At 43.7% G+C, this 144,179-nt stretch overlaps 6 protein-coding genes and 1 non-coding gene across 12 annotated transcripts in view; 3 read left to right on the top strand and 4 right to left on the bottom strand.

Annotated features, from left to right (window-relative positions):
• Positions 1-16,365, top strand: part of LOC106575110 (ras-related protein Rap-2a) — a 16,729-nt gene extending 364 nt beyond the window's left edge. The window contains exons 1-2 of the mRNA XM_014151313.2: positions 1-599; positions 13,779-16,365. The exon at positions 1-599 is cut by the window's left edge and continues 364 nt beyond it. Coding sequence (XP_014006788.1) covers positions 286-599; positions 13,779-14,019 — 555 coding nt within the window. The 5' untranslated portion in view covers positions 1-285 and the 3' untranslated portion in view covers positions 14,020-16,365. The remainder of the gene's footprint in view (positions 600-13,778) is intronic.
• A 9,269-nt stretch (positions 16,366-25,634) lies between these two features.
• On the top strand, positions 25,635-36,369 carry mrpl39 (mitochondrial ribosomal protein L39). Its single transcript, XM_014151312.2, has 10 exons — positions 25,635-25,818; positions 26,288-26,494; positions 26,606-26,745; positions 30,140-30,239; positions 32,819-32,886; positions 34,597-34,709; positions 35,059-35,124; positions 35,272-35,425; positions 35,582-35,629; positions 36,203-36,369. Exons 1-10 carry the CDS (start codon positions 25,782-25,784, stop codon positions 36,299-36,301), a joined length of 1,032 nt encoding a protein of 343 aa, XP_014006787.1. The 5' UTR covers positions 25,635-25,781; the 3' UTR covers positions 36,302-36,369.
• A 6,676-nt stretch (positions 36,370-43,045) lies between these two features.
• Positions 43,046-58,972, top strand: jam2a (junctional adhesion molecule 2a). 2 transcript variants are annotated; one of them, XM_014151314.2, is made up of 10 exons: positions 43,053-43,544; positions 47,148-47,324; positions 47,594-47,743; positions 47,876-48,063; positions 54,027-54,129; positions 55,793-55,900; positions 56,034-56,046; positions 56,575-56,646; positions 56,979-57,012; positions 57,288-58,972. In XM_014151314.2, the coding sequence occupies exons 1-10, from the start codon at positions 43,496-43,498 to the stop codon at positions 57,324-57,326; spliced, it is 933 nt and encodes a 310-aa protein (XP_014006789.1). In that variant the 5' UTR covers positions 43,053-43,495; the 3' UTR covers positions 57,327-58,972. The 2 variants fall into 2 exon arrangements, with proteins under 2 accessions (XP_014006790.1, XP_014006789.1); XM_014151315.2 differs by lacking the exon at positions 56,575-56,646 and having other exon boundaries at positions 43,046-43,544.
• A 219-nt stretch (positions 58,973-59,191) lies between these two features.
• Positions 59,192-64,700, bottom strand: atp5pf (ATP synthase peripheral stalk subunit F6). The gene is made up of 4 exons (XM_014151316.2): positions 64,472-64,700; positions 63,886-64,056; positions 60,036-60,163; positions 59,192-59,299 (listed from the first exon to the last, which is right to left on the bottom strand). The coding sequence occupies exons 2-4, from the start codon at positions 64,053-64,055 to the stop codon at positions 59,271-59,273; spliced, it is 327 nt and encodes a 108-aa protein (XP_014006791.1). The 5' UTR covers position 64,056; positions 64,472-64,700; the 3' UTR covers positions 59,192-59,270.
• An 8,373-nt stretch (positions 64,701-73,073) lies between these two features.
• Positions 73,074-122,020, bottom strand: appa (amyloid beta (A4) precursor protein a). 5 transcript variants are annotated; one of them, XM_014151318.2, is made up of 16 exons: positions 121,747-122,020; positions 91,700-91,867; positions 88,831-88,960; positions 88,434-88,546; positions 87,816-88,000; positions 87,051-87,337; positions 86,439-86,606; positions 83,212-83,345; positions 82,885-82,959; positions 82,476-82,634; positions 82,119-82,247; positions 81,614-81,713; positions 78,200-78,424; positions 77,835-77,980; positions 75,806-75,952; positions 73,074-75,119 (listed from the first exon to the last, which is right to left on the bottom strand). In XM_014151318.2, exons 1-16 carry the CDS (start codon positions 121,804-121,806, stop codon positions 75,018-75,020), a joined length of 2,328 nt encoding a protein of 775 aa, XP_014006793.2. In that variant the 5' UTR covers positions 121,807-122,020; the 3' UTR covers positions 73,074-75,017. The 5 variants fall into 5 exon arrangements, with proteins under 5 accessions (XP_014006793.2, XP_014006794.2, XP_014006795.2 ...); XM_014151319.2 differs by having other exon boundaries at positions 78,209-78,424; XM_014151320.2 differs by having other exon boundaries at positions 82,476-82,625.
• Positions 122,021-137,170: 15,150 nt separating this feature from the next.
• trnae-uuc (transfer RNA glutamic acid (anticodon UUC)) lies at positions 137,171-137,242 on the bottom strand. The gene has a single exon. It is a non-coding gene; the product is annotated as a tRNA-Glu (tRNA).
• Positions 137,243-142,878: 5,636 nt separating this feature from the next.
• The window catches only part of cyyr1 (cysteine/tyrosine-rich 1), a 10,709-nt gene continuing 9,408 nt past the window's right edge, over positions 142,879-144,179 (bottom strand). The window contains exon 4 of the mRNA XM_014151322.2: positions 142,879-143,973. Within this exon, the coding sequence (XP_014006797.1) occupies positions 143,840-143,973 (134 nt within the window). The 3' untranslated portion in view covers positions 142,879-143,839. The remainder of the gene's footprint in view (positions 143,974-144,179) is intronic.

Raw genomic sequence — 144,179 nt, 5'->3', positions numbered from 1 at the left:
CCTATACAGTTGAACTCAAATGCATTACGTTAAGTTTTTTCCAACAAAACGATACTTTTTTAAAACATTTTCTTTCTTAGATTATTTAATGTGGTATTTTCTGTAATTAAGTTATTAGTTACTATAATGTCCCATCAACTGCCGTAGGCTATTTTGTGTTACGAAATGGACATTCTATAAAATGTTATTGCTTTAGTTTAGCCTATTTAATTGCTTTGATATCGTTAGGAGGCAGTGGCATTTTGACAAATTATTCTAATCATCCTTGACCGCATCAGTGGGGCAATGCGTGAGTATAAAGTCGTGGTCCTCGGCAGCGGAGGTGTTGGCAAGTCTGCTCTCACCGTGCAATTTGTGACCGGGAGCTTCATAGAGAAGTATGACCCGACAATTGAAGATTTTTATCGAAAGGAGATCGAGGTGGATTCCTCCCCGTCGGTGCTGGAGATTCTGGACACTGCTGGGACAGAGCAGTTTGCTTCTATGAGAGACCTTTACATCAAGAACGGCCAGGGCTTCATAATAGTCTACAGTCTGGTCAACCAACAGAGTTTCCAAGACATCAAGCCAATGAGAGATCAGATCATCAGAGTTAAAAGGTGATTTCTGAGTTTGATATTAATTCCCCGACTGTGTCACTACATTGAAAGTTAATTTGGAACACGATCAGAGTCATGGCCAATGGCCCTATTGAAATCAATGAATATAGGCTATATTCTAGAAAATTCTAATGGTCTAGTAATTACTCTAGTTTATTCCACTACTAATTGCAAATTTGTGTGTGTGTGTGTGTGTGTGTGTGTGTGTGTGTGTGTGTGCGTGCGTGCACGTGTGTGTGATTTGATTCCTTTGGATCGATAATACTTGAGCAGGGCTGGGCTCACATCTGCTTAGTTTTATCTTGGACATGTGGAACCAAACAAGCTTCCTGTTCTTTGAGGAGATATTATCTGATTCATCCAGGTCATGTGTTAGTCATGAAAGTCTAGCTGTTCTTCACCTGTACTCTATTGCCCAGAAGTCCTGTGGTTTGATGTTGGACTTCTAGCTAGATTGGAGAACCCATACGAAACCTGAACAGGTCAGAGCATAGGCCATCATTCAGATTGTCCCACATACAGTTCCTTCAGAAAGTATTCACACCATTTCACTTGTTCCACATTTTGTTGTGTTACAAAGTGTGATTCAAATTGATTTAATTGTCATTTTTGTCAATTATCTACACAAAGTACACAGCAATGTCAAAGTGGAAGAATTTGTTTTTATAAAAAAAATGTATTAATGAAAAACACAAATATATCTTGATTAGATAAGTATTCACCCCCCTGAGTCAATACATGTTAGAATCACCTTTGGTACAGCGGTGAGTCTTTTTGGGTAAGTCTCTAAGAGCTTTGCACACCTGGATTGTACAATATTTGCTCATTATTCCTTTTAACATTCTTCAAGCTCTGTGAAGTTGGTGTTTGATCATTGCTAGACAGTCATTTTCAAGTCTTGCCATAGGTTTTCATGCAGTTTTAAGACAAAACTGTAACTACATTCAATTTCCTCTTGGTAAGCAACTCCAGTGTAGATTTGGCTTTATGTTTTAGGTTATTGTCCTGCTGGAAGGTGAATTCAACTCCCAGTATCTGTTGGAAAGCAGACTGAACCAGGTTTTCCTCTAGGATTTTGCCTATGACAAGCATACCCATACCATGATGCAGCCACCACCATGCTCGAAAATATGAAGAGTGTTACTCAGTGATGTGTTTGGATTTGCCCCAAACTTAATGCTTTTATTAAGGACAAAAGGTACATTTCTTTGCCACATTTTTTACTTTAGTGCCTGGTTGCAAACAGGATGCATGTTTTTGAAAATGTTTATTCTGTACAGGCTTCCTTCTTTTCACTCTGTCCGTCGTTAGAGTGAGACCAAGGCGCAGCGTGGTTTGGGTTCATCATATTTTAATATAAACGGTGAACCAGCAAAAACAATAAACAACATGCAACACAACGGACAAACAGTTTCGCAGGCTACTAATAGCAATGCAAAATCAACTTCCCACAAAAGACAGGTGGAAAAAGGGCTACCTAAGTATGGCTCTCAATCAGCGACAACGATGTACAGCTGTCCCTGATTGAGAGCCATACCAGGCCAAAACAAAGAAATACAACACATAGATAGGGAACATAGCATGAACATAGAACTAGAAAATATAGAACATACATCAAAACCCTGAAACACACAAAACAAACACCCCCTGCCACGCCCTGACCAAACTACAATAACAAATAACCCCTTTTACTGGTCAGGACGTGACACTAGGTTAGTAATATGGAGTAACTACAAGGATGCTGTTCCATTCTCAGTTTTCTACTACCACAGCCATTAAGCTCTGTAACCATTTTAAAATCATCATTGGCCTCATGGTAAAATCCCTGTGCGGTTTCCTTCCCTGTATCTTTGTAGTGACTGGGTGTTTTAATACACCATCCAAAGCCTAATTAATAATTTCACCATGCTCAAAGGGATATTCAGTGTCTGTATTTATTGATTTTTTAACCCATCTACCAGTCGGTGTCCTTCTTTGCGATAATAATGTATTATCTTTACATCTGAACTTATTTGGGCTTGTCATAACAAAGGGGTTAAATACTTATTGACTCAAGACATTTTAGCTTTTCATTTTGTATTAATTTGTAAATAAATTCTAAAAACTAAATTTCACCTTGACATTATGGGATATTGTCTGTGTAGAACAGTGACACAAAATCAAAATTTAAAATTCAGCCTGTAACACAACAAAATGTGGAAAAAGTCAAAGGGTGTGAATACTTTCTGAAGGCGCTGTAGGTCATCTCCATACCAATGTAGACCTGGTCCAGAATAGCCGTTTCCCTCCTCCCTGGCAACTCATTTAGGAGGTACTGTATCTTTGTAACCAGAGATGTTAGACACGATGGTTTAGAGAAAAGCCCAGGAAAAACTCCAGGTCCTAGATATTGGCAATAACCTGTCCTGCTCAGATTACATGATCAAGAAAAATGAATGTCCGCTACTCAAAGTTTCACTCTGTTAGTTGAAACAAGTGAGACGATGAAGTGGCAAAGGCAAATCAGATGCCTGATTCACACTATAGGGCCAAAGCGAACCAAACTTTACTGGCCATCCCAGTACAGCTCGGGTTGGTTTTGCTTGGTTTAGCTTCTGTTTTCCAGCCTGTCATTACTAAGATGCATAGTACTCCTCCGTTGGTAAAATGTCCCCTGGATACAGATCTAGGATCAGCTTCCCTCCCACAGGCCTAATCTTAACCATTAGTGTGGAAAATGCTAAACTGAACCAAGATCAGCATCTAGGGGAAACGTCACTCTACTCCCATTAGCTAACTCCAGAAAGTGGCTTTTACAGTACTTTTACTGCCTCACAAAACCCATTATTGCTGAGCCAGCGAGCAGAAGTGGACTATATCCTCACTCACCACAACTGTGATTTGGAAGCCAAGGAAACATCAGGCCTCCATTAGTGAGAAGGCACATAACCTAACGCCACGTTTGACTCCTAGCAGCGGAATCCTCGGAACTAGGGGGGATCCAAGAGTGAGGTAATTTGGGCTCTGTGTGTGTGTGTGTGTGTATGTGTGTGTGTGTGTGTGTGTGTGTGTACCTTCAACTCTTGCTACAGCACCCAACCAAATTACCAAATAAATGACTGTATCGTGTATATTGTTTCGGAAATCCAACCTGGGTGTGCTCCAACTTGATCTTGACGATTTCCTCGCATGAATGTGAAGGATAATGAGTCGATCGACCTGTGTTTTCAAAGCACTTCAGATGGGTTTCACGCTGCACTGATGCTGTGTTTAATAGCAAGAGAGGAACAACATCACAGGCTTAAGTGTAGTCATTTGTGCAATGGGGTGTGGTCTCAAACTACACTTCTAAGGAGGGACATGTGACTGAAGTTCTGAAGTTCTGACGTTTAACCCACGTCCTGGCTCAACGTGGTGGTGGTGGGGTTAATTAGCAAAATGTTTGGTACCCACAGGGTCCTGCATGGCTCAGTTGGTAGAGCACAGAACTTGCAACACCAGGGTTGTGGGTTTGATTCCCATGGGGGACCAGTATGAAAATGTATGCACTCAATACTGTAAGTCTATCTGGATACATTTTTCTAAAAAGACAAAAATGGGTATTGGTCACCATGATTTAGAGAACATAAACATAGGCTATGAAATAGAATACAAACCAATACTTGTAGCTATGTTTTAGAAGTACTGGGACTCAATTTGAAAAGTATCACAAATAGCCTGTTTTTGACAATGTAGACCCATTTTTAATGCCTCATTCCCCGGTTTGCCATAGAGCTTTAAAGTTCCAGGAAGGAACATTATTTAGTTCAAGTTACTGTTATGGTTCATGTTGAATGCACTGATTTGCCTTATTTTTTGTGTTGTTGTCAAAAACTATATGTGGCCTTTTGTTGTGTTGTGTTGTGTTTAGTTTTTATAAGTTATAACCAGAATGACTCCCTACCCCGCATGTGAAGACACGCACACGTACACAGCCCAGCAGCAGCAACACAGTGTGGGAAGTCCGTCATCACAGCATCTCTTGGGACTCCACATCCATTTTGTTCTTATTTTCCCTAGCTCTCCCTCAGTACTCCAAAGGAACATCTATCTAAGTACTGTATGTTAGCTTAGCCACCATAAGGTTACAGGATTGGGAAAGCCACAATCTGGTATTTGTGTTTCATCCCAACTGCAGTTATTTTCTTCAAGAATCAATGGGGATATATCATTAAAGGTCCAATGCAATCATTTCTATCTCAATAATCTCTAACCATTTCTGGGTAAAAATGAAGTACCTTACTGTGATTGTTTTCAATTGAGATGATCAAAAATAAACAAAAATAGCTTCTTCGTAAAAAACAATTTAAGCAAGAATTTTGCTAGGACTGTCTGGGATAGGTCTGCGTGAGGGACCTAATTGGAGGAGCCTAATGGGAGGGATATGTAACCTTAAAACTAGCTGTTATTGGCAGAAAGGTTGAAAACTCAATCATTTGTTATTGATCTATTAACTTGACGTTGCCAGGCAAGCCAAAACTGCATCCATGCAAAACAAGCTGACATTACAGGCAGCCTTTTAAACAGCTCTCACACTAAAAAGGTATTATCATCATTGTTACAATTTCACAGAATTAATCCAACATCATAGTGTGGAACTATATATAAAACACAGAAAAAGCATGTATTTCACTGCACTGCCCCATTAATTTGAATGACCAAACATTTCTTGCAGATGTCTTGCCTGCAAAAAAATTGCATGCAAATATCCTAGATTGCACTTTTACTTAACGACAGATGAGTACAATGAAACAATGAAACAACAGCAGCTCAAGGCTTGGGGGGGCATCGTGCTGGAGAGGGCGCATGCTCTGAAGTCATTTGTGTAATTGCACTGTGCTTTAGGAAGCTGGTGTAGGTGTGGTGGATAAGGGAGCAGGTAGCCATAGGGCTGACGCTCCTTCAGGCGAAACGAAGAATGGAAATGCCTTTCAAAAACACCGCACTTTTCTTGTTGTGTCTTTGGTTAGACCAGGAAAAACAGTCTCAGACACAGCCTGCAGCCAGAAAGTGTCATGATCAGTTAGTTGAAAGTGTTCTCTTAGTGCAACATTTGCTTGCAGATCAATCAGTTCCATCTGTAGAGATCCAGCATGTGCCCACTTGAAGGTCTGTGTCACCTCCTTTGAAAACCCCCTGACATCTGTGATGAGGAATGGATTCTCAATTAGAAGAACGAGCTGTTGTCCAAGGCTGACACTGTCAAAGCGATTTCTGAAGTTTCCAATCAGCTCATCTATGAAGTCAGCATGAGGAGGAACATCTCTTTCACCCTGAATCTGTTCCTGCACTTTTGGGAAGTGTGCTCCGTCTCCTTGAAGAGCTTCCTTGAACACTTCCAGTTTCCTCTGGAAGGAGCAGACAGATGTCATCAAATCACTAACTGAATTGTTCTTGCCCTGTAGTTTCACGTTGAGCTCATTAAGGTGTGATGTCTGCCAAAAAAGCAACAACATCCATTTTGCTCTCGTCTTGCAAAAAAAGTAAAACCTTTGTTGCCTTCTGACTGTTGAGCTGTACTAGGAAAGCTGTTATTTCTTTTCAAATGGACCAAAAGCGTTCCAACACCCTGCCTTTACTGAGCCATCTTACGTTGTTGTGCAGCAGTAGGTCATTTGCATTTGCCTCAACTTCTTTCAGGAATTCTCTCAGCATGCGATGTTGATGAGATGAGGATGCCCTGAGGAAGTTGATGAGTTTCATCATTGCATTCATCACTTCAGCATACTCTTCTGACAGATTGGCGCACAGGACAGACTGAATGATGCGGTGGTAAGCTGTGAGATCAGGGTTGTCCTCTTTCAGCCGTGCCACAGCTCCTCTCTCTCTTCCTGTCATGGCAGGGGCCCCGTCTGAGGTGATGGAGACCACTTGTTTTAGATCTATCCCCCTCTTTCTCAGCATCTCCTTTATGGCCACGTATATGTCCTTTCCTCTTGTATGCGTCTCGAGTGGTGTTACACCTAGCAGGTCTTCACAGAATTCCTTCTTCTCTGTGTGGTAAAATATAATATACACCAGAAGCTGGGCGTTATCACTCACCTCAGTAGATTCATGCTAATGCTATGCGTGGTGCACTCCGAATAGCTTCATCAAGCTGTGTTAATACATCCTGTTTTAGTATTTCACTCTTTCTTGCTGTTGTTGTACATGACATTGGGATTTGCGTGATCTTTTCACACAGCTCGTCTTTTTGTTTACTGTCAAGTTTCAGCAACAGCATTCATGCACTCCATCACCACTCCCCCGTCAGTAAATGGCTTTTGGTGTTGACCCAAAATCCTCAACACACACGCACACAAGGGTGCGTGCACAGCCTTCAGCTGTGCCTCATGTTCCTCCATGACTGTGTGGCCACGCACGCCTTCAACTCAATCCTCAAGTTTGCAGATGACACAACAGTAGTAGGCCTGATTACCAACAATGACGAGACAGCCTACAGGGAGGAGGTGAGGGCCCTGGCGGCACGGTGCCGGGAAAATAACCTCTCCCTCAACGACAACAAAACGAAGGAGCAGATCGTAGACTTCAGAGATAGCAGAGGGATCACGCCCCTATCCACATCAACGGGACCGCAGTGGAGAAGGTTAAAGGCTTCAAGTTCCTTGGAGTACAGATCACTGACAATTTGAAATTGTCCACCCACACAGACAGTGTGATGAAGAAGGTGCAACAGCGTCTCTTCAACCTCAGGAGGCTGAAGAAATTGGCCCCTAAGACCCTCACAAACTTTTACAGATGCACAATTGAGAGCATCCTGTTGGGCTGTATCACCACCTGGTACGGCAGCTGCGACCAGGCTCTTCAGAGGGTGGTGTGGTCTGCCCAACGCATCACCGAGGGAACACTGCCTGCCCTCCAGGACACCTACAGCACCCGATGTCACAGGAAGGCCAAAAAGATAATCAAGGATAACAACCACCTGAGCCACGGCTATCATCCGGAAGGCGAGGTCAATATAGGCGCATCAAAGCTGGGACTGAGAGACTGAAAAACAGCTTCTATCTCAAGGCCATCAGACTGTTAAATAGTCATCACTAGCCGTCTACCACCCGGTTACTCAACCCTGCACCTTAGAGGCTGCTGCGCTATGTACATAACATGGAATCACCGGTCACTTTAATAATGGAACCCTAGTCACTTTAATAATGTTTACAACCTGCTTTACTCATTTCATATGTACAGTTGAAGTCGGAAGTTTACATACACCATAGCCAAATACATTCAAACTCAGTTTTTCACAATTCCTGACACTTAGGTCAGTTAGGATCACTACTTTACTTTAAGAATTTGAAATATCAGAATAATAGTAGAGAGAATGATTTATTTCAGCTTTTATTTCTTTCATCACATTCCCAGTGGGTCAGAAGTTTACAAACACTCAATTAGTATTTGGTAGCATTGCCTTTAAATTGTTTAACTTGGGTCAAATGTTTCGGGTAGCCTTTTACAAGCTTCCCACAATAAGTTAGGTGAATTTTGGCCCATTCCTCCTGACAGAGCTGGTGTAACTGAGTCAGGTTTATAGGCCTCCTTGCTCGTACACGCTTTTTCAGTTCTGCCCACACATTTTCTATAGGCTTGAGGTCAGGGCTTTGTGATGGCCACTCCAATACCTTGACTTTGTTGTCCTTAAGCCATTTTGCCAGAACTTTGGAAGTATGCTTGGGGTCATTGTGCATTTGGAAGACCCATTTGCAACCAAGCTTTAACTTCCTGACTGATGGCTTGAGATGTTGCTTCAATATAACCAAATAATTTTCCTCCCTCATGATGCCATCTATTTTGTGAAGTGCACCAGTCCCCCCTGCAGCAAAGTACCCACACAACATGATGCTGCCACCCCCGTGCTTCACGGTTGGGATGGTGTTCTTCGGCTTGCAAGCCTCCCCCTTTTTCCTCCTAACATAATGATGGTCATTATGGCCAAACAGTTCTATTTTTGTTTCATCAGACCACAGGATATTTCTCCAAAAAGTACGATCTTTGTCCCCATGTGCAGTTGCAAACTGTAGTCTGGCTTTTTTATGGTGGTTTTGGAGCAATGGCTTCTTGGTGAGTGGCCTTTCAGGTTATGTCGATATAGGACTTGTTTTACTGTGGATATAGATACTTTTGTACCTGTTTCCTCCAGCGTCTTCACAAGGTCATTTGCTGCTATTCTGGGATTGATTTGCACTTTTCACACCAAAGTACATTCATCTCTAGGAGACAGAACATGTCTCCTTCCTGAGCGCTATGACGGCTGCGTGGTCCCATGGTGTTTATACTTGCGTATTATTGTTTGAACAGATGAACGTGGTACCTTCAGGCATTTGGAAATTTCTCCCAAGGATGAATCAGACTTGTGGAGGTCTACAATTTTTTTTCTGAGGTCTTGGCTGATTTCTTTTGATTTTCCCATGATGTCAAGCAAAGAGTCACTGAGTTTGAAGGTAGGCCTTGAAATACATCCACAGGTACATGATGTAAATTAGCCAGACAGAAGCTTCTAAAGCCATGACATAATTTTCTGGAATTTTCCAAGCTGTTTAAAGGCACAGTCAACTTAGTGTATGTAAACTTCTGACCCACTGGAATTGTGATAAAGTGAATTATAAGTGACATAATCTGTCTGTAAACAATTGTTGGAAAAATTACTTGTATCATGCACAAAGTAGATGTCCTAACCGACTTGCCAAAACTATAGTTTGTTAACAAGAAATTTGTGGAGTGGTTGAAAAACAAGTTTCAATGACTCCAACTTAAGTGTATGTAAACTTCCGATTTCAACTCTATATACTGTATTCTACTGTATGTTGGTGTGTGCCACTCCGACATCATCCTAATATTTATATATTTCTTAATTCCATTATTTTACTTTTAGATTAGTGCGTATTGTTGTGAATTGTTAGCTACTACTGCACTGTTGGAGCTAGGAACACAAGCGTTTCGCTCCACCCGCAATGACATCTGCTCACTCTGTGTATGTGACCAATAACATCTGCTCACTCTGTGTATGTGACCAATAAAATTTGATTTGATTAAGAGTACATTTAAAGTAACTTTAGATAACATTCATTGGATAAATCCAAATGAAAGTAATTGAAATTTGAATGAAAGACCTGCATTTTTGCCGTGCTTAAATAATGTCCTTTTTCCGTACGTCCAAGCTTATTTTTCCATAACCATAAGTGAATGTGTTCTACAGTGGGGCTGTGTTATGATAGAATCCATTCATATGCATTCACTCCATATGCTGTCATCTAGCCTGGTCCCAGATCTGCTTGTGCTGTATTGCAAACTCCTATTGTCGTTGTTGTAACAGACCTTGACATATTCAGATACTCATTGATATAATTTGCTGTGTCGGAATGTGTCAAGTCATGTCAGGTCTTGATACAGAGGAATTTTGCGCTGTGATAGGATTTGACTATACAGCACAAACAGATCTGGAACCGGGCTAGTCATCTTCACATTCTCTATATAACCCTATTGTTTTCTCTCAGTAACATAGCCTGGTAGCCCTCTGGATGTGTCTATACAGCACAAACAGATCTGCAACCAGGCTAGTCATCTTCACATTCTCTATATAACCCTATTGTTTTCTCTCAGTAACATAGCCTGGTAGCCCTCTGGATGTGTCTATACAGCACAAACAGATCTGGAACCGGGCTAGTCATCTTCACATTCTCTATATAACCCTATTGTTTTCTCTCAGTAACATAGCCTGGTAGCCCTCTAGATGTGTCTATACAGCACAAACAGATCTGGAACCGGGCTAGTCATCTTCACATTCTCTATATAACCGTATTGTTTTCTCTCAGTAACATAGCCTGGTAGCCCTCTGGATGTGTCTATACAGCACAAACAGATCTGGAACCGGGCTAGTCATCTTCACATTCTCTATATAACCCTATTGTTTTCTCTCAGTAACATAGCCTGGTAGCCCTCTGGATGTGTCTATACAGCACAAACAGATCTGGAACCGGGCTAGTCATCTTCACATTCTCTATATAACCCTATTGTTTTCTCTCAGTAACATAGCCTGGTAGCCCTCTAGATGTGTCTATACAGCACAAACAGATCTGGAACCGGGCTAGTCATCTTCACATTCTCTATATAACCCTATTGTTTTCTCTCGGTAACATAGCCTGGTAGCCCTCTGGATGTGTCTATACAGCACAAACAGATCTGCAACCAGGCTAGTTGCCAGCGATCCACCGGACCTGTCGGATGTGTTTACCGTGCTAAGCACTGGTAAAGGACAATGTGCTACGGTAATTTTATTGACTGCGTATCCTGGGGTGTGTGAACGGTCAGGCTGTAAATATAGAGTGATGGACAACAATATCTGCAATTGTTTGTTGCGGTTGACTAAATGTGGCTAGCTTAATCACAATAAAGCTTTGAATATATATGAATCTCATATAAGAGTCAAATAGATTTTGTATTGTTCTTTGGTACCTAATGAACACAACCCTGATAGCAGGCTCAGACACTGCCAATCCATGACCATTAGTCATTCCTTATTTCATTCAGAGCCAACTGTGTTTATCTGTTGGTGCTTGAGAATTGGCCTTCAGTATGGATACTGCCCTTTTTACAGAGCGGTGGTCGACCGGTCTCTGTGCTCACTAGAGCAAGCACCCCACTCAGAATCGCTGAGTCATTTTTTTCTTAAATTTTAGTCATTTTAGACACTCTTATCCAAAGAAATTAGGGCTTTGCTCAAAGGAACATTGACAGATTGTTCACCTAGTCGGCTTGGGTACTCAAACCAGCAACATTTGCAGTTACTGGGCCAACACTGTTAACCCGCTAGGCTACCTGCTGCCAATGGAGTAATGGAAACGGCCTGGGACTCTGGAGAATCACTGTCATAGCAGCAGTGCCCAAGGCAATGGGAATCTGTCACTGGATCAGTATTGTTCAGAGGAGAGGCTAGAGGCCAGAGCAATGTAACATTAGTGATAATGGCAGGATCCCTTACAAGGCCAGAGGAGGCCTGGAAGAGAACTGACAAAATCAAGCCATTATGAGTGCTATAATAATAATAATCATAATAATAATAAATACATTTTGAGGTATTTTTATTGTTTATGGACTGGCACAGCTGGAAGGTAGAGAGGAACCTACAGTACCAGTCAAAAGTTTGGACAAACTAACTAATTCAAGGGTTTTTCTTTATTTTTACTATTTTCTGTATTGTACAACAATAGTGAAGACATCAAAACCATTAAATAACACATATGGAACCATGTTGTAACCAAAAAAGTGTTAAACAATGGTTATTTGAGATTCTTCAAAGTAGCCACCCTTTGCCTTAATGACAGCTTTGCGGACTCTTGGCATTCTCTCAACCAGCTTCACCTGGAATACTTTTCCAACATTCTTGAAGGAGTTCCCACATATGCTGAGCACTTGTTAGCTGCTTTTCCTTCACTCTGCAGTCCGACTCATCCCAAACCATCTCATTTGGGTTGAGGTCAGATGATTGCGGAGGCCAGGTCATCTGATGCAGGACTCCATAACTCTCCTTCTTGGTCAAATAGCCCTTACACAGCCTGGAGGTGTGTTGGGTCATTGTCCTGTTGAAATACCAAGTCATGATGTCGAAGGAATTGTCTGTAGAGCTCCGAGACAGGATTGTGTCGGCACAGATCTGGGGAAGGGTACCAAAAAATGTCTGCAGCATTGAATGTCCCCAAGAACACAGTGGCCTCCATCATTCTTAAACGGAAGAAGTTTTGAACCACCCAAACCCTTCCTAGAGCTGGCCACCTGGCCAAACTGAGCAATCGGTGGAGAAGGGCCTTGGTCGTATAGTTGACCAAGAACCCAATGGTCACTCTGACATAGCTCTAGAGTTCCTCTGTGGAGATGGGAGAACCTTCCAGAAGGACAACCATCTCTGCAGCATTCCACCAATCAGGCCTTTATGGTAGAGTGGCCAAACGGAAGCCACTCAGTAAAAGGCACATGACAGCCCGCTTGGAGTTTGCCAAAAGGCACCCAAAGACTCGCAGACCATGAGAAACAAGATTATCTGGTCTGATGAAACCAAGATTGAACTCTTTGGCCTGAATGCCAAGCGTTACATCTGGAGAGAACCTGGCACCGTCCCTACGGTGAAGCATGGTGGTGGCAGCATCATGCTGTGGGGATGTTTTTCAGCGGCAGGGACCGGGAGACTAGTCAGGATAGAGGCAAAGATGAACGGAGCAAAGTACAGAAAGATCCTTGATGAAAACCTGCTCCAGAGTGCTCAGAACCTCAGACTGGGTCGAAGGTTCACCTTCAAACAGGACAACTACCCTAAGCACACAGCCAAGACAACACAGGAGTGGCTTCGGGACAAGTCTCTGAATGTCCTTGAGTGGCCCAGCCAGAGCCCAGACTTGAACCCGATCAAACAGCTCTGGAGAGACCTGAAAATAGCTGTGCAACAATGCTCCCCATCCAACCTGACAGCGCTTGAGAGGATCTGCAGAGAGGAATGGGAGAAACCCCCCAAAATAAATGCTTGCTGAAATGTAAGTGGGTTATTGGTTTATGACAGTGTAGCTGATGTGGTGTAGAGTGAAGTTGCTGAACTTGGGTGAGTTTTGCATTTCCCCCGCTAATGGTTAAGGTTAGGTTTGGGGGAGGGGAAGCTGATCCTAGATCTGTACATAATGGCTGATATGGAATCAAAGTATTGTTGAGCAGAATGTAACTGGTTTGTGCCCAGTGAGGGACAGGGACAGAACCTACTCTGTTACAACAGCACATACCCAAAAAGACTCAAGGCTGTAATCACTGCCAGGTTCTTCAACAAAGTACTGAGTAAAGGGTCTGAATACTTCTGTAAATATATTTCAGTTTATTTGTTATAAATTTGCACAAGAATTTAAACCTGTTTTCGCTTTGTCTTTATGAGGTATTGTGTGTAGATTGATGAGGAAAACAAACAATTTAATAATTTAGAATAAGGCTGTAACGTAACAAAATGTGGAAAAAGTCAATGGGGTCTGAATACTTTCCCGAATGCACTGTATCTGCCTATCTCGCTATCTCTATTATGTATCTCTATTCTGTACATTGCTTTAATAAATACAGAGATGCATACAGATATACTGTATCTCCCCCATCTCTCTTTCTCTCACACTTTCTCTCTCTCTCTCCCTCCCTCCCTCCTAGGTACGAGAGTGTGCCGGTGATCCTTGTGGGGAACAAGGTGGACCAGGAGGGAGAGAGGGAGGTGTCTTGTGGAGAGGGCCAGGCTTTGGCCGAGGATTGGGGCTGTCCCTTCCTGGAGACCTCGGCGAAGAGCAAGACCATGGTGGATGAGCTTTTCACTGAAATCGTCCGACAGATGGACTCCTCCTCGCTGCCCGACAGAGAGGAAACCTGCTGCGGCTTAGCCTGCAGTATACAGTAGCTTGCGGGGAGGCGGATCTGTGAGAGGGTGGCGGACAGGGGGCTGGACAAATAGGAATACAGCTGCTCCGTCTGCAGCATTTACCAACTCCAGGGGGGCGGCGCTGTGAGAGGGTGACAGCGGGAGGGGCCAAGACAGGACAATACCGCCCCCAATGAATAAAACATGTTTGTGATGGTGAGCTATCGAAGTCTTTAGGTCTTTAGGTCTCAGGCAAGGTTACTCTTCATGCGACAGTGGTACACCGAACACCGAACTCCCTCAATTACACATTCGCCAGAGAAGCATTTGGAAACAGGGGTGAAAGAAAACAGATAAACATTGTAGGCCTACATAGTGTGTTGACTCAAAAGGATGGGGCAGAGCATGGGACACTGTTGAGTACGTAGAATCAAACTCACCAAGACAGAAGGACGGACAGAAGCACGGACAGACAGACAGAAAGACAGTCTAAGGGCTCTATTAAATCTGTATCGCGAAAGTTTAGCCTTACAGCGTGATAGAAATGTAAAGCCAATTTTCCGGTGTTAGCGGAGACTGCATTTACGGTAAACACTGCATACTGTATGTCGGACTCAATTGGAATTTACATTTCTATTGTGCAATCTGTAATGCTTCACATAGTTTAGGTTGACGTTGTCTGTGCATCTTGGTTAACATACACAACAAATTGTTTGCCTTGTTACCTGAGGTTCGTGGTTGACTTCAGATGTTTTATATGTGTACAGTTATATTTAATCTCCCACTTCGGTTTTGTTTTGCACCTCAATATATACATTTACAACAAATGTGGAAAAATAGTAAAATGTATTTAATGACATTTGTACAATTATTAATAGGCTACAATACAAATATCAGTATCATACAGATGTAGGATCTTAATTTGATCACTTTTGTTGATGAGAATTTTCCTGCACAGCCGGAAATGCAAACATGTAGTGTATTCAAGGTTTCAAAAGGCTTCCAAATTTTTACATTTCCACTTCAAAATTTCAGACTTGAATTTCAGACTTGTAAAAAGTATCAACCCCTACAAAAAAAATGTAATTCATTATTATCCACATAATAATTCACATTTCCTGTTGCTGCTGTAGCAAACTGGCTCAAATGAAAATCCTACATGTGTAAACGATATAAATTATATAAGTGTGTTAGTTATTAGATCATCATGTTTTTATGAAACTCCAGACTTTGAACATGACTTCCCACACCACATTTTACAGGCTTTTATAGTCATATTTTTGATTAGGTTGTGTTTCTGTATGCCTTACAAAAAACGAACTGTGTGAGTCAGACTGGTGATTTATGTATCCAGTAACAATCTACTGGATGTTGTGCTGTTGGAATAGAATGGAACCTGGTAAATACAATGCAATTATGAGGAGAGAAAGGGCTGATGGTATTTACTGCCAATATTTATCCTGTTGGGTAAAATCAGTGTGTTTGCGGTAAAGGTCTCCGTCCCAAATTGCACCCTATTCCGTAGTGCACTATTTTTGAGCAGAGTATGCCCTATGGGTATATAAAATCATATTGGAACTCTGTCAAATGATATGGCTCCCGAGTGGTGCAGCGGTCTAAGGCACTGCATCTCAGTGCAAGAGGCGTCACTACAGTCCTTGGTTCAAATCCAGGCTGTATCACATCCGGATGTGATTGGGAGTCCCATAGGGCGGTGCACAATTTGCCCGGGTTTGGTCGGGGTAGGCCGTCATTTTAAATAAGAATTTGTTCTTAACGGACTTGCCAGGTTAAATAACAACAAACTACTTTTTGTATGTAATTTGTTCCTCTGTTGAAATAGTGGAGGGCAGTTCAATGACCCTGACCTGCAGCAGTGATGCCAACCCACCAATGACCTGGTGTCAACCTCAGCAAAAGTATCAGGTGTCAGTAAATACTGGATTTCTGTGTGCACAAAGTAAACCACTCCAATTCTACCCAATAGAGAGATAAGATATTGTAAAAAAAAATAGCTGTGGGGTGGATGACGTGCGCGTGCGCACACACACACTAGGGTCGGGGTGGACAGCGGATCTGTCTCATGTACCAGCCAGATTGAAGTTTGTGTTGGAGAATGCATTCAGATACACAAATACTGTGGGGGGAGACATTGTGGTACAAGTTACATGTAGAGGACATCTAGGAAACATCCCAAATGGCACACTATTCCCTATTTAGTGCACTATTTTTGCCCAGGGTCCATAGGGAATAAGGTGCAAATTGGGACACAGGGATTAGTTGCATAGGAGGACAATTACATTGGCTTGCGAAAGTATTCACCCCCTTGGCATTTTTCCTATGTTGTTGGCTTTCAACCTGGAATTAAAATTGATTTTTGGGGGGGTTTTGTATCATTTGATTTACACAACATGCCTACCACTTTGAAGATGCAAAATATTTTTTATGGTGAAACAAACAAGAAATAAGACTAAAAAACTTGAGTGTGCATAACTATTCACCACCCTCAAAGTCAATACTTTGTAGAGCCACCTATTGCAGCAATTACAGCTGCAAGCCTCTTTGGGTATGTCTCCATAAGCTTGGCACATCTAGCCACTGGGATTTTTGCCCATTCTTCAAGGCAAAACTGCTCCAGCACGTTCAAGTTGGATGGGTTCCGCTGGTGTACAGCAATCTTTACATCATACCACAGATTCTCAGTTGGATTGAGGTCTGGGCTTTGACTAGGCCATTCCAAGATATTTAAATGTTTCCCCTTAAACCACTCAAGTGTTGCTTTAGTAGTATGCTTAGGGTCATTGTCCTGCTGGAAGGTGAACCTCCGTCCCAGTTTCAAATCTCTGGGAGACTGAAACAGGTTTCCTTCAAGAATTTCCCTGTATTTAGCGCCATCATTCAATTCTGACCAGTTTCCCAGTCCCTGCCGATGAATAACATCCCCACAGCATGATGCTGCCACCACCATGCTTCACTGTGGGGATGGTGTTCTCGGTGTGATGAGAGGTGTTGAGTTTGCGCCAGACATAGCGTTTTCCTTGATGGCCAAAAAGCAACATTTTAGTCTCATCTGACAAGAGTATGTTCTTCCATATGTTTGGGGAGTCTCCCACATGCTTTTTGGTGAACACCAAACTTGTTTGCTTATTGTTTTATTCAAACAATGGCTTTTTTCTGGCCACTCTGTCGTAAAGCCCAGCTCTATGGAGTGTACGGCTTAAAGTGGTCCTATGGACAGATACTCCAATCTCCGCTGTGGAGCTTTGCAGCTCCTTCAGGGTTATCTTTGGTCTCTTTGTTGCCTCTCTGATTAATGCCCTCCTTGCCTGGTCTGTGAGTTTTGGTGGGCGGCCCTCTTGGCAGGTTTGTTTTGGTGCCATATTCGTTCCATTTTTTAATAATGGATTTAATGGCGCTCCGTGGGATGTTCAAAGTTCCGGATATTTTATATATATATATATATATATATTTTTTTTTTATAACCCATCCCTGATCTGTACTTCTCCACAACTTTGTCCCTGACCTGTTTGGAGAGTGTTGCAGAGTCTGGGTCCTTTCAGAACAGGTGTATATTTACTGAGATCATGTGACAGATCATGTAACACTTAGATTGCACACAGGTGGACGTTATTTAACTAATTATGTGACTTCTGAAGGTAATTGGATGCACCAGATCTTATTTAGGGGCTTCATAGCAAAGGGGATGAATGCATATGCACGCACCACTTTTCCTTTTTACATTTCTTTGAATTTTTTTAAACAAGTTATTTTTTCCATTTCACTCCACCAATTTGGACTATTTTGGACACTCACCGGTGGTCAGGAAAACCGTCAGGATGAAGAGCAGGATAGCGATCCAGGGAAAGGGAAACGGCCAGATGGTCGGTTGGTGATGGCCACAGCCCGGGCAAAGAAGGTTTTGGTCATGAGTGACCTGAACCGCCTGCTAGGGGTTAATTTTTGGAGGAGGGGGTGACCAGGGTGGGAAGGGTTGGCAATCTTTCCTGAACTCTTCCTTGCCCTGGAGTCGTGCAGGACCTTGATGGAGGGCAGGTGGCAGACAATGACCCTGTCTGCAGACTGGACAATGCGTTGCAGTTTGCCCTTGCAGCGGGTAGACGCAGACCCAAACCAGATGGAGGCGGTAAGGATGGACTCAACGATTAATGCATAAAACCGGATCATGATTGACTGAGAGATTTTGAGTTTTTTTATCTGCCACAAGTAGTACATCCGCTGGTGTGCCTTCTTGGTGACCGCTGTGATGTCCTCCCACTTGAGGTTGTGGGAGATGATGGTCCCCAAGAATTTGAATGATTCAGCCATGCTAACAACTGAGTCATCAATCTCGAGGGGGAGAGATGGTGGGGGGCGTTTTCTGAAGTCAACCACCATTTTCACAGTTTTGTCTGTGATTAGTTCCAGGTTATTGCAACTGCACCAGGCCACTAGCTTGTCAACCTCTCCATGGTACATGGACTCATTGCCGTCGTGTTGTTGGAAGTGCAGTCATTGGTGTAGAGTAGAAGTGACTGGTTGTATCACTGTCTGGTATACACTGCCCTCGACCGGAAGGCACTCCCGAGGGTGGTGCGGATGACCCAGTGCATCACTGGGGGTGAGCTCCCAGCCATCCAGGACGTACATGCCAGGCGGTATCTAAGGCCTGAACAAATCCCAAAGACTCCAGTCACCCGAGACATGGACTGTTCTTTATGCTCCCTTCCTGCAGACGGTGCCGGTGCATCAAGGCTCAGACCAACAGACTCCTAAACAGCTACCTACAACTACTACTAATCCCCCTCACACCTACGCTGCTGCTAAAATGATGATCGATTAGATGTATTATTACCACTATGCTGTATTATTACTACTACCCCATCATAAAGCTTGCTTATGACACAACGGTTGTATCACTGTCTGGTAAGCCAACTGCACCACCTGTGACCGGAAGTCCCTAGAGAGGGTGGTGCAGACAGCCCAGCGCATCACTGGGGGCGAGCTCCCAGCCATCCAGGACGTACATGCCATGTGTCGTCTGAGAAAGGCTTGAACTATTGCCAAGCACTCCAGCTGTTCTCCATGCTCCCATCCGGCAGGCTAACAACTACAGCTCTCACTCTCCCACAGACTATCCACACTGACTCTATGCCCATCCACAGGTACTCTACCCACTCAGACACAAACTACACTGCTACCAAAATAATTATTGATTAGATGTATTACTCCATTACATTGCTGTCCATTGATTGATTGCCATCACCATTAGTATATATCTATCTATCCTGCCACTGGTCACTATTATTCCTGTTTACATGTACAGTTGGAGTCAGAAGTTTACATACACCTTGGCCAAATACATTTAAACTCAGTTTCTCACAATTCCTGACATTTAATCCTAGTAAAAATTCCCTGTCTTAGGTCAGGATCACCACTTTATTTGAAGAATGTGAAATGTCAGAATAATAGTAGAGAGAATGATTTATTTCAGCTTTTATTTCTTTCATCACATTCCCAGTGGGTCAGAAGTTTACATACACTCAATTAGAATTTGGTAGCATTGCCTTTGAATTGTTTAACTTGGGTCAAACGTTTCAGGTATCCTTCCATAAACTTGCCACAATAAATTGGGTGAATTTTGGCCCCTTCCTCCTGACAGAGCTGGTGTAACTGAGTCAGGCCTCCTTGCTCTCACATGCTTTTTCAGTTCTGCCCACAACTTTTCTATAGGATTGAGGTCAGGGCTTTTTGATGGCCACTCCAATACCTTGACTTTGTTGTCCTTAAGCCATTTTGCCACAACTTTGTATGCTTGGGGTCATTGTCCATTTGGAAGACCCATTTGCGACCAAGCTTTAACTTCCTGACTGATGTCTTGAGATGTTGCTTCAATATATCTACATAATTTTCCTCCCTCATGATGCCATCTATTTTGTGAAGTGCACCAGACCCCCACAACATGAAGCTGCCATCCCCGTGCTTCACGGTTGGGATGGTGCTCTTTGGCTTGCAAGCCTCCCCCTTTTTCCTCCAAACATAACGATGGTCATTATGGCCAAACAGTTCTATTTTTGTTTCATCAGACCAGAGGACATTTCTACAAAAAGTTTGCTTATTTATGGCGGTTTTGGAGCAGTTGTTTCTTCCTTGCTGAGCGGCCTTTCAGGTTATGTTGATATAGGACTTGTTATACTGTGGATATAGATACTTTTGTACCTGTTTCCTCCATTATCTTCACAAGGTCCTTTGCTGTTGTTCTGGGATTGATTTGCACTTCTCGCACCAAAGTACGTTCATCTCTAGGAGAGAGAACGTATCTCCTTCCTGAGCGGTATGACAGCTGCGTGGTCCCATGGTGTTTATACTTGCGTACTATTGTTTGTACAGATGAACGTGGTACCTTCAGGCGTTTGGAAATTGCTCCCAAGGATGAACCAGACTTGTGGAGGTCTACACATTTTTTCTGAGGTCTTGGCTGATTTCTTTTGATTTTCCCATGATGTCAAGCAAAGAGTCACTGAGTTTGAAGGTAGGCCTTGAAATACATCCACAGGTACACCTCCAATTGACTCAAATTATGTCAATTATCCTATCAGAAGCTTCTAAAGCCATGACCACATTTTCTGGAATTTTCCAAGCTGTTTAAAGGCAGGGTCAATTTAGTGTATGTAAACTTCTGACCCACTGGAATTGTGATACAGTGAATTATAAGTGAAATAATCTGTCTGTAAACAATTGTTGGAGAAATTACTTGTGTCATGCGCAAAGTAGATGTCCTAACCGACTTGCCAAAACTATAGTTTGTTGTCAAGAAATTTGTGGAGTGGTTGAAAAACAAGTTTTAATGACTCCGACCTAAGTGTATGTAAACTTCTGACTTCAACTGTATATCTTACCACTAGTATATTACCAGAAGTGTATATATGTTCCTGCTACCAGTCACTTTTCAGCCCTGTTTTCATGTATACAGTGGGGAGAACAAGTATTTGATACACTGCCGATTTTGCAGGTTTTCCTACTTACTAAGCATGTAGAGGTCTGTCATTTTTATCATAGGTACACTTCAACTGTGAGAGACGGAATCTAAAACAAAAATCCAGATAATCACATTGTATGATTTTTAAGTAATTAATTTGCATTTTATTGCATGACATAAGTATTTGATACATCAGAAAAGCAGAACTTAATATTTGGTACAGAAACCTTTGTTTGCAATTACAGAGATCATACGTTTCCTGTAGTTCTTGACCAGGTTTGCACACACTGCAGCAGGCAGCAGGGGTCTCTCACAGTTGAAGTGTACCTATGATAAAAATGACAGACCTCTACATGCTTTGTAAGTAGGAAAACCTGCAAAATCGGCAGTGTATCAAATACTTGTTCTCTCCACTGTCTATCCCTGTATATAGCTTCCTCTCTTATTTCTTAATTATCTTGTTACTTTACTATATACACTACTGGTCAAAAGTTTCAGAACACCTGATCATTCAATGTTTTTTATTTTATTTTTTACTATTTTCTACATTGTAGAATAATAGTGACGACATCAAAACTATGAAATAACACATATGGAATCATGTAGTAACCAAACAAGTGGTAAACAAATCATTTTATATTTGAGATTTTTCAAATAGCCACCCTTTGCCTTGATGACAGCTTTGCACACTCTTGGCATTCTCTCAACCAGCTTCATGAGGTAGTCACCTGGAATGCATTTCAATTAACAGGTGTGCCTTGTTAAAAGATAATTTGTGGAATTTCTTTGCTTCTTAATGCGTGTTACGTTCCCCAATGTCTGTGTTGTTGTGGGTTTGTATGTGTTGTAGAATAATAGTGAAGATATCAAAACTATGAAATAACACATATGGAATCGTCTAGTAACCAAAATTAAGTGTTAAACAAATCAAATATATTTTATTTTTGAGGTTCTTCAAAGTAGCCACCCTTTACCTTGATGACAGCTTTGTACACTATTGGCATTCTCTCAACTAGCTTAATGAGGTAGTTACCTGGAATGCATTTCAATTAACAGTTGTGCTTTGTTAAAAGTTCATTTGTGGAATTTCTTTCCTTAATGCGTTGGAGCCAGTCAGTTGTGTTGTGACAAGACAGGGGTGGTATACAGAAGATATCCCTATTTGGTAAATGACCAAGTCCATATTATGGCAAGAACAGCTCAAAAAAGCAAATAGAAATGACAGTCCATCATTACTTTAAGACATGAAGGTCAGTCAGTCTGGAACATTTCAAGAACTTTGAAAGTTTCTTTAAGTGCAGTCACAACAACCATCAAACGCTATGGTGAAACTGGCTCTCATGAGGACAGCCACAGGATGTCACGACTCCTACCGAAGGTGGCTCCCCCTCCTGCTCAGGTGGTGCTCGGCGGTCGTCGTCACCGGCCTACTAGCTGCCGCTGATTCCCTTTTGTTTCCCCCTTTTCGTTATTAGTTGCACCTGTTCTTAGTTGGGCTAATTAGCGGCCTTTATTAGCCAGCAGGCCCGCCTGCTCTTTGTGCGGGATTATTTCTATTGTATGCTGTGCGTGGTCACACGCTGTTTGTTGCACATTTTTTCAGTGGTGCGTATGTTTGCGCAAGCTGTGTTTTTGTCCCATGTGTTTGGGGTACTTTGCTTTGTAGTGCGCTCTGTGCGCTGTTTGGGTTGGCTGTCGTTTGGTCTGTAAGCCTATTAAAGCCAATACCCTGAATTGCTGTTTTCCTGCACTTGATTCCTCATCAACAAACACCCACGCCTTACACAGGAAAGGAAGACCCAGAATTACCTCTGATGCAGAGGATACGTTCATTAGAGTTAACGGCACCTTGTTTGGCGAAGAAACACGAGTAATGGACATTAGACCAGTGGAAATCTGTCCTTTGGTCTGATGAGTCCAAATTTGAGCTTTTTGGTTCCAACCACCATGTCTTTGTGAGATGCAGAGTAGGTGAACGGGGATCTCTGCATGTGTGGTTCCCACCATGAAACATGGAGGAGGATGTGTGATGGTGTGGGTGCTTTGCTGGTGACACTGTCTGTGATTTATTTAGAATTCAAGGCACACTTAACCAGCATGGCTACCACAGCATTCTGCAGCGATATGCCATCCCATCTGATTTGTGCTTAGTGGGACTATCATTTGTTTTTCAACAGGACAATGACCCAACACACCTCCAGGCTGTGTAAGGGCTATTTGACCAGGAAGGAGAGTGACGGAGTGCTGCATCAGATGACCTGGCCTCCACAATAACCCCACCTCAACTCAATTGAGATGGTTTGGAATGAGTTGGGCCGCAGAGTGAAGGAAAAGCAGCCAACAAGTGCTCCGCATATGTGGGAATTCCTTCAAGACTGTTGGAAAATAATTCTAGGTGAAGCTGGTTGAGAGAATGCCAAGAATGTGAAAAGCTGTCATCAAGGCAAAGTTTGGCTGCTTGAAGAATCTAAAATATATTTGATTTGTTTAACACCTTTTTCGTTACTACATGATTCCATGTGTTATTTCATAGTTTTGATGTCTTCACTATTATTATACAATGCAGAAAATAGTACAAATAAAGAAAAACCCTTGAATGAGTAGGTGTGTCCAAACTTTTGGCTGGTACTGTGTATGCGCCCAATTAAATGTGATTTGATTTATTGAACACACGATGGCGCCATTTAACCACGCACCTAATTGAGTGCCACGCCTTGAACACTGCCCCTTGGAGAAAAACATTCATGTTTATATGACTATGCATGCTCATTCTGTGCAATTGTTATCCCACCACTGTCTCCAAAAAATAATGAAATGAAAGAGACGTTAATGAGTTTGCATTTTATAAGGCCTGCCATATCATGGGGATATTGTATATGTAAATGCAATAGTGACCACTAGCGACTGTCCAGGCTGGATATCTACATACATTAAGCCTACGTTAGACCAAATCAAATCAAATCAAATTTATTTTTATATAGCCCTTCGTACATCAGCTGATATTCTCAAAGTGCTGTACAGAAACCCAGCCTAAAACCCCAAACAGCAAGCAAAGCATGTGAAAGAAGCACGGTGGCTAGGAAAAACTCCCTAGGAAAAACTCCCTAGAAAGGCCAAAAACCTAGGAAGAAACCTAGAGAGGAACCAGGCTATGAGGGGTGGCCAGTCCTCTTCTGGCTGTGCAGGGTGGATATTATAACAGAACATGGTCAAGATGTTAAAATGTTAAAATGTTCATAAATGACCAGCATGGTCAAATAATAATAATCATAGTAGTTGTCGAGGGTGCAACAAGCACGTCCGGTGAACAGGTCAGGGTTCCATAGCCGCAGGCAGAACAGTTGAAACTGGAGCAGCAGCACGGCCAGGTGGACTGGGGACAGCAAGGAGTCATCATACCAGGTAGTCCTGAGGCATGGTCCTAGGGCTCAGGTCCTCCGAGAGAAAGACAGAAAGAGAGAATTAGAGAGAGCATATTTAAATACACACAGGACACCGGATAAGACAAGAGAAATACTCCAGATGTAACAGACTGACCCTAGCCCCCGACACATAAACTACTGCAGCATAAATACTGGAGGCTGAGACAGGAGGGATCAGAAGACACTGTGGCCCCATCCGATGATACCCCGGACAGGGCCAAACAGGCAGGATATAACCCCACCCACTTTGCCAAAGCACAGCCCCCACACCACTAGAGGGATGTCTCCAACCACCAACTTACCGTCCTAAGACAAGGCCGAGTATAGCCCACAACGATCTCCGCCATGGCACAACCCAAGGGGGGGCGCCAACCCAGACAGGAAGACCACGTCAGTGACTCAACCCACTCAAGTGACGCACCCCTCCCATGGACGGCATGGAAGAACACCAGTAGGCCAGTGACTCAGCCCCTGTAAAAGGGTTAGAGGCAGAGAATCCCAGTGGAAAGAGGGGAACCGGCAAGGCAGAGACAGCAAGGGCGGTTCGTTGCTCCAGCCTTTCCGTTCACCTTCACACTCCTGGGCCAGACTATACTTAATCATAGGACCTACTGAAGAGATAAGTCTTCAGTAAAGACTTAAAGGTTGAGACTGAGTCTGCGTCTCTCACATTGGTAGGCAGACCATTCCATAAAAATGGAGCTCTATAGGAGAAAGCCCTACCTCCAGCCGTTTGCTTAGAAATTCTAGGGACAATTAGGAGGCCTGCGTCTTGTGACCGTAGCGTACGTGTAGGTATGTACGGCAGGACCAAATCGGAAAGATAGGTAGGAGCAAGCCCATGTAATGCTTTGTAGGTTAGCAGTAAAACCTTGAAATCAGCCCTTGCCTTAACAGGAAGCCAGTGTAGGGAGGCTAGCACTGGAGTAATATGATCAAATTTTTTGGTTCTAGTCAGGATTCTAGCAGCCGTATTTAGCACTAACTGAAGTTTATTTAGTGCTTTATCCGGGTAGCCGGAAAGTAGAGCATTGCAGTAGTCCAGCCTAGAAGTAACAAAAGCATGGATAAATGTTTCTGCGTCAATAACATTATTGTTAGTCAGTGAGTCACATCTCTGAACAGACAAAACTATCAATAATATTGTTCATGCTTTACTGAAACATAGTACAACTACATACCTGACTGTTTTTGGAACATAATGTCCTCTAAAGTTTTTATGTGGGAACTATTCCACACCCTAACAATTTATTCTACCCGGACCGAAATCAACGTTGCTCTTCAGACAGGCATGGCGTCCAAACGAACTCTATAGAAATAGCAGTGTAAAATACACATCATTTAGCCCGGCATTGGTGCCCTACTGTTAAACCATTTCCAGAGATTCATCGCCAAATGCAACAATGGCGTGTCGTACCGTATGTCAACTTCTACAGCACCGTAAGTACAACATATGTCTGACCACACAACCGCTGCCACTCATAACATGGGCTAGCTACCGAATGCTAATTAGCTAGCTTCACTCTATACAAAATGACCTTGGGTGGTTGCTAAGTACAGTATTAGATCATGACATCATCAACAAATGTTCATGATGTAAACTATGACAGTTTATATAGCTAATCTGGGTTTCTGCATCGCTAATTTGTGTATAGGATGTGGGTTTGTGAAAATCAGTTGCCATATTCTTGCTTTGTGGCTCCGGCAATGCAGTTGTAGTGCCCAGTACGTAAAGTTAACATTTGTTCAATATACGTTTTTCGGGAATCGATTTTCAAGGGATAGCTAGTTCCCAATAACACTATTCCAATGATGACCAATGAATGGCGAATTCCATTAAATCTTGAGTCTTCAAACTAGTTTAGGCATAGGAAATGTGTATTGTCTTATCATGTATTCATTGACTCAGGGTTGGCATCCAGTGCTGCGTCTGTGCGTCTCTCGGCTGCTGACGTGCGTGGTCAGCGCAGCGCTGTGTTTTCCCGGGAGCAGGCTCGCCAGCGTTCCCTGTACCCGCGCACAGAGAAGATCGAGGTGACCTTGCAAATACCCGGTCTGCAGGGCACCCTGCTCGTCATGAACAAGGGAGTGTCCACACCACACAGCTGTGCACGCCGTGAGTACAGGGACAATACCTGTGGTTTGTCTGTGTGCCGCATTGAATTTGTCAAGGCAGTCAGAAAAATTCTATAGTATGAATCATATTAAATCTCTCTCTCTCTCTTAGACTTGACAGAGTGGTATGTAACCAGCTCTGCCCTGGCCTTAGTAGACGGAAAGCCCTGGCCCCTGCACCAGCCCCTCACCCAATCCTGCTCCCTCTCCCTGCTCACCTTCAAAGACTCAGACCCACAGATGGTCAACCAGGTACAACACAGCACCACAGATATAGGTATACATACACTGAGGTGTATATAGCACCTATGTAGGGTGAAGTTGCCCTTAGACGCTGATATTAGATCAGTTTAGCATATCCCCCACTAATGGTTAAATCAAATTGTATTAGTCAAATGCGCCGAATACAATTGGTGTAGACCTTACAGTGAAATGCTTACTTACTAGCCCCTAACCAACAGTGCAGTTAAAACAAAAATACAGATGAGAATAAGAAACAAAAGTAACATGTAATTAAAGAGCAGCAGTAAAATAACAATTGCGGGATTATATACAGGGGAGTACCGGTACAGAGTCAATATGCGGGGGCACCGGTTAGTTGAGGTAATATGTACATGAAGGTAGAGTTATTAAAGTGACTATGCATAGATAATAACAACAGAGAGTAGCAGCGGTGTAAAAGAGGGGGAGAGGGGGGCAATGTAAATAGTCTGGGTAGCCATTTGATTAGCTGTTCAGGAGTCTTATGGCTTGGGGGTAGAAGCTGTTTAGAAGCCCCTTGGACCTGGACTTGGTGCTCCGGTACCGCTTGCCGTGCGGTTGCAGAGAGAACAGTTTATGACTCGGGTGGCTGGAGGCTTTGACAATTTTTAGGGCCTTTCTCTGACACCGCCTGGTATAGAGGTCCTGGATGGCAGGAAGCTTGGCCCCAGTGATGTACTGGGCCGTTCGCACTACCCTCTGTAATGCCTTGCGGTCGGAGGCCGAGCAGTTGCCATACCAGGCAGTGATGCAACCAGTCAGGATGCTCTCGATGGTGCAGCTGTAGAACCTTTTGAGAATCTGAGGACCCATGCCAAATCTTTTCAGTCTCCTGAGGGGGAATAGGTTTTGTCGTGCCCTCTTCACGACTGTCTTGGTGTGCTTGGACCATGTCAGTTTGTTGGTGATGTGGACACCAAGGAACTTGAAGCTCTCAACCTGCTCCACTGCAGCCCCGTCGATGAGAATGGGGGTGTGCTCAGTCCTCTTTTTCCTGTAGTCCACAATCATCTCCTTTGTCTTGATCACTTTGAGGGAGAGGTTGTTGTCCTAGCACCACACGGCCAGGTCTCTGACCTCCTCCCTATAGGCTGTCTCGTCTTTGTCTGTGATCAGGTCTTCCACTGTTGTGTCATTGGCATACTTAATGATGGTGTTGGAGTAGTGCCTGGCCGTGCAGTCATGAGTGAACAGGGAGTGCAGGAGGGGACTGAGCACGCACCCCTGTGTTGAGGATCAGCGTTGCGGATGTGTTGTTACCTACCCTTACCATCTGCGGGCGGCCCGTCAGGAAGTCCAGGATCCAGTTGCAGAGGGAGGTGTTTAGTTCCAGGGTCCTTAGCTTAGTGATGAGCTTTGAGGGCACTATGGTGTTGAACGCTGAGCTGTAGTCAATGAATAGCATTCTCACAAAGGTGTTCCTTTTGTCCAGGTGGGAAAAGGCAGTGTGGAGTGGCAATAGAGATTGCATCATCTGTGGATCTGTTGGGGGTGTATGCAAATTGGAGTGGGTCTAGGGTTTCTGGGATAATGGTGTTGATGTGGGCCATGACCAGCCTTTCAAAGCACTTCATGGCTACAGATGTGAGTGCTACGGGTCGGTAGTCATTTAGGATAGGTTACCTTAGTGTTCTTGGGCACAGGGACTATGGTGGTCTGCATGAAACATGTTGGTATTACAGACTCGGACAGGGAGAGGTTGAAAATGTCAGTGAAGACACTTGCCAGTTGGTCAGCGCATGCTCGCAGTACACATCCTGGTAATCTGTCAGGCCCTGCGGCCTTGTGAATGTTGACCTTTCTGGGTAAGTCTCTAAGAACTTTGCACATCTTGATTGTACAATATTTGCCCATGTATTCTTTAACTCTTCAAGCTCTGTCAAGTTGGTTGTTGATCATTGCTAGACAGCCATTTTTAAGTCTTGCCATAGATTTCAAGCCAATTGAAGTCAAAACTCTTAAATAGGCCACTCAGGAACATTCAATGTCGTCATGGTAAGGAACTCCAGTGTATATTTGGCCTTGTGTATTAGGTTATTGTCCTGCTGAAAGGGGAATTCGTCTCGCAGTGTCTGTTGGAAAGCAGACTGAACCAGGTTTTTCTCTAGGATTTTGTCTGTACTTAGCACTATTCCGTTTCTTTTTATCAAAAAAAAACCTCCCATGTCCTTGCCGATGATGAGCATACCCATAACATGATGCAGCCACCACCATACTTTAAAATATGAAGAGTGATACTCAGTCATGTGTTGGATTTACCACAAACATAACTATTTGTATTCAGGAGAAAAAGTTTTAAAAAATGCCACAAACAGGATGCATGTTTGTACAGAATAAAAAATACTGCAAATCTTTCTTCTTTACAATCTGCCATTTAGGTTGGTATAGAGGAGTAACTACAATGTTGTTGTTCCATCCTCAGTTTTCTCCCATCACAGCCATTAAACTCTGTAACTGTTTTAAAATAACCATTGGCCTCATGGTGAAATCCCTGAGCGGTTTCCTTCCTCTCCGGCAACTGAGTTAGGAAGGACGGCTATATCTTTGTAGTAACTGGGTGTATTGATACACCATCCAAAGTGTAATTAATAACTTCATCATGCACAAAGAAATATTCAGTGTCTGCTTTATATTTTATTTTTACCCATCTACCAATTAGGGGCGGCAGGTAGCCTAGTAGTGGTTAAAGCATTGAGCCAGTAACCAAAAGGTTGCTAGGTTGCTGAGCTGACAAGGTAAAAATAATATCTGTTGTTCTGCCCCTGAACAAGGCAGTTAACCCACTGTTCCTAGGCTGTCATTGTAAATAAGAATTTGTTCTTAACTGACTTGCCTAGTTAAATAAAAAATATGCAAGGCATTGAAAAACTCCCTGATCTTTGTGGTTGAATCTGTTTGAAATTCACTACTTGACTGAGGGACCTTAGGTCCAAGAGGCTTCTAAACAGCTTCTACCCCCAAGCCATAAGACTCCTGAACAGTCTCCTGAACAGTCTTAAATATATATATATATATATATATATACACACACTTGTTTTGAGTTGATCTTGCTCACCCAGAAAGTGCATCAAGATAATTGGTCTTGTTTTAAGATATTCTGACTTGTTTCAAGCCTTTTTTTAGGTTAAAGTAAGCAAAATGATTTGCCAGTGCACTGAGATAATTACCTTTTGAAGATGTCAAGTCATTGCATTCTAATGTTAAGAGATACTGTATCTAGGTAGTGTACAGGGCCATAGATACTGTATACGGCAAACTTTTGACACCAGACATATTTGCCCCCAAAGTGGTGGTTTTCTGGTGGTGTTGACTGACTGGTCTCAGACTGTGACTGTGGTGATTGGCTGCTGGTTTGTGTGTGTGTGGCCTCTCTCTCCCTCCTTAGGCATACTGGCGGTCGTGTGCAGCCCTCCTTGGCCAGGTCCTTCAGGATGCCTTTAAAGAGGACTTTTCTGTGGAGCTGCTCAGAGTCCCAGAGGTGCTAGGTATATGCCAGGAAACACTCATACCCATGTTTTCCCTACCATTTTCAGTAAAAAACATCAAGAAATGACTAGCTTGGAACTGAATCCTATATACAGTGAATCCTATATACAGTGAATCCTATATACAGTGAATCCTAGATACAGTGAATCCTAGATACAGTGAATCCTAGATACAGTGAATCCTATATACAGTGCATTCGGAAAGTATTCAGACACCTTGACTAGTTCCACATTTTGTTATGTTACAGCTTTTTTCTAAAATTGATTAGAATAATCTACACACAACACCGCATAATGACAAAGCGAAAACACTGAAATACCTTATTTACATAAATATTAAGACCCCTTGCTATGAGACTCCAAATTGGGATCAGGTGCATCCTGTTTCCATTGATCATCCTTGAGATGTTTCTACAACTTGATTGGAGTCCACTTGTGGTAAATTCTATTGATTGCACATAATTTGTACAGGCACACACCTGTCCAAGGTCCCACAGTTGACAGTGCATGTCAGAGCAAAAACCAAGCTATGACGTTGATGGAATTGTCCGTAGAGCTCCGAAGTTTGGAACCACCAAGCCTCTTCCTGGAGCTGGCTAAACGGAGCAAGATGGGGAGAGGGGCCTTGGTCAGGGAGGTGACCAAGAACCTGATGGTCACTCTGACAGAGCTTAAAAAATCAAATCACATTTTATTTTTCACATACACATGTTTAGCCGATGTTATTGCGGGTGTAGAGAAATGCTTGTAATGCTCTGTGGAGATGGGAGAACCTTCCAGAAGGACTGCAGCACTCCACCAATCAGGCCTTTATGGTAGAGTGGCCTGAAGCCACTCTTCAGTAAAAGGTACATGACAGCCCGCTTGGAGTTTGCCAAAAGGCACGTAAAGGACTCTCAGACCATGAGAAACAAGATTCTCTGGTCTGATTAAACCAAAATTGAAACCAAGACTGAATGTGTCACGTCTGGAGGAAACCTTGCACGATCTCTCCTGTGAAGCATGGTGGTGGCAGCATCATGCTGTGGGGATGTTTTTCAGCGGCAGGGACTGGTAGACTAGTCAGGATCAAGGGAAAGCTGAACGGAGCAAAGTACAGGGAGCTCCTTGATGAAAACCTGCCCCAGAGATCTCAGGAACTCAGACTGGGGTGAAGGTTCACCGTCCAACTGGACAACGACCCTAAGCACACAGCCAAGACAACACAGGAGTGGCTTTGGGACAAGTCTCTGAATGTCCTTGAGTGGCCCAACCAGAGCCTGGACTTGAACCTAATCGAACATCTCTGGAGAGACCTCAATATAACTGTGTAGGGACGCTCCCCATCCAGCCTGACAGAGCTTGGGAGGGTCTGCAGAGAAGAATGGGAGAAACTCCCCAAATACAGGTGTGCCAAGCTGGTAGCATCATACCCAAGAAGACTCAAGGCTGTAATCGCTGCCAAAGGTGCTTCAACAAAGTACTGAGTAAATGGTCTGAATACTTATGTAAATGTGATATTTCAGTTTTTTATTTTTATATACATTTGCAAAAATGTATGAAAAGCTGTTTTTGCTTTGTCATTATGGAATATTGTGTGTAGATTGATGAGGGGAAAAAACAAATCCATTTTAGAATAAGGCTGTAACTTAACAAAATGATGAACAAGTCAAGAGGTCTGAATACCTTCCAAATGCACCGTATATAACCAGCTTTTACTTCGCTCATTCTATCACTAGCTTTTTTTGCTCTCTCTCTCGCTGTCTCTTTCAGATTGTTTTGTTGGCATGAAATACAATTTGTAGATATAGTGGTACTGTACAGCATTTCAGTAAATATGCAATGCAATAAGGATAATGAAATACATTTATTTCAGTAGTAATAATAGTAAATATAATCATGTATACTACTGCAGTTGTATTGTGTGGTCTTCGGTCGATAGATGTAATTAAATAAAACGATTATAAAAAGAAAAAATGCTTCATCGATAAACAACAAAATGTACATTGATGGTTACACTACGTATTACGTGTAAGTTATATACAATGTACAAAACATTAAGAACACCTGCTCGCTCCATGACATAGACTGACCAGGTGAATCCAGGTGAAAGCTATGATCCCTTATTGATGTCACCTGTTAAATCCACTTCAATCCGTGTAGATGAAGGGGAGGAGACAGGTTAAATCAGGATTTTGAAGCTTTGAGATAATTGAGACATGGATTGTGTACGTGTGTCATTCAGAGGGTGAATGGGCAAGACAATATATTTAAAACGGGGTATGACGAACGGGATTGAGGGTTGTGACAAACTGCAACGCTGCTGGGTTTTTCAGTTTCCCATGTGTATCAAGAATGGTCCACCATCCAAGGGACATCCTACCAGCTTGACACAACTGTGGAAGGCATTGGAGCCAACACGGGCCAGCATCCGTGTGGAACACTTTTGACACCTTGTAGAGTCCATGCCCCGACGAATTGAAGCGGTTCTGAGGGCAAAAAGGGGGGGGTGCAACTCAATATTAGGAGGGTGTTCCTAATGTTTTGTACACACAGTGTATATAATTCATACAATGTATGTAATCTCTCGCTCTCTGCAGTAACTTCAGGAGCGTTCTGTTGTGATGTCGTGCTGGATCCTCAGTTAGACGCCTGGAACCCTTCAGAGGTCAGTGTGTTATATTTGGGTGTGTGTGTAACTACGTGTGTTAATCTCTGGTGTGTGCATACGCTTGTTATTCTCTGTTGTGTTCGCGTGCATACAGGAGAGTCCGAAATGATTGACAGCCTTGATAAAGATTTTATATATACAGTTGAAGTCGGAAGTTTAAATACATTTTAGCCAAATACATTTAAACTTAAGTTTTTCACAATTCCTGACATTTAATCCTAGTAGAAATTAGGTCAGTTAGGATCACCACATAATTTTCCTACATCATCCACATAATTTTCCTCCCTCGTGCCATCTATTTTGTGAAGTGCACCAGTCCCTCCTGCAGCAAAGCACCCCCACAACATCATGCAGCCACCCCTGTGCTTCACAGTTGGGATGGTGTTCTTCGGCTTGCAAGCCTCCCCCTTTTTCCACCAAACATAACGATGGTTATTATGGTCAAACAATTCTATTTTTGTTTCATCAGACCAGAGGACATTTCTTCAAAAGGTACGATCTTTGTCACCGTAGTCTGGCTTTTTTATGGCAGTTTTGGAGCAGTGGCTTTTTCCTTGCTGAGCGGCCATTCAGGTTATGTCGTTTATAGGACTCGTTTTACTGTGGATATAGATACTTTTGTACCTGTTTCCTCCAGCATCTTCACAAGGTCCTTTGCTGCTGTTCTGGGATTGATTTGCACTTTTCACACCAAAGTACCTTCATCTCTAGGAGACAGAACGCATCTCCTTCCTGAGTGGTATGATGGCTATGTGATCCCATGGCGTTTAAACTTGCGTACTATTGTTTGTACAGATGAACGTAGTACCTTCATGCGTTTGGAAATTGCTCCCAAGGATGAGCCAGACTTGTGTAGGTCTACATTTATTAATATTTATTTATATTTAACATTTATGTCACCTTTTATTTAACTAGGCAAGTCAGTTAAGAACACATTTTTATTTACAATGACGGCCAAATCAGGATGATCCTGGGACAATTTTGCGCCGCCCTATGGGACTCCCAATCACAGCTGGATGTGATACAGCCTGGATTCGTACCAGGGACTGTAGTGTCGCCTCTTGCACTGAGATGCAGTGCCTTAGTCTGCTGCGCCACTCGGGAGCCTGAATAATGACTGTATAAAATAAATCATTCAAATACTGAGCTATGTTGTATGCCAGTAACAGAGGAGGTTAGAATGTCTTGGGGGTATGATCTTTGATCCTCTGCAACTTTCTCACTCATCATTATTCACAATTCATTCAGGATTATCCGTAATCATGGTAGCCATCACATTGTTGTAGGAGTGTTTAAAAACATATTCTATTTTCAAAAAGATTGGCTACAAAATGACAAAATTAATTATTATCATTCATTTCTATTGGTCACAAAATTATCTGAAACGCAACCAAAACGAACTGCAATTGCATCCAACAAGTTTGTAGTCACAAGCTTGATGTAGTCATTGTGTGCTAGGAATATGGGACTAATTACTTAACTTTGTCTACTTTATTCATAAGAATCTTTAGGGATGTCAATAATACAATTTTTTGTATTAGTATAAAATGTATATTTTAAATGTTGCATACAATATAGCTCTGTATTTGAATTATTTGTTTTATACAGTCATTGTTGCTCATCTTTTCAAGGGTGTAAATCATTTCGGACCCCACTGTGCATGCGTGTTGAGCAAAGTGAAATGACCTGAGAGTGTGTGTGTCCCAGGAGTCCCTGCGCTCTCTGACGCGTGGTGCTCAGCAGCTGATCCATCGGGACCTGCCCTGGGAGCCTCTGGAGGTGGCGCCCCCTGTTGCCCTGGAGGCCTTCTCTCACAGCAGGTACTTTATTTCTATACTCTCTTGTTCAATTGTATCATTTTTGGGGGATAGAATATACAAGACAAACCAAAATAATGCAAAGGTATTGAATTTGGCCATCAATACCCCCTTTCAGAGGACTGAGAAGGTGTTGCAGCTTGTTAAGTGCTGTTATAACAGGTTATAACCGCCTGGCATTTTTCTGGACTGAAAGCCGATTTGGCAAAGCCAGTTTCGAAACCTCTCTTCTCTTGCAATATTTTCCCTTCTATGCCTTTTCCTCCATGTTTTCAAAGCACTTTTTCACTTATTTTACTCTGTTTCGTATTCTCTTCCAGTGTTCTAGCTGTACCTGTGTTTGTGTTTGCAGGTGTAAGCAGGAGGAAGTGGAGGAGAAGTCAGCACAAAGTCCTAAAGGCACAGTGATGCTCTACAGGTGAGCTACAGGAACTGTACCGCGGTTGATGACTCACTCACTCACATACACTATTGACATCCTTATTGAGACCCGCTCATCTTCACTGTGTTCTCAAATACGTATATGACACACACACTCTTGTCTCGCCTCGTATCTGTCTCTTAGGTGTGGGGACCATGTTCTGTTGAGTGGGGGCCCCTTGGTGGCAAGGACAGGGCTGTGCTCTCAGTATGAGGTCACTGCCATCCACCCTCTAGGAGAGGGCGAGTGGGGTCTCCACCGCCGGGCCCAGGGGCTCTCACTGCCCCTCCAGCAACAGGTACATATGCGCACAAAAATGCAGGACATGTTTCAGTCAATGTATGAAGCATCTTTGGATGTGTCCGAGTGTCAGTGAATAAGTGTCAGTGAGTGAATGAGTGATGAGTGCCACTGAGTGAGTCATTCATTAATTTCTCCTGTTCTCTTTCCGTAGGCCCACCACACTGTGTGGAGGAAACTGAGGAGCAGGGCAGAGAAGCTGGTAAGAAAATATTACTCTTCACAATTTTAAAGACCAAGTTCACTTTTTTGAAGTTGTAGCTTGTATGCGACATAGCTAGGGTATTGTCTTTCCATCTGAACTGTTAAGTTTGTTAGCTGGTTATTTAACAACATCCAGAATCTCCTGGCTGGCATTTTTGGAGCATGTAGCAATACTAGTGGAAATCGTTTGTACCAGCTAGCGGTGCAGTCAAAAGCATTACAAATGTTGTGAGGATCAGGTTACATCTCTCCACATTATTTTGAGTGGTTTGGATGAAACAACAACACCTAGGTAAGTCAAAATGAGTTAAAACCCATCCTGATCTCACTTTTAGATTTTTACTGAAATGGGTTCTGCAGTATCTCAAATCTTTACTGCTGACGTGCACAATTGTTTGGGTTCATATCAACAGTTGGAAGATGGAAGAAGATTTTTTTTTTTGAAAATATGTTTGAGTAAAGTGATCCTTTAAAAAGTGAAACATCCCTTTAATAAGAATCTCTATCAGTATCTATTCATAATGAATTATTGAACTGCTGGTTTAATCCTATTGGCTCTCCCTCTCCACAGGTTGAGGTGCCCACAGCATCAGCCAATGAAGCCATTTCAGATACATTGACTCCGCCCTCTGCCCCTGAACAGACTCCTCCCCATACCGCCCAACAATGATCATGACTATAACCTTGTCATTATATATGTCTTCGTAATATTTGTGGAATAAATGTGTACAAAATGTGTAACGCGGTGAAATCGTCCCCTCCTCTGTATACTAAATGCTTGCTGAAATTTAAGTGGGTTATTGGTTTATGACAGTGTAGCTGATGTGGTGTAGAGTGAAGTTGCTGAACTTGGGTCAGTTTTGCATTTCCCCCACTAATGGTTAAGGTTAGGTTTGGGGGAGGGGAAGCTGATCCTAGATCTGTACATAATGGCTGATATGGAATCAAAGTATTGTTGTGCAGAATGTAACTGGTTTGTGCCCAGTGAGGGACAGGGACAGAACCTACTCTGTTACAACAGCACAGTTTACTTTTCCTTAATCTGTTATGCTTGCCGAGGATTTGAACCCAAAGTCAAATGAATTGATGACCTGTGTTGTGTGATATAGCCATCTGTCTTTTGTGTGGAATGAAAGCTGCGGTCCGTGCCATCCTCGAGCATGTTAAAGCCTTACACTAACACACCCCTCTGCGGCCTTTAACTGCTCAGCTGACGGTATGTGTGCATGTATTGAGTGATCAGCAGTTTGCTAACACACAAAGACGGGTGTGTGCTGCTCGACCATCAGGGGCAGAGCAGCTGTTGTGTATGTCGCTTTGGGACAGGTGTTTAAGGAGTGTGTGTAAAAGTGGGCATGAGCTGTCACAGATTACCGGATCAGAGTAGTTGACATGGGTTATGTCCCAAATGGCTCCCTATTTAGTGCACTACTTTTGGCCAGGGTGCATAGGGCTCTGGTCAAAAGTAGTGCACTATATAGGGAATAGGGTTCCGTTTGGGACGAAGAAAAGTGTGACCATATACAGTAACTGTAGGCCTACAGTACATGTCAACAGTTACAGTATATTCCTCAAACTGAAACTGTGATATAGTATAAAAAGAAATATAACAATGTATGCATAAATGTGATGCTGCATAATTAATCTTGAGCTATGATGCTCCGTGTCTAGAGTCTCAACAATGGTGATGGGATATTTTTAATATCCACAGTGCTGTGAGACAGATCGAGAGGTTGCCTATTGCACAGCTGTCAGCCCGCTCAAACAGCCAGCCCCACCCCGACAGCCAGCGACAGTATGGGAGACACACCCAAGGACAAATTACAGTCCCCCTCTCACCAATTGAGATGTTTGAACCGGTGCCTGGAATTCCAGACTACTATATTCCATGGATATTATCCAGACAAATGCGTCAAAATGTAGCCTAAATGTTGTTGTCCACAAAAAGTAGATTCTTCCTTCTTGTTTTTTTTTTTCACCTTTATTTAACCAGGTAGGCTAGTTGAGAACAAGTTCTCATTTACAACTGCGACCTGACCAAGATAAAGCAAAGCAGTGAGACAGAAACAACAACACAGTTACACATGGAATAAACAAGCGTACAGTCAATAACACAATAGGAAAAAAAGTCTATATACAGTGTGTGCAAATGGCATGAGGAGGTAAGGCAATAAATAGGCCGTAGTAGCAAAGTAATTACAATTTAGCAGATTAACACTGGAGTGATAGATGAGCAGATGATGATGAGCAGATGGTGGTGTGTAAGCAGTGATACTGGTGTGCAAAAGAACAGCAAAGTAAATAAAAACAATATGGGGATGAGGTAGGTAGTTTGGGTGGGCTATTTACAGATGGATATTGTACAGCTGCAGCGATCGGTTAGCTGCTCAGATAGCTGATGTTTAAAGTTAGTGAGGGGAATGTAATATAAGTTCCTGATTTATGTAATCTGTTATCAATTCGATATTTGAATGAACTAACGATGGGATAGGCCTATATGCTTTTGTAAAATATAGCTTGGACTATAAGCCTGTACAAGAAGCATTCACAATGGATTATTCCACAACCGTACAATAAAGTTAAAAACTGAGATCGCTAAGGCAGTAGCGCTGCGTGGGTAAAATCACTGTGGAAGCCCCCCAAAAAGCCATATCGCAACCTATGTGTGATGATAATTGCGTATTCTGCTCTATAACCTGTTAATTCATAGTCTTGTGACCGTGATACATAGGCCTAAAGACGGAGACAATAAGAAAATGGTGGCAGAGTAAATAAACCACACCTTCGTTTTATCACAAAACCAGATGGCAAACTCTGTCCAGCATATTGCATGTAGTAACAGACAATTGCATGGTCAAGCAAGTTAATGTTTCCAACATTTTCGGACCACTAAACAACCATTGATTTAGAACCACAGAGTTACCGCAAGTCGCAAAGAAAACAGGAGCTGCCTCCACTATTCCAGCACCATTTCACCTTCAGCATCATTAAATCACCTATGCTTAGTCTAATACAGTGACAACTAAAAGATACCAAAAACTATTTAGTCCAATCAATGTAAGCCAAATATGTGGCTGTCCATGGTGCTGATTTCTGTGTGTGCCCATGTGTTCGTGCAATTAGAAAAATATATTGACTGACTCTACTAGAGAAATGCCATCTTTCATGTTGACAAAATGGTCTATCACTCTGTCATAGAGTACATGCTTTTATTTTTTGTTGTCCTAGGCTACCTGGCTAAAATGCTTGCTCGCTAGCCTAACTTCCATTCATGGGCAACGTTAGCTAGTTAACATTAGCCTTCTACATCTAGCTACAGATTGAACTTCCATCCTCTCAGGCCAGTGGCACAACAATGTATGGATTAATGGTTGGATCATAATCACCATTATGATCACTGGCAGTACGGAGAATTATGTAATACCACGAGTCTAAATCCCTATCTGCATCCATGGCTAATTAAGGAAAGGGACAATTTTAGCTAGCTAGCTGGCCGCTGGAGGACAACAACGACATGCAACAATTCAAGTTATGTAATTTAAGTATGCTCTCAATGGGTTTTGATAGGAGTGATGCCAAAATCCAAGCTGGCTTCCCTTTTACACTTTTTTTTTGGTGCGCCACACAGTTGAGCTCTCAGTTTAGCACAACGCTGATTGGCACATTTTGTATACTTTTTTTAATCAAGGGAGGCCAGATGCTTGCTGGCTTCCCTTGCCTTCAATGCTACGGGCAGCAACAATATACTCGTTTGGACCAGACAGCATCAGATAGTTGGCCTACACATAGAGACTGAGAGGCGCTGTTTCGCTCGCTCTGTTTTCTCCTGTAAGATACATTTCAGCCTCTTGCGAATAGAAGGAAAATTATGAAACACTAGAGAGACGAAAGATCGAATTATTTTGTATTTATTTTATTTGTAAAAAAAAAAAATGGAAGCCTGCAACCATGAATACACGCCACTGCCCTAAGGGACTGCGGAAAGAATGATAACGACCCTACAATTGTGAATTACTTTGAAGGACTTTATAATGAAATAATTTGCATCATTCATTAGGGGCCAGTTGAAAAAAATATATAAGGTTACCATTGTGCACCATTTCCTCACTCTATCCAAAAGCATTGTCCGATGTCGACAAATGTATGATGGCGCCGGGGGGGACGGCTGCCGTCTTATCGGCTCTTAACCAACCATGCTATTTTGTTTGTTTTTTTGCGTTGTTCGTAACTTGTTTAGTACATAATGTTGATGCTACCAACTCTTATGACCGAAAAGAGCTTCTGGACATCAGAACTGCGATTGCGCACCTCAAACTGGACGAATAGTTTTTCGTCAATGAGTCGGACGGGAGGGATATACTACAGACACCCGACCAGGCCCAGAGCCCTGTGATTCGCTGGAGAAGGAAACTGAGATTTTGTGGGAAAAGATCAGGGTGCCTTGTGAGGATCAGGCGACGATTGGCTAATCTGACTTTGCCTTCCGTCCTGCTAGCTAATCGCTGGAAAATAAATGGGATGAACTGAAAGCACATATATCCTACCAACCGGACATTACAAACTGTAATATTGTATGTTTCACCGAGTCGTGGCTGAACGACTTCATTAAAAACATACTATGTGGGTTATACACTCTATTGGCAGGATAGAACAGCAGTTTCTGGTAAGACATGGGTCTGTGGCCTGTGAGATTTGGCCCTGCATAATGGGGTGTTAAAGTTTAACCTATACTTTTAAACTAATAAATATAATGAAACTTTGTAGCGCAATATTAAAACAAATAACTGATACAATGCAAAGATGTGTAGGGAAGTAGGGTGCAGACAGGCGTGATCGAAACTATGTTAAAGGCAACAGTTTAGACAATGGAAAAACACTGAGAATGAACATAACAGGAAACTTCAGTGCACAACAACAAGGGTGCAAACCCGAGACCCAGTTTCTGCAAAGATCACCACAGAACCACAGCGCTAAGGGGCTGGACTAGCTTAAGCGCCAACACCAGCGATAGGCCAGTAAGTTTAAACCACGCTGAGCCTCTACTCTAACAGGCCTGTTCAGAAACAGGAACTATCTCTGTTAGAGTATAAGACAAGGGGATTTTGGGGTGTTGGCACTTCTCTGTTTCATCCTGCGTGATGTTACAGTGAACCCGTATACGGAATTTGCATTTGCCATTTATTAACTGCTGAATAAATATTGACATTAATATAAAATATAATTGATTCTTTGTTCCTATATCAGATTCGAACACATGCAGCCTTAACAGGCCTATGCATATATGTAAACAACAGCTGGTGCACGATATCTATGGAAGTCTCCAAGATTTTGCTTACCTAAGGTAGAGTATCTCATGATAAGCTGTAGACCACACGACCTAGAGTTTTCATCTGTATTTTTCGTAGCTGTCTACATACCACCACAGACCGATGCTGGCACTAAAACCATGCTCAATGAGCTGTATACCGCCATAAGCAAACAGGAAAACGCTCTTCCATAGGCGGCCCTCCTAGTGGCCAGGGGCTTAAATCCGTTTAACCTCATTCCTATCAGCATGTTAAATGTGCAACCTTTAGACCACCTTTACTCCACACACAGACTCAAAGTACAAAGCTCGCCCTCCATTTGGCAAATCTGACCATAATTCTATCCTCCTGATTCCTGCTTACAAGCAATAATTAAAGCAGGATCCACCAGTGACTCGGTCTATAAAAAAGTGGTCAGGTGAAGCAGATGCTAAACTACAGCACTGCTTTGCTAGCACAGACTGGAATATGTTCTGGGATTCCTCCGATGGCATTGAGAACACCACATCAGTCACTGGCTTTATCAATAAGTGCATCGAGGACGTCATCCCCACAGTGACTGTACGTACATACCCCAACCAGAAGCCATGGATTATAGGAGCGGGACTCTAACCCGCTATGCCCTCCGACGAACCATCGAACAGGCAAAGTGTCAATACAGGACTAAGATCGAATCGTTCTACACCGGCTCCGACGCTCGTTGGATGTGGCAGGGCTTGCAAACTATTACAGACTACAAAGGGAAGAACAGCCGAGAGCTGCCCAGTGACACGAGCCTACAAGACGAGCTAAATAACTTCTATGCTCACTTCGATGCAAGTAACACTGAAACATGCATGAGAGCATCAGCTGTTCCGGATGACTGTAATCACACACTCCGCAGCCGATGTGAGTAAGACATTTAAACAAGTCAACATTCACAAGGGCGCAGGGCCAGACAGATTACCAGGACGTGTACTCTGAGCATGCGCTGACCAGCTGGCAAGTGTCTTCACTGACATTTTCAACCTCTCCCTGTCTGAGTCTGTAATACCAACATGTTTCAAGCAGACCACCATAGTCCCTGTGCCCAAGAACACTAACGTAACCTGCCTAAATGACTACTGACCCGTAGCACTCACGTCTGTAGCCATGAAATGCTTTGAAAGGCTGGTCATGGCTCACATCAACACCATTATGCTAGAAACCCTAGACCCACTCCAATTTGCATACCACACCAACAGATCTACAGATGATGCAATCTTTATTGCACTCCACACTGCCCTTTCCCACCTGGACAAAAGGAACACCCATGTGAGAATGCTATTCATTCACTACAGCTCAGCGTTCAACACCATAGTGCCCTCAAAGCTCATCACTAAGCTAAGGACCCTGGGACTAAACACCTCCCTCTGCAACTGGCTCCTGGACTTCCTGACGGGCCGCCCCCAGGTGGTAAGTCTAGGTAACAACACATCTGCCACGCTGATCCTCAACACCGGTCCCCTCAGTGGTGCGTGCTCAGTCCCCTCCTGTACTCCATGTTCACTCATGACTGCACGGCCAGGCACGACTCCAACACCATTATTAAGTTATTATTAAGTTACCTAGACTTACCACCTGAGGGCGGCCCGTCAGGAAGTCCAGGAGGAAGTCCAGGAGCCAGTCCCAGGGTCCTTAGCTTAGTGATGAGCTTTGAGGGCACTATGGTGTTGAATGCTGAGCTGTAGTGAAAGTGCCGGTACCCCCTGACTCTGTACCGGTACCCCCTGTATATAGCCCCACTATTGTTATTTACTGCTGCTCTTTAATTATTTGTTATTCTTATTTCTTACTTTTTTGGGGGGGGGTATTTTCTTAACTGCATTGTTTGTTAAGGGCTTGTAAGTAAGCATTTCACTGTAAGGTCTACACCTTTTGTATTCGGCGCATGTGACAAATACATTTTGATTTGATTTGTTCCGACAATCACACATGGCAACAGGTGTCGCTTCCTATACCATTGGTGGTGGTCCTCTTTTATGGTAATTCATCAAAATGTCTCAAAGTAAATAGCATGGCGTTATGCCAGGGTAGATAGGATGTAAGTGCTGAGACTATGATGATACATACTCACAAAAAAAAAACTGTCATCAGTGCAGTTGGCCATTGTTGGCGCGTTGCGCACGATGGACAAGTGTAGTGCGCGTCTTGGACACAGCGTTGCGCTCTCCGCATTCCTTCTCCAGGAGTCCCCCACCAACTCGCTTCCTCGCCCCACCAAACCCCCCTCCCTACCATGACATTAGAATAGTAGAGAGACCGTCTACAGTGACTGAGTGGACAGCCACTCTGCAGCCGTATGCCCTGCGGCTAGTGTAATAGTTTACAGAAAGTCCGAAAGTGCGACTTCTGAACCGCCGGCGCGCTGCCTAACTGCTCAGGAAATACTACTGAGTTTTGAAACATAATTTCCCCAAAGGAGCGACGAGATTCTGGAATTACTTACTGGAGTTGTGGACAAGTGCGGGAATAGGTTGTCGCTCAAGAGCAACTCATCTTTCGAGGAAGGACAGACTTTTGAACAGCAGGAGTTCAGGATGGAGAAAGCGTCACTGTTTTTGCCCCTTGTCATTCTACTGATACAATGTAAGTAAACTTTTGCATTTAGGTTATTCCGTATGGTAATGAGTAATTCGTGTGTGTGTTTGTTTGCGTCCTTGTGGGCGTATGTAATGCATGTTGGGGTTGATCTGTATTGGTATTCTTGATAATTAAATTACCGTCATCCCTATTGCTTTTCTATGTGTAATGCCATGTCAGCTGTTTGTGTTTAGAAAAAAAGTAAGCCATTTTAGATAGGAAAATATTGATAAAGCACAATTAAAAAAAAAAAAAACATTATTATTGTGATCTTACTGTGTTGATGCTTCTAGTGCTTCACACACAAATAAAAAAGGGGCCAGCACTTCTTTCGGTTGCAATTGACTTCACTTATTACATTTAAAGTTTATTTAACTAAGCAAGTTGGTTAAGAACAAATTCTTATTTACAATGACGGTCTAGGAACAGTGAGTGGGTTAACTGACTTGTTCAGGGGCAGAACGTCAGTTTATTTTACCTTGTCAGCTCCGGGATTCGACCTCGCAACCTTTCTGTTACTGGCCCAACGCTCTAACCACTATGGCCTGTACTAAAGTTTCCAACGTTGCCGGTCTTTCGTATACAGCCTTCCTCACTGTGTGCGTCTTATTGCGATGATATTGGACTACATGCAACTACAGAAATCAGATATGGACCACTAATGTGGCCTTACATTTTTGTTGGAAACAGGCCAGTCTAATCTGGATGTGGGCAACCCAAGGGCGGGTACCACCAACTTTGATAACAGCAGGTCACCATATTGTTCCATCCCAAATGGCACTCTATATTCCCTTTATAGTGCACTACTTTTTATCAGGGCACATAGTGCTCCGTTCGAAAGTAGTGCACTACAAAGGGTGTCATTTGGGACGATTCCATGGTGTCAGTGAGATGCCAACATTTAGCAAACAAGCCCCCCACCACCACCACCACCAACCCTGACTGGCACAGCTGTTCCTGACAGGGCAGTGCAGGGTTACACAGATACAGAGGGGCTTTGTTCTCCTTGGAAGACACACACACATTCTCTCTGTCTCTCTAGATCACTCTCTGTCTGGAAATGGATGTCCTCTTAGATGCTAATAGATGCCTAACATATAAAATGCTCCTAGCACAGATTTAGTGTTCAGTTGTAGTTTATAATAATAGGTCGTGGGGGGGGGGGCATGCAGGAGATCCGGGTTCAAACCCAGTTGGGTGTGTGCGTTTGTGTCTGGTTTGGGGTCAATTCCAATTGAAGTCACTCAATTATGAAGTATTTGCATTTAGACATTTTTTTTATAGAAGTAGCATCTCATTTTCCGTTTATTGCGAACTCATTTAAAATAAATGCCCCTTTTCAAATTCTTGAATTGGAATTTTACTTTTGTTCGTGAATTGACTGACTTCAATTTGAATTGACTTATCTTCTGTCTCTCTCTCTCTCCCTCTCTCTCTTTGTCCATCCAGCCAGGGAGAGACAATGCTCATCCTCAGAGAGAAAGAGGGAGTGATGAGGCACACACACACTCCCAACACAGCTGCAGTGATAACAGTGTTACACATACTCACAAAGTAACACAGACAGCAAGCAGGGAGGGACAAAATACACAAGGCTGCACTTTTACCGCCTACTGTACTCAAACATCTGAAGGACAATGTGAATAGGCAACATGAGTCTGCAGTTTGAATTCATACCGTACTTACGCACATCAAACGAGAGATAGCACTCTGCCACTGATAATGTGTAGGCCTATGTAGACCTAATTGCCTAAATACTCATAACTAGGATTCAGAACGAGAATTCAAAATCAATGGGACACGCATTCAGTTTTTCCGTTTATTTCCTGTGAATCGACTAGATTGAAATGAAATTGAGTATGCTTCATTGTTTGCTTCATTGTTTTTCAGCGAGCAAGTTGTTTACGTTTTGTTTCCCAACTTTTGCTCTGCTGTCCTGGCCATTTAAGATGGCCACCTCCACCCTGAGAGGACCTGTATATCCATTATCCTGTATATCCATCCACTTCCTGTGCCTCTCCAATGCCTTTGTCTCACTTTGGCCTCCATTCTTTCCCTCAATTCTTCCACGTAGACCTGGTTTGCGTCTATATTCCCTATATAGTGTACTACTTTTGAACAGGGCCCATAGGGCACTATGTAGGAAGTGGGATACCATTTGGGATGCACTCCTGCCCTTCAGTGGGGGAAAGCAGGAGACCAGGAGGATTAGTTAGGACCTTTCCTCTGCCCCACCCCACCCTCTGGTCCACTAATAGAACCACAGGAAGTGCAACAAACAGAAGCTAACGAAACAGGAAGCTAGCGAACTGCTAACAGTGAATGACTCATTTGGTTGTTGACCTCAGTTAAGTACAGTGTAGACCAGTGGGTTCCCCAACCAGGGGTACTTGGCCTATCCAAGGGGGTACTTGATAAGACTCATGAGCATGGGCTTACTGGTAGAATGCACACGAGGGGGTACTTCAGGGGACTCTAGGCAAAGCAACAAAATAACTAGGGCTTTACAATGATGGTGAAATGTTGGGGTTAGGAATAGGAAAATGGTCCAATTCACACACTTATCAAGAAAACATCATTGACCATCTCTACTGCCTCTGATCTGATTAATCACTAAATATAAATGCTTGCCCCTGGCTATCCGTAAATAAATAAATTAAACAATTCAATTGTGCCATCTGGTTTGCTTAATATAAGGAATTTGAAATGATTTATACTTTTACTTTTGATACTTAAGTATATTTTAGAAATTACATTTACTTTTAAAACTTAAGTATATTTAAAACCAAATACCTTTGGACTTTTACTCAAATAGTATTTTACTGGAGGACTTTTACTTGATTCATTTTCTGTTAAGGTTGCTTTTACTCAAGTATGACAATTGGGTACTTTTTCCACCACTGAATAACCTGATTTTCTCCATGGGGTATAGTATATTTTAAAAGGCTCTTCATTTACTATAACAGGCTTTAAAAATTCAATATTGGTGCACAATTTCTACATAAGATGTCAAAAGGGACATAAAAGGCAGTCTTTTCATGGAACGACCCACATATTCAGTGTGTGTGTGTGTTGTACATAACGTTATTGTACCAAATGGTGGTCCAGTTAATCTCCCCCACACACACATACATATGCACATACACACGCAACACGTGCTCCTCCCTCAATGGATGGGCGTTACCCGGGCGACCTGTGGACAGCAACAGGATGACAAAACAATAATCCTGACCCCTGCACCAATCAACCGACAGGAAGGGATGCTCCTATTTCCTGTTCCTGTCTAGATGTACATGTTCAACTGGAGCGACACACAGACACAGCCAGCCAACCAAACAATCAGCCATGAGTCTTCATGCTCTACTGTCAATCTGGTCCTGAGGATAAACTGGTTCATAACAGATACAATTGGTTCATACAACATTTACAACTGGTCCATCATAACTGAATATAACTGGTTTATAACAGATTATAGACTAGTTCATAACTGATTCTAATTGCTTTATAGCTGATTTATAACTGCATTAACGTGTTCATAACTGGTCCTCCATCTTACAACCCTTTCCCCCAACCCCATATGTGGCACCTCTCTCTCTCTCCATCCCTCAGGCCTCCCCATTGTCCCTGTTACCGTGTCAACAACCACGCCCAAGGTGGAGGTCCATGAGAACTCTGATGCGGTTCTGAGCTGTGATTTCCGGACAGAGAAGGAACAGAATCCTCGAATCGAGTGGAAGAAGAAAGGAACAGATGTATCATTTGTTTACTATGAGGGACACTTCAGAGGTGATTGGCTGTCCTGGCACATTTTCTTCCATTGATCTCTTTCTGTCTCATTTAACCCCTGTCCAGAGCCCATCTTCAGACTCTCAGATTTAATTTACTCTCCTCACATGAGGGAAACACATTTTAAGAGCTTCATCAACATAAAGCTGAATGTGATGAACATTACAAAGACATTTGTATGAGAAGTTACCAGATGGTTGATGTTAGTTTAAGTAGAAAATTTGTTCTTAAGAAACCACATCTGTGTTGACCGGTTTCCACTCTCCCAGGAGCCTTTGCGGGGCGTGCAAGGATCAAGGGGGCAACGGTGACCCTACAGAGGGTGACCCAGAAAGACGCAGGCGAATACCGCTGTGAGATCACTGCCCCTCACGACACCATCACCCTGGGGGAGACTAACATCACCCTCGAAGTCTTGGGTGTGTACCACATCGTCTGTCTGCCTGACTGAGTGTTCTGAGTGTGTCTGTGTGTTGTCTCAGACATGCTGCCCGTGCTGTTTGAGCACCCCCTTAAACCCAGCTGACATTGTGGCTGTACCCTCCTCACAGTGCCCCCCCACACCCCATCCTGTGAGATCCCCAGCTCGGCCTTGACGGGCTCTGTGGTGCAGCTGCGCTGTAGGGACCAGCAGAGCATCCCCCCAGCCACCTACTCCTGGTACAAAGATGACAAGCCTCTAACCCCCTCCCGCATGGCCAACGCCACCTACCACCTCAACCCAATCACGGGCATACTGGTGAGATACTTTTTAAGAACAGTGTATATACAGTCGTACCATTGATGCTTTGGCACGATTTACTCAATGTACAGTGCATTCGGAAAGCATTCAGACCCCTTCCCTTTTTCCACATTTAGTTACGTTACAGCTTTATTCTAAAATTGATTTAAAAAAAAATCCTCCTCAATCTACATACAATACCCCATAATAACAAAGCGAAAACAGGTTTTTAGAAATGTTTGCAAATGTATTACAAATAAAAAACAGAAATACCTTATTTACATAAGTATTCAGACCCTTTGCTATGAGACTCAACATTGAGATCAGGTGCATCCTGTTTCCATTGATCATTCTTGAGATGTTTCTACAACTTGATTCGAGTCCACCTGTGGTAAATTCAATTGATTGGACATCATTTGGAAAGGCACACACCTGTCCATATAAGGTCCCACAGTTGGCAGTGCATGTCAGAGCAAAAACCAAGCCACGCAATTGTCTGTAGAGCTCCGAAACAGGATTGTGTCGAGGCACAGATCTGGGGAAGGGTACCAAAATAATTCTGCAACATTGAGGGTCCCCAAGAACACAGTGGTCTCCATCATTCTTAATTGAAAGAAGTTTGGAACTCCCAAGACACTTCCTAGAGCTGGCCGCCTGGCCAAACTGAGCAATCGGGGGAGAAGGGCCTTGGTCAGGGAGGTGACCAAGAACCCAATGGTCACTCTGACAGAGCTCCAGAGTTCCTCTATAGAGATGGGAGAAACTTTCAGAAAGACAACCATCTCTGCAGCCCTCCACCAATCAGGCCTTTATGGTCAAGTGGCCAGACAGAAGACAATTCTCAGTAAAAGGCATGAAAGCCCACTTGGAGTTTGCCAAAAGGCACCTAAAGACTCTCAGACCATGAGAAACAAAATTCTCTGGTTTGATGAAACCAAGATTGAACTCTTTGGCCTGAATGTCAAGCAACACATCAAGGAAACCTGGCACCATTGCTAAGGTGAGGCATGGTGGTGGCAGCATCATGCTGTGGGGATGGTTTTCAGCGGCAGGGACTTGAGATTGTTGATGAAAACCTGCTCCAAAGCGCTCAGGACCTCAGACTGGGGCGAAGGTTCACCTTCCAACAGGACAACGACCCTAAGCACACAGCCAAGACAACGCAGGAGTGGCTTCGGGACAAGTCTCTGAATGTTCTTGAGTTGCCAAGTCAGAGCCCGGACTTTAACCCGATCGAACATCTTTGGAGAGACCTGAAAAATAGCTGTGCAGTGACGCTCCCCATCCAATTCAAATCAAATTGTATTTGTCACATGCACCAAATACAACAGGTGTAGATCTTACAGTGAAATGCTTACTTATAAGCCCTTAACCAACAATGCAGTTTTAAGAAAAATAAGTGTTAAGTAAAAAATGTAAGTATCAAGTAATTAAAAAGCAGCAGTAAAATAACAATAGCGAGGCTATATACAGGCAGTACCAGTACAGAGTCAATGTGTGGGGCCACCGGTTAGTCGAGGTAATTCAGGTAAAATGTACATGTAGGTAGAGTTAAAGTGACTATGCATAGACAATAAACAGGGAGTAGCAGCAGCGATAAAGAGGGGGGGGCAATGAAAATAGTCTGGGTAGCCATTTGATTAGCTGTTCAGGAGTCTAATGGCTTGGGGGTAGAAGCTGTTTAGAAGCCTCTTGGACCTAGACTTGGTGCTCCAGTACCGCTTGCCGTGCGGTAGCAGAGAGAACAGTCTATGACTAGGATGGTTGGACTCAGTGACAATTTTTAGGGCCTTCCTCTGACATCGACTGTTATAGAGGTCCTGGATGGCAGGAAGCTTGGCCCCAGTGATGTACTGGACCGTACGCACTACCCTCTGTTGTACCTTGCGGTCGGAGGCCGAGCAGTTGCCATACCAGGCAGTGATGCAACCAGTCAGGATGCTCTCGATGGCACAGCTGTAAAACTTTTTGAGGATCTGAGGACCCATGCCAAATATTTTCAGTCTCCTGAGGAGGAATATACTTTGTCGTGCCCTCTTTACAACTGTCTTGGTGTGTTTGGATCATGATAGTTTGTTGGTCATGAGGACACCAAGGAACTTGAAGCTCTCAACCTGATCCACTACAGCCCCGTCGATGAGAATGGGGGTGTGCTTGGTTCTCCTTTTCCTGTAGTCCCCAATCATCAACCTGACAGAATTTTTCGAGGATCTGTCAGAGAAGAATGGGAGAAACTCCGCAAATACAGTTGTGCCAAGAGTGTAGTGACATCCCCAAGAAGACTAAAGGCTGTAATCACTGCCAAAGGTGCTTCAACAAAGTACTGAGTAAAGGGTCTGAATACTTTACATGTGATATTTCAGTTCTTTTTTGCAAGCAAAACATTTCTAAAAAGCTGTTTTTGCTTTGTCATTATGGGGTATTGTGTGTAGATTGATGAGGGGAGAAAAAAAACAATTTAATAAACCAATTAGGCACATTTGGGCAGTCTTGATACAACATTTTGAACAGAAATGCAATGTTTCACTGTATCAGTCTAAAACTTTGCACATACACTGCAAAATCTAAATTGCGCCTGGGCTGGAATAATACATTATGGCCTTTCTCTTGCATTTCAAAGATGACGGTACATGGCTTTTTCTTTGTATTGTCTTTTACCAGATCTAATGTGTTATTCTCCTACATTCATTTCACATTTCTACAAATTTCAAAGTGTTTCCTTTCAAATGGTATCAAGAATATGCATATCCTTGCTTCAGGTCCTGAGCCACAGGCAGTTAGATTTGGGTATGTCATGTTAGGAGAAAATTTAAAAAAGGGGCGGATCCTTAAGAGGTGTTAATCCATTTTAGAATAAGGCTGTAACGTAAACATTTTTGGAGAAAGTCAAGGGGTCGGAATACTTTCCGAATGCACTGTATGTGCCAGTAAAGCAATTTGAATTTGACAGAACGAGGGCCCAGCCACACCCACAGACTGTGTTACATAGGAGCCACACTAGGGCATCAAGATTTTTTTTTTACCTACTTCACTGGATGTGTAATTTTTGGCCAGCGAGAGCAATGTGCAAGGTTCTTTATCCTATTGTGAGCTGCGGGGGGGAAAAAATGAAAATAGAACAAAAGTATAACTTCACCTACAGCTCACTTACGCCCAAGTTTCATTGACATTAATAGGAGCGCCTCACGTTCTGTACACTGTAAGTTATGCATCCGATGTAGCAGGCCTCCATTACAGACTCCAATACATGGAAGTATAATCAACCACTGACACAGTATATAATAATACAAACCTCAGTAGGACACTGAAACCTTAGTTACAGTTCAGACCAACAGTGGCTACCTCAGAAATCAAATCAAATTTTATTGGTCACATACACATGGTTAGCAGATGTTATTGTGAGTGTAGCGAAATGCTTGTGCTTCTAGTTCCGACAGTGCAGCAATATCTAACAAGTAATCAAAAATGTCCATAACACCTACCTAATACACACAAATCTAAGTAAAGGGATGGAATAAGAATATATACATATATATATATATGGATGAGCAATGACCAAGTGGCATAGGCAAGATACAATAGATGGTATAAAATACAGTATATACATTTGGGATGAATAATGCAAGATATGTAAACATTATTAAAGTGGCATTATTAAAGTGACAAGTGATACATTTATTAAAGTGGCCAATGATTTCAAGTCTGTATGAAGGCAGCAGCCTCTCTGTGTTAGTGATGGCTGTTTAACAGTCTGATGGCCTATTTTTCAGTCTCTCGGTCCCAGATACACCTGTACTGACCTCACCTTCTGGATGGTAGCAGGGTGAACAGGCAGTGGCTCGGGTGGTTGTTGTCCTTGATGATCTTTTTGCCGTTCCTGTGACATCAGGTGCTGTAGGTGTCCTGGAGGGAAGGTAGTTTGCCCCTGGTGATGCGTTGTGCAGACGCCACCACCCTCTGGAGAGCCCTGCGGTTGTGGGCGGTGCAGTTGCCGTACCAGTTGGTGATACAGCCCGACAGGATGCTCTCAATTGTGCATCTGTAAAAAACTGTGAGGGTTTTAGGTGACAAGCCAGATTTCTTCAGCCTCCTGAGGTTGAAGAGACGCTGTTGCGCCTTCTTCACCACACTGTCTGTATGGGTGGACCATTTCAGTTTGTCCGTGATGTGTTCGACGAGGAACTTAAAAGTTTCCACCTTCTCCACTGCTGTCCCGTCGATGTGGATAGGGGGATGCACCCTCTGCTGTTTCCTGAAGTCCACGATCATCTCCTTTGTTTTGTTGATGTTGAGTGAGAGGTTGTTTTCCTGACACCACACTCTGAGTGCCCTCACCTCCTCCCTATAAGCTGTCTCGTCGTTGTTGGTGATCAAGCCTACTACTGTTGTGTCGTCTGCAAACTTGATGTTGGAGGCGTGCATAGCCATGAAGTCATGGGTGAACAGGGAGTACAGGAGGGGGCTGAGCATGCACCCTTGTGGGGCCCCAGTGTTGAGGATCAGGAAGTGGAGATGTTGTTTCCTATCTTCACCACCTAGGGGCGGCCCGTCAGGAAGTCCTGGACCCAATTGCACAGGGCGGGGTTGAGACCCAGGGCCTCAAGCTTAATGATGAGCTTGGAGGGTACTATGGTGTTGAATGCTGAGCTGTAGTCAATGAACAGCATTCTTACATAGGTATTCCTCTTGTCCAGATGGGATAGGGTAGTCTGCAGTGTGATGGCGATTGCGTCGTCTGTGGGCCTATTGGGGCGGTATGCAAATTGAAGTGGGTCTAGGGTGACAGGTAAGGTGGAGGTGATATGATCTTTGACTAGTCTCTCAAAGCACTTCATGATGACAGAGGTGAGTGCTCTGGGGCGATAGTCATTTAGTTCAGTTACCTTTGCCTTCTTGGGTACTGGAACAATGGTGGCCATCTTGAAGCATGTGGGGACAGCAGACTGGGATAGGGAGAGATTGAATATGTCCATAACCACCCCAGCCAGCTAGTCTGCGCATTCTCTGAGGACACGGCTAGGGAGGCCGTCTGGGCCGTCAGCCTTGCGAGGTTTAACACGTTTAAATGTCTTACTCACGTCGGCCACGGAGGAGAGCCTACAGTCCTTGGTAGCGGGCCGCGTCGGTGGCACTGTATTATCCTCAAAGCAGGCAAAGAAGGTGTTTAGTTTGTCTGGAAGCAAGACGTCGGTGTCCGTGGCTGGTTTTCTTTTTGTAGCCTGTGGTTGTCTGTAGACCCTGCCACATACATCTCGTGTCTGAGCCATTGAATTGCAACTCTACTTTGTCTCTATACTAACATTTCGCTTGTTTGATTGCCTTGCAGAGGGAATAACTACACTGTTTGTATTCGACCATATTCCCAGTCAACTTTCCATGGTTAAATGCGGTGGTTCGCTCTTTCAGTTTTGCGCGAATGCCGCCATCTATCCACAGTCTCTGGTTAGGGTAGGAATTAGTAGTCACAGTAGGTACAACATCTCCTATACACTTCCTTATAAATTCACTCACCGACTCAGTGTATAAATCAATATTATTCTCTGAGGCTGCCCGGAACATGTCCCAGTCCGGGTGATCAAAACAATCTTGAAGTGTGGATTCCGATTGGTCAGACCAGCGGTTAATAGACCTTGTCACGGGTACATCCTGTTTGAGTTTCTGTCTATAGGAAGGGAGGAGCAAAATGGAGTTGTGGTCAGATTTGCCGAAAGGAGGGCAGGGGAGAGCCTTGTATGCATCGCGGAAGTTAGTGGCAGTGATCCAGTGTATTGCCAGCGCGAGTGTGACAATCAATATTCTGATATAGGTCACTTCCCTTTGGTCAGACATCAACCCATATAGACCCTTAGTTCGGAAGCACACTGGTATACTCTAGACCAATTGCAACAAAAACTGTACAGGTTCTGTGTATCATATCATCTTCCTCTCTCTTTTTCTTTCCATTGAGCCCTCCATCTGTCTCTTTCCCTCTCCTCTGGCAGGAGTTTAAGACTGTGGCGAGAGGCGACACGGGACAGTACAGCTGTCTGGCATCAAACAAAGTGGGGCCGCCCAAGATGTGTGAGGCTAAACACATGAAGATAGGTGAGTGTGCGTGCATGTATGCAAGTGTGTGTGTGTAATTATGAGAATGATTGTGGTTCATATTAGTGTAGTTTTGTCTTTCCACAAACTGGCGTGACTCTCGTGCTTCAAACCACATTGATATGGTCTATAACCAACACAGTTACAATACCAGAGCTAGTGTTATGTCTTGTAAACAGTACTGCGAGGGGCACGTTTTTCTATACAGGCATTTGTCTATGGAATAGCCTCCCCCTGGAGATCAAGCAAAGAAAAAGTGGAAATTGCTTCAAAAACCAGGCAAAGGTTTTCATTTGGATAAGGTTGTCTCAGTAAGAGAAACCAGTCCACTGCCCCTTGTGCCCCCTACTGCTGGTCAGGTGTATTATCTGAAGGATCGGTATGATCTACAATGAATAGATTGTTTTAAAGTGAAATTAATATGGTTGATTTTTAAGGTTAGGGAAAGGTGCAGTGAATAGTGCCACTTTTTAGGTTGTCAATATAAATGAATGTATTTATGGTTGTTTGTAATTTTGTCTTGCCTTTTTAATCATTAAATGTGTTATTGTTTTTACCATCTGGGACCACTTTGGAAACAAGCGTTTTAATTAATACTTTCAAGTGATATCCTCTGGGTCCACATTGTACATTTTGTTGTATATGTCTGTTACACAAAATAAATTCAATTGTGAAGTGTAGGTATATAGGCATACAACTGTACAATTGGTCTTCTATGCTAAGAAAACATTAGAACAAATGGATACAACAAAAACATTAATGAAAGAAATAAAAGTCGTTTTTCAAAAAGATAAACAAAAAAGAAAAGACCTCTTGAATATCCCCCAGAAGGATAACCGAGCCGTGGCTTTTGTGGAGCGATAGGTAACGATGCATCAAGGGTGACTTGTCGATGTGTTCAGAGGGTCCCTGGTTTGAGCCCAGGTTGGGGCGAGGAGAGGGACAGAAGCAACACTGTTCCACAAATATCTTAAGGTCATACTTTTCTCTCACTTGTTCAAAGGAGGCAAAGGCCCCCACTAGGTACAGATCCCTTATGGCATGGATCCGAACTTCTCCCCAGCGATCAAAATGATTGTTTAAGTTGGAAGGGGCAAAGGAAGGATTCCTCACTATCGGGAGCAGCAATGACACTGGTCTGAGGTCAAAGAGTACCTTAACTTGCTTCCAAATACAGATTGTGCTATGTGCAATGGGTTTGTGTCTATAAAGCGATTTCCCAAGGCGTATAAGGGACATCATCACTGCACTAATGGAGTAGGGGAAGCAATCCTCATGCTCCATGTCAAGCCAAAAGTATGACACAGGTGCGTCATCGAGCCAAAACGTGGCAGGGTTTTTAGCTTTAAATAGGGAAGAGTACAGTTTTGTAATTTCAATCCCCAGGTAGGTTAATTTTTTCTGAGGAAATCTTAAATGGGAGATGTTTTAACCAAGAAGGGTCCTGCACTCAAACAGCCATTAATTCACTTATTCCAATTGATTCTGTAGCCAGAGAAGGTACAAAACAAATGAATCAGATCCAAGATATCTCCGATACTGGCTTTAGTGTTGGTTATATAGAGGAGAATGTCATCTGCGTGTAGAGAAATGTTATTAGAGGTGCCCTCAGTATTGTAACCAACTAGCGTGACTCTCTCACTCTCTCCACTCTCTCTTTCAGAGGATGTAAACATGGCAGGGGTCGTTGCTGCGGTCGTGGTCATCTGTCTGGTCATCGCCATTTGTGGCTTCGGGGGGTACTATGCACACCGTAATGGCTACTTCAGCAGTGAGTCTGTCTGCCCCTCTCTCTGTCTGTCCATGTACATACAATATGTCTGACTCTGTTAGAAAATATCATTTGCACTCACTTCCTCTTACTTTCTGTCTCCACTCTCCTCTTCATTTCTATTCATCTCCAGAACACAGAGGAAGGTAAGAGTTGTGTCCTTAAATCCATGAACAATTATTAAAATACAGTGACGACACCCTGCCACAGAATACATCTGCATTGCTGTGTAACTACCACTGACTAATAGAGGTGTGTGCGTTTGAATGTTCTGAGTGAGTTCAGTAGAGAGTGACAGGTGTGATTGAGCCCAGCGATGCAAGCCTGTCTCTTCTCACAGAGAGAGACATGAACAGGTGTTTTATGACCCAGTTAGGAAAACTCGGTTTGTTATTTTGACTGACTGACTCTAGATTAGGCCAGTTAGATGACTAGGTATATTATCATGATTATTTTGAATGAATTACAAATAATACCAATAATGAGTCATTGTTTATCTAGGGAAGTCACATTGTGATTGACATCTCCTTTTCAAGTGAACCCTGACTGCTAATAAACTCCCCTCTCGGCTGAATTGTGATTCGCTTACCCCCTCCGTGTGGTCGTGTTGTTAGTAACCCTGAGCATGGATTGTGAACCTCATCACCCTCTCACTGAACTTTGAACCCCCCCAGGTCCTTTTGGATCCCTCAGTGTCATGGTGTGGCCCACATCAGCAGCCAGGACCTCCATAGAACAAAAGACAAGTGAGTCTGACCCACAGACAGACCGAGTAATAGATTTAAAAGTAGACAATTGAACAATTGACAATGAACAGGACTTTATATAGAAGCACACTGTTTGTGTGCGCTTGCGCGTGGACGTGTGTGCCCAGGAGTCCTTTACAGAAAAAGTTGCCCTTTCCGCTCCGCTCCATAGGACCGTGTCCTGTGCTGTGTTTGATGTAATGGTGTTCTTTGATAGATGCCAATGTTTTTACTGAGACCACAGCTGCATCACATTTAGGAAACTCCCTCCCTCTCGCTCCCTCCACTGTGTCAAACAATCTATTGTCTTTATAAATGCCTCTGTCTTCCAGGACTAATGCCAACTACAACCCTCCACCCCAAGATGTGAGTGTTTTTCCTTAGATTTTCTCTGTTGATGTATTCATGGATGGGTATTATGTTCACAGGAAATGTTGACTTGAGCATTACCCCTTACATGTGAGATTTTCTAGATAACATTTTATAACCATATTAAAAGACAATATGATCATTTCTAGTAGAATTCTCTTGGCAGTAGTAGTAAGTAAAATTGTCCAAATGGTTAGTAATAATGGAGAAAATGATCTGACTTGCAGTAGTTCTGACCGAATGAAAATATGCTACTGTTTTCTCTCGCTCAGCCTGCGGACTTCAAACACACCCAGTCCTTCATGCTGTGAGGACATCGACAACACCCTGGAAGACACCACACATACCAGCATCATGACAACACTGGAGTAGTTTTATTCGACCCAAATGAATAGCTATAAGAATAGTTAATCATTTTTTGGGGACTGACCAACCCTGCTCTCCTCACCCTTGTGGGTGGATAGCAAGGAGGGACAGACAACTCTGCGTAGAGGCCATTTATTCCTCCTGTTTTGCTGTCCCTGGGCCTTCAATGCAAGCCTATTATATTAGTCACATGGTACTCTACTCCCCTCTGGTGGCCAAGTTGTTAAACTACAGCCTATTGCCATCTTGTGGTGGACCCATGGAATTACGTCCCACACATGCTCACTTCCCCCTCAACTGGCCAAAACATGAACTACCTAAATCTTATTTTATACCAAAGACTTGAACATGGCATCTGAGTGTAATATACTGTACATATTTTCTGATGGCTATTGGATAAGCATTGATGTGAACTTAAGGGAAAGTTGTGGATACAAGGTAGCCATCACATTAGGCCTCCCGAGTGGCGCAGCATCTCAGTGCAAGAGGTGTCACTACAGTCCCTGGTTCGAATCCAGGCTGTAACACATCCGGCTGTGATTGGGAGTCCCATAGGGCAGCGCTCAATTGGCTCAGCGTCGTCTGTGTTTGGCCGGGGTAGGTCGTCATTGTAAATAAGAATTTGTTCTTAATAACTGACCAATCCATTTTCTTCTGAGGGCAGTGCTCGCGTAGACCTCATTCAGTCGGTTTGGATTTTTATTTAACTAGGTAGGTCAGTTAAGAACAAATTCTTATTTACAATGACGGCCTACCCAGGCCAAACCCTAACGACGCAGGGCCAATTGTGCGCCGCCCTATGGGACTCCCAATCACAGCTGGTTGTGATACAGCCTGGAATCGAACCAGGGTCTGTAGTGATGCCTCCCCACTCGGGAGCCCAAAATTACATAGTCGATGTCCTCGCCCCCCCCGTTAGTCTAATTAGCACACAGGTAACAAAAAAAAAAAAATCCACATCAAAGTCCATCTGTTTTAAGATGGAGAAATTGTTTTTTGCATGGGCCGTACCCCAATAATAGTAAAGCAGTGTTGGTCAGAACAGGAGACATCCCGAAAAACACCAGAGCTCACCACAATAGTCTTATGGATTGCCTCCTCCATTTTGAATATTGGCCATCCACTATATTCCTTTCAGAACAGTGCAGGTGAAGGAGACACTTTGGGATTGATTCAATCCGTAATGACGAAGTTCAGTGCTATGATTGAAATTAAAAGGCGATGTTCCTATTTTCGTAGACTTCCTTCACGTTGAACATGTTGGCTCAATCATAAATTACCTTTACATTTCAATCGTGCAATAGCGCTGAATTTCGGCAATACTAATTGAATTGAGACCTTTGAGATGGACCCCTGCTCACCCGAAGATGCCTACATTTTCTGTGATGCCCAGTGCCTTTCAAAAGTAGTTGTTATATTCTATCTAGGGGCTCTTTTGTAAGTGTTTTCTTGTTTTGTTTAAGCTAAAGTATTATTGTGCTACTGCATTTTTGTCTAATAGTGTATGTTTCTTAGGCTATGGATGAAGGGGTTGCTGTAAGTTTATTCTTTGTAAGATGCTTATTCAGTATTAAAGATTTTCTATCATAAACTTTTTCAATCATTTCTCACCATGTAGCCTTCTCCCACAGCCGCTGGAACAGGGTGGGGCGCCAGGAGTCAGGCGAGCGAGACTGTAGTGTAACGTCGTCATATGTTATCATTCAAAATCAGTAAATGATCAAAAATGCAAGCATGTAAGGTTGAACATGGTTTGCAAAATCACTCTTACCCCTTGACTGATTAGCGTAAGAAAACAAATGTTCCCACGTTTAATCCAACATCATTTATTAAATAGTACATTATAGTGGTGACATGTAGGACAGAGACAACGTCATCATGGCCAGTGTTTACTTGGCCACTTCCTGCAGCTGGGGCTCTGGAGAAGAGAGAAGGGAGATTGAGTAATGCTGGGTCGTATTCATTAGTGCACACCATAGTAAAACACTTTGCAAAACAAAAACAAGCGTTTATTGTTCCGGTAGTTGCTTTCATGTTTTGTGTGTGTGTATATATATATATATTTTTTTTTGTTGGTGCCTAATGAATACAACCCTGGTTGATGGTGAATGAATCCTTTAAAACCACCCGTGTCAAACTCATTTCATGGAGGGCTGAGTGTCTGTTGGTTTTTGCTCCTCCCTTGTACTTGATGAATTAAGGTCACTAATTACTAAAGAACTCTCCTCACTGGCTGTCTAGGTCTTAATTGAAAGGAAAAACACACGGACACTAGAACCACCATGGAATGACTGACACCCCTGCTTTAAGCATAGAATGAGTAAACTACGTAGGGTGAGACGGTGGTATTACAGTTTAGTCTATGACCAAGCAACCAAGAAATGCTTCTACTGCAGTAGAGCTGGGTGACATCCATATCACAATAAATTGACAATTATCACAATAATGACAAATCAAACAACACGTTTGTTCAAATGAATTTACACCCCATTTAGTTTTTCTATTACACTTTAAATGTCGTAGCTATCTATTGTTCCATTAGCAATCGCCCATATTATTTCAAACATCACATTTCTCTACTGTAGGCAACTTGTCGTTATTAATGATATCAGTAAAATGTCTGATCCCAGCTCTATACTGCAGACTTAACGAACCTGTAAATTTGAAGTCAGGGAATTTGGTGAGGTCACCGGTCCCGTATAACCTCTGCAGTTTGGTGATCTCCTCTGAGACACCCTTTTCGTAAGCGGGGCCTGCATCAACAATCCCACCTGCCGCAGCCCTGGAGAAAAGAGAAAGATGGGGAATTAACCTTTAAAACAACACTAGCATAGAATACACTACTCTGTTGTTTAGGGCTGACCCCATTTAGTCGACCGATAATTCTTTATTCGAGCAGTAGCAAAAATATATATAATTGTGTACAAGACACTGGTCTGATTTGCCCCTGTGAGTGGACTAATCCATTGTGGAGGCCGTGGGGATGGCACAGTCCATCACTCTAATACATGTGCTACTAAAATTGTATATGGTTATATTATATAAGAACAATGGTGCAACAATAATGAAAAATATATTTTATAACAAATTTGCTTTCTCCCGCGTTGGCTAGTGGTCGCTGTCCACGGTTCTGAAACACGCCGTTGAATTGGCACCTTTTCCTAGACCATGTTGCTATGTGCATAATAGCAAAGTTAACGAGCATATTTGTGTTGAACAATGCAGCGGAGGCAGCAGCAGAATGAGGAGACGAGAAAACAGCCCTTGCCTTATTGTGTAAAGAAAGTGAGGAAACGTATTTAGGTCTAGAAATCAGTAGCCTTACTATTAAATGTGCCTGGCTTTATAAATCATGCATATACAGTGCATTTGGAGAGTATTCAGATCCCTTCACTTTGGAGCAGGTTTTCATCAAGGACCTCTGTACTTTGCTCCGTTCATCTTCCCTCAATCCTGACTAGTGTCCCAGTCCCTGCCACTGAAAAACATCCCCACAGCATGATGCTGCAACCACCATGCTTCACCTTAGGGATGGCGCCAGGTTTCCTCCAGACGTGACACTTGGCATTCAGGTGTTCAATCTTGGTTTCATCAGACCAGAGAATCTTGTTTCTCATGGTCAGAGTCCTTTATGTGCCTTTTACTGTGGACTACCACTTTTACTACCATAAAGGCCTACTTGGGGGAGTGCTGGAGAGATGGTTGTCCTTCTGGAAGGTTCTCCCAGCTCCACAGAGGAACTCTGGAACTCTGTCAGAGTGACCATTGGGTTTTTGGTCACCTCCCTGACCAAGGCCCTTCACCCACTATTGCTCAGTTTGGCCGGGCGGCCAGCTCTAGGAAGAGTCTTGGTGGTTCCAAACTTCTTCCATTTAAGAATGATGGAGGCCACTGTGTTCTTGGGGACCTTCAACGCTGCAGAAATGTTTTGGTATCCTTCGCAAGATCTGTGCCTCGACACAATCCTGTCTCGGAAATCTACGGACAATTCCTTCAACCTAACGCCTTGGTTTTTGCACTGTCAACTGTGGGACCTTACATAGACAGGTGTGTGCCTTTCCAAATGATGTCCAATCAATTGAATTTACCACACGTGGACTCCAATCGAGTTGTAGAAACATCTCAAGGATGATCAATGGAAACAGGATGCACCTTTAATATTTTCTTTACACTTTTTTTTCCTATAGAACAGCCTCTCTGATATTATTTAGAATTTATTTAGTGTTTACACTGTTCCAAATTGTCAGAAAAATAATAATTATAATAATATGTCATTATCATTAGTAGGGTGGGTTTAGCAGCATTGTATAACCACCATTGAGCTGTAGGCCTAAGAGCGCATCCTATTTAGTCCTAATATGTTAACTTACTTAGGCCTACATTTGAAATACTTACTGGATACTGTATCAATCATTCATAAGTTCATGTCATCAAAGCATATGAGTCATTCATGATTTCGTTTTAAATAAAGCGAACCTTGAATAATTAGCTTAAACAATAAATAAACCGTTCTAGTCGAGTTTATTTGTCACGTCCTCTGCATCCATTTTGCTGCCACGGTGTTCGGAATTTGTTAGAACCAATTTATTGATGTGATTATGATATATTATGATATAGGTCAGGCCCAATAGGTCACGTGCGTGCGATGCTTACGTGTCATGTAAAGAGAGCAAGTGTTGAGGGAATGTTTTTCCTAAACAGAACTTTTCAGTCAGAAATGGCTGTAATTATGTTGCAGCTTAAGCAACAGAGACAGCAGGAGAAACACTGATGTTCTGTGGTGGTCACTGCAGCAGGGAGGAGAGAGAGACAGATAGCACTATACACACTGATGTTCTGTGGTGGTCACTGCAGCAGGGAGGAGAGAGAGACAGATAGCACTATACACACTGATGTTCTGTGGTGGTCACTGCAGCAGGGAGGAGAGAGAGACAGATAGCACTATACACACTGATGTTCTGTGGTGGTCACTGCAGCAGGGAGGAGAGAGAGACAGATAGCACTATACACACTGATGTTCTGTGGTGGTCACTGCAGCAGGGAGGAGAGAGAGACAGTTAGCACTATACACACTGATGTTCTGTGGTGGTCACTGCAGCAGGGAGGAGAGAGAGACAGATAGCACTATACACACTGATGTTCTGTGGTGGTCACTGCAGCAGGGAGGAGAGAGAGACAGATAGCACTATACACACTGATGTTCTGTGGTGGTCACTGCAGCAGGGAGGAGAGAGAGACAGTTAGCACTATACACACTGATGTTCTGTGGTGGTCACTGCAGCAGGGAGGAGAGAGAGACAGTTAGCACTATACACACTGATGTTCTGTGGTGGTCACTGCAGCAGGGAGGAGAGAGAGACAGATAGCACTATACACACTGATGTTCTGTGGTGGTCACTGCAGCAGGGAGGAGAGAGAGACAGATAGCACTATACACACTGATGTTCTGTGGTGGTCACTGCAGCAGGGAGGAGAGAGACAGATAGCACTATACACACTGATGTTCTGTGGTGGTCACTGCAGCAGGGAGGAGAGAGAGACAGTTAGCACTATACACACTGATGTTCTGTGGTGGTCACTGCAGCAGGGAGGAGAGAGAGACAGTTAGCACTATACACACTGATGTTCTGTGGTGGTCACTGCAGCAGGGAGGAGAGAGAGACAGATAGCACTATACACACTGATGTTCTGTGGTGGTCACTGCAGCAGGGAGGAGAGAGAGACAGATAGCACTATACACACTGATGTTCTGTGGTGGTCACTGCAGCAGGGAGGAGAGAGACACAACGGGTGCTAGTCACTCGCCGTCTTTTTTTTTTTAACACAGCAAGTCTTAGCCCAGCCTGGCACAATCAAATCAACTGCTGGTCGGACTCCCTCTAGTGATTTGTGTGTCTTAACTATTTAACCAAACAGTGTGCTTAAACATCAGACAAGCTCGGTGAATATAGTTGATTTGGCTAATGCACAGAACAGGCAAATCTTGGTCGACGGGGACAGTCCTACCGTTGTTGCAGTGGGTGAGCTCAAGAAACCACATAATTATAATACCCTATAATGAGTCAGACATATATAACCTATAAAAACACCTTCAGCATTCTACGCGTTTCATGTACGCGTTTCATGGATCTTGCCATCTAGGCATATAGGGCCAGGTTCAGAAGGTGCACAACATTGTGGAACGTTCAGATAGAAATATATTATGTAGCATGAACACGACTCTGACATGTACTGTATAATCAAGAATCAAGTCTGCTAGCTCTGTTCCCGACATTTTTATTTGCAACGTCGCACAACGGTCGCCTCCTGAACATATGGCCCAGCCTTCTGCAAATAGCTCTGCAGTGCTAAAAGGACGTGCAGACTCCCTGCCACCATCTCTGTCATGACATCACGGGTCATTCCACTTAAACCTAGCTAATTTATAGCCTACCAACATGAACAAACAAGTAAGTTAGCAGTAGTGACAGTAAGACAAATAGTGCGGTTATTTATCGCACTCACTTGCTCTTGGTGCTGTAGTCGCGGATCTTGTCTAGGAATAGTTTCTGGATAGGGTCCAGGTCCTTGGCCCGGTTGAAGAGGACAGCAGACAGGCCGAAATTCCTGCGTAGTGTCAATGACCCCGCTGAGCGGAACAACGAGGACAGCCGGAATAGTTTATGAAGAGCCATACTGTCAGACAGAGAGAGGGACAAATGACAACTGTTAAGTTTGACAGTAACGCTACCAAACTAGCTAAACTGAACATGTATATTACTGGCGAAAGCTAAACAGTGCGTGTACAGTAGCTAGCTGAAGTTAACGTTACTAGCTTGTTAACGGTTCCTAGCTAGCTGGATAGCTGACGGCGGTAACGTGGCTGTGGTAACTAGTGGAAACCCAACCCTGTGCATCTCTTCCATACACCCATCTGAAGCAGCAACAACAACACAAACATGACACTAGCTAACTTACAGTATTAGTCGACTCTCTTACCGGCTGGCTATGACTTGTATTAGCATGAAAATAACGAACATGTACGATTTGGCGTTAATACAATGAAAACGATTATAATGCGTTTAATTCTGCTAAAGAAAACACCACTCACCTTGGATTTGACACTCGTTCACAGTGATTACTTCCAATGTGATAAGCCGCTGTGCATTGTGGCTATTTTTCAATAGGTCGTGTTCTGGAACATCAACGTGCGTCCTGGCTGCGCATCTCTACAGCGATGTTCTTTTCAGCACTACACAGTTTTTTTTTATCATAGCAATGTGCACAGCTTTCATATCACGGACATAATAATGATGCTTTATTTGCTACCTTATTTGGTATTTTATTCTGAAATGAAAATCAAACTAGTCAATGCCTTGAAGGTGCAAAATGCCTTGAAGGTGCATGTCTTTGCCCCTGTGGCAAAGCAACAACTGTCACACAAAAAATATACTTGCTGGATTTACACAAATGATTTCGTCTTTCCCTCAACTTCTTTGTACAGTCCTCTAAATCTATTTTGTTTTTCTTTAGGCTAGTGAAAATTGGATTTACAGTGTGCACCAGTAACCTACTGATTGTTTTAATCTCATTCATCTGATTTCAGTTGTATATGATCTCCTACTGAAATAAAATACTAAATGGGCTATAATAACATGACAATAAGCAATCATGTGGTGTTGATCAAAGCAAAATCAAACAGGACAAAAACATACGTATCTTTTCAATTACATACCTTCCTACTCTCTCAGAAAAAGAGCTACATAATTGTAGCCTAGTCTAGGCCTACTTAAATGGGTACAAACTAGAGGCCTACATTCCCACAGGATGCCTGCAGAACCCGATAGAGATCATTACAGCAGTCTGCATTTTTCATGCAGCGGGTGGGAGTGTGCAGTCAGAGACTACTTAGGGAGAATGTCAATGACTTAGCAGTGTAGTGCCAGGATAACAATCTCTCCTTCAACATCAGTTTGACCAATGAGCTGATAGAGGACTAAAGGAGAAAGAGGGGACAGCATGCCCTCATCCACATTGACGGGGCTGTTGTGGAATCGAGTCAAGAGCTTCAAGCTCCTTGGCGTACATATCACTAAGGACTTAACATGGTCCACACACTGCCGCACAGTCATGAACAGAGCACGGCAGCGCCTCTTCCAACTCAGGAAGCTGAATAGATTTGGCATGGGCCCTCAGATCCTCAAAAACTTCTACAGCTGCACAATCAAGAGCATCTTGACTGGCTTCATCACCACTTGATATGGCAATTGCACCACCCTTGATCGCAAAGCGCTACAGAGGGTGGTGCGGACAGCCCAGTACATCACAGGGGCCAAGCTCCCAGCCATCCAGGACCTCTGTAGCTATGAGACTTGAAATTGAGCTCAGGTCCATCCTGTTTCCATTGCCCATATAGAAAGCTTGGAGAAGGAGGGAAGGAAGTGAAAGAACCACCTGAGGGTGCTCTGCAGAATAAAAGGAGGAGCCACGCCCGGAACAGTCATCAGAATGTACCAGAGATACATCCAGCCGATCTTTGAGAATACTACATCAGCCTGGCGTGTCGTGGGGAGGTCTCATGTCAGGAAACTTCAGACCATTCAAAACCTTGACATCAAGATGGCAGACAGACTCGCCACATACACAAACACACTCTAAATACATGAACTTTCAGGATTGAGAACAGTAGAGGAGAGGATGGCTGTTCTGGGGCGCAAGCTTACCCTCAGGTCGGTGGATATTCCATCTCTGAAACCCATGATACGGGAGGAACAAGCTGTCCCGCCCAGATTTGTATCCAGCATTGAGCATATCACTTTTAAACCCCCCTTAAAACAATTTTCGAGTGGATATGATGCATTTCATTGTGATTTTATACACTCTTATGCCTGCTGGTTTTACGGCACTTTACATCCATTTAAGTTTTTTTTAATCATATCAAGTTGAGAAAAAGAAAGTATAAATAAAGGAGAACTCCTCCACCTTGTACCTCGCCAACCCTGACTTTCACCATACCGATACATGGAGCAGACGGATAGAAGAGGGCATGAAGCCCTGAGACGTCCCTACCAGTCCCAAAGTTTGTCGTCGTCTCCTAGTTGGGCGTGAGAGATCAAGTGAGTCAAGTAGAATATGTGTGGTCTCATCGAAATAGAGTAGCATTGGCGGAGAATCACGTGGCAGTTATCTTTCCAAGGAAATGAACTTAAACACGATTAGAATATAGTTCACTACAATGTCTATAAATAAATATTGATCATGGGGAAAAAATTGCAGGCGCTCAACCAATGTGAGTTAAGGTGTAGTCAAAAATATGGTTAGCATGTATTGGGGGTTTGATCAGTTGCGATTTTAGCATGTAAATCTTGGTGAGGCAAACAATCATTTTTTTATGCATGCCAGCAAAGCCACTACACAACCCTAAACAATACATGATTTGCACTATAACAGTGACAAACGGTGCCCACCAACTGTTATGGCCTACATAAAGTTGCCCCACAGCAGAGCTTTCTTTTCAGCACCATGGAGTGAATCCTTACCACCGCTACACCTGGCTATACGCAGAGCCTTGTCTGGCAGCGAACCAGTTCATTCAGCCTCATTTACTGCCTTTTTAAAAAACATGACTGATATGGCTGACTTGCTTAACGTAATAAATGTGGTTTCTACAGACAATTGAGATGTACAAACTATGAAGTAAGGGAACAATGAGCGGATAAGAGGCAATCCGTAATTTTGATTAAGACAATGAGAGAGCTAGGATGGACGTAGTCAATATAACTATTTCTTCAGCACTTTTGAAATGTACAGCGACAGAATTGAGAACATGGGCCGTTCTTACAGTATTCTCCCTGTAGACCAAGTCAGAACCGTAAGATAAATAAAAGGGGGCATATAAGCAGACAATGAAAGCTCTTACAATATTCAGTGATACACATTTCTCTAAAACAGGCTATAGGCTACATGTGCAGAACAGTAGGTTAAGTTATGAAGGGGAAAGGGACCAAATTATTAGTGTGAGGCACATGGGCTACTAACAGCTTACTACACAACATACACTTAGTATTACTTTCTTAGCTACAGTACACATAAATCCCTGGCATATTACATAATTTATGCAGCAGCATATAAGACATTTTTGGACTGGGTATAATATTTATCTGTAACTTTCTCACTCACTATTCACGATTCATTCAGGACTGTCTGTAATCATGGTACTTTGCAGTACATAGGGTGCTTATTACCTTAAAAGAGCCAATAGTGTACCATATAGTCCACAGGTATAAAATTGCACGTTTAGAAAATATACACGTTTGCCTTTTTAGGGTACCACCACAGTGATAAAGCCATTTGTTCCTTTTAAGCAGCAAAAATGGACCTCTTCTCTATATCAAGTCCCTCACGTGTACACTCCTCTTTGCTATACCAATTTTGACACCAATGGAGCAAATCCAGGGAGAAGCCCAGACCAGGACTAAAACCTGGGTACTGCAATTGTCAAGCCAATACCCTAACCATTACGCCAAGAGGTCTGTACCTCTTGACAAGGTCGCTCAGTGTTGCGTTATGGTCGCTACAATATTAAATTACAGTTCTTTATTGTCACATGCTCTTATGTAAGTCTTTATAAAGACTTCAGTACTGGTCTCAGACATGCTCAAACTTTAATATAACAATACACCTCTTAAAATGGTTCAACACATCCATTCAAGGTTGGCAAAAAACTGACTGAAAGCTAAACCCCCACTAATCCACATCTCCACCATGGGAAACAGAAATGGAACTTCAGAGGTACACATATGATGGTGTGAAGGTACATTGATCTTTTGTTCCCCAGGGAACAATACTGTACCCTAACCGTGTGTGTCTGCGTGTGTAAACAGTGCCTGCCGACATTTGGACTGCAGTGACCTGAATGAATTGAAGGTTAAGTGTGTGTGAATGTGAATGCACACACGTAGGTAATTAAGGTGTGGTCTGTGTGAATCCATTAGGGGACAACATGTATTTTCTCTCCTTTGGTACCTGTATGTACCTAACTGACCCGCTCTGCCCCCAGCTGTGCCCTAGACACCATATATGAATTAATTGCCCCCATTTATCTTCAGAGTTTGTACTGTTAGGTGACCTAAACTGGGATATGCTTAACACCCCGGGCCGTCCTACAATCTAAGCTAGATGATCTCAATCTCACACAAATGATCATGGAACCTACCAGGTACAACCCTAAATCCATAAACACGGGCACTCTCATAGATATCATCCTGACCAACCTGCCCTCTAAATACACCTCTGCTGTCTTCAACCAGGATCTCAGCGATCACTGTCTCATTGCCTGCGTCCGTAATGGGTCCGCGGTTAAACGACCCCCCCTCATCACTGTCAAATGCTCCCTAAAACACTTCAGCGAGCAGGCCTTTCTAATCGACCTGGCCCAGGTATCCTGGAAGGGTATTGACCTCATTCAGTCAGTAGAGAATGCCTGGTTATTATTTTAAAGTGCTTTCCTCACCATCTTAAATAAGCATGCCCCATTAAAAAAATGTAGAACTAAGAACAGATATAGCCCTTGGTTCACTCCAGCCCTGACTGCCCTTGACCAGTGGCGTACTGCATTAGCATCAAATAGCCCCTGCGATATGCAACTTTTCAGGGAAGTTAGGAACCAATATACACAGGCAGTTAGGAAAGCAAAGGCTAGCTTTTTCAAACAGAAATTTGCATCCTGTAGCACAAACTCCAAAAATGTCTGGGACACTGTTAAGTCCATGGAGAATAAGAGCACCTCCTCCCAGCTGCCCATTGCACTGAAGCTAGGAAACACTGTCACTACTGATAAATCTACGAAAATCGAGCATTTCAATAAGCATTTTTCTACGGTTGGCCATGCTTTCCACCTGGCTACCCCTACCCCGGTCAACAGCTCTGCACCCCCCACAGCTACTTGCCCAAGCCTCCCCCATTTCTCCTTCACCCAAATCAAGATAGCTGATGTTCTGAAAGAGCTGCAAAATCTGAACCCCTACAAATCAGCTGGGCTAGACAATCTGGACCCTCTCTTTCTAAAATTATCCACCGCAATTGTTGCAACCCCTATCTCTAGCCTGTTCAACCTCTCTTTCGTATCGTCTGAGATCCCTAAAGATTGGAAAGCTACCGTGATCATCCCCCTCTTTAAAGGGGGTGACACTCTAGACCCAAACTGTTACAGACCTACATGTTGAAGTCGGAAGTTTACATACACCTTAGCCAAATACATTTAAACTCAGTTTTTCACAATTCATGACATTTAATCCTTGTAAAAATTCCCTGTCTTAGGTCAGTTAGGATCCCCACTTTATTTTAAGAATGTGAAATGTCAGAATAATAGAGAGAATGATTTATTTCAGCATTTATTTACTTCATCACATTCCCAGTGGGTCAAAAGTTTACATACACTCAATTAGTATTTGGTAGCATTGCCTTTAAATTGTTTAACTTGGGTCAAACGTTTCGGGTAGCCTTCCACAATAAGTTGGGTGAATTTTGGCCCATTCCTCCTGACAGAGCTGGTGAAACTGAGTCATGTTTGCAGGCCTCCTTTGTTGTCCTTAAGTCATTTTACCAGAATTTTGGAAGTATGCTTAGGGTCATTGTCCATTTGGAAGACCCATTTACGACCAAGCTTTAACTTCCTGATTGATGTCTTGAGATGTTGCTTCAATATATCCACATAATTTTCCCACCTCATGATGCAATCTATTTTGTGAAGTGCACCAGTCCCTCCTGCACCAAAGCACCCCCTCAACATGATGCTGCCACCCCCATGCTTCACGGTTGGGATGGTGTTCTTCGGCTTGCAAGCATACCCCTTTTTCCTCCAAACGTAACAATGGTCATTATGGCCAAACAGTTCTGTTTTTGTTTCATCAGACAAGAGGACATTTCTCCAAAAAGTACAATCTTTGTCTGGCTTTTTTATGGCGGTTTTGGAGCAGTGGCTTCTTCCTTGCTGAGCGGCCTTTCAGGTTATGTCGATATAGGATTCGTTTTACTGTGGATATATATACTTTTGTACCCGTTTCCTCCAGCATCTTCACAAGGTCATTTGCTGTTGTTCTGGGATTGATTTGCACTTCTCGCACCAAAGTACGCTCATCTCTAAGAGACAGAACGCATCTTATTCCTGAGCGGTATGACGGCTGCGTGGTCCCATGATGTTTATACTTCCGTACCATATTGTACAGATGAACTTGGTACCTTCAGCCATTTGGAAATTGCTCCCAAGGATGAACCAGACTTGTGGTCTACAATTCTTTTCCTGAGGTCTTCGCTGATTTATTTTGATTTTCCCATGATGTCAAGCAAAGAGGCACTGAGTTTGAAGGTAGGCCTTGAAATACATCCACAGGTACACCTCCAATTGACTCAAATGATGTCAATTGGCCTATCAGAAGCTTCTAAAGCCATGACATCATTTTCTGGAATTTTCCAAGCTGTTTAAAGGCACAGTCAACTTCTGTATGTAAACTTCTGACCCACTGGAATTGTGATACAGTGAATTATAAGTGAAATAATCTGTCTGTAAACAATTGTTGGAAAAATTAATTGTGTCATGCACGAAGTAGATGTCCTAACCGACATGCCAAAACAATAGGTTGTTAACAAGAAATTTGTGGAGTGGTTGAAAAACAAGTTTAATTGACTCCAACCTAAGTGTATGTAAACATTCGACTTCAACTGTATATCTATCCTACCCTCCATTTCTAAAGTCTTCAAAAGCCAAGTTAAACAGATCACCGACCATTTAGAATCCCACCATACCTTCTCCGCTATGCAATCTGGTTTCCGAGCTGGTCATGGGTGCACCTCAACTGCGCTCATGGTCCTAAATGATATCATCGCTGCGGTCGTTTAGGACCTTGAGCGCGGATGAGGTGCACTCATGACCAGCTCGGAAACCAGATTGCATAGTGGAGAAGGTATGGTGGGATTCTAAATGGTCGGTGATCTGTTTAACTTGGCTTTCGAAGACTTTAGAAAGGGAGGGTAGGAGAGATATACAGTTGAAGTCGGAAGTTTACATCAACCTAAGTGCGAGTCATTAAAACTTGTTTTTCAACCACCCCACAAATTTCCGCCATAGATATAAGACAATACTGTGCAACCGTATTCATCGACCTGGCCAAGGCTTTCGACTGTCAATCACTGCATTCTTATCGGCAGACTCAACAGCCTTGGTTTCTCAAATGACTCCCTCGCCTGGTTCACCCACTGCTTCTCAGATAGAGTTCAGTGTGTCAAATCGGAGGGCCTGTTGTCCGGACCTCTAGCAGTCTCTATGGTGGTGCCACAGGGTTCAATTCTCGGGCCGACTCTTTTCTCTGTATACATCAATGATGTCGCTCTTGCTGCAGGTGATTCTCTGATCCACCGCTACGCAGATGACACCATTCTGTATACTTCTGGCCCTTCTTTGGACACCGTGTTAACAAACCTCCAGATGAGCTTCAATGCCATACAACACTCCTTCCGTGACCTCCAACTGCTCTTAAATGCAAGCTCTTCAACTGATCGCTGCCCGTACCCGCCTGCCCGTCTAGCATCACTACTCTGGACGGTTCTGACTTAGAATATGTGGACAACTACAAATACCAAAGTGTCTGGCTAGACTGTAAACTCTCCTTCCAGACTCACATTAAGCATCTCCAATCCAAAGTTAAATCTAGAATTGGCTTCCTATTTCGCAACAAAGCATCCTTCACTTATGCTGCCAAACATACCCTCGTAAAACTGACTATCCTACCGATCTTTGACTTCGGCGATGTCATTTACAAAATAGCCTCCAACACTCTACTCAGACTACATCCGATTTTTTGTCACCAAAGCCCAATATACTACCCACCACTGCGACCTGTATGCTCTCGTTGGCTGGCCCTCGCTTCATATTCGTCACTAAACCCACTGGCTCCAGGTCATCTATAAGTCTTTGCTAGGTAAAGCCCCGCATTATCTCAGCTCACTGGTCACCATAGCAGCACCCAACCGTAGCACTCGCTCCAGCAGGTATATTTCACTGCTCACCCCCAAAGTCAACTCCCCCTTTCCTTCCAGTTCTCTGCTGCCAATGACTGGAATGAAATGCAAAAAAAAAAAAATCACTGAAGCTGAAGACATATCTCCCTCACTAACTTTAAGTATCAGCTGTCAGAGCAGCTTACCGATCATTGCACCTGTACATAGCCCATCTGTAAATAGCCCACGCAACTACCTCATCCCCGTGTTATTTTTTTGCTCCTTTGCATCCCAGTATCTCTACTTGCACATTCATCTTCTGCACATCTATCACTCGTGTTTAATTGTTAAATTGTAATTATTTTGCCACTATGGCCTATTTATTGCCTTACCTCCCTAATCTTACTACATTTGCACACACTGTATATAGAATTTTCTATTGTGTTATTGACTGTACATTTGTTTATGTGTAACTGTTTGTGTCGCACTGCCTTGCTTTATCTTGGCCAGGTCGCAGTTGTAAATGAGAACTTGTTCTCAACTGGCCTACCTGGTTAAATAAAGGTGAAAAAAAATGTATCATTAGAAAACAAAATCTAGATCAGGGAATCATTTGGTCCTGTGCTTAAAAGGAGGTAGTGCATAAATCATAAAAACACACTACGGTAGTGAAAATATCCCCATCACCCAAGACTTAGGAGCCATGACTCAGTGAGAGCTGTATGTACGTTCAAAACTTTATTTATGGAATACAGTGTAGAAAGCGTTTTTCCAGTCAAAGCAAATGGCTTGCACAATTACACACAGTGGAAATAAAGCCACAGAGAAATAAAGAAAGAAACCCTGCTCTCTCTAACTCTATACTGCCTTATTCTGGCTATAGTGAGGTAATGCATCCTCTGAAAACCCAAGCAAAGGACTGACTCACCTGCAGCAGTGTGTGATGCACACAGCTCTACACACACAACACTGCCTTACCTCTAGTACTGTGTCGCAAAATGGCACCCTATCCCAGGTCTATATTTTGCACTACTTCTCACCGAAACTGTAGTCCATCCAATTACTGATGGCCCTGCTTACCCCCTGAAAGTTGCCTTCTAGGCCATGGTAGAGGTCATCGTATGGCTGGCTCTAGACAAGTGCTTGAGAGAGGTGAGTCACATGCCTGAAGTAGGGGGAAAGAGGGGAGGAGGGTGGTTGGAGATTCATTTTACAGACTGCCTGTCTGACTATCCATCTGGAACAGCTAGTAATTCCCTCTACCTCAATCCTTCCTTCCTTCTCTCAATCTTCCACATGCACACCCCCCAGGCACTGATCCTGCTCTGTTTCTAGTCTCAGCAGAGAGAGAGAGAAGGATGAGCCGAAGCAAGAAAGGAACAGATTGGGAAGAGTAAGTAAGCCCAAAATGGTATTTGATTGTTGTTATATATCACAAACAATGTACAGAGGAGAAGAACGTTGTTTATTTCTGCGGAAACATAGAACCGGAACAAGAATTCTAACTAGACTGGAGAACACAGAGTCATCCACCCCCGTCCCTCCATTCTCCCCTTCCCCCGGCTGGAACCGGCCTTCCCGCCACACCCCCATCTTCAAAAAAAAAAAACGCACGACAACATGGAATCAAAGAAAGAAATCAAAAATTAAATAGGGCTGATTCATAACGTCTGCAAAGCAATAAACTAAAGATAATCATAATTCAAATAATAATATAATATACAAATACGGATCAAGCCAGCCCCCCGCAGTTTTAGGAACATAGCATGGTTGAAATAAAAAAGGAAGAAACTTAAATCCAAAAAGCACAGATCTCTCTTACAGTGTATTTAACATGATATCCAAACAGAGAGACCATTCACCGAGATTCATATATATTTTTTATCCAATGTAATTTAAGTCACGTAATCACGAGAAAGATACTAAATGTACAATCCTGCTAGAATGATAATCTCTATGTGAGCATCTCTCTGGAGACGCAGAAAGATATTTTATTACTTTCAATAATAACCCCGTCGTAATTTTTGTCATCATGCACTAAATAGGAACAGCTACTTTGTTACATTACACGCAATTTAAAAAAAGACGTTTTTCTCTTTACATATGATTTTTTTTCTAATTTTAATTTCTTTTTTGAAAAACAAAACCGAAAACGATAGAATAACTAAAATAAAGAGCTCATTCAGAGTACATCATCATTATCATCATTTTAGCCTTGTGTGACCTAACACAGCACAGCTGTCATAAGAATGCACAGAGAAGGAAAGAGGGAGGAAGGATAGGAGGAGAGGAGGCTTCATTGACCCATAGACCTCACCTATTCCCCAGTGTATAGAGAATGCAGTAGTGTAGGGTTGGGGACAGTGTGGTTGGCACTACAGCCAGAGAATGCCCCCTTAAATAACACTGGTCTGGAGTCAGATCTCCCTATCCAAATCCATTCCTCAACTCATTCCAAATCAAACTAAAAACTGACTCTGGACCAGTGTTGAAGGGGACAGTCTCCATCTACACCAGGAGTGATAGTGGTGCCTGGTTCCAACCTGCACTGCTTGAGGGTAGGATAGGGTTGGTTTGGAGTGGGGATAGTGTTAAGGGCATATGGGTGTGGAGGGTTAGAGGGGTTGGGTAGTGGTCATAGGGGTGAAGGGGTTTGTCATTCCTCAGTTCTGCATCTGCTCGAAAAACTTGTAGGTGGGGTTCTCGTAGCCGTTCTGCTGCATTTTGGACAGGTGGCGCTCCTCGGGGGTGACTGCTGCATCCACCTGCAGAACAGAGAGATGTGTTACACACAAGATATAGTATGTCCTTGTACACCAGGGCTTCATAGTCATTTCACAGAGGGCCTAGTGTCTGTAGGTTTTTGTTTTTTCCTTTCAATTAAGACAACCAGGTGAGAGGAGTTCCTTACTAATTAGTGACCTTAATTCATCAATCAAGAACAAGGGTGGAGTGAAAACCCGCAGACAGTCGTCCCTCCGTGGAATGAGTTTGACACGTGTCATACACTACTGCTGGTTCTTTTTTGTTGTTTAACGCGTGGGGGCTGTTCCCACTCCTTACATGTTTACTGGTGCAGTAGGATGGATTCGTACCCATGCTGACACGGTACATGTGCACTGTTTACCTTCTACACAGACTTTAGATTCAAGTCTCAAACTCATAAACAACAGAAATAGAGACAAAGGAAATACTGAGCCAAAGTCAAGAACAGTACACACATAGCATATATTTTACTATCCTTGTGGAGACCTAAAATTGATTTCCATTCTTAATCCTACTGTCCTAACCCCTAACCACAAAGCTAACCCTACCTCCTAACCTTTATCCTTGTGGGAGAATTTCCCTTGTTTCACTATACTTGTGGGCACGTTTTGGGGATTTCCGGTACCCACTAGGATAGTAATACAAGTCCACACACACACACACACACACACACACTACCCCTCACCTCGATGACTCCGTGGTGGATGGACGTGTACTGTTTCTTCCTCAGCATCACCAGGGTGATGACGATGACGGTCGCTATGACGACGCCTCCCACCATCAGCCCGATGATGGCGCCCTTGTTAGAGCCGACATCCTCGGCGAAGAACACCTAGAGAGAGGAGAGAGAAAGAGAGGGACTGTAAATCACACTGCACAACCAATCACAAATACTGACTGGATTTATGGAGACAGATCTGGGGTCAGGAGTTCAAGGCATTAAGGTGAAATTAAGTTGGAGAGAGTAGGAATAATTTTGGGTTTGGATGGAATACAAAAGACATGATTTGTAATCTAACATTAGTATTACTGTTTAGGTGTTAAAAGAGGCCGCGGTAAAGTTGAGGGGGTTCGGGATTAAGGTTCAGAGTTACATTATCGAGGGATTTTAGAGGTAAGCTTAAAGTTATGTTATACAAGATGATTGTTACATAATTATTTTTCCCCCCTTATTTAATGAGGAAAATTACCAAATGTATAAGAGATTTAATTGGGCACGAAACGCCGCTTGTTTTTCTAAGTGTGTATGTATGTATGTATGTATGTATGTATGTATGTATGTATGTATGTATGTATGTATGTATGTATGTGTGTATGTGTGTCGAGGTTTCAGACCTACCAACCCTGTCCAACTTTTTAGAGTACCAGACGCGTGCGCGGCAAGTTGGAGATTCATGTGCTTAGACAAACATTATGGATCACACCTGGTTCAGTTCAGTCCTCTGAAAAGGTATTTACAAAACATAATAAAAGATTCCTACTGATAAGTGGTGGAATTAGCACAGATTGTCTGTATGTTTATTCCATTACATGTACAATGTAGAATGGAGATGATTATCTATAATGTTTTTCTTAGCACATGCCCCCAAGTTTAGTCTCTACAAACAGGGCCAATCAATAGGGCCAGCTCACAACTATTGGCTTTTTAGACACGGTTCCTAATCAACACTAAAAGCCAAATCATTTTGAAAACAAAAACAAATTATATAAATTGATAAAATCTCAAATCTAGTGCAAAGGCATTTTAGAAGCATTGCCTCTATAGCTAATACCAGACTCATTCATTCTTCATCGGGGAGTCTTCTAAACTCCCGAGTCCATTTAATGGCAAGATGTTTATACTTATTTTTGATTATACCTTTGTAATGCTTTTTGTGACGTGGATCATAATTACAGTTTCAGTCTATCAGGTTGCGCGATCCTCGTAATGTTACGTGGAAAATACAACTTATGGGACGCAGAATTAAATATATATCACACTGGCACAAACACAACCAGTTATTTTTCATATTCGCATTTCATTTCTTTCACTCGTAAATGCGAGAGCGAAATTATAACAATTAGTGTTTACCTTTCCACAACACAGAGTCGAAAAGGTATTTGTCCATGTGTTTACGTACAGCTGACAGTCAGCAAACTCAGCATCACAACAAACAGGAGGGGTAGACACGGGGTAGCTACGTCCAATAATGATGTACTACTCTCCATGTCTGTTGACACGTCTGTGTGTTGCAGCTCGAGAATCAGGATGTTAGATTTACTCAGTGGATTTATTTTTATTAAAATGTTAAAAAAAATAAAAAATCAGGCCCTATTCATTTCTGCGTATTTTTAACTCAGATCTCATACCTGCGTACATGGACAGAGAATTATGTAGTTGGCACGTAAAATGCGTGCATGTTGGCAGGTCTGTGTTTTCAATTTCAGACAGTGTTCATCTGAGGACAATTATAAATTAGCGCTGGTGTGAAACTAACATCCTGGCATCGCAGACGCCAGTTACTAACCCTGGTCATCTCGGCAGGCCTTGGTTACCATGCCAACGGTCAGCCAATACATATGGCTAGACATACCCATATGGGCATGGATATGTCTGGGATAACTCCATGATGCTTGTATCCGGCCATTTATGAAAAGAGTGCAAATATACAAAATGAAGTGGTGTGTGTGTGTGTGTGTGTGTACCAGCTTTGGTGGTATGTGTGTGTAGATACCAGTTTCTGGTGGTGCACTTCAAATCCGGTGCCGTGTCTCTCCTCTGCCTCCATCCTGAGCTCAGGGATCTCCTCTGGCTTCAGACCAGACACTGGTCGTGTTGGAAAATCTCTATCAGGAATAGGGCGGGCATCCACAGGCTCAACTAGGGAGAGAGAGAGAAAGTGAAAAGGAAGGATGAGTATCTTCTTAATAATATAGTTTCGCTTTGATCTCATCCCTGTCAAGACCCTGACAGCTGTCTACAATCAGTTACAGATTCGGTACATTTAATGTGTGGTTGTATGTATAGTACACCTACCCTGGTTCTGTCTGTTCCCACCCTGATTCTGTGTGTATTGATCATAGCTTTAGGCACACCTACCCTGGTTACCTGTGTTGACCTGGTTGAAGCTCTCGGGGTGGATAAAGCCCAGTCCGTCCAGGCCCATGCCCAGGTCTTCTTCCTGGGGCAGCAGGTCCAGGGAGGCCCTGGTGCTGTCAGGCAGACTGTCAGGCATCAGGGCATCATTTCCGTAGCTCACCCGCACATCACTCTGCAGGTTGGACAGCTGCTGGGCCATATCTGCCTGCTCCTTCTGCAGCAACTCTGGAGAAAGAAGAAAATGGAAAAAGGGGAAGAGAGTGAAAGACAGCAGCAGAGAGGATTAAGAGAGAAGAATAGAAAGGGGAGGATGGCAGGTATAAGAAACAAGGGTAGAGAGAAAAGGAGAGAAAACGTCAATGCTGTTGCAATAGAATGGTAAATGACTGTGTAATTGAACAATTACGATTATTTATTAGTACATACAAAGACAAGAAAATAGGATCACTAGAATATGGATGCGTCCCAAATGGCCACCATTTCCTATAAACAGTGCATTTGGGAAAGTATTCAGACCCCTTGACCTTTTCCACATTTTGTTTACATTATAGCCTCATTCTAAAATGTATTAAATAATTGGTTTACCATCATCAATATAAAAAAAACTATTCTGACCCTTTGCTATGAGACTCAAAATTGAGCTCAGGTGCATCCTGTTTCCATTGATCATCCTTGAGATGTTTCTATAACTTGATTGGTAAATTCAATTGATTGGACATGATTTGGAAAGGCACACACCTGTCTATATAAAAGGTCCCACAGTTGACAGTGCAAAAATTAAGCCATGAGGTGGAAGGAATTGTTCGTAGAGCTCCGAGACAAGATTGTGTCAAGGCACAGTGGCCTCTATTATGCTTAAATGGAAGAAGTTTGGACCCACCAACACTCTTCCTTGAGCTGACCGCCCGGATAAACGGAGCAATCGGGGGAGAAGGGCCTTGGATAGGGAGGTGACCAAGAACCCGACGGTCACTTTGACAGAGCTCCAGAGTTCCACTGTGGAGATAGGAGAACCTTCCAGAAGGACAACCGTCTCTGCAGCACTCCACTAATCAGGCCTTCATGATAGGAACCTCAGACTGGGGCGAAGGTTCACCTTCCAACAGGACAACGACCCTAAGCACACAGCCAAGACAAGCCTACCAGACAAGCTCGCGTCGAGGCAAGCAACACTGAAGCATGCATGAGAGCATCAGCTGTTCCGGATGACTGTGCTATCACTCTCTCCATAGCCGATGTGAGTAACACCTTTAAACAGGTCAACATTCACAAGGCCGCAGGGCCAGACGGATTACCAGGATGTGTACTCCGAGCATGCGCTGACCAACTGGCAGGTGTCTTTACTGACATTTTCAACCTGTCCCTGACCGAGTCTGTAATACCAACATGCTTCAAGCTAACCACAGTCCCTGTGCCCGAGAACACCAAGGTAACCTACCTAGGCAGAGTTGCAAAGAAAAAGACATCTCTCAGACTGGCCAATAAAAAAAGATTAAGATGGGCAAAAGAACAGACACTGGACAGAGGAACTCTGCCTAGAAGGCCAGCATCCCGGAGTCACCTCTTCATTGTTGACGTTGAGCCTGGTGTTTTGAGGGTACTATGTAATGAAGCTACCAGTTGAGGACTTGTGAGGCATCTTTTCCTCAAACTAGACACTAATGTACTTGTCCTCTTGCTCAGTTGTGCACCGGGGCCTCCCACTCTTTCTATTCTGGTTAGAGCCAGTTTGCGCTGTTCTGTGAAGGGAGTAGTACACAGCGTTGTACGAGATCTTCAGTTTCTTGGCAATTTCTAGCATGGAATAGCCTTCATTTCTCAGAACAAGAATAGACTCACGAGTTTCAGAAGAAAGTGCTTTGTTTCTGGCCATTTTGAGCCTGTAATCGAACCCACAAATGCTGATGCTCCAGATACTCAACTTGTCTAAAGGCTAGTTTAATTGCTTCTGAAATCAGGACACAGTTTTCAGCTGTGCTAACATAATTGCAAAAGGGTTTTCTAATGATCAATTAGCCTTTTAAAATTATAAACTTGGATTAGCTAACACAACGTGCCATTGGAACAGAGGAGTGATGGTTGCTGATAATGGGCCTCTGTTCGCCTATGTAGATATCCATTTTTAAAAAATCTGCCGTTTCCAGCTACAATAGTCATTTACAACATTAACAATGTCTACACTATTTCTGATCAATTTGATGTTATTTTAATGGACAATAGCCTCTCGCTACTGTTATTTTATCGTTGCTCCTTAGTTATTTTTCTATTGGTTTTATTATTTATTTATTTTTATTGCATTGTTGGTTCAGGGCTTGTAAGTAACTATTTCACTGTAAGGTCTACACCTTTTGTATTCGGTGCATGTGACAAATAACATTTGATTTGAAGACAACGCAGCAGTGGCTTCAGGACAAGTCTGAATTTCCTTGAGTGGCCCAGCCAGAGCCCGGACTTGAACCCGATCAAACATCTCTGGAGAGAGAACGGAAAAATAGCTGTGCAGCGACGCTCCCCATCCAACCTGACAGAGCTTGAAAAGATATGCAAAGAATGGGAGAAACTCATTGTGCTAAGCTTGTAGGGTCAAACCCAAGACTCAAGGCTGTAGTCGCTGCCTAAGGTGCTTCAACAAAGTAAAGGGTCTGATTACTTATTTAAATGTAATATTTTTTTTTAATACATTTGTATAAAAACTTGTTTTTGCTCTGTCATTATGGGGTATTGTGTGTAGATTTATGATGGGGGGGGAAAAACTATTTAAATCCATTTTAGAATAAGGCTTTAACCTAACAGAATGTGTAAAAAGTCAAGGGATCCGAATACTTTCAGAATGCTCTTTAGGTACCCCATGGGCCGTGGTCAAAATCAGTGCACTATATAGGGAATGGGGTATCATTTGGGACGCAGACTTAAGTCTTCCTCAGGCACTTCACTTGAAAACAAGGTCGCTCTCTGTTCTCATTTGTTTTAATGACAGGAGAAAGAAAACCAAACCAATGTCTGTTGCTGGGAGGCGGTGTGTGTGCGCAGAGGGCAGGGGAGCAGCCTGAGAGAAGGGGAAACTAGACAGTCTGAGAAGGACTCAGATGGCTCAGTGACGCACACAACTCAAGACCCAGACAAACAGAGAGGGAGGGAGGGGGAAGAAGTAGTTATAGTTATTGATTTGATGGAGGTGTAAGTGAGAATTGAGAGATGTCATGATGTTATATGATTATCTGTATCATGAATGAAAAAGTAAAAGTGGATGAGGGTTTTGTGGATATAAACTATGGATAGCGGTTGGTGACAGTGTGGATGAGGGCAGGTTACTGGTTCATATCAGTTAACGCTTGCACACAGACCTGGTCAACCTTTACCTGGTTAATGAAGGAGAAATGAGACTGGGGGAAAAAAAGAAGAAAAAAAACTCACCAACTTGGTCCTGGATATCGTCGGCCACTCCGGGCACCTTGTAGAGCAGACCCAGGGACTGGTTCATCCTCTCATCAATCACACGCAGGTGGGTCAGTACCTACAAGTACATTTGAATGCTATTTAATACAAGCCATCTTCTGTGAGCCATACATTGTACATGTCAGGAGGTTACCAAAATACCCTTCAGTGGTGTATAGGTGTTTGTGTGTGTGAGTACATTTGGCATTGGGGGTGGATGAGAAATGTTGTTTCTAGGTTTATTATTTTATTTGGTACAAATGGCTAATATTTTGTTTCTTCACTAGAGAGGACTAGAATGTGCTCAACCAACGTGAGACGAGGTGCATGCAAAAAGTAATACGAGCATCAATAAAAATCTTTATTCACCACCTTCACTGGCCTTCATGAGAATGACAACAGAATTACTGTCACCATGTAAAACACACTCAAATGTGAATTTAAATATGATTTTTTTTTAAAGGGCCTTTCGTGGGCTTATTACCTGGGGTCGGATCTGTGCGGCCTTCTTGGGGTCGACCATGCGGACGTGCTCAAAGTGTTTAAGGGTGTGCTGTCTGTCCTTCTGCTCTGCACGGACGTACTTCTTCAATAGGCTGAACACATGACGAGGCTAGAGAGAAGGAGAAGAAGGGAAAAAGGGAGGCAGAGGGAGCGAGAGAGTATGAGTCAGAACGTCGGTCTGTGTGTGGGAGGATTAAGACAATGGGAGGATGACCCATATGTACTGTGTGTGTGTGTGTGTGTGTGTGTCTACCCTGGGTGGCTGGGCAGTTAGGTGGCTCTACAGGGCCAGGCAACACTGTGTGTTATACTCTGTTACTATGTACTCTCTACCTACCCTGGGTGGTTGGGCCTGCAGGGAGGTCAGGTAGCTCTCCAGGGCCAGGCGACGGCGGTCATTGAGCAGGGCCTCAACCCGGGCCATGTGAGTCTCAACCAGCTGCTGCCTCTCACTGGCTGCCTCCTGCTCCAGGGCCTCCACCTTCTCCTGGAAACGCTGTGTGATAGACACACACACATTATTATACTGTACAACATAACACATTTAATATACATGATACAAACATATTTAACATAGATGATAGGTTCATGAGAAGACACACATAGTATATGATACACACACAAATAAAAATTCCCTACCACCACCACGCTGTTATCAAATATTCAGACACACAACAGCTATGACATTGACAGTCACTGATTTAGCATGTATTAATATGTTTGAGTATCTTCTGTGTGTCTCTGACCTGGATGACAGCCTTCTTATCAGCACGAGGTAGACTCTTGGCCTCCCTCTCTGCCTCCTCCCACTCCCTCATCACCTACACACATACAAGAAGAAAGACTGGTTACTGCTGTATCTAACTCCTTCCTTCCGGCTACATTCATACATGATCTTTCACCACGACAGGGTCTTTGCTTCCTTCCCTTCCTCCTTTGCTACCCTCCCCAACCTCACCCCTTCTCCATCCTCCCTCCCCCTTCCACTCTCAACCGCTCTTTATCGCCCTTCCCTCCACCTTGCCCCGCTCTTCCACCCTCCACCCTTACCCTTCTCGCTCCCTCTATTCTACCTGGGACATCCTCTCGCGGTGTTTGGCCTCCAGACTCTCCTTGGCCTTGGCAAAGTGGCCGTGTTCGTTGTCATCCCCGGGCGTCTCCAGATAACGGTCCACGGCGTCGGGAGGGCTGGGGGCAGCGGTGGGCACTGGGTGGTGGGGGTAAATGGACATGGAGGAGAGTGATGGGGATGAGATGGAGAGAAATGTAGAAAATGACTCTTACAATCTGGTCTTCAGATATCCCCCATTGTTCCTTCACCTTCCCCGGGGATCCCTTTTTCTATGTTTCTTCTTTCATTGCTTTCCTTTTCAAAATCCAGACCATCTTTTCCAGAGTGACTTACGATAAGTGCCTTCAGAGTATTTGACTTGACTGAAATAAGGATCCAGAGGCACAGAAGTTCCAAACTACCAAAACTATGTAGCAGCTCCATAATAGCAGACACTAAAGCTAGACGATTAATAATACTAGTGTTAGCAACAACAGGTTGGTTAGTGATTCCTCGAGCAAGTGAACGAGAGTAAACAATAGAGTGAAAAAGCAGAGAAGTGTGCGTTTGAAGGGTGGCTGGTGTCTGTGTGTGTGTGTGTGTGTGTGTGTGTGTGTGTGTGTGTGTGTGTGTGTCCTGGTTGGAGGATTCCAGATTTCCTGCTTGTTCCTTCCAGATTCCGGGAATTTTCCAACCGTGATTTCTTCAAAAAACATTTTTTTTAAACAAATCTCTTCTATTAATGTGACTGCCATAGACACTCCAAGTCATTTAGACGTTTGATTAAAATCCTCTAGAAGAGTTACTTTAGCAATTTGCCCATTTATTCTACTACAGAAAAGGCTAGTAAAAAGCTGTTATGCCTTAAGGCTGGGATACCTTGCATGACCTGTATCTATCCGTTTGACAGGAAAAAGTAAATCGTATAATATGTAATTATGTAATATCATTCCGAGTGGAACGATGTTGGAAAATATCCACAGGCTAAAGTGTGTGTGTGTGTGTGTGTGTGTATCACATTACGTGACATACTGTACCTATCATTATCATCCTTGATTAAACATTGAACAGCATAAATATATTATTTCTTACATGAATAAGGAAGCGCAGATTTGATACTTTGGAACCTGTGTGTATGTGTCATGTGAAGCATGTTTTTCATTTTAGTTTGTCGTCTCAGAGATTAGCACGACTTCCTTTCACAGACACTCAATAGTCCCAAAACAACCAAGAGCATTTTGCGATCCGAACAAAGCAGAACCATTAATACAACTTTAACTTGGAAGTCTAAATGTGAGGGTAGAGGGTTGCTAGCTGGTGGAACCACAACACTGTCTTTCACACCTCCAATATGCTCAACCAAGTGGAAATCTCACACGCGCACACAATTTCAGAGGCTGCTACAGAGGAGGTGAGATGGTGTGAAAGACAGGATTAGTGAGAGAAGGAGGGAGTGTGAGACATAAGATACTGTATACAGAAAGTAGGGGGAGGAGGCGAGAGTGAACCATCGCTAGGTTGGATCGTTCACAATCTCGACTGTCAGGTCACTGCCTCACACAACACTCAAATCAGCGTGAGAGAAACTTTTACCTTCCGTATCTGTCGCACGCACACACACACACACACACACACACACACACACACACACACACACACACACACACACACACACACACACACACACACACACACACACACCACTCATACGGAACCAGTGGAAGAACAGGTGAAATCACTCGTGTTAGTGTCTTCTAAAACCCACAAACATGTTAAAAGATGTGTGAATGTATTTGTCCATGAGTACAGTAAACTAGGGTTGGGCAGTATCTAGATTTTCATACAGTCATACTGTTTCTGTACAATACAATACAATAAATAAATAAATAAATGAATAAATAAATAAATATAAATTAGGTAACAGGGATCTTGATCTAGGGGGGGATTGAATGTCTTTACTGTAGCCAACAACCTTGATCTTTACATCTAGCACCTTAGCTAGCAGTTAGCAAACCGGATAACATTTTTAAAAATAATTTAAGGGGTGGATCAGCTTTAATATTGTGGAAAGATTTCTGGAAGCAAAGTAATTGTCTGCATCATTTCCCCCATATATTTTTTGGGTAACTATATCCACACACACTTTTTTTTTTGAATATACCTTTATTATTCCCTGCAAACCCTACCACCCCTCCCCCAATTGGAGTAAACTAATAAACAATAACACTTAAGTGTCTACCTTATACACATTTTACAGACAACCTATTTTACAATAGTTATATTTTGTTTTTTGTCCTTCCTCCATTTCTGATGTCCATCCAGTTTGATTTCTATTTAACTGCTATTTCACAAATTTCTGAACCTATATACATTTTACAGACCCCGTATGTTAAATTGGTTATCTTGTCATTGGTCCCACCCTTCATCTCCATTCAACCCCTCCCATCTATCTCTTAACACCATCCATTTTGGATTTCTATTTATCTGATAACATTTATTTGACATCTTAGATTTGTTATATTTATACTTAACTTATGGTTATGAGCAGTGGCGTAGCGGCCCTAACCCCACGAGGCAGGGGTGCCCCCACCCCAAAAAAAGTATACACACACACACACACACACACATTACTTTTTAACGGTATTGAAAATCATACCGTTTGTATTTCGAAACACCCCGGTATACGGTATATCACCCAAGCCTACAATAAACACACAATGCGTGGTGGTTAGTGAGACCAGAGTGATTAGTGGCTAGCAAACATGGCTAATGTAGTTAGCACCAAGGTAGCCAGATGGCTAGGGCCAGACGGCTAGGGCCAGACGGCTAACCAGAAACTAGCTAGCAGACATGGACACTAACAGTGCAACACAGACAGACAGTTGGCAGGGAGCTCTGCTGTCCGTCTGACTGACGATGCTGCAGACAGGCAGTACAACAACATTTATTAAGTGAGACCACAGGTTAGCGAGAACTAGCATGGTTAACAGCTAGTCAGACGGTAACTAGCCAACATAGACACTACACGCAGACAGACAAGTAGTCTGTGTGACTGACTTACTAACAGTGCAGCAGACAGACAGGCAGTACAAGTGGTGGTTCGTGAGACCAGAGGTTAGCATGTAACGTGAAGTAGTATTAGCGTGGTTAGCAGCTAGCTAGCCAGAGGGCTAATGACAGAGGCTAGCTTTCAGACGTGGACACGCAGACAGACAGGTAGACAGGACGCTGTCTGTGTGACTGACTTACTGACGTTGCTGCATACAGACAGGCAGTACTCCTCCGACTCAAAGTTATTGCGGTTGCCCCCACAGCCGCCATAGATGAACTGGGCACAGCGGCCCTCCTCACGGTCAAAGTACCAGCGTGCAAGCATGGCACGGCATGGGCCCGTCTCCGCATTCGCCCAACATACCTCTGATAGGGGGGCAATGAGCCGTCAGCACACACACAGTGTGAGTCCCAAATGGCACCCGGCCTATTCCCTACATAGGCCTCTAGTCAAAAGCAGTGCACAATGGGCCCTGGTCAAAAAGTAGTGGACTATATAGGGAATTTGGTGCCATTTGGAACACATTCTTATAATCGTACAGGCGTGAGCATACCAATGGTGTGTGAACACACACACACACACACACACACACACACACACACACACACACACACACACACACACACACACACACGGGTGAAATATGGGTGGTGGAATGGGATTTAGCTGAATAGTGGTGAGTTTCTAGATTGCGCCCCCCCAATTCCACCCCTGCATACACTCACTCAACCTTTAAATAGACCAGCAGAGTAAATACACAGTCAATTATTTACACACACACGGCCCCTGGCCCTCCCAATCCCTCTCACCTCTGACCACTTCCTCCACAGACTCGGTGGTAGTAGTAGTGGTGGTGGTAGTCATGGCGATGTTGGTGGTGGGCTCGCTATCATCGCGCTCGTCAATGACGTCATCGTCATCATCCTCCTCCTCCTCATCGTCCTCGTCCCCGTCTCCATCCTGGTCGTTGTCCAGCACCTCCTGGCCTTCCTCCTCTTCCTCATCATCTTCCTCTACCATGGCAGGGGCTGTCTCCTCCTCCTCCTGTTGCTGCTGGGGTGTGAATCTAGCTGGCTCTGCTGCCCCCCTTGCCATACTGAGGGATGATTGAGGGAGAGGGATGGAGGTAGGTAGAAAGAGGGAGAGAAATGGGGGGGGGGGTGAGTAACGTGGTTATGAGTGAGTGTACTGTGTGTGTGTGAGTGCTGGTATAAGTATAATCTCGTTCCCAGACACTTCTGCCCAAATGGGCAAAAAATCTGGTGGATCAGCGAGTCAAACTTAGGCGCATAGGCATTGGCTTAATGTACCAACCAATCACCTCTCACAACACCTCCCTGTGTCATGCGCACTTCAGTTTACGTTCAGCCTCGCAGTCGTGTGATTAGCTCAAATTAAATGACAAATACTTTACTCAGTAGGTCACTGCCATAGAATTCTATGGTCTCTCCCACTAAGGCCAACTTTGAATTGTTGATATCCCAGGCTGATATGCACTGTGCACAATAGCCTGGGGACGAGGATAGTATAAGTATGAATGTAAGGGAGTACTGTATGAGCTCCTGTAGGTGTACCTGTTGTCAGTGTAGTCAGTCTCGGCTCCTCCCCACCACACATCCGAGTCGTCCTCGTCCTGCTCAGTGCTGTCGGTCTCCCTGTCTGACGGACAGCACACAAACTCCACCCCCCGGAAACGGTCGATGCCGCACGGCAACAGCATCCCGTAGTCGTGGAGATTCAAAGTGCGGTCTCCACAGGACTGGGTGAGAGGGATGGGGCAGTTAAAGCAAGGGCTGCGTGTATCAAGAGTAGGAGTGCTGATCTAGGATCAGTTCCCCCCTGTCCATGTCATTCATGGTGATCTAAAAGGCAAAACTGATCCTAAATCGGCACTCCCACTCTGATCCAGGTTTTGTGAATTATACACTACATGACCAAAAGTATGTGGACACCTGCTTGACAAACTTCTCATTCCAAAATCATGGGAATTAATATGGAGTTGGACCCCCTTTGCTGCTATAACAGCCTCCACTCTTCTGGGAAGGCTTGCCACTAGATGTTGGAACATTACTGCGGGGACTTGCTTCCAATCAGCCACAAGAGCATTAGTGAGGTCAGGCACTGACGTTGGGCAATCAGGCCTGGCTCGCAGTCAGCGTTGTATGCATGTACGTGTGCGCGTGTGATCTCACCTCTTTGGCCACAGTGTGCCAGTGCAGGTGGCTCTCACACATGTCCATGCGCTCCTGGTGCAGGAACTTGCACTTATCAGGAACCAGCAGGGCATCACTGACAAACTCCCCCACTGCACCATACATAAACAGAGCCAATTAATATACAGACATAACTAAAAACAAACCAAAAAATATATAAAAATACATTTAAAAAAAATCAGCCAACAACAAAATAAACACTTTTTACTAAGGGATGGAATTCAAATAGTACAAACACTCACATAAATCTCAATCTCTTTTTCACTCCCCCCTTATATACCCATATTTTCCCCCTACACACAGTCAACCCCCACCCACACACCCCTATGCATGCTCAAGCCTCCCCACCCCCCACACACATACAGTGCATTTGTACCTAGGCATCGGTAGGGCACCACGATGTGCAGGTGACTGCGGCACTGCTTGCGGCCCTTCTTGCACCAGTTCTGGACGCTGACTGGCTGGTTGGCCTCCACCACGTTGGTGATCTGCAGCTCAGGGTATACCTGGGAGAGAAGAAACACGGAGTCTGTCTGTCTGTCTCCTTTCACCCCCCCCATCCCATTTTCTATCTGTGATTGATCTCTCCTTCTCATCCTCCCCCTCTCCCACATCATCAACCATCTGTCCCACCATCCGTTCACAGGGCGGTGAGTACTCTTTTTCGCTCTCTCCCAATCACTGTTCGTCCACATCCTCCCATCTGTCCCTACCATCCGGTCACAGCCCTCTCTCTTCTCCCCCCTCTCTTAATTGTTCTCAGTTCTTCTCTAATCCACCTCTCCAAGTATTACTTCTGTTTTTCTCCTCTCATCCAATTACTTCACTAACTCACTCCACCCCTCCTTTCCTCCCTTTAAATTGGTTTATCATTTATCCACCGTTTCCCCTCACCCAATTCTTCTCCATCTCCATTTTAACAGCACTACACTCCAACTCCTCTCTATGCACATGCCTTTCGGTTGTCTCTTCTTTCGCTCCCTCCCTTTAGTTTATTCATCACACAAGTCAGAGTTCAACTGTATTGTGCCATGTAAATGAATTACATTTGACCTTGAATATTGCAATATTGCAGGGTGACGATTTGGCTCTTGATCCTTCAGCGCCCTCTAACTCTACCACCTTCCCTCCCGCCTAGCTCCTGGCAATATGTAGCTCTTGATTCATGTCTCTCTCCTCCCCATCTCCCCCCCCTTCCTCTCCCACCTCCGGGCAGTCCTGGTTGATGCCAAAGACACCCTTTCTACTCCCTCCTCTTCTCTCCTCCTACCAGTACTGCAGGATGCCGATACATTTGAATACATCCCTCTCCCTGTCCATTCTCCCCCATGTGTTCTCACTTTGCAGTATTTTTGCATTGCATGTTGTTGTATTATAGTGTATTTATATTGTGTATAGGTCCAGTGTGGCTTACTTGGTAGAGCATGGCACTTGCAATGCCAGGGTTGTGGGTTTGATTCCCACGATGAACTAGTACGAACAAATATGAAAATGTATGCACTCACTACTGTAAGTCACTCTGGATAAGAGCGTCTGCTAAATTACGTAAATGTGTATTTAGTACGGTGACCTAACAAAATTAATTTCCATGTCTATGGACATTACAGTAGGTTCTCTGTAGCTTAGTTGGTAGAGCATAGTGCTTGCAACGCCAGAATAATAATAATAATAATAATAAGTGGGTGCTTTCATTTGTCCTATTTCATACATGTGCAAGTGTGTATTATACGCATATGTGAATTGAACATTAGTTATGCATATCCCACTCCCCGAGACACCTTTGGAGAATAAGCCATTACTGATGGCGACCCTGGAGCAATTAGGGTTAAGTGCTTTGCTCAAGGGTACGTCAGATTTTTCACAGAGTCGGCTCAGGGATTCGAAGCAGCGACCTTTAGGTTACTGGCCCAACACTCAAAGGGACACTTCGGGATTTTGCCAACGAGGCCACTTTACTTCTCCAGAGTCAGATGAACTCGTGAAGAACATTATGTCTCTGTGTCCAGTATGAAGGAAGTTAGAGGTACTTTCGCAAGCTAATGCTGACTAGCGTGTAGAGCAAAGAATGGAAGTCTATGAGTATCTGCTAAGATGTATGCACACATAACTAAGTCACCTTTGGATAAAAGTGTCTGCTAAATGGAATATATTATTATACACTACCGGTCAAAAGTTTTAGAACACCTACTCATTCAAGGGTTTGTCTTTATTTTTACTATTTTCTACATTGTAGAATAATAGTGAAGACATCAAAACTATGAAATAACAAATGTAATCATGTTGCAACAAAAAAAAAAATAAATCGCTACTCTTTGCCTTGCACACTCTTGGCATTCTCGCAACCAGCTTTATGAGGTAGTCACCTGGAATGCATTTCAATTAACAGGTGTGCCTTGTTAAAAATTAATTTGTGGAATTTCTTTCCTTCTTAATGTGTTTGAGCCAATCAGTTGTGTTATGACAAGGGGTGTGTGTGTGTACTTTAAGACATGAAGGTCACTCAATACAGAAAATGTCAAGAACTTGGAAAATTTCTTCAAGTGCAGTTGCAAAAACCATCAAGCGCCATGATGAAACTGTCTCTCATGAGGACCGCCACAGGAATGCAAGACTCAGAGTTACCTCTGCTGCAGAGGATAAATTCATTAGAGTTACCAGCCTCAGAAATTGGCAATCAGATTGCAGCCCAAATAAATGCTTCACAGAGTTCAAGTAACAGACACATCAACATCAAATGTTCAGATGAGACTGAGTGAATCAGGTATTGATGGTCGAATTGCTGCAAAGAAACCACTACTAAAGGACACCAATAAGAAGATACTTGCTTGGGCCAAGGAACATGAGCAATGGACATTAGACTGGTGGAAATTTGTCCTTTGGTCTGGAGTCCAAATTGGAGATTATTGGTTCCTGCAGCGATACGCCATCCCACATGGTTTGGACTTAGTGGGACTATCATTTGTTTATCAACAGGACAAATGACCCAACACACCTCTAGGCTGTGTAAGGGCTATTTTACCAAGAAGAAGAGTGAAGAACCTCAAATATATTTCGATTTTTTTTGGTTACTACATGATTCCATGTGTTATTTCATTGTTTTGATGTCTTCACTATTATTTTACAATGCAGAATAAAGATTTAAAAAATAAAGGAAAACACTTGAATGAGTAGGTGTTGTAAAACTTTTGACCGGGAGTGTATATTAAGTTATTGTATCGTATCATATCTAACCCCAATCTCCATACCTCCTGACAGTACTGCAGGATGCCCTCCTTGGTGCCGATACAGCTCTTGGTGCCGGAGGGGTCAGACTCCCATTTGCCGCTCTGGACATCCACATGCATGTTGAGCTTCCCACAGAACATGGCCACCTGGGGCTCCGCCAGCAGGCCCATCCCACCATCTGTCGGCACCTTGAGAGGGAGGGAGGAGAAGTGGGATGGAGAGACAAAAAAGAGAATTATTCATTTACTCTAGTTCTGTAGTATTAGGTAGGCATGTGTGAGAAGTGAGAAATCCAAATGATCAGCAGAAAATATTTGATACAACATTTTACGAAAAAGGTTCCTTTCATTTAGCTTTTATTTATACAGTTTGCTGTCATTGTTGTTTGCCAGGGAGACGTGTTCAAGATGGCAGCAGTTTCTAAAACACGCTCCACAAAGAATTGGCAATACATGACACATAGAACAATATAATACAAAGAATGTTTAAAAATACATTTTCATAAAACGACAGAATGATGTAGAGAAGGAATGGATGGAGGGAATAGAGGAATGGAGAGGACAGAGTGATGGAAGATTGGAGAAACACATTTTCAGTTTAAGGGAGAGAGCGGGGTAATGATTCAAGAAAAAAAGCAGGAGAGGCAGGAATAAGAGGAGAACAAAGACAGAAAAACAGGGGGAAGATGGCTTGAGGTGTAAACGGGGAAAAGACAAAAGGGCCTGTGGCTCAGTTGGTAGAGCATGGTGTTTGCAACGCCAGGGTTGTGGGTTCGATTCCCACAGGCTGGCCAGTACAACAAATTTTAAAAATATATAAAAAAAAAAAATGCATGAAATGTATGCATTCACTACTGTAAGTCGCTCTGGATAAGAGCGTCTGCTAAATGACTAAAATGTAAATGTAAAAGTGAGATAGACCCTCTATTTGTAAACTACTTTTGACCAGGGCTCAATCGTGTGCCTTTGGGATAGATGCACAGATTAGAGTTAGGGCGGCGTTTCAGGCATTGACTTGTTACATCAATGAGGCTCCGGTGTGAGGTTCCCTCTCAGTACAGGTCTAGGATCAGCTTCCCCTCCCCCAAACCTAAATTTTAAGATTTTTGGGAAATGCAAAACTGTCCCAAGATCAGCATCCTAGGGGCAAATTCACACTACACCCATCAATGGCAAAAGGAGAGGCTTTCTTTGACGATCTTTGATGGTGACAGAAAATAATTGCTACTGTAGACTTTCCTACTGAATTGTGATTGAAAAACCCATAGCACCATTGCAGTCTCTATTGAAACCTCCCCAACCTAAAGCTTTTACACACGCTGGCACGCACGCACATTGGACTGCATACACACGCACGCATCCTCGATATCCTACAGGTGGCAGCACTGAGAAAGAACATGTACTGTAGTATGCCAGCCTGCCAAGGGGTATGCATGCTTGGCTTGGCTCACGTGTGTGCGTGCCCCTTTGTTGTCCATCCAATGCCTATTCACGGGTACTAATTATATTATGTAACTCTACTGATGTGTGTACATCCATCTCTGCGAGTATGTGAGTGTGTTTGTGTGCGCGCGCGTATGTGTGTCCATTGCTACTGCATAAGGAGGTTTTGTAATGACAATCCTGTAAGAAGGGAGGTGGGGACAAACAAAAGACTGAAAGACAGCATTGTACTAGGGAACGAGGGAGAAGAGGGAGAGAGAGCGAGAGGAGAGAGAGAGAGACTGATTGCATTGTGTTTTTCTATAGTCTTGTTAGTGGTTTGGCAGTAAAACAAATGTTTGTGAAGTAGAGGATGACATACTGTGAATGGACTTGATTCTTTTCCGACCTAATGCACAATGTAATCCTTATCCACACACACACACACACAGACAGTGCACGCACATTCACAAACACACGCATTCACAGGCCCATGCCCATTCAGACATGCGCACACGCCCATTCATATGCACGCGCACACGCCCATTCATATGCACGCGCACTCAGTGCACTGTGCATGCACACATTCTGGCATGCACGTGTACACACAAACACACACAGACAGATCAGATTGCAGTGTAGTTCTGAGGGACGGATGTGTCGCCTAAAGAAGTTCATGTCCTTAATGCCAACCTGTTAGGCCACATGCCCTAGCGCCAAGCAAATCTGTAAATCCCTCACACACATGCATGCACACACACAGTGGAAAAACTGGTGAAATCACTTGTGTTAGTGTCTTCTATCAATCAAATGTATTTATAAAGCCCTTTTTACATCCGTAGAGGTGCCATACAGAAACCCAGGAGAAAACCTCAAACAGCAAGCAATGCAGATGTAGAAGCACAGGAAAACTCCCTAGAAGGCTGGAACCTACGAAGAAACCAGACTGACGGGTGGCCAGTCCTCTTCTGGCTGTGCCGGATGGAGATTATAACAGTACACGGCCATTTAAGGCCAGATTGTTATAAAACCCACAAACAGGTTAAAAGAAGCGTGTGTGTGAATGTATTCGTCCATGTGTACAGTATCTAGATTTCCAGTCATACCGTTTCTGTACCATACCAGTGTATACAGTATTACCAAATGTGCACACAAGGGGCCCTATACATTTAAAAAAAAAAATGCAACCCACAAAAGCCATTTAGGTAACAGGGATCTCTCTCCAGGAGGGGATTGAATGTCTGCTGTAACCAAGAAGCTTGATCTTGACATCTAGCCCCTTAGCTATCAAACCCGGATAACATTTGACATCTTAGATTTATTGTATTTATACTTAACTTGTAGTTATAAGGAGTGACATAGCACGCACCCCCACGAAACAGGGGGTGCCCAACCACCCCCCCCCCCAAAAAAGTATATACTAGGGTTGCAAAGATGTTTTTCTACTTATTTAGACAAACTCACGGATACCATTTTTATGTCTCTGCGTGCAGTTTGGAGATAATTGAAGTTAGCATATCTCTAGCTTAGGGAAATTGCTAGAAGTCCCCTGGTACAAAGAAGTCATTCTGCGTTTGTCAGTTTTCTTCGGTTTGGTGCAAAATGATCACGACCCTAGAGTCAGCTTTGTGTTGACATGTTCCAGATGGCACAACCTCAGGTGGTGAAGGTAGGCAACACCTCCACAAGGGTGCGTTCTCAGCCCCCTCCTGTACTCCCTGTTCACCCATGACTACATGGCAATGTGTGTCTCCAACTTAATCATCAAGTTTGCAGACAAAAGTGGCAGGCCTGATTACCAAAATGGATGAGACAGCCTACAGGGAGGAGAGGGCCCTGGCGGAGTGGTGCCAGGACAATACCCTCTTCCTCAACATCAACAAAATGAAGGAGCTGATCGTGGACAGCAGAGAGAGCACACCCCCATCCAAAACCACTGGTCTGCAGTAGAGATGGTGAAAAGCTTTAAGTTCCTTGGCGTGCACGTCACTGACAAGCTGAAATAGTCCATTCACACAGACAGTGTGGTGAAAAAGGTGCAAGTGCCTCTTCAACCACAAACTTCTACAGATGCACCATTGAGAGTATCCGATCAGGCTGCATCATCACCTGGTATAGCAATTGCACTGTCCGCAACCACAGGGCTCTCCAGAGGGTGGTGTGGTCAGCCCAACGCATCACCGGGGCCACACTGCCTGCCCTCCAGGACATCTACATCTAAAACATCAGGCATGTGCGCTCACGTGAGAGGTACCTCAGTTCCATTGCATTTCTGAAGACAAAGGATTTCTCCGGTTGAAACTTTATTGCGGATTTACGATAAAAACATCCTAAAGATTGAATGAAATGTCTGGGAATATGCAGGTTCCTTGGTGGAAGAGTGGAGTAACATCTCACAGCAAGAACTGGCAAATCTGGTGCAGTCCATGAGGAGATGCACTGCAGTACTTAATGCCGCTGGTGGCCACACCAGATACTGACTTACTTTTGATTTTGACCCCCCCTTTGTTCAGGACACATTATTCAATTTGTTAGTCACATGTCTGTGGAACTTGTTCAGTTTATGTCTCAGTTGTTGAATCTTATGTTCATACAAATATTTACACATGCTAAGTTTGCTGAAAATAAACGCAGTTGATAGCGAGAGGTCTTATTTTTTTCTGAGTTTATACACACACTTATATAATACTGCAAGCTTCGGGCCGGACCTATGTTGATACGTTTCCAGTTCGTTGCAGACAGACCATGCGTAGCCACTTTGGTTTATATGATATTTATTTTCAAATCAGGAAATGTTTTTACCTGCAGGCCAAATTGTTATTTGTTGGCTTTTTTTTTTTTACTTAGTTGTCAATGGTAATAGAAGTTACTTTTTAGGTTTGTATCATTTTCATTAACCACATGACAATGATTGTGAGATACGAAGACGGTATTATAAATGAAAATGTTCCACAAAAATATGCATATGAAAATCATAACTGGCACGTAGATCGGTAGAAATGCTAAGATAAATTGGCATTCCACATGAGAAAGGTTGTAGACTCCTTGTGTAGCCTATTACCAGCAACTTTAGGAGAGTAACGTCAGAATCTGCGAAAGCCAGCAGGAGGATGGTCGGATAAGGTTATCTTGATCTCTAGCTCCCTCTAATCATTTGTGTCCTATTTCATCAAACAGCGTGCTTACAGCATCAGGCAAGCTCAATACATATAATTCATTTTATTAAAACATAGGGTGCGTCTATATGGAAAAATACAAGTAAAAACATTTTTTTTTCTCCAACCAATCTTTTGGACGACAAACATTTGTCAAGGCTTACCCTATATAACTACGGCTGTATCCTTTTCTATACTGTCCATAATATCTATGCACACCATCATATACATTTATATTCCAGACTGACTTTGCTCATCTTGATATTTCTTAATTCCTTAACATTTTGGGGATGTGTGTGCATCGTTAGGTATTACTAGGGATGCACGATATATCAGCTAAAAATGCCAACATCGGTATCGGCCGATGTCTAGTTTAACGCCCCGTTGTGGAAAACCGATGTCCAAGCTGACGTGTATACCTATATAAACGTAGGTGCATGACTTAATGACACCACGTAAAATGTTGCGTTATACGTACAACACAGCATTCCTAAACTAGCCCACAATGTCAGCTGTGTGGATTGAGCGGTCAACAAGTCAAGCAGTCATTTGAAAGAGTAACAAAATTTCAAAGGCGAAATCCATTAAAGCCAAGATAATGGAATTCATTTCCCTTGACAATCAACCGTTCTCTTTCGTGGGTGATGTTGGCTTTCGCTGACTGGTGCTCTATTTTCTTAGATGTTGCCCAACCGAAGTTACACAGGAATAGCGTCACTGCTATTAGCTTCACGACATACATACTATGGAATGCCGTTTGGGTCTTTGCGTGTCAAAAATGATACAGTAGCACTGTCAAAACTGTACGAAAAAGTCTGCAAACACCGGCCACGATCGATGCGTTTACAATACCGCGTTGGTAATAAAGCATAATTTGTTTGACCACAACTTATGGGGTAGCAAGCTTGTTACCTAGCTAGCACCAATACAACCAGCCTGAAAACAATGACCAGTAAAACCTGCAGTCATTTTCCTTATTCTTTGCAACGATTTAGGAATCCTTGTAAGTATTAGCTAGGTTGCCACTTGTTGTTCGCCTATTGAAATTGAACTTCAGTTCAAGAAAATAAATAACTAGTCAGCAACTTAACCCTGTTGCCCAAAGCTAACGTTATAAGCAGCCAGCTAGCTTCATCTGGCTAGTGAAGCTCGACCGCACCGTGTTATGTGCTGTGAAGCTAGCAACATTAAGGATTAGGCACAAGTGGGATTTGCGGTGTGCCTTCAAAATAAATGTAATTGACAACAATGCAAATGAATACAAATAGTAGAAACATGCAATACTTTTATTTTGGAGGCATAACCGCAAAGTCCACTATTTTATTTTACCTTTATTGAACTAGGCAAGTCAGTTAAGAACAAATTCTTATTTTCAATGACGGCCTAGGAACAGTGGGTTAACTGCCTTGTTCAGGGGCAGAACGACAGATTTTTACCTTGTCAGTTTGGGGATTCGACCTTTCGGTTACAAGTCCAACGCTCAAACCACTAGGCTACCTGCTGCCCACTATTGTGGCTAATCCTAATTGTGGCTAGCTTCACATAGTCCAACCAACATAAATGAAATAAGAACTGTTTTATAAATTAGGATTATTTTAGATGACACCTAGCTATATAGTTTAGCTAGAGTTGAAGTCAGAAGTTTACATACACCTTAGCCAAATACAGTCGTGGCCAATAGTTGAGAATGACACAAATATACATTTTCACAAGGTCTGCTGCCTCAGTTTGTATGGTGGCAATTTGCATATACTCCAGAATGTTTTGAAAAGTGGTCAGATGAATTGAAATTAATTGCAAAGTCCCTCTTTGCCATGCAAATGAACTGAATCCCAAAAAAACATGTCCACTGCATTTCAGCCCTGCCATCAAATGACCAGCTGACATCATGTAAGTGATTCTCTCTCACAGGTGTGAGTGTTGACGAGGACAAGGCTGGAGATCACTCCGTCATGCTGATTGAGTTCGAATAACAGACTGGAAGCTTCAAAAGGAGGGTGGTGCTTGGAATCATTATTCTTCCTCGGTCAATCATGGTTACCTGCAAGGAAACACGTGCTGCCATCATTGCTTTGCACAAAAAGGGCTTCACAGGCAAGGATATTGCTGCCAGTAAGACTGCACCTAAATCAACCATTTATCGGATCATCAAGAACTTCAAGGGGAGCGGTTCAATTGTTGTGAAGGCTTCAGGGCGCCCAAGAAAGTCCAGCAAGCACCAGGACTGTCTCCTAAAGTTGATTCAGCTGCGAGATCGGGCCACCACCAGTACAGAGCTTGCTCAGGAATGGCAGCAAGCAGGTGTGAGTGCATCTGCACGCACAGTGATGCGAAGACTTGGAGGATGGCCTGGTGTCGAGAAGGGCAGCAAAGAAACCACTTCTCTCCAGGAAAAACATCGGGGACAGACTGATATTCTGCAACAGGTACAGAGATTGGACTGCTGAGGCCTGGGGTAAAATCATTTTCTCTGATGAATCCCCTTTCCGATTATTTGGGGCATCCGGAAAAAAGCTTGTCCAGAGAAGACAAGGTGAGCGATACCATCAGTCCTGTGTCATGCCAACAGTAAAGCATCCTGAGACCATTCATGTGTGGGGTTGCTTCTCAGCCAAGGGAGTGGGCTCACTCACAATTTTGCCTAAGAACACAGCAATGAATAAAGAATGGTACCAACATATCCGCCGGTGAGCAACTTCTCCCAACCATCCAGGAACAGTTTGGTGACGAACAATGCCTTTTCCAGCATGATAGAGCAACTTGCCATAAGGCAAAAGTGATAACTAAGTGGCTCGGGGAACAAAACATCGATATTTTGTGTCCATGGCCAGGATACTCCCCAGATCTTAATCCCATTGAGAACTTGTGGTCAATCCTCGAGAGGCGGGTAGACAAACAAAAACCCACAAATTCTGACAAACTCCAAGCATTGGTTATGCAAGAATGGGCTGCCATCAGTCAGGATGTGGCCCAGAAGTTAATTGACAGCATGCCAGGGCAGATTGCAGAGGTCTTGAAAAAGAAGGGTCAACACTGCAAATATTGACTCTTTGCATCAACTTCATGTAATTGTCAATAAAAGCCTTTAACACTTATGAAATGCTTGTAATTATACTTCAGTATTCCACAGTAACATCTGACAAAAATATCTAAAGACAGTGACGCAGCAAACTTTGTGAAAATTAATATGTGTGTCATTCAAAACTTTTGGCCACGACTACATTTGAACTCAGTTTCACAATTCCTGACATTTAATCCTAATAAAAATTCATTGTCATAGGTCAGTTCGGATCACCACTTTATTTTAAGCTTTTATTTAGACCTCCACAAGTCTGGTTCATCCTTGGGAGCAATTTCCAAAACGCCTGAAGGTACCACGTTCATCTGTACAAACAATAGTACGCAAGTATAAATGCCATGGGACCACGCAGCCCTCATACCGCTCAGGAAGGAGACGCGCTCTGGCTCCTAGAGATGAACGTACTTTGGTGCGAAAAGTGTAAATCAATCCCAGAACAACCGCAAAGGACCTTGTAAGATGCTGGAGGAAACAGGTACAAAATATCTACAGCTGAAGTCGGAAGTTTACATACAAAATAACTTTTTGGTCAGTGGTGTGTGTAACTAGGCAAGTCAGTTAAGAACAAGTTCTTATTTACAACGACGGCCCGAACAACGCTGGGTCAATTGTGCGCCGCACTATGGGACTCCCAATCACAGCCGGATGTGATAAAGCATGGATTCGAACCAGGGACTGTAATGCCATCGACCACTGCGTCCGTGTGTGTTAAATATTTAACTGTACTAGAATGCTTAAAAGGCTGCTAAATTGTAAATGTCGGTATCGTTTTTTTTATTTTTTTTTTTTTTTTTTAACAAGGAAAATATCGAAATTGGACAAAAATGTCATATTGGTGCATCACTAGGTACTAGAGGTCGACCGATTAATCGGAATGGACGATTAATTAGGGACGATTTCAAGTTTTCATAACAATCGGAAATCGGTATTTTTGGACGCCGATTTGGCCGATAATTTTTTAGGGACCTTTAACTAGGTAAGTCAGTTAAGAACACATTCTCATTTTCAACGACGGCCTAGGAACGGTGGGTTATCTGCCTTGTTCAGGGGCAGAACAACAGATTTTTACCTTGTCAGCTCAGGATTCAAATCTTGCAACCTTACGGTTAACTAGTCCAACGCTCTAACCACCTGCCTTACATTGCACTCCACGAGGAGCCTGCCTGTTACGCAAATGCAGTAAGAAGCCAAGGTAAGTTGCTAGCTAGCATTAAACTTCTCTTATAAAAAAACAATCATAATCACTAGTTAAACGAGTAATATCATCAACCATGTGTAGTTATCTAGCATGTCCTGCGTTGCATATAATCGCTTAGGTACACGTTGCTCCAACCATAAACATCAATGCCTTTCTTAAAATCAATACACAAGTATATATTTTTAAACCTGCATATTTAGTTAATACTGCTAACATGAATTTCTTTTAACTAGGGAAAATGTGTCACTTCTCTTGCAAACAGAGTCAGGGTATATGCAGCATTTTGGGCCGCCTGGCTCGTTGCGAACTAATTTTCCAGAATATTACGTAATTATGACATAACATTGTAGGTTGTGCAATGTAACAGGAATATTTAGACTTAGGGATGCCACCCGTTAGATAAAATACGGAACGGTTCCGTATTTCACTGACAGGAAAAACGTTTTGTTTTCGAGATGATAGGTCATTAATATGGTCGAATCCGGAAACTAAGGCTCGTATTTCTGTGTGTTATTATGTTATAATTAAGTCTATGATTTGATGTTTGATAGAGCAGTCTGACTGAGCGGTGGTAGGCACCAGCAGGCTCGTAAGCATTCATTCAAACAGCACTTTCGTGCGTTTGCCAGCAGCCCTTCGCAATTCTTCAAGTATTGTTCTGTTTATGACTTCAAGCCTATCAACTCCCAAGATTAGGTTGGTGTAACCGATGATAGCGCTAATAGCGTTTCAAATGTCACTCGCTCTGAGACTTGGAGTAGTTGTTCCCCTTCCTCTGCATGGGTAACGCTGCTTCAAGGGTGGCTGTTGTCGATGTGTTCCTGGTTCGAGCCCAGGTATGAGCGAGGAGAGGGACGGAAGCTATACTGTTACACTGGCAAAACAAAAGTGCCTATAAGAATATCCAATAGTCAAAGGTATATGAAATACAAATCGTATAGAGAGAAATAGTCCTATAATAACTACAACCTAAAACTTCTTACCTGGGAATATTGAAGACCACCAGCTTTCATATGTTCTCATGTTCTGAGCAAGGAACTTAAACGTTAGCTTTCTTACATGGCACATATTGCACTTTTACTTTCTTCTCCAACACTGTGTTTTTGCATTATTTAAACCAAATTGAACATGCTTCATTATTTATTTGAGGCTAAATTGATTTTATTGATGTATTATATTAAGTTAAAATAAGTGTTCATTCAGTATTGTTGTAATTGTAATTATTACAAATAATTAAATAAAAATGTTTTTAAAAAAATGTGTTAAAAAAATCGGCATCGGCTTTTTTTGGTCCTCCAATAAATCGGTATCGGTGTTGAAAAATCATAATCGGTCGACCTCTACTAGGTACAGTGAGGGAAAAAAGTATTTGATCCCCTGCTGATTTTGCACGTTTGCCCACTGACAAAGAAATGATCAGTCTATAATTTTAATGGTAGGTTTATTTGAACAGTGAGAGACAGAATAACAACAAAAAAATCCAGAAAACGCATGTCAAATGTTATAAATTGTTTGCATTTTAATGAGGGAAATTCTGTCTATCGCTGTTCAAATAAACCTACCATTAAAATTATAGACTGATCATTTCTTTGTCAGTGGGCAAATGTACAAAATCAGCAGGGGATCAAATACTTTTTTCCCCTCACTGTATTACCTCACTGCTGGAGGTAGAACCACAAGCATTTTGCTGCTACGATAACATCTGCAAAATATGTGTACACGACCAATAAAATTTGATCTGGTAAGGTTTGAGGAAAGGGAGACTGCCCAGTGAGTAGGGTCACAAACTGGTTTAACCTCTCTTGGGTAGGGGGCAGTATTTACACCTCTGAATGAAAAGCGTGCCCAAAGTAAACTGCCTGTTACTCAGGCCCAGAAGCTAGGATATGCATATAATTGGTAGATTTGGATAGAAAAACTAAAGTTTCTAAAACTGTTACAATAATGTCTTTGAGTATAACAGAACTTGTATGGCAGGCAAAACCCCGAGGACAAGCCATCCAGGGGAAAAAAAATTGAGGTCATAGGATTTTCCAATTGTTTTCTATGGGATACCCTTATTATTAGGAACCTGGTTGCAGTTCCTATGGCTTCCACTAGATGTCAACAGTCTTGAGATTTTTTCGATGTTTTTCTTTAGAGAAATTAAGAAGTAGGGCTATTCATTGTAAGTGTCACTCCAGGGGGACTACTGTTTTGATGCTCGTGAACCGGAGCGCGCTCACGTTGTTTTTATCCGGTATTGGAAACAGTTTATTCCGTCTTAAATTTTAATAGATTATTTACGTTTTAGGGTACCTGAGGTTGGATTAGGAACGTTGTTTGAAATGTTTGGACCAAGTTTACAGGTAACTTATTAGATACTTTGTAGGCATGTTGGACGAGTTGAAACCGGTGTATTTCTGAATCAAACGTGCCAAATAAATGGACATTGTTGGGACATAAAGAAGGACATTATCGAACAAAAGGAGCATTTGTGATGTTTCTGGGACATTTTGGAGTGCCAACTGAAGAAGATCTTCAAAGGTAAGGCATGAATTCTATCGCTATTTCTGACTTTTGTGGCACACCTGCCTGGTTGAAATATGATTTTCATGTGTTTGTATGCAGGGTGCTGTCCTCAAATAATCGCATGGTTTGCTTTCGCCGTAAAGCCTTTTTGAAATCTGACACAGCGGCTGGATTAAAAAGACATTAAGCTTTATTTTGATGTATAACATATTTTCAAGAATGTTAAATATTTCAATTTGATATTTTTGAATTTCGCGCTCTACAATTTCACCGGATGTTGGCCAGGTGGGACGCTACCGTCCCACCTGCCCATAAGAAGTTAATGTGGTTTCCTTGTCACTTCAACCAGGAAATGTGATGACTTCGAATTAACATGGAAAACTGATTGGATTTGCAAAAAGTCATCAACGTAGAAGGTTTTGGGGAAATTGTTGTCTTCACTCAACTTTAAAACTAAATCCAATTTCATGGTTAACATTTCTGCTGATTTCACATTGAACTCAAATGTAAATCAAAACTAGCCGTTGAACTGATGTCTTTGCCCAGTGGGTAGATCTGCAGTTAGCTGAAACATCTGCTTGTCAGTCATGTAATTTTCTTCTGTATATTTACACTAGTGGAAAGGTACACCTCCCTTGTGATGTGTGTGCAAGATCAGAGTCTTAGTTCTGCTCTACAAGAAATCAATGGTGTAGAACAGGGTTCTCCAACTTTTGATCCAGCCCTGCAGTTACTGACAAACCTGATTCAGCTAATTCCGGTCCAGAGAGACAACCTTTAGTTTAATATTTTAATAATGTGCATTACTGCAGGGCTGGATCAAAAGTCTGCACACCAAATGATTGGAGTTGGAGAACCCTGTAGATTGGGTAAGATAGCACATGACGCTCCTATACCCACATTATCATCCCAACCCAAACCATATTGCTTGGATATTTTCTTTTCACATGGCTAGGTCCAGTCACTAAAAGCAAGCTGAGCTGGCCCCATAACATATCTGTTTCCAGCCCAAAGTGAATATAGGCATAGTTAGCTTGCCATGCCCCACTCAAATCATGCTGGAAAGAAGCAGTTCGTAACAAAAGCAGGCTGGCCATCGTCCCAGTCAGTACTCACTGGAAAGCGAGCCAAAAGAGCACGGTTCAGGTTGACACAATAGTGTGAAAAAGGTTTTTGTTATAGAAAGACTACAATGACCCAATTCCACTTTGTGACAACTGCTGATGTATAAAGGATTTTAGAATGTGTTTGAAATTTGACCCAGTTCCATGTCGCGCCCCCCGTCCTCTACTTATCACTTAGCTGTTAAGTGTCTTAAATGTGAAGAAATTGGAAGAGAGGCCTAGGTGGAGCAATCCCTATATTGCTTTTAGACCTACCCGCTACTCTGATGTGTGAACACTCTCCCCTCGCACTCTCTCTAAACCACTCTCCATCCCTCTGCAAACAATTGGGGGGGGGCCTGGGGAGCAGCCAAATCCCACTGCAGTCTTATAAATCAGACTGTTTGGCATGGAAAGGTTAGAAAGAGCGAGAGAGAAAGCAACAAAGCGAGAGACGAAAGAGGGCGGGATATAAATGGACAATGAGGCTTTGTGCGTATGAGGTTCAAGGAAGGTGATGTACGTAAGGTGTATAAACTATGAGCACCAGTGGAGTAGGGTGAAGTTGCCCCTAGACCCTGATCTTAGTGCAGGAAATACAAAGCTGACCCAAAGTTTAAGGTTAGGATTGGGGGTGGGAAAGCAGATCCTAGATATGTACCTTGGGAAAACTTTACCCTGGAGCACAAACCAGTCGGGAGAGGTAGAACAGTAATGATTAACGGTTTTCCTAGGTGCAGGGTTCACAGAGACAGACAGAGACAGAATAATATAACAAAGGAGTAGTGGACATGAGACAGGGCTTTCCCTGAGCCACCTGCTCCATCGCTTGCCTCTGCCCACTCTCATCCATCGCCAGCATTGCAATCTCATCTATCGGCTGGCCAGCCTGCCGGCAGTAATCTGGGTGGGGGATTACGCTGAGCTGCCTGGCCGAGATATCCCACAGAGGGCCCAATCCACACGGATACCACCCATGGTACCCTCCTGCTGCTGTCACAAGATAGTGTTGTCTCTACTGCACCATCGAACTAGATATTGCATGTAAAGTACCCCACATAGGTCTGTGTTACCTCCAATATGGTCCTATGTACTGTTGTCGTAAGAACACAGTAAAAAGGCTAATACAGTTGATATAAGATTAATTTGGGGAAATGCAGGAATAACAGTCCCGGCTCGCTACATCAAGAGTTTTCCCCCCCAAACGGCCAACAAACAATTTATACCTGTGCAATTAATGGTCAACCGCGGCACACCAAATGTAAAGTGATAGCACATCGGGCAATTCTCTGGGAGAATCGGGAAGAAAGGAGCAGTCAGGCATTTGACCAAAGTCTAATTCACAAAAAAATGGCAGTACTCCCCAATGTAAATATACCTTAATCCAAAGCTTGGTACTGCTGGTACTAGCCTTACTAGCAGAGCACATGGGAGACTGCTCTCATCAATCACACCTTTGGAGCTGGTGCACTGGTTAGTGATCCCAGTTGCACACATCTCCACCGGCAAAAGTTGATACCATGGAAACTAGAACACGCATTACAATAGGTCCAGCCACCGCCTGAAAACACAGGGAAGATTTGCCTCATCCTGAAAGTGGGCCATGAAACAGACAGTGTCCGTTTCTGAAAATAAAAAGTCAGTCAATCCTATACCCACGCATAATCTTTGGACTGCGCCTAGCCAGCTGGTTGCTGGTACTAGTAGGAACGTACTGTCGACATACTTACACAGAGACAAGAAGCCACGTTGATTGTTTTTCTATGATAGTGAGTAAGGGAAGCAGACCTGGGTATATTGCATTAACAGAAATTACGGTAACTAAACAAACATTGTAGATTAGAAATGGGAATTAAATGGTAAATGTACTACTGGAGTGCCATCCCCGCAGCATCCGCAATGGATTAGTCCACTGAGAAAGGTGTCAAAGACCTGCAATTTTTTTTTTTAACTAAAAAACAGTATCGGTCAACCAACAGCCTACCAACCAAAAAAAATGGGGTCAGCCCTACACAGGACAAAAAGTTATTTGAATTAAATCATGGCCTCATTTCAGTCGGGTGACCTCGTTCAGTGACCTATATTGAAACCAGACAAAACATACCGGGTCTATATCACACATGATCTTTGCTCCATATTGTATCTAAGATCCACAGTCTCAGTCAGTATTGACTCGTTCGGTTAAACAGAAAACTTGCCTGGTACCTATTGTCCAGTGAGAATGTGTCAATGTGCTATTATTGGTGGGTCACTGACCATTCCTCTAGCTTGACCAATGGGTATAGGGTTCTTCCCATTGGATTGCATGGGGATCTCGTGGGTTTTGACTAGGAGTTATAATTCTTCCGGCTGGGTCCACCTTCTGCTTTGTCATTCTATTAGCATGAAAACACACATGCACACCCGGACCTCATATGCATGCACGTGCAGTGGCGTACATACACACACCCCGAAGAACAAGTGTATAATATCATCATCATCATCATCACACACACACCACACACACACACAGATTTCATCCTCCCGGGCCCTGTTCTGTGAACCAGTCCCACAATCCCGGGGCGGCATTAATTGTGGCTCTCTTATCTGAGTGTCCCAGGCCTGCCACTGGGATCTGCTTCAGACCTAGGGAGACCCTCTGGCGGAGCGAGTGTCGCCCGAGATCCGCTATTATGTCTGGAGAGTGTCCTCTGCCCGTCTCTACCCACCAGAGACACAGGGTGCGTCTGAAATGGCACCCTATTCCCCATGTAGTGCACTACTAGTACAACACTATGGTCTGTCTAGCTCCCTGGCTGTGTTTGAAATGTGTGCTCTGGTCAAAAGTTGTGCACTCTAAAGGGAATAGGATGCCATTTTAGATGCAGCCAGGCCGTATAGAGACAGACCATAAACAGATCGATAAGAATGACAGACAGATACTGAGTAGACAGACACATCAACAATGACTGGGGAGGAAAGAGAAATAGCCAGAGGCCTTGTATAAAAACATAGACAGACTGACTTACAAACAAATAAGTAAAAATACTTTGAATACTACTTAAGTAGTTTTCTTGGAGATCTATCTATCTATCTATCTATCTATATCTATATCTATATCTATATCTATATATATACTATATATATATATATATATATATATATATACACACACACACACACACAATTAATATACTCCACTACATTCCTAAAGAAAATATGTACTTAACACCCATTTTCCCTGACACCCAAAAGAACTCGTTACATTTCAAATGCTCAGGCACACCAGCAATATGGTCCAATTCAGGCACCCATCATCGCTACTGCCTCTGATCTGGTGGATACTAAACACATATTGCGTAAGTAAATTGTGTCTGAATGTTGGAGTGTGCCCCTGGCTGTCCTTAAATCAAAAGGAAAAAAAATGTAAATTGTGCCATCTGGTTTGCACAATAAGGAATTTGATGAATAGCATGTACTTTTACTCAAGTCTGACAACTGTACTTTTTCCACCACTTTTCTTAAGTACCTTAAAAAACCAATACTTTTACTCAAATAGTATTTTACTGGGTGACTCAGTCATTTTTTATTAAGGCATCTTTACTTTTACTCAAGTTAGTAGTTTTTCCACCACTGCCCTGGAGGACAGAGCCTTGTTCTGTTTGGAATATCAGTACATGTGCTTGGTCTTTGGAGTGTGCATCTCTGTGTGTGTGCACGTTTATGAGTGTGTGTGTAATGTTATCGGTGCTAGTCTCTGGGACCGGATCCTCTGGTAGGTTGGATGTGGGAGTGTGTTACAGTGATTAGAGGGCAGTCAGCCCTTCATTTCCCTCACACCCTGCCTGCCAACATTCCAATTACACCCTGCACCCGGAACGGAAGACTGGTTGCCGTGGCCATGACGTAGATGTCTTTTCCCATCTGGTCGAGATGTGCTACTGTGTCCCTATGACAACAGTTGACAACCTCATTGTCAACCAATAAGACTGGCTGTAACATAACAAAATGTGGAAAAGGTCAGGGGTCTGAATACTTCCCGAATGCACTGTATTGTCTTTAACTAGGCAAGTCAGTTAAGAACAAATTCTTATTTACAATGACAGCCTACCCCCTGTACTGTGTGTGTGTGTGTGTAATAAAAAAATATATATATATATATAAATAAGTCAAAAGTTTTGAGACACCTACTCATTCAAGGGTTTTTCTTTATTTTTTTACTATTTTCTACATAGTAGAATAATAGTGAAGACATCAAAACGATAAAAAAAAAAACACATGGAAATCATGTAGTAACCAAAAACTGCTAAACAAATCTAAATATATTTTACATTTGATATTCTTCAAAGTAGCCACCCTTTGCATTCTCTCAACCAGCTTCATGAGGTAGTCACCTGGAATGCATTTCAGCTAACAGGTGTGCCTTGGTAAAAATGTATTTGTGGAATTTCTTTCCTTCTTAATGCGTTTGAGCCAATCGGTTGTGTTGTGACAAGGTAGGGGTGGTATACAGAATATAGCCCTATTTAGTAAAATACCAAGTCCATATTATGGCAAGAACAGCTCAAATAAGCAAAGAGAAAAGACAGTCAATTACAGTGCACTCGCAAAAACCATCAAGCTCTATGATGAAACTGGCACTCATGAGGACCGCCACAGGAAAGGAAGACCCAGCGTTACCTCTGCTGCAGAGGACCAGCCGTCAGTCAAGTACAAGTACGACTCAAATAAGTACGCTACAGAGAGTCAAGTAACAAGTACAAGACGAAGAAACAGAAGAAACAGAAGAAACAGAAGAAACAGACGAAACAGAAGAAAGACGAAACAGACGAAACAGAAGAAACAGACGAAACAGACGAAGAAGAAGAAACAGACGAAGAAGAAGAAACAGACGAAGAAACAGACGAAGAAACAGACGAAGACGAAGAAACAGAAGAAACAGACGAAGACGAAGAAACAGAAGAAACCGAAGAAACAGAAGCAGAAGAAACCGAAGAAGAAGAAACAGAAGAAGAAGAAACAGAAGAAGAAGAAACAGAAGAAGAAGAAACCGAAGAAGAAGAAACCGAAGAAGAAGAAACCGAAGAAGAAGAAACAGAAGAAGAAGAAACAGAAGAAGAAGAAACAGAAGAAGAAGAAACAGAAGAAGAAGAAACAGAAGAAGAAGAACTTGCTTGGTCCAAGAAACAAGCGCAATGGCCATTAGACTGATGGAAATGTGTCCTTTGGTCTGATGAGTCCAAATTTGAGATTTCTGGTTCCAACCGCTGAGTCTTTGTGAGATGCAGAGTAGGTGAATGGATGATCTCCGCATGTGGTTCCCAAAGTGAAGCATGGAGCAGGTGGTGTGATGGTGCCTTGCTGGTGACACTGATTTATTTACAATTCAAGATACACTTAACCAGCATGGCTACCACAGCATTCTGCAGCGATACGCCATCCCTTCTGGTTTGCGCTTAAATGTACTATCATTTGTTTTTCAACAGGACAATCACCCAACACACCTCCAGGCTGTGTAAGGGCTATTTGACCAAGGAGAGTGATAGAGTGCAGCATCAGATGACCTGTCCTCCACAATCACCCGACCTCAACCCAATTGAGATGGTTTGGGATGTGTTGGACCGCAGAGTAAAGGAAAAGCAGCCAACAAGTGGTCATATGTGGGAACTCCTTCAAGACTGTTGGAAAAGCATTCCAGGTGAAGCTGAATGAGAGAATGCCAAGAGTGTGCAAAGCTACATGATTACATGTGTTATTTCATATACAAAAATAAAGAAAAACTCTTGAATGAGGGCTTTTGACTGGTACTGCATGTGCATGTATATATACACACAGTCCAATTATTCAGAGCCCTTGACCTTTTCCACATTGATATTTAACCAATTTTAGAACAAGGCTGTAACAATCTACACACAATACCCCATAATCAAAGCGAACAGGTTTAGACATTTTTGCAAATAAAAAACAGAAATGCCTTTCACATTTTGATACGTTACAGCCTTATTCTAAAATGGATCAAATTGTTTTTTCCCCCTCAATCTACACACACACATCCCCCCCCATAATGACAATGCAAAAACAGGTTTTCGCTAATTTATAAAAATCACATTTAAATAAGTATTCAGACTCTTCACTCAGTACTTTGTTGAAACACCTTTGGCAGTGACTACAGCCTCGAGTCTTCTTGGGTATGACGCTACAAGCTTGGAACACCTGTATTTGGGGAGTTTCTCCCATTCTTCTCTGCAGATCCTCAAGCTCTGTCAGGTTGGATGGGGAGCGTTGCTGCACAGCTATTTCCAGGTCTCTCCAGAGATGTTCGTTCAGATTCAAGTCCGGAGTCTGGTTGGGCCATTCAAGAACATTCAGAGACTTGCCCCAAAGCCACTCCTGCGTTGTCTTGGCTGTGTACTTAGGGTCATTGTCCTGTTGGAAGGTGAATCTTCGCCCCAATCTGAGGTCCTGAGCAGGTTTTCATCAACGATCTCTGTACTTTGCGCCGTTCATCTTTGCCTCGATCCTGACTAGTCTCCCAGTCCCTGCCGCTGAGGAGTGGCTTCCGTCTGGCTACTACACCATAAAGGCCTGATTTGTGGAGTGATGCAGAGATGGGAGAACCTTCCAGAAGGACAACCATCTCCACAAAGGAATATTTACTGTTTATATGTAGATGCAGGAGCTCCACAAGAGGAATAGGAGCTCAAGCAGTAGAAAATGTGAGGTGTCTGTACTCAGATCCTGTCCACGTCAAGCACTGCTCCTTAACCCTTGCCAAATAGCCTACAGCTGTGTCTGTCCAGAGCTCACTGGTGTGGGAAACAGAGCCCAGATTGCAAGTCAAGCTTCAGGCTGGACCCAAGTTAATACGTTTCAAGTTAGTTGCAGTCAGGCCATGCGTAGCCAATGTGAATCATCGGATATTTATTTTGATCAGGATATTTTCTACCTGCAGGCTGCAAAATGTTCCTTTGTTGGCTTTATGTAAGCTATTTTTACATATAGAAGTTAATATTTTTATTTGTTTTAAGTATCCCCCCCCCAATTTCGTGATATCCAATTGGTAGTTGCAGTCTTGTCCGTACGGGAGTTGCAGCGATGGGACATAGGAGGCGAAGGCCAAGAGCCATGCGTCCTACGAAACACTACCCTGCCAAGAGTACTGCTTCTTGATACACTGCTTGCTTAACCCGGAAGCCAGACGCAGCAATGTGTCGGAGGAAAAAAAAAAACGTACGATTGGCAACCGTGTCAGCGTGCATGCACTGACCCGCCAGTCGTCGTCGCTAGAGCACAACGAGACAAGGACATCTCGGCCGGCCAAACCTTCCCCTAACCCGGACGATGCTGGGCAAGTTGTTCGCCCCCTCATGGGTCTCCCGGTCATGGCCGGCTGCCACAGCCCGGGATCGAACCCGGGTCTATAGTGACACTTCAAGCACTGCGATGCAGTGCCTTAGACCGCTGCACCACTCAGGAGGCCAGAAGTAACTTTTTAGGTTTGGATCATTTTCATTTTGATTAACCACCACAATGATTGAGATATGAAGATGTTATTAGAAATTAAATTAATCTGTTGCATGCAAACACGCATATGAAAACTATAACTGGCAATCAGATCTGTAGAAATTGTAAGATAAACTGGCATTCCACATGAGAAAGGTTGCCGATTCCTCATGTAGCCTATTACCGGCCACTTAAGGGAGTAATGGCAGAATCTGCAAAAGTCAGCAGGAGAGTGAGAAGATTGGTTGGGTCAGGTAAATTTATTTTTTTCGTTCTGGTTATCCAGATCTATGGCTCCCTCTTGAGTCATTTGTGTCTTATTTCATCAAACAGTGCACTTAAAGCATCAAACAAGCTCAATGCATATTTGATTTTATTAAAACCCATAAAATTCTATGTAAAAAAATAAAAAATAATTAGACCAATCAATTATTCGAAAGAACAGACGACTTTTAATCGACCAACATTTGTTCCCGTCGGGAACAGCCCTAGTGCGTGTGTGTGAGAATGCCCATATATGCATTCGTGCACATGCATGCATGCGCACGTGTGTGTGTGTGTGTGTGTGTGTGTACACAAGCTAGGCTTGGGCGGTATACCGTATAATCGGGGTATTTGAAAAAAGCCACGATATGGTTTTTCAATACCGTCAAAACTATTTAGTTAACATTTTTTTATAAATATTTGTAGTTACTTAAGTACCTGCAGTCAACTTCTGCAATATGCTACGAGATGAAGAACATTGCGGAACACAGTCATTTGAGAAACAAGGCTGTTGAGTCTGCCAATAAGAATGCGGTGATTGACAGAGTCGAAAGCCTTGGCCAGGTAGATGAATACGGTTGCACAGTATTGTCTTTAATCTATGGTGGTTATGATATCGTTTAGGACCTTGAGCGTGGCTGAGGTGCACCCATGACCAGCTTGGAAACCAGATTGCATAGCGGAGATGGTACAGTGGGATTCAAAATGGTCAGTGGTGTGTTTGTCAACTTGGCTTTCAAAGATTTTAGAAAGGCAGGGTAGGATAGATATAGGCCTGTAACAGTTTGGGTCTAGAGTGTCACCCCCTTTCAAGGGCGGATGACTGTGGCAGCTTTCCAATCTTTAGGGATACGAAAGAGGTTGAACAGGCTAGTAATAGGGGTTGCAACAATTACGGTGGATCATTTTTAGAAAAAGAGGGTCCAGATTGTCTATCCCAGCTGATTTGTAGGGTTCCAGATTTTGCAGCTCTTTCAGAGCATCAGCTATCTCGATTTGGGTGAAGGAGAAAATGGGGAGGCTTGTGCAAGTTGCTGTGTGGGGGTGCAGAGATCAGAGCTGTTGACCGGGGTAAGGGTAGCCAGGAGGAAAGCATGGCCAGCCATAGAAAAATGCTTATTGAAATTCTCGATTATCGTAAATTACCGGTGTTGACAGGGTTTCCTAGCCTCGGTGCAGTGGGCAGCTGGGAGGAGGTGCTCTTATTCTCCATGGACTTTACAGTGTCCCAGAAATTTTGGGAGTTTGTGCTACAGGATGCAAATTTCTGTTTGAAAAAGCTAGCCTTTGCTTTCCTAACTGCCTGTGTATATTGGTTCCTAACTTCCCTGAAAAGTTGCATATCGCGGGGGCTATTCGATGCTAATGCAGTACGCCACAGGATTTTTTTTGTGCTGGTCAAGGGCAGTCAGGTCTGGAGTGAACCAAGGGCTATATCTGTTCTTAGTTCTCCATTTTTTGAATGGGGCATGCTTATTTAAGATGGTGAGGAAAGCACTTAAATAATAACCGGGCAGCCGCTACTGACGGAATGAGGTCAATATCCTTCCAGTATACCCGGGCCAGGTCGATTAGAAAGGCCTGCTCGCTGAAGTGTTTTTTTTGTGAGTGTTTGACAGCGATGACGGGTGGTCGTTTGAACGCGGACCCATTATGGATGCAGGCAATGATCGCTGAGATCCTGGTTGAAGACAGCAGAGGTGTATTTAGAGGGCAGCTTGGTCAGGATGATATCTATGAGGGTGTCCGTGTTTACAGATTTAGGGTTGTACCTGGAAGGTTCCATGATCATTTGTGTGAGATTGAGGGAATCTAGCTTAAATTGTAGGACGGCCGGGTTGTTAAGCATATCCCAGTTTAGGTCACCTAACAGTACAAACTCTGAAGATAAATGGGGGGCAATTAATTCACATATGGTGTCAGGGGTGTTTTTTTTAAAGTAGAAGCTCGAACTGATCGGGCATAGACCTGGATAGCATGACAGAACTCTGCACGCTAACTCCACCCCCTTTGGCAGTTCCATCTTGGCGGAAAATGTAGTTGGGGATGGAAATGTCAGAATTTGTGGTGGCCTTTCTAAGCCAGGATTTAGACACGGCTAGGAAATCAGGGTTGGCGGAGTGTGCTAAAGCAGTGAATAAAACAAACTTAGGGAAGAGGCTTCTGATGTTAACATGCATGAAACCAAGGCTTTTACGGTTACAGAAGTCAACAAATGATAGCGCCTGGGGAATAGGAGTGGAACTAGGGGCTACTCGGCCTGGGTTAACCTCTACATCACCAGCGGAACAGAGGAGGATAAGGGTATGGCTAAAGGCTACAACAACTGGCCGTCTAGTGCGTTGGCGATAGAGAATAAAAGGAGCAGACTTCTGGGCGCAGTAGAATAGATTCAAGGCATAATGTACAGACAAGGGTATGGTAGGATGTGAGTACAGTGGAGGTAAACCTAGGCGTTGAGTGACGATGAGAGGTTTTGTCTCTGGATGTACAAGTTGTAGGTCTCTGCAACTGTGTGGAACGAAAGACCCATCTAAGGCATTTTGAGCGGGACTGAAGGCTCTACAGAAATAGTTGAGTCAGGATGCTGTTCGGTTGTCACTACTACGCTAGGCGAGCAGGGAGCACAGCGTTCAGAAAAGCTAGCGGGCCGGGGTAGTAGCTGGTACTTCGGCGACATCCTAACAGAATAGGCTGTTGAGACCACATCGGGCTATCACGTCGGCAGTCCAGTCGTGATGGATTGGCAGGGCTCCGTGTCGACAATAAAGGGTCCAGGCCAATTGGCAAAGGAGGTACTGTAGCCCTAGAATTAGTTGTTATATGGGCCTAGCTCAAGGCTAGCTGGTGCTTGCTTCTGGACAGAGGCGTTAGCTAACAGTAACCACACGTTTGCAGATAGCCCAGCATCACAGGGCTAGCTAGTTAGACACCCAGCAAGTTTAGCACTCACCAAAGTCAGATTTACTATAAGAAAAATGTTATTACCTTTGGTGTTCTTCGTCAGAATGCACTCCCAGGACTTCTACTTCAATAACAAATGTTGGTTTGGTCCCAAATAATCCATTGTTATATCCAAATAGCGGCGTTTTGTTCGTGCGTTCAAGACACTATCCGAAAGGGTAAATAAGGGTGACGAGCATGGTGCATTTCGTGACAAAAAAAAAAAATCGAAATATTCCATTACCGTACTTCGAAGCATGTCAACCGCTGTTTAAAATCAATTTTTATGCCATTTTTCTCGTAAAAAAGCGATAATATTCCGACCGGGAAATCGTTTTTTTATTACAAAGAGAGTGAAAGTAAAAGCATGCTATCCCCTCATGCACGAGCCTCAGTCTGATGGCCCTCTGATAGAGCACTTGCCAAACGCACTAATGTGTTTCAGCCTGGGGATGGAATTACATCGTTCAGCTTTTTCCCGCCTTCTGAGAGCCCATGGGAGCCGTAGGAAGTGTCACGTCATGCCAGAGATCCCCTGTATTTGTTAGAGATGATCAAGGAGGGCAAGAAATGGTCAGACAGGCCACTTCCTGTAAGGAATCTTCTCAGGTTTTGGCCTGCCAAATGAGTTCTGTTATACTCACGACACCATTCAAACAGTTTTAGAAACTTTAGGGTGTTTTCTATCCAAAGCCAATAATTATATGCATATTCTAGTTACTGGGCAGGAGTAGTAACCAGATTAAAATCGGGTACGTTTTTTATCCGGCCGTGCAAATACTGCCCCCTAGCCCCAACAGGTTAAAAGGAACCACTAGCTTTCATATGTTCCCATGTTCTGAGCAAGGCACTTAAACATTAGCTTTCTTACATGGCACATATTGCACTTTTAGTCTCTTCTCCAACACTTTCATTATTTATTTGAGGCTAAACTGATTTTATTGATGTATTATATTAAGTTAAAATAAGTGTTCATTCAGTATTGTTGTAATTGTCATTATAAAAATATAAAAAAATTAATCGGACGATTAATCGGTATCGGCTCCGCTGGTCCTCCAATAATCGGTATCGGCGTTGAAAAATCATAATCGGTCGACCTCTAATTTGGTTTGCTGATTTAGTAGCTAGTTGGCTATCTAGCTACTGTATGTGGTTAGCTTCTTCCAAAAAGAATTCACTTTGAAAATGTTTTATTAAACTATGCAAGTCAGTTAAGAACAAATTCTTATTTACAATGACGGACTACCCTGGCCAAACCTTCTCCTAACCCGGACAACGCTAGGCCAATTGTGCGCCGCCCTATGGGACTCCCGATCACGGCCGGTTGTGTTACAGGCCGGGATCGAACCAGGGTCTGTAGTGACGCCACTAGCACTGAGATGCAGTGCCTTAGACAGCTGCGCCACTCAGGAGGCTTGGTAACAGAGAAATCCATCCTGTATCAAGAGCCTTGCTGGCTAATATTTGTTTTGTGCGTGCAGCAAACTGAGTAGCATTTTTGAGTCATGTATATTTTAGGTCGGAAACTGTAAAAAATGTTCGCAATGCGATCGTTAGCATTTTCTATGGGATTTTACAGGTACTTGTTAGCATTGCTAACCTTCGGATTACAGAGTATCAGTGGGGTTTGAAAACAGCACCCCTTGTGTTCAGTGACGGTGTTACCAATTATGCCAATATGGCACAAGGTCGGAATGAAAGTATAACATTCTGGATACCGCCCAAGCACTCTACCAAATGAGCCACAATGGAACAAGTCTACTATGTGAAGTCAATGTACGATACATGCTTGCATGTTTCCAAGAACAAGCTCCCCATACTGAGAAATAAGGTAATGTACGGGGTCAGCAGCATACCCTTGCAGTGACGCATTGCTTACCCGTCCCACATATCTTAGTGGGGCACTGAACACACACAATTAATCAAGTGAGATTAAAATGCACACACACGGGAGAGATGTACAAAATGAATCAAGTGCGAGACAAACACGCCCGGACACACACTCAAAATGTACACACACAGCCATGTTCCATTACTGTCACACACACACACACACAGTAGGCTATAAGCCTCCTCCTGCGTCACACAAATACAGGAAACCAACCCTAGGTAATGGTGGGGACAAGGAAACAGGAATTGGGAATAGCAGGGCACTGCCAAGAACATCCCACTCCTTCTTGACACCACACACACACACACGCTATGCTACTCACAGTTCAGCTAAGTTATTTAGTTCATGAAACAAAGAGGACCTTTTAGAGATATTAGATACTTCAGAACTGCAAACTATAAATCAACAACGCAATTTTGAGCAAGTGGATTAAATCGAAGCCCAAAATCAACATTTAGACCAGCACTGATTAAATTCTCCAAATGTCAGGTAATAGTTGATTGAAACTGTTGTAAAGCGATACGCATAACTCCCTTCACAGTACATGTAGCAATAAATATACACAAGGCCAATCAATATACAAAGGGACACTGTCGAGGGTTGAGCGAGGGAAGCGTTAGCCTGTCTTGGAGAAAAAGGCAGTAAAAAGAAAGATAAGGAGGGAATGAAAGGGAGGAATGGGAAAAAGAGAAGATATTGAATGAGGGAAGACTTAGGCCTGTTGCTTCTGAAGAAAGAGGCAGTGAAAAAAACTTGAATAAGGGAGGAATGAAAGGAAGAAAGCGTGAGAGCAGAGACAGGAATATCTCTGGGAGGCGGCGCTCTAATTATAGCGCGGGTGCCAGGGGACCGGGGAGGGCACCGCCGCCACCAAAACACAGGAGGAGGAGGGAAGAGGGGGATAAGGAGGGAGGAGAGGAGGTGGGCAAGGCAGGTAGCTCAATCATTTCAAAAAGAGACCCAACATGGGAGAAGGAGGGATAATTGATGAGGTGAGGAATAATTGCTCAATTTCAAATCAACCCCTAGCCCCCTACTCCCTATCCACTCCTGTCGACCTGAGAGGATTGGATGGTTAGATCGGTGGAATCAATATGGCTATATTTACACCCTAGCTAAATGAAAAGGTAAAAGTAAGCCATTACCAATACCTAACAAATTCTTTCATAAACAGTCAGCTCTATAGGAGTGTCTAGGCGTGTAGCCTGTACACGGTAGGGGCTAGGGGTTGATTTGGAATTCAGAAAATACATGTTTTAGAGTATTTGATTGCTTTGGGAGACATTTGATCAAGTAGGACAAGTCAATCAAGAATAAAGGAGGCTGACTGAAGAAGGAGTGGCCATTTTGTTGTCAGAGGGACTGTGTTGCATAATTCCTAAGACACATGCTGCTGTGTTTGTGTGATTATGTATTGGCTTTGTTGTGTAGAGTGAGTGTGCATGTGTATCTAACTGTCTGTGTGTATGTCAGGAGCATGTTGCCATCGGATGTATTATTAATTAATATATCCACGTGGGCTCAATCAACGGGTCACACAGATCACTGTCCCATACGTCGATGTACATCACATTGACTGCCCTCCCCCTCTTTCCATCGCGCTCCTACTCTCTGCAGCTATATGTTAACGGTGGACTATGTCTACATCCCAAATGGCACTGTACTCCTTATGTAGTGCGCTACTTTTTACCGGAGCCCTATTGGAAAGGCGACATAAGGAATAGGGTGCCATTTTGGATTAATTCTATAAAACTATAAGCCACAGAGAGTCAGCCCCCTAAAAACTGAAATCATCACGAACGACCTCCACCAGGCTCTTTGACTGCGCTTGGTCGCTCAGACGATCAAGTTCCAGGATTGTATGAGGGAACGTGAAGGTCAGACACACACACACACACACACACACACACACACACACGACTCGCCACTGGCCACGTCAGTCACGCAGCGTCCATGACGGTGACACTGACAGTTAAGACGTGATCCACTGGCCTGTACAGGGCAGCGGTGGGGTTGCCATAGCAGCAGGGCTATAGGGCGCGTTCCAGGTCATCCAGGTCGTCATTATTGCAGATTATCAGAACTCACAAAGCCTAGAGAAGTGTTTAATGATTCAGGTGCTACTTTATTATGATAGAGTAGTCTGAGATGTGCAGCATGACTGCAAAAAGACAACCTGGAACACACCCATTCTCTCCTGGTTGGAGGTGGGGTCCCTGATAACTCTCATCCAGGTTTCATTGGGGAGCAGCACCTGCACAGAACCAATGATCTGTACAGATGAGGGATTGTGAAGAGTGGGGTTTGAGTCGCTTCTCAATCTAGCCCATCCTGATGTTGTGAGAGCTTCTAAATGTGGTCTGTACCAGACACTGCTGCACATTTCATATCAGATGATACAGTGATATCATGATATATTTGCTCTGTAAAGCTCTTCATGGTCGTGTTTATTAGGGCACACCGTTGCAAAATGTTTTGCAACAGAATGTGAAAACAAACGTCTCTCATTGGACAAGTTCAGGTAGTCACTCACTGTTTCACTCCATTTCATGCCAACTGAACAGCAAGATAGAGATAACCAGCCATGGATGCAATCTGAAAGGCCAATTTACAGCGCACAAAGCCGGCCTTACACCACCATGCCAGGTCCTTTTACTGATCAGCTCTCCTGAAAACCTGCCATGTCATTAAAGGGATAGGTGACATGACCTTTTCAGACAAACCCATTACTTAAAAGTGAGGATGTCCAGTGTGGCTACATGGGAGAGAAAGAGGGTACAAAATACAACAAATCCTGAAAGGGGAGGAACATCCCAACGTGGGGAGAACAACATAAACGTACCATGACAACGCCATAAAGGGCCAGGAATTTCTATCTGGCAGGCAGAAAAAGAGGCACCGCCACCAAAACATAAAAAGGGGCTTAAAATGGAGGATGGTTGGCATGGCTTGAGAAACATCCCAAAACAGAGACAATGAATGGCACACAACAACAAACCATTACAAGGGTAGGAATTGTAGAGACTAACATAGAGCTAATTGTCCCTTTAATGCGCTATTGGAAACTGGCGCTTTAAATGGGTGGTTGGATGAAGCTGCAACATGAGCAGTGGATGCCAAAGGGAGACAATGGGTATAATGTACGCTAATGGGTGAGAGGCTGTGTTGCCCTGGGCTTGAATGACTGCAGTGCATTGACAGACTGCCTGGGTTGCTCGTCGACCAAGGATGGGAAACTGAAATTCTGCTCCTACACTCCAGTCTGTATAGAGGTCGGATTAACAAGAGAGCCCTGCCCTTTGTCCTTAGACTGTTCAATTTGTGGCTTATACATGTGTATATCAAGTAATAAAGCATTATAAACTACATCAGCTTTCTTTTCCCAACAAAAATTTAAGGAATTAATTGTCAATTATTGACAACCCACAATATGGGAAATACCAACTAACTATGAACTTCTGTATTGGGAGGTTTGAAAATCAACTTCATAGACTATTTGGCATTTAATTGACTGAAATGATCTTAATATGTTGAAATATCACCAACACCCTTTGGCTATATTGAACTAAGATTAAGAACAACTGATACATATAGTCAGAAACATTAGGGGTAATACGTATAACAACTAGCTATGTTAGAGGTGTATGGATGTGAGAAGGCCTAGTAAAACCTGAGTGACATTGAAATATTGAACTTGAGGTGTGAGAAGAGTAATGCTTATTGTGTGGGTAGCCTAGCTAGCCCACAGACCCGCATCTTTCAAGTATCACCCATATCAAATGTATCCGCTTACTGACTGGTATCATTTGTTCAAATTCAAACCGCAGTACCCACACACAGGCATACCAAATGTAGCGTTTGTGTTACACTGTAAGACTATAAGAATGTCGTGAAAGGCCACATTCACACCGACATGGAATAGCGCCTGACAGAGAGAGAGAGATGATCGGTGATTGTGTGCAACCTCTCCACACCAGGGCCAATTCCAGACAACTCATGACTTTAACAGACATTTTAGCAGGGTATTTTCTTGAAACGGTTAGATAAGTTGTGATAAATAAATAAAAAAAGGTAGCCAGCCTATCGGTTGAAATGTTAACCTAATGGTGTGTCCCTGCGTTCCCGAGCCTCTGGGTTCATGGAATGCTGCAGTGCACCGCCGCCATCTTACTTCTGTCTCACTACATTATCTTTATTCTCTAGTTTAACATGAAACAGGTTGACGTAGGGAAAACATAGGCGATTTTACCCTTATCCATGGGCGCAATGTGCAGAATTAATGGGTCATAGGTCTACTCGTTGGCTCTTTTTAGGGAATAGCCTGTGTCTTTAGGCTACAGAAAGCTAAATCTAAGGGAAAGAATAACCCACTATAACGTTAAATGTTTACTTTCACGCCCACCACCAAAATATACCATCGAGCCATGGGGGAAAAAAACACTACACAAATGGCTACAAAATGGTGATCATATTACCCATCATCTCCGGATACAACAATCAATATTGCCACTAGAGAAACCTGTTTAGACTAGGCTGTTTTGAAGTGTAATTACGCACAGAAACAAAAATCACGTTCGTTTACAGAGGTGACACAGGAATCTCAGCCGTAGCCTAGATTGGAACGATTCATCAGGTCTTCCTTTCTGTGTAAAATAAGTCATTATTTCTCATCTTGAACTGTGAAAAATAAAACTTATCCATAGGCTATAAAACTAGATTTCAATTCAAGCAATGGCAGAAATATAGCAGTTTATAACAGTACTGGGCAAAAGGGGATCTAAACACGGGCTATGCTACTTCTATGATTTCGAGTCAGACTAAATTCGATAAAAAGCTGTCCAACATGTATTCAGGCGTGGAATATGTTCACAGCCTTGCTGAATGTCTGGTTTCATTTTGTTCTATTCATGCGTAATTAGCCCCCATGGTTTGGAATCACCCGGCTCCCGCAATAGCAGAGGAAGAGAAGAATAGCCATGGAGCTCAGCCTTGTCCCGACTATCTTTACCCAGTTTCTTACCTCAACTGCTAACGCCGTGGTCGCAACAACCAGCAGCATCAAAGCCATACGGTCCCCCATGCCGTATTATTGTCACAACGCGTCCTATGTACGGTGTATTATTCTATGTTCCGTCAGTATGTATTCAGAGCTCGTCTCCGTGGCAGTGCCGCTGACTGTGTTTGTTTAATGGAGAACGATACCGAGGCTGCTCGAGCACCAAGTCACCTGACCCGACAACGAATGAACGGAATTATTAGCGAGAGGCCCAAAAAATCTGAGGATAGCTCTGGGTGTGGCCCCGATGGGGGCTAAACACTGAATTTAGCATTTTTCAAACAGCTGAAACAGATTTTCCCTGCAATCTAGAGCCATAATAATTATGCTTAATTCTATGTAAAAAAAAATTATACACTGCTCAAAAAAATAAAGGGAACACTTAAACAACACATCCTAGATTTGAATGAAAGAAATCATCTTATTAAATACTTTTTTCTTTACATAGTTGAATGTGCTGACAACAAAATCACACAAAAATAATCAATGGAAATCCAATTTATCAACCCATGCAGGTCTGGATTTGGAGTCACACTCAAAATTAAAGTGGAAAACCACACTACAGGCTGATCCAACTTTGATGTAATGTCCTTAAAACAAGTCAAAATGAGGCTCATCCCTACTGCCTCTGATCTGGAGGACTCACTAAACAGAGAACATCCCTGGTCGTCCCTACTCCCTCTGATCTGGAGGACTCACTAAACAGAGAACATACCTGGTCATCCCTACTGCCTCTGATCTGTACGACTCACTAAACAGAGAACGTCCCTGGTCATCCCTCTGCCTCTGATCTGTACACTCATAAACAGAGAACATCCCTGGTCATCCCTACTCCCTCTGATCTGGAGGACTCACTAAACAGAGAACATACCTGGTCATCCCTACTGCCTCTGATCTGTACACTCACTAAACAGAGAACATCCCTGGTCATCCCTACTCCCTCTGATCTGGAGGACTCACTAAACAGAGAACATACCTGGTGATCCCTACTGCCTCTGATCTGTACACTCACTAAACAGAGAAGATCCCTGGTCATCCCTACTGCCTCTCATCTGTACACTCACTAAACAGAGAAGATCCCTGGTCATCCCTACTGCCTCTGATCTGTACACTCACTAAACAGAGAACATCCCTGGTCATCCCTACTGCCTCTGATCTGTACACTCACTAAACAGAGAACGTCCCTGGTCATCCCTACTGCCTCTGATCTGGAGGACTCACTAAACAGAGAACATCCCTGGTCATCCCTACTGCCTCTGAACTGTACACTCACTAAACACAGAACATCCCTGGTCATCCCCTGCCTCTGATCTGGCGGACTCAATTAACACAAATGCTTCGTTTGTAAATTATGTCTGAGTGTTAGAGTGTGCCCCTGGCAAAAATAAAATTATGCCATCTGGTTGTTTTAATATAAGGAATTTGAAATGGTTTATACTTTTACTTTCGATACTTAAGTACATTTTAGCAATTTAACTTAATTTTGATACTTAAGTATATTGAAAACCAAATACTTTTAGACTTTTACTCAAGTAGTATTTTACTGGGTGACTTTCATTTTTACTTGAGTCATTTTCTATTATCTTTACTTTTACTCAAGTATGACAATTTTGAATTTTTTTATCATTGAGATAACATCTCTTTTTCAAGAGAGACCTGGTCCAATAGCAGCAGAGGGAACAACGTTTCAGGCAAAATATTTACACTGCTCAAAAAAATAAAGGGAACACTTAAACAACACATCCTAGATCTGAATGAAAGAAATAATCGTATTAAATACTTTTTTCTTTACATAGTTGAATGTGCTGACAACAAAATCACACAAAAATAATCAATGGAAATCCAATTTATCAACCCATGGAGGTCTGGATTTGGAGTCACACTCAAAATTAAAGTGGAAAACCACACTACAGGCTGATCCAAATTTGATGTAATGTCCTTAAAACAAGTCAAAATGACGCTCAGTAGTGTGTGTGGCCTCCACGTGCCTGTATGACCTCCCTACAACGCCTGGGCATGCTCCTGATGAGGTGGCGGATGGTCTCCTGAGGGATCTCCTCCCAGACCTGGACTAAAGCATCCGCCAACTCCTGGACAGTCTGTGGTGCAACGTGGCGTTGGTGGATGGAGCGAGACATGATGTCCCAGATGTGCTCAATTGGATTCAGGTCTGGGGAACGGGCGGGCCAGTCCATAGCATCAATGCCTTCCTCTTGCAGGAACTGCTGACACACTCCAGCCACATGAGGTCTAGCATTGTCTTGCATTAGGAGGAACCCAGGGCCAACCGCACCAGCATATGGTCTCACAAGGGGTCTGAGGATCTCATCTCGGTACCTAATGGCAGTCAGGCTACCTCTGGCGAGCACATGGAGGGCTGTGCGGCCCCCCAAAGAAATGCCACCCCACACCATGACTGACCCACCGCCAAACCGGTCATGCTGGAGGATGTTGCAGGCAGCAGAACGTTCTCCACGGCGTCTCCAGACTCTGTCACGTCTGTCACGTGCTCAGTGTGAACCTGCTTTCATATGTGAAGAGCACAGGGCGCCAGTGGCGAATTTGCCAATCTTGGTGTTCTTTGGCAAATGCCAAACGTCCTGCACGGTGTTGGGCTGTAAGCACAACCCCCACCTGTGGACGTCGGGCCCTCATACCACCCTTATGGAGTCTGTTTCTGACCGTTTGAGCAGACACATGCACATTTGTGGCCTGCTGGAGGTCATTTTGCAGGGCTTTGGCAGCGCTCCTCCTTGCACAAAGGCGGATGTAGCGGTCCTGCTGCTGGGTTGTTGGCCTCCTACGGCCTCCTCCACGTCTCCTGATGTACTGGCCTGTCTCCATGCTCTGGACACTACACAGCAAACCTTCTTGCCACAGCTTGCATTGATGTGCCATCCTGGATGAGCTGCACTACCTGAGCCACTTGTGTGGGTTGTAGACTCCATCTCATGCTACCACTAGAGTGAAAGCACCGCCAGCATTCAAAAGTGACCAAAACATCAGCCAGGAAGCATAGGAACTGAGAAGTGGTCTGTGGTCTCCACCTGCAGAACCACTCCTTTATTGGGGGTGTCTTGCTAATTGCCTATAATTTTCACCTGTTGTTTATTCCATTTGCACAACAGCATGTGAAATTTATTGTCAATCAGTGTTGCTTCCTAAGTGGACAGTTTGATTTCACAGAAGTGTGATTGACTTGGAGTTACATTGTGTTGTTTAAGTGTTCCCTTTATTTTTTTGAGCAGTATATATATATATATATATTGACTGGTACTGTAATACAGTACCAGTCAAAAGTTTCGACACATCTACTTGTTCTAGGGTTTTTATTTTTACTATTTTCTACATTGTAGAATAATAGTGAAGACATCAACTATGAAATAACACATATAGAATCATGTAGTAACCAAAACAGTGTTAAATAAATGAAAATATATTTTAGATTTTAGATTCTTCAAAGTAGCCTTGATGACAGCTTTGCACACGCTTGGCATTCTCTCAACCAGCTTCAGGAGGTAGTCACCTGGAATGCATTTCAATTAAGAGGCGTGCTTTGTTAAAAGTTAATTTGTGGAATTTCTTTCCTTCTTAATGCGTTTGAGCCAATCAGTTGTTTTGTGACAAGGTATACAAAAGATAGCCCTATTTGGTAATAGACTGTCCATATTATGGCAAGAACAGCTCAAATAAGCAAAGAGAAACGACAGTCCATCATTACTTTAAGACATGAAGGTCAGTCAATCCAAGAACTTTGAAAGTTTCTTCAAGTGCAGTTGCAAAACCATCAAACGCTATGATGAAACTGGCTCTCATGAGGACCACCACAGGAAAGGAAGACCCAGAGTTACCTCTGCTGCAGAGGATAAGTTCATTAGAGTTACCAGCCTCAGAAATCGGCAATTAACTGCACCTCAGATTTCAACCCAAATAAATGCTTCACAGAGTTCAAGTAACAGGCACATCTCAAAATCAACTGTTCAGAGGAGACTGCATGAATCAGGCTTTCATGGTTGAATTGCTGCAAATAACCACTACTAAAGGACACCAGTAATAATAAGAAGAGACTTGCTTGGGCCAATAAACACGAGCAATGGACATTAGACCGGTGGATATCTGTTCTTTGGTCTGATGAGTCCAAATTGGAGATTTTTGGTTCCAACCTCCATGTCTTTGTGAGACGCAGAGTAGGTGAACGGATGATCTCCGTATGTGTGGTTCCCACCGGGAAGCAAGGAGGAGGAATATGATAGAGTAGGGATGCTTTGCTGGTGACACTGTCTGTGATTTATTTAGAATTCAGCATGGCTACCACAGCATTCTGCAACGATACGGCATCCCATCTGGTTTTCCCTTAGTGGGACTGTCATTTGTTTTTCAACAGGACAATGACACAACACACCTCCAGGCTATGTAAGGGCTATTTGACCAAGAAGGGGAGTGATGGAGTGCTGCATCAGATGACCTGGCCTTCACAATCACCCGACCTCAACTCAATTGAGATGGTTTGGGATGAGTTGAACCGCAGAGTGAAGGAAAAGCAGCCAACAAGTGCCCCGCATATGTGGGAACTCCTTCAAGACTGTTGGAAAAGCATTCCAGGTGAAGCTGGTTGAGAGAATGCCAAGTGCTTTTGGGAGAGCAAAACATGAAATATTCTATTACAAGTATTGAACCCGGCCAAATAATTACTAGTCAGATGTACTAACCTCAACCCTAGCATACCAGTATTTTGAAATATCTTAATATCTTAATACAGTGCAAGCCTCTGAGTACAAAAGAGGGCATTTTCCACAGCCCGCCAAGAGATTGAATAATGCAACCCTTGCGGTTAGCAAATTACCTCAACAGGCTACTTGTGCGAGAAGGCAGAGCGGATTGATGCTGGTTGATGAATTTGACAATGAATGTACTAGGGAAGTACTATTTTCTCGAACAGAGGTGACTGAATTAATGTTCAGGATTATTGATAATTGTTATTGAAATAGTAATCAAGTATAATTTCAAAACATGAGCATAAAAACAGGTAATAATAAACATGAATCATCATTATCAGAGGTGCAACTTTCACTGGGGACAGTGGAGACATGTCCCCCCCCACATTATGAAATTGCATTTTTGTCCCCCCCAGTTTTATCATTGGAATGTGATGCAGACGCCTACGAGCGGTATAGAAGGCTGTTTGGAGTGTTTATCCGACTGGAAAAAAAGTTATGTCCCCCCCACTTCTAAAACCAAAGTTGCACCCCTGATCATTATATTAATCTGTTGAATGCTTTTCAGTCCTTCCTCTTGCTTTAGCAGTGTGGAAAGGGACAGAAAAAATGTGTGCAGGAGTTTTCCTGTGCAGGGGAGTGGTGTATCCAGAGAGATAACTTATCTTCTGAAATTTCATTCGTGGTCTTTATGCTGCCATCTATTGGAATAATTTATTAATTGCAGTAATACAGAATAAGTCTATATCCTTACTAATGTTGTAATTACACAGACTTGCAAAATATAAAATGTTATATTTAATTTTATCAGTTACAACCATAAAATAACCATTTATAGCATAACAATAAACAATGAAACTGACAGAAACCAAAAACACCTTACATTTAGTTATAAAAAAAGACTGCTCTTAGAACATTCAGACTGCCATTGTTTTGGGGAAATAGGGACATGTCTGTCTATTTCATCAAATATCTCAAAATGTATGTATTTTTCTGGGTTGAAGTTCTACACCATTTTAATTAGGATGATCTCCTCTTTGTATGGATGTAAGGCTGAGCAGCGTAGTCAGTTGTCATCATAAGCTAGCATTTAAAATGTCAGAAATTACACATTAATGTTGGAATTCTAAGCTGCCCCAATCCAATGTTTGCCTATGAGAAAATTCTACACGGACATGTCTGTCTATTTCGCCAAATATCTCACAATGTGTATATTTAAACTTTTTCAAGTCGGATACCATTCTAATATTGAGAATTTCCTCTTTGACATTATGTAAGGCTGGACAGCGTGCTCCATTGTCATCAAACGCTAGCCCCTAAATACTTTTTGCCCTTGGAACTCTGAGCTCCCCCCATTGTTTTCCTATGGAGAGGCATGCTGGTCTACTTTGACAAATATCTCACAATGTGTATATTTAGATTTTTTTCAAGTCGACACCATTTTAATAAAAAAAATCCCCTCTTTCTAATGACATAAGGTTGGGCAGCGTACTCTGTCATCGATCGCTAGACCAGAAATAGTCAGAAGTCGACTTTTTTTTCTCTACTTCTTAGTTATGCCGACATAAGCAGACTTGGCACCATCAACATGGGGATGTTTACTTTCTAAACGAGTTGTTATTTTTCAGTTTAATCCTAAAAACAGATTGTAGTAGTAAAATAAAAGGTATACATTTTTTGGTGCCATTTAGGGAAAATTGAATTCTAACACGCTGACCAGACCGGACACGTCTGCGTCACAAAATACATTTAGAAATCCATGTTATTCAATTATTGCACCCACACTGCTATTTCTGACGCAGATCGCGCTGAAAGTCCTGCCTCTCCCATCTCCTCATTGGTTTATAGAAGCAGGTACTCACGTGCCATCTCCTCATTGGTTTATAGAAACAGGTACCCACGTGCCATCTCCTCATTAGTTATACCCACGTGGGTAATTGAAAGACGAAATGTTTTGCCGGTTGTCGTGGTAAAAGTGTAGATGCCAATCACCTATATCATTTCAAAGATGAGAAAGCCTCGAAGGAGGAGAGATGACTAGAAACGATTCGGTTGGCCGTTTTATGTGTGGATTAATTGTCGGAGTAGAGGACCTTGTGCATTTCAGGTAAAATAACTCAATGTTTATATCCCAGGACAAATTAGCTAGCAACAGCAAGCTAACTGAATAGGACAGGTTGGCTAGCAAGTGCAAGCTAACTAGCTAAATTGCCATACATGTTTAATGCTTTTCGACCTGTCCCCAAATTAATGTCATTGGTTCAGAGTTTGTGTTGATATTTTAACCTGCGTGTCGTGATCGCGTTTGGTGTAGGGGGACAAAATACATTTATGCACGATAGCGCACTCGCGCAGCCGGTTGCTATGGCCTCGCGCTGGTGTTCCAGCTCAACCAACGTTCTTTGGCTGTTTTTCAGCCTTGGGTGAATTTTGACTTGTTCTGGCGTTAATAACTAACTCATGTCTGACTACAACAGTGTGCTAATTGGCAGCAACAAACTGAAGCCAACTCAGGGCCATAGCACAACATGTCACAGTTGGTTGCATCGTGTAAAGGCATCACCGGCCTAAATCTAATCCAATTTAGAGCCAGTCAGTCTTCATCTGTAAAGCATAGAATTAGCTTCCAAATGACATTATTTCTCTAGCTATATTTATAATTGAAGGACGACAACAATTGTTGACCCTGTTTTTCTCTTCGACAAAGAGGCTTTGAGAACCAGAGGGAGCTCAGCTTCACAGAAATGTGACATTTTTCACCAACCCAGTGGACTTGTAAAATAATGTTTCTAATTGTATTAACTCATTTACATTTACGTCATTTAGCAGACGCTCTTATCCAGAGCGACTTACAAATTGGTGCATTCACCTTATATCGTGGACATATATTTAGAAGATGTATGTTTGTGGTTTTTTGATTTTGTTGAAAGCAGATTACCCTTCTCATATTTATATATTTTCCATTCTCTTTCCTGATAGTTTTGAATGCAATTTGTTTGTTGTATCATCTTAGTACAATATCATTACTGTACTATATCACCATTGCTTGGCGGGGTGCCAGACTTTATTTTTTTTTATTTAACTAGGCAAGTCGGTTAAGAACAAATTCTTATTTACAATGACGACTTATCCCGGCCAAACCCTAATGACGCTGGGCCAATTGTGCGCCGCCCTACGGGTCTTGGGGGCCCTCATCAAGATCATGCAGACATGCCCTCGCTGTGAGCATTCCTATGAATGGAACAGTCAGCCACATTATGGCAAGTATCCGGCCAGCAACCTTCGGCAACAGCTTTCACAGGCTCATCAATTGTACAAATACAAAAGGTAACCCACTTCATTACTTGTCACGTCCTGGCCAGTATAAGGGTTAATTGTCATTTTAGTTTGGTCAGGACGTGGCAGAGGGAATTTGTTTTATGTGGTTCAGGGTGGTGTATTAGTTAGGAGGGCGTTTGATTTATTATTTCCGGGTTTTGAGTTATGGTCTATGTTGATGTATTTCTATGTGTCGTCTGGTTGATCTGTTTCTATGTTGAGTTAATTGGGGTGGACTTCCAATTGAAGGCAGCTGTGTGGTGTTGCCTTTGATTGGAAGTCCTATATTAGTTGGGTGTGTTTGTCTGTGTATTTGGGGGAGATTGCTCCGTGTTTAGTATGTGTAAACCTAACAGGACTGTCAGTGTATCGTGCGTTCGTTTTCGTTATTTTGTATGTTCGTTTTGGAATTTATTAAAAGTTCAAAATGAACCATCTCAACTCTGCTGCATATTGGTCCTCATTTTCCAATGATAATTTCGCCATATCGTCCTCCGACGAAGAAATCCCTGACAGAATCTCCCACCAAACCAGGACCAAGCAGCAGAGGAAGGAGCAGAGGGAATTTGGATTGGATACATGGAAGAAATGGAGCAAAGACCGGGAATGCTACCGAGGAACACGACTGGCGATTAAACCCGAGAGGCAACCCCAATAATTTTTTTGGGGGGGGCATATGGGTAGTTTGGCGGGGCAAGTTTGGAGCCCCAGGCCAAATCCCCGGACTGTTTCTCGGAGGCCAGTTAATGGACAGGTATTATGCTTCGGGGAAATGGGTGTTATGGCGAGGCCAAGTGTTTTTAGGCCAGTACGCGCTATACCAGCGCCCCGCAGTTACCAGGGGGTAGTAGGCATTCAGCCTGAAAGGGCGATGCCAGGTTTAAGCTCGAGACCGCCAGTAAGCCTCCATGGTCCTATATATCCTGTTCCCGCTCCACGCACTAGCCTAGAGGTGCGTGTTCACAAGCTGGCATATCCGGTACCAGCACCACGCACCAGGATTATAGTGCATCAGCCCAGTCCAGTACGTCCTGTTCCTGCTCCACGCACTAGCCCTAAGGTGTGTGTTTCACAGCTGACATATCCAGTACCAGCACCACGCATCAGGCATCTAGTGCGTAAACCCAGCCTCGCCAGTCAACAGTCGCCAGAGCTGCCCGCCAGTCAACAGTCGCCAGAGCTGCCCGCCAGTCAAAAGTCTCCAGAGCCGCCCGCCAGTCAACAGTCTCCAGAGCCGCCCGCCAGTCAAAAGTCGCCAGAGCCGCCCGCCAGTCAACAGTCTCCAGAGCCGCCCGCCAGTCAACAGTCGCCAGAGCCGCCCGCCAGTCAACAGTCGCCAGAGCCGCCCGCCAGTCAACAGTCGCCAGAGCCGCCCGCCAGTCAACAGTCGCCAGAGCCGCCCGCCAGTCAACAGTCGCCAGAGCCGCCCGCCAGTCAACAGTCGCCAGAGCCGCCCGCCAGTCAACAGTCGCCAGAGCCGCCCGCCAGTCAACAGTCGCCAGAGCCGCCCGCCAGTCAACAGTCGCCAGAGCCGCCCGCCAGTCAACAGTCGCCAGAGCCGCCCGCCAGTCAACAGTCGCCAGAGCCGCCCGCCAGTCAACAGTCGCCAGAGCCGCCCGCCAGTCAACAGTCGCCAGAGCCGCCCGCCAGTCAACAGTCGCCAGAGCCGCCCGCCAGTCAACAGTCGCCAGAGCCGCCCGCCAGTCAGGAGCCGCCAGAGCCGCCCGCCAGTCAGGAGCCGCCAGAGCCGCCCGCCAGTCAGGAGCCGCCAGAGCCGCCCGCCAGTCAGGAGCCGCCAGAGCCGCCCGCCAGTCAGGAGCCGCCAGAGCCGCCCGCCAGTCAGGAGCCGCCAGAGCCGCCCGCCAGTCAGGAGCCGCCAGAGCCGCCCGCCAGTCAGGAGCCGCCAGAGCCGCCCGCCAGTCAGGAGCCGCCAGAGCCGCCCGAACCGCCAGAGTCGCCAGACCGCCCGCCAGTCAACAGTCGCCAGAGCTGCCCGCCAGTCAACAGTCGCCAGAGCCGCCCGCCAGTCAGCAGTCGCCAGAGCCGCCCGACCAGTAACGTCGCCAGAGCTGCCCGCCAGTCAACAGTCGCCAGAGCCGCCCGACCAGAACCGAGTCGCCAGACCGCCCGCCAGTCAACAGTCGCCAGACTGCCCGAACCGTCAACAGTCGCCAGAGCTGCCCGAACCGTCAACAGTCGCCAGACGCCGCGGAACCGCCAGTCGAGAGCCGCCCGCCAGTCAGGAGCCGCCAGAGCCGCCCGCTAGTCAACAGCCGCCAGAGCCGCCCGCTAGTCAGGAGCCGCCAGAGCCGCCCGACTAGCCAGGAACCGCCAGAGCCGCCCGAACTAGTCAGGAGCCGCCAGAGCCGCCCGAACTAGTCAGGAGCCGCCCGCTAGTCAGGAACCGCCAGAGCCGCCCGACTGTCAGGAGCCGCCAGAGCCGCCCGACTAGCCAGGAGCCGCCAGAGCGGCCAGACGCCCGCTAGTCAACAGCCGCCAGAGCTGCCCGCTAGTCAGGAGCCGCCAGAGTGGCCAGACTGCCCGGAACTGCCAGAGCCGCCAGACTGCCCGGAACTGCCAGAGCGGCCAGACTGCCCGGAACTGCCAGAACGGCCAGACGCCAGAGCGGCCAGACTGCCCGGAACCGCCAGAGTGGCCAGACTGCCCGGAACCGCCAGAGCGGCCAGACTGCCCGGAACCGCCAGAGCGGCCAGACTGCTCGAACCAGTCAACAGTCGCCAGAGCTGCCCGCTAGAACCGCCAGAGTGGCCAGACTGCCCGGAACCGCCAGAGTGGCCAGACTGCCCGGAACCGCCAGAGTGGCCAGACTGCCCGGAACCGCCAGAGTGGCCCTGCCCGCGAACTGCCAGAGTGGCCAGACTGCCCGGAACCGCCAGAGTGGCCAGACTGCCCGGAACCGCCAGAGTGGCCAGACTGCCCGCCAGTCAACAGTCGCCAGAGCTGCCCGCTAGTCAGAAGCCGCCAGAGTGGCCAGACTGCCCGGAACCGCCAGAGTGGCCAGACTGCCCGGAACCGCCAGAGTGGCCAGACTGCCCGGAACCGCCAGAGTGGCCAGACTGCCCGGAACCGCCAGAGTGGCCAGACTGCCCGGAACCGCCAGAGTGGCCAGACTGCCCGGAACCGCCAGAGTGGCCAGACTGCCCGCCAGTCAACGTCGCCAGAGCTGCCCGCGAGTCAGAAGCCGCCGGAGTGGCCAGACTGCCCGGAGCCGCCGGAGTGGCCCGACTGCCCGGAGCCGCCGGAGTGGCCCGACTGCCCGGAGCCGCCGGAGTGGCCCGACTGCCCGGAGCCGCCGGAGTGGCCCGACTGCCCGGAGCCGCCGGAGTGGCCCGACTGCCCGGAGCCGCCGGAGTGGCCCGACTGCCCGGAGCCGCCGGAGTGGCCCGACTGCCACGAGCCGCCGGAGTGGCCCGAGCCGCCAGACTGCCCCGACTGCCCCCCGGCGATGACAGAGTGGTCCGACTGCCTGGAACGGCCAGAACCGGAGCCACCTCCAGATATAGGTGGGTTGGGGAGGGGGGGTGTAGCACAATGCCGTCGTTGACGGCAGCCACCCTCCCTTCTCTCCCTTTAGTAGGGGGGAATTTTTGTTTTGTTGTTGTGTGGGGTTGTTTTTCTTAAGGTGCTTCCGGGGTTAGCACCTTTAAGGGGGGTACTGTCACGTCCTGGCCAGTATAAGGGTTAATTGTCATTTTAGTTTGGTCAGGACGTGGCAGAGGATATTTGTTTTATGTGGTTCAGGGTGGTGTATTAGTTAGGAGGGCGTTTGATTTATTATTTCCGGGTTTTGAGTTATGGTCTATGTTGATGTATTTCTATGTGTAGTCTGGTTGATCTGTTTCTATGTTGAGTTAATTGGGGTGGACTTCCAATTGAAGGCAGCTGTGTGGTGTTGCCTTTGATTGGAAGTCCTATATTAGTTGGGTGTGTTTGTCTGTGTATTTGGGGGAGATAGGTTTACACACACTAAACAAACAGGACTGTCAGTGTATCGTGCGTTCGTTTTTGTTATTTTGTATGTTCGTTTTGGAATTTATTAAAAGTTCAAAATTAACCAGCTCAACTCTGCTGCATATTGGTCCTCATTTTCCGATGATGATTTCGCCATAACGTCCTCCGACGAAGAAATCCCTGACATTACTTTGATACATTTGATAAATTGGTTTATGTGAAGGGCATTATTTGTTGCTTATTCTCTACTTCTTCAGGGAATATAATGTCCAGGACATAACCTAGCCTGGTGGAACCAGCCTGTCACCATTCTATTTCACTTCACATTTTATTATATCTGAAGTGAAATAGAAAGGTGAACACAGCAATCAGGTTGGTTCTACCAGGATAATCATAACCAACATTGATAATGTAATCAGTGCTCTGTGTGTGTGACCGACCATTATCTTTGAGGGGCCAGGTATCAGGATATAGGTAAGACCCAGATGCAGACCATGTCGAAGTAACAATGTTTATTACAGCAACAGAGGCAAAGGTACAGGACGGCAGGCAGGCTCAGGTCAGGCAGAGGTTGGTAATCCAGAGGTGGGACAAAGGTACAGGACGGCAGGCAGGCTCAGGTCGGGCAGAGGTTGGTAATCCAGAGGTGGGGCAAAGGTACAGGACGGCAGGCAGGGTCAGGTCGGGCAGAGGTTGGTAATCCAGAGGTGGGACAAAGGTTCAGGACGGCAGGCAGGGTCAGGTCGGGCAGAGGTTGGTAATCCAGAGGTGGGACAAAGGTACAGGACGGCAGGCAGGGTCAGGTCGGGCAGAGGTTGGTAATCCAGAGGTGGGGCAAAGGTACAGGACGGCAGGCAGGGTCAGGTCGGGCAGAGGTTGGTAATCCAGAGGTGGGGCAAAGGTACAGGACGGCAGGCAGGGTCAGGTCAGGCAGAGGTTGGTAATCCAGAGGTGGGGCAAAGGTACAGGACGGCAGGCAGGGTCAGGTCGGGCAGAGGTTGGTAATCCAGAGGTGGGGCAAAGGTACAGGACGGCAGGCAGGGTCAGGCAAGGGTCAAAACCAGGAGGACGAGAAAAGAGAGATTTGGGCAAAGCAAGCGTTGATACAAAACCGCTAGTTGACTTGACAAACAAGATGAACTGGCAACAGACAAACAGGGAACACAGGTTTAAATACAGAGGGAATAATGGGGAAGATGGGTGACACCTGGAGGGGGTGGAGACAATCACAAAGACAGGTGAAACAGATTAGGGTGTGACACCGGGAGCTGATCTACTCTGCTATGCCCATCAATGGGGATCTGGGAAAGACTTCACCTCCAGCCTGAGCTCCTGCCTGATTACCAATGGTCGTTGATAGGGAGAACAGAATTATGTGGGTTTGGTCTGACCTGTTCAAACTTCAACATAGTATGTTTCTGTGTCCGATATCACGTATCCCTTACTACCATTGGAAATAGAACAGTGACTGTGTGTATGTTTTCAAAGATGCATGAGATGCAGAGAGAACTGGCACTCAACACATCCACAATGAGGTGATTACTAATAATACTGTACAGCACAAATGTCCAGTAATAGCAACACCCTTTTCATTTCATCTGTCACTGATGAACTCTGCCTCAACTCTGCCTATTTCTACAGATGGATGCTTTTGCCAGATGGAAGCCTCAGTCATTTGATAGGGAGACCATAATTGGGTAGGTTTTATCTGACCTGTTCAAACTTCAACATAGTACTTGTTTGTGTATCAGATATGACTATGTGTTCACAGAAACATGTATGGAGCCAGCACATGGAGACTTGCAAGATGATGTGATGAAGTCCAGACTGACAGACAGGCTTGATACTGATGTCTCTGAATGGAGAGACACAACTTTTACTTGTATTGAATATTTTTATTACTCAGTTGAATGGTATCAGTCAAAATGGGGAGGGGAAAACCCTGTGTATTCTGCACCAGGATCATGGGAACTTCTGGAAGGTATGACCACTGTGAGTGCCATGGGGGCCTGCAATAATACTGCCATGGGGGCCTGCAGAGAGCTGGATGGAATGGTCTACTCATAGTGGGTGAGCGATGGGGCTGTGGCGACCAGGATGGGGCCACCTGATGACCCAGGTCGACCAGGAGAGAGGAAATGGTGGATGGAGACGACTACAAGAATGGCCCTGGCTGCTAGCTAGAAGATATTGGAGACCTTTTTGTTCAAGGGGACTGTTTGTTTTGAGTACATATGGGGGGTTTATATATATTTTTTAATTGTTTTTGCTAACTGGTGTGTGAAACATAATATTGCACGTGTGTCATTTTGCAGTGTTTTCACTCACTAGTGTGAGGAAACACTAATTTTAAAGTGGGTGAGAATGTCACAGGTATCACTACTTTCCATGTGTAACAATCAAGCATTCCTATTGCATGGTTAACGTATCATGTGATTTTGAATTGTGTACTTAAATCACCCTGTTTTTGTCTTCCAGGCAGCCACCCACGGGAAGGGGTGTAGTCCAGAGGCATGGTGGATCCTTGTTGCAACAAAGCTTATGACCTGCCACTGGCATTGAACAAAGCCTGTGTGTACATGCATGTATGCTGATGATTCAACCATATACGTGTCAGCAACCACAGCTAATGAAGTCACTGAAACTCTTAACAAGGAGTTGCAGTCTGTTTTGGAATGGGTGGCCAGTAATAAACTGGCCCTGAGGATCTCTAAATCTAAGAGCATTGTACTTGATACAAATCATTCCCTAAGCTCTAGACCTCAACTGAATCTGGTAATGAATGGTGTGGCTGTTGAACAAGTTGAGGAGACTAAATTACTTGGTGCTACCTTAGATTGTAAACTGTCATGGTCAAAACATAGATTCAATGGTTGTAAAGATGGGGAGAGGTTATGTTTAGTTTTTCTGACACCACTCTCAAAAAAGCAAGTCCTGCAGGCTCTAGTTTTGGCTTATCTTGATTATTGTCCAGTAATGTGGTCAAGTGCTGCAAATAAATACCTAGTTAAGCTGCAGCTGGCCCAGAACAGAGTGGCATGTTTATTTTATTTAACTAAGCAAGTCAGTTAAGAACAAATTGTTATTTACAATGATGGCCTACTGGGGAATAGTGGGTTAACTGCCTTGTTCAGGGGCAGAACAACAGAATGTTACCTTGTCAGCTCAGGGATTCAATCCAGCAACCTTTTGGTTACTGGCTCAACACTCTAGGCTACCTGAAGGCCTACACTGGCTGTGCGCTATCCTATGGGACTCTCAATCATGGCCGGTTGAGCTACAGCCTGGATTCAAACCAGGGTCTCTCTAGTGACACCTCTAGCACTGAGCTGTAGTGCCTTAGACTGCTGCACCACTTGGGAGCCCAATATTAAAACAGTTAATTCCCATACCAGGAGTCGAACCTGGGCCGCCTGGGTGAAAACCAGGAATCCTAACCGCTAGACCATATGGGAACCAATCATGTCTTGCTCTTCAGTATAATGAGAGGGCTAACAGAAATACTAATACAAAAAAAACATATTTAATCATATTCAGAGACAAATTTTTCAAGTCTGTTGATACATGGATAGTCAGGTTTCGCTAGCCTTATCAACTTGACAGTGTCCAGTCTATTGGTTAAGAGTTGAGGAGAGACTGACTGTGTCACTTCTTTTTATAAGAAACATGTGAAAACAGTCCCCAAATCCAGAACAAATTCAAGAAAGCGTACAGTGTTTTATTTATATATATATATATATATATATATCCATTATTGCATGGACCTCCCATCTCATATTGCTCAAATGAACAGCAAACCTAGTTTAAAAAAAACTGATAAAGCAACTCCTCTCCCCTATTTGGCCTATAAATTGTGTATGCGTTGATATATAGGCTTTGTGTGCCATTTTTAAATGTATGTAGTTCTGTCGTTGAGCTGTTCTTGTCTATTAATGTTCTGTATTATGCCATGTTTTATGTTGTGAGGACCCCAGGAAGAGTAGCAGCTGCTTTCGCAACAGGTTTTGGGATCCTAATGAAATATCAAAAGCTTAAGGCTGAAATGTTTGATGAGACCACATGGCAAATGGACATGGCTGTATTGGGCACGGCTCCACTAGGGGGCAAAGAGGGCTTAGCCCCCTAAGTTGAAACTTGTGTTGTAGTTTTAACTTTAAAAAATATATATCTTTAGGGTTTATACAACTTTGAATAAGTGGGATGTATATATGTGTGTGTGTGTGTGTGTATATACTAGTTTATAGGTAATGAATCATTATTTCTTATTACGGATTTACAAATGATCTGTAAACTATTTACAAAGGTATTCCCATTGTTATTTTCAGTACCTAAATGCATCTGAGTTAGGGATGGATCAACATTTATAGAATGGTTACCTGGAGGAAAATGGGGGAGGGTCATGCTTTTTAAATGTCAGTCAAGGGGAGGGTTTAGTATGTTTTAAATCTAGTCCAGCGGAGGGTCATGTAATTTGTAATTGATTACATTTCAATATTTCTCAGTGTTTTAGAATGAGTTTCTTATTAGGCTATATATCGATGTGTGCCTCATCTCTGATTCTCCACTGGGCGTGCAATATCAATTGCGCCTATAGGCTATTTAGTGTGGTCTCAATTCAATGATCCATAGCCTATAGGTTAGGAAGTGCATGCTCAGAGAAGCACAGAGCGAAGTTATATTTCTAAGATCCTGGGATGGTGTAAACACACTGCAATTTCTATTCTAATCCTAAACCCCGGCCTGTTTTGCTTTTACTGATCAAAAACGTGTTTGTATGCTGCTTAACCACTACGTTGGCAGTTTAAGAGTCAAAGGTTTCTTCCGAAAATAATTTATGATTAGGCCTAGTCCAAAAACCTCTCTTCTGTGAGGAATAGCCTATGTTCTGTTTAGTTTGAGGAGAGCACTTTTAATAGCTTGCTACTACTATAATTGAATTTATAAAATATGTTTCTTGCATATTATGTATTTATTAGAGTTATTGACCTCAAAATAAGCCAGATTTGAGTAACTTACATTGTGGTGCTGAACCTTGACGCAGCAGACCCAGCACAATCAGTCGGAAATGGACAACTCATGGTGCAAATTCGAGTAGGCACAATTAATTTCAATCACAATTAATTTCAATTTGAGTATTATAGAAATGGTCCTCTAGATTAAAGAAATGTGCTCAAACTTACTTTCAATTTCATAGCCATGGGAAATGACACATTTTTGACATGAAGCACATGTCAAAAACCACCAATGGTCAATACCAGCTCCGATAACCTTAGGTTTGTGTCTCAAATGGCACCCTATAGTGCACTACTTATGACCTCAATAACTAGCAGTAGCCTACCTGTTGTTATTCGAGGCATGAATACTATGTGTAGGGTGAATCTGCATGAATACTATGTGTAGGGTGAAGCTGCTCCTAGGCCTAGACGCTGATCTTGGATAATTTCCCCCCCAGACTAATGGCGAAGGTTAGGATTTGGGGAGGGGAAGCTGATCCTAGATCTGTACCTAGGGGGAAACTTCACCCCGGAGCTGAATAACATGGTAGAGGTAGAATATTTTTCAGTTGGAAATACAAATTGGATTGAACTTCAATATGAGCCATTTTGAAGGAGTGGGAAAATTGCCTTGCACGACACCTTATTGAATAAAAGGGTTGATTTGCTTAGCAATTTCACTGCAGCGAAGTGCTGGCTGTCTTTCTCCTTTGTGTGAGCAGAATGAACACCTCAAATAGCCTTTATGCAGAGGCTTACTTTTACTTGAATATGGAGCACAAATTATGTCTAGGCTGGACTTGTTGTTGTGCTCTCTCCCTTCTACCTCCTCTCTGGTATACACTCACTGATTCACACTTACCGATTCACACACGCGCGGGTACGTGCCCGTGCATGCACACACACGGCCATTTACTGGTGTACTGTGTTTAGAAGTTTTCTTGGGTATTTATTGAGGCAGAGTAGACAATATGATTTGGAAACTTTAATTTAACTTTCATCCTGAACATGTTCATAGCGACAACATATAAACAACACTGAAAGATTGTTGAGAAACATCACCATCATAGGATTAATTTCATCATTCACTCATCATTCCCCAGTCCTCCGAGAGCAGGTCCAGACCCGTCTTCACTGTGCACATGCAGGCAGCCTTGCTCAGAGTAGGGTGAAGTTGCCCCTAGACGCTGATCCGGACAATGGCGCCGGAGGGGATGGCTGCTGCTTTACGGGCTCCTAACCAAATGTTAGTTTTTTTCGTGTTGTTTGTAACTTATTTTTGAACTTGTAGATTTTGTAGATAATGTTGCTGCTACCATCTCTTATGATCGAAAATAACTTCTGGACCACAAAACAGCGATTACTCACCTCAAACTGGACAAAGATTTTTTTTCTTTAATGAGTCAGACGCGAAGGATATACTGCCTTCTCGGTAACAGGCCCAAATCCTAGTCATTTGCGTGAAGAAAAGACAGATAAAAAAGGGGTGGAGGTCGGGCTGCCTTCTGAGAATTCCACTACCATCCGTTCTATTGGCCAACGTGCAATCATTGGAAAACAAAATGGATGATATACGATCAATGGGACATTTAAAAACTGTAATATCTTATGTTTCTCTGAGTTGTTGCTGAACGACGACACAAATAATATAGAGCTGGCGGGATTTTCCATGCATCGGCAGGACAGAGAAGCAATGTCTGGTAAGACGAGGGGTGGGGATGTGTCTATTTGTCAATAACAGCTGGTGCGCGATGTCTAATATTACAGAAGTCTTGAGGTATTGCTTGCCTGAGGTAGAGTACCTTATGATAAGCTCTAGACCACACTATCTACCAAGAGAGTTCTCATTTATATTATTTGTAGCTGTCTATTTACCACCACAAACCGATGCTGGCACTAAGACTGCACTCAATGAGCTGTATAAGGCCATAAGCAAACAAGAAAATGCTTATCTAGAAGCGATGCGCCCAATGGCTGGGGACTTTAATTCAGGCAAACTTAAATCTGTTTTTACCTCATTTCTACCAACATGTCAAATGTGCAACAAGAGAGAAAAAAAACTCTAGACCACCTTTACTCCACACTCCATTTGGCAAATCTGACCATTTTATTTTCCTGATTCCTGCTTACAAGCAAAAACTAAGGCAGGAAGTACCAGTGACCTGCTCAATACAGAAGTGGTCAGATGACAGACTGGAATATGTTTTGGGATTCATCCAATGGCATTGAGGAGTATACCACCTCAGTCATCGGCTTCATAAATAAGTGCATTAATGATGTCGTCCCCACTGTGACCATACGTACATATCCCATCCAGAAGTCAAGGATTACAGGCAACATCCGCATTGAGCTAAAGGCTAGAGCTGCCGCTTTCAAGGAGCGGGACACTAATCCGGGCGCTTATAAGAAATCCCGCTACGCCCTCAGACGAACCATCAAACAGGCAAAGTGTCAATACAGGATTAAGATTGAATCCTACTACACCGGCTCTGATGCTCGTCGGATGTGGCAGGGCTTGAGAACTATTACGGACTACAAAGGGAAACCTAGCCGCGAGCTGCCCAGTGACACGAGCCTACCAGACGAGCTAAATGCTTTTTATGCTCACTTCGAGGCAAGCAACACTGAAGCATGCATGAGAGAACCAGCTGTTCTGGACGACTGTGTGATAATGCTCTCGGTAGCCGATGTGAGCAAGACCTTTAAACAGGCCAACATGCACAAAGCCGCGGGGCTAGACAGATTACCAGGATGTGCACTCAAAGCATGCGTGGACCAACTGGCAAGTGTCTTCACTGACATTTTCAACCTCTCTCTGACCGAGTCTGTAATGCCTACATGTTTCAAGCAGACGACCATAGTTCCTGTGCCCAAGGAAATGAAGGTAACCTGCCTAAATGATTACCGCCTGTAGCACTCATGTCTGTAGCCATGAAGTGGCCTTGAAAGGCTGGTCATGGCTCACATCAACAGCATCATCCTGGATACCCTAGACCCACTCCAATTCGCATACCGCCCCAAAAGATCCAGAGATGACGCAATCTCAATCACAGTCCACACCGCCCTTTCCCACCTGGACAAAAGGAACACCTATGTGAGATTGCTGTTCATTGACTACAGCTCAGCGTTCAGAGACCTGGCAGTGCGGTGCCATGACAATAATCTCTCCGTCAATGTGAGCAAGAAAGGAGCTGATCGTGGACTACAGGAAAAAGCGGGTGGAACAGGCCTCCATTAACATCGACGGGCTCTGTAGTGAAGCGGGTCGAGAGTTTCAAGTTCCTTGGTGTCCACATCACCAACGAATTATCATGGTCCAAACACACCAAGACAGTCGCGAAGAGGGCACGACAACACCTTTTCCCCCTCAGGACACTGAAAAGATTTGGCAATGTCCTCAGATCCTCAAAAAGTTCTACAGCTGCACCATCAAGAGCATCCTGACCGGTTGCATCAACGCCTGCTTTGGCAGCTGCTTGGCATCTGACCGTAAGGCGCAACAGAGGGTAGTGCGAACGGCCCAGTACATCACTGGGACCAAGCTTCCTGCCACACAGGACCTATATACTAGGCGGTGTCAGAGGAAAGCACAAAAAATGGTCAAAGACTCCAGTCACGGTACCGGGGCACCAAGTCTAGGACCAAAAGGCTTCTTAACAGCTTGTACCCCCAAGCCATAAGACTGGTGAACAATTAATCAAATGGCCACCCGGACTATTCACATTGACACCCCCCAATTTGTTTTTACACTGCTGCTACTCACTGTTTATTATCTACATTTACATTTTAGTCATTTAGCAGACACTCTTATCCAGAGCGACTTACAGTAGTGAATGCATACGTTTCATTTTTTTTTGTACTGGCCCCCCGTGGGAATCAAACCCACAACCCTGGCGTTGCACACACCATGCTGGCGTTGCAAACACCATGCTCTACCAACTGAGCCACAGGGAAGATCTATGCATAGTCACTTTACCCCTACCTACATGTACAAATTATCTCAACTAACCTGTACCCCCACACATTGACTCGGTACCAGTACCCCCTATATATAGCCTCATTATTGTTATATTATTGTGTTACTTTTTATAATTTTTACATTAGTTTATTTGGTAAATATTTTTTCTTTCTTGAACTGCATTGTTGGTTAAGGGCTTGTAAGTGAGCATTTCACAGTAAGGTCCTATTGTATTCGGCGCATGTGACAAATAAAGTTTGATAAAGTTTGATTTAGATCTTGGGTCAATTTTGTAGTATCTCCACTAATAGTTAAGGTTGGGATTGGGGGAAGGGAAGCTGATACTAGATCTGTACCTAGGGGAAACTTCACCCTGGAGCCGTATGTTTACAATCCTGTTTCTACGGCACAATTCATAGTTTTACACAGTTTTCCTTGCCTGGTCCCAGATTTGTTTGTGCTGTCTCGCCATGTCCTCAGGTCATTGCCACATAAAGGAATTGGCAATACAGCACAAACATATCTAGGACTAGGCTACAGTTTTCTCTCCTTTGCCTTGTAGAAATAAGATAGGGAAGAGCACTGGCCTGAAGGAAAGCCAGCTAACAGACATCTCTACCAGAGAAATGGTACAAATAAAGCCAGCTAACAGACATCTCTACCAGAGAAATGGTACAAATAAAGTTACGTACTTTGTCCCCTCACTCATATTCATTGACATAGAATATGAGTCAAATACTACTAGTGGTTTTCACCCCCGTAAAACTGATCAGTTGGATTGACCCCCACCCCCACACTAAATGGTCAAAAACAGATCAGTCCGCACAGTCATTTTAAGTGATTCAGAGGTTTTCAACCCCGCCCCGCCCCACACACACACACAAAACACCAATCAGTTTAATTGACCCAATCACACCCACAAGAAAAGGTCAAAGTGGTCCAGTCCACATGCAGTCATTTTAAGTGATCCAGACGTTCGAAAGGATATACGTACAGTCTCATCTTTCTCTGCTAATACACTACACTGCAAGCTTAATCCATGATGTGCTCCTTCAGAAAGGCAAGTAGCCTGGTCAGGGTTCTCCATTTTGTCTTCCAAGTCATTTGCGATTGCAGCCCGGATACGGAGGGGGAGGGGAGTAGCTGTCTGTCCTAGGTGGGGTGGGAGTGTAGGGAGGGGGGCGCATGGCCGAAGGGTACATCTCATAGTCATAGGTGTAGGGAGGTGGGGGTCCTGGAGAAAGAGGGAGAGACAGACAGACACAGAGAGAGAAAAGTGCATGTTTGTTAACAGTAGTTGCTGGATAAATAAAGATTATGCCAATACACACATACTACACACATACAACATACAAGTACAACAGACCCTGCTATGTCATTGTATCTGTTTTGATGGGGCTGTAGAAACCAGTGGAGATGACGGCTCATAGTAATGGCTGG

This window comes from Salmo salar, chromosome ssa17, assembly GCF_905237065.1.
Source record: "Salmo salar chromosome ssa17, Ssal_v3.1, whole genome shotgun sequence".
NCBI classification, from domain to species: Eukaryota; Metazoa; Chordata; class Actinopteri; order Salmoniformes; family Salmonidae; genus Salmo; species Salmo salar.
This window is presented reverse-complemented; position numbering and strand designations above follow the sequence as displayed.

Bases quoted from the DNA above. Each gene is read 5' to 3' on its own strand.
- mrpl39 (XM_014151312.2), top strand. From the start codon at position 25,782: ATGGCGTGTCGTACCGTATGTCAACTTCTACAGCACC. The intron at 32,887-34,596 runs GTCAGTGTGTTA...TGTGTGTCCCAG, and splicing joins ACGCCTGGAACCCTTCAGAG to GAGTCCCTGCGCTCTCTGAC. The intron at 35,426-35,581 runs GTACATATGCGC...CTCTTTCCGTAG, and splicing joins CACTGCCCCTCCAGCAACAG to GCCCACCACACTGTGTGGAG.
- jam2a (XM_014151314.2), top strand. From the start codon at position 43,496: ATGGAGAAAGCGTCACTGTTTTTGCCCCTTGTCATTCTACTGATACAA. The intron at 47,325-47,593 runs GTGATTGGCTGT...CCACTCTCCCAG, and splicing joins CTATGAGGGACACTTCAGAG to GAGCCTTTGCGGGGCGTGCA. The intron at 57,013-57,287 runs GTGAGTGTTTTT...TCTCTCGCTCAG, and splicing joins ACAACCCTCCACCCCAAGAT to CCTGCGGACTTCAAACACAC.
- atp5pf (XM_014151316.2), bottom strand. From the start codon at position 64,055: ATGGCTCTTCATAAACTATTCCGGCTGTCCTCGTTGTTCCGCTCAGCG. The intron at 60,164-63,885 runs GTGAGTGCGATA...TCTTTTCTCCAG, and splicing joins GACTACAGCACCAAGAGCAA to GGCTGCGGCAGGTGGGATTG. The intron at 59,300-60,035 runs GTTCGTTAAGTC...TCTCTTCTCCAG, and splicing joins CCCTGACTTCAAATTTACAG to AGCCCCAGCTGCAGGAAGTG.
- appa (XM_014151318.2), bottom strand. From the start codon at position 121,806: ATGGGGGACCGTATGGCTTTGATGCTGCTGGTTGTTGCGACCACGGCG. The intron at 88,547-88,830 runs GTACAAATGCAC...TGTATGGTGCAG, and splicing joins GGTGCCCTACCGATGCCTAG to TGGGGGAGTTTGTCAGTGAT. The intron at 87,338-87,815 runs GTACACCTACAG...ATCATCCCTCAG, and splicing joins ACTGACTACACTGACAACAG to TATGGCAAGGGGGGCAGCAG.